Genomic DNA, 142593 nt, shown 5'->3' on the forward strand with positions numbered 1-142593 from the left:
TGCTACTCTTTTTTCCATCCTATATTGCACATATAAAAATTTAACAATAGTTGGGTGGTGCCTGTGGCTCAAAGGAATAGGGCGCCAGCCCCATATCCCGGAGGTGGTAGGTTCAAACCTGGCCCCTGCCAAAAACTGAAAAAAAAAAAAAAAAAAAAAAAATTAACAATAGTCAAATACCTAGATGCCTGTTTTTTTTTTTTTTTCTTTTTTTGAGACAGAGTCTCACTCTGTCACCCCTCCTAGAGTACAGTGGAATCATTATAGCTCATTGCAACCTCAAATTCCTGAGCTCAAACCATCCTCCTGCTTTACCCTCCCAAGTAGCTGGGACTACAGGCATGCACTGCCAGGCCTGGCTAATTTTTCTACTTTTTTTTTTTTAGAGACAGGGTCTCACTATGTCACCCTTGGTAGAGTGCTGTTGTGTCACAGCTCACGGCAACCTCAAACTCTTGGGCTTACGTGATTCTCTTGCCTCAGCCTCCCAAGTAGCTGGGACTACAGGCACCTGCCACAATGCCCGGCTATTTTTTGGTTGCAGTTGTCGTGGTTGTTTAGCAGGCCCAGGTTGGGCTCGAACCCGCCACCTTGAGTGTATGTGGCTGGCACCCTACTCACTGAGCTACAGGCGCCACTGGCACCCTACTCACTGAGCTACAGGCGCCATGCCAAGTCTGCCCATTTTTAACAAGTCTGTGTATATCCTGAGAAGGAAAGGTAGATGGCAGAGGGAACAAAGGTGGGGCTCACAAACCTTGAGGAGACAGAGAGACAGAGGGAAAGAGAGAAATATCAACCAGTCGCCATGGAAGGACTTTATTTGTCTCTTGATTCAAACAAACTTAAAAAATAAAAATAAACAAAATAACACCATCAACAAAAACACGTAAGTCAATTGGAGAAAGATGACAACAGACTGAATATTTGATATTGTAGTATTATTGAATTTTTGTGGGTGCAATGTATTGGGGTTATGTTATTTTAAAAATCTTTATCTTTGGCAGCACCTATAGCTCAGTTGGCAAGGGCGCCAGCCAAATATACCTAGGGTGGTGGGTTTGAACTCAGTTGGGTCTGCTAAGCAACAATAGCAACAATGACAACTCCAGCTAAAAAATAGCCGGGAGTTGTGGCAGGGACCTGTAGTCCCCACTACTCAGGAGGCTGAGGCAAGAGAATCGCCTAAGCCCAGGAGTTGGAGGTTGCTATGAGCTGTGACACCACAGCACTCTACCCACTCTACTCTGTCTCAAAAAAATAAAAAATAAAAATAAATAAATTAAAAAAACTCTTTATCTTTTAGAGATGTTACTAGAGTTGTTACAGATAAAGTGGTATGATGTTTGCAGTTAGTTTCCGATAGTCTAAGATATGGATGGGGAAGTAGGTGGGTGTATAGATGAAAAAGGTTTGGTTGTCAATTATTAATTATAAAAGGTGGATGATGAGGACAGGAGGGTTTATTATAGTATTCTTTCAAATTTTGTATATAGTTAATATTTTCCATAATACATTTTTTTCTTTTTTTTTTGAGACAGAATCTCACCCTGTTGCCCCAGGCTAGAGTGTTGTGGTGTGTTAGCTCACAGCACCGTGAGGTCGTCATAGCAACCTCAGCCCTATAGGTTCAGGCAATTCTGCCTCGGCCTCCCAAATAGCTGGAATTGTAGGCACCTGCCACAATGCCCAGCTAATTTTCCTAGTTTTAGTAGGGACGGTGTCTTGCTCTTGCTCAGGGTGGTCTCAAACTCCTGAGCCCAAGCAATCAACTGGCCTCGGCCTCCCTGAGTGCTAGGATTATAGGCATAAGCCACTTCTCTCACTCCATAATACATTTTTTTCAAAATGAGAGGAAATAAAGAAACTTGAGAAGCCAGGGATTTGAGATCAGCCTGGGGCACATAGAGAGAACCCAACTCTACAAAAACTAAAATTTATTTTACACTTTTTTTTTTTTTAAGAGACAGAGTTTCACTTTGTTGCCCTTGGTAGAGTGCTGTGGCGTCACAGGTCACAGCAACCTCCAACTCCTGGGCTTAAGCGATTCTCTTGCCTCAGCCTCCCGAATAGCTGGGACTACAGGCGCCCGCCACAATGACCGGCTATTTTGTTGTTGCAGTTTGGCCGGGGCTGGGTTCGAATATGCCACCCTCGGTATATGGGGCTGGTGCCCTACTCACTGAGCCACAGGTGCTGCCCATTTCTTTTAACTTTTTATACTACCCAGCATGTTTTAAACACTGACATACAACTCCCTAATAAGATAAAGCATAGACAATAAAAGGTTTACCTTATTAGAAACAAAATACACCATCACTTATAGTCTTCAAACATAATTGCACTTTATAATTTGAGAAAGTATTCATGAAACAATCTGCATTCTAGTTTTAATAGACAAGTAACACCTTTAAATAGACATGACCATCCTAATTTTTTTTTTTCGTAGAGACAGAATCTCACGTTAATGCCCTTGGTAGAGTGCCATGGCATCACAGCTCATAGCAACCCCCAGCTCTTGGGCTTACGCGATTCTCCTGCCTCAGCCTCCTGAGCAGCTGGGACTACAGGTGCCCATCACAATGCCCAGCTATTTTTTTGTTGCAGTTTGGCTGGGCTGGGTTTGAACCCGCTACCGTTGGTACATGGGGCTGGCACCCTACTCATTGAGCCACAGGTGCCACCCCTAAATTGTTTATTAGGTATGAATTTTACAAACATCACTTATATTAGTGATACTGGTGGAGCTGGAGAGTATTGCACCTTCTCCAAGCTGCACAGTGTGGTGGAATTTTTACCCCTTTCTAAGGTCACTGCTCTTGCCACCTGCAGATTTCAGCCCACACGTCTCCCTGCTCTTGTGGACTTGTTTGGTCATTCACTGGGTACCAGGATTTTGTCAGATAGCTTTATGGAATTCACCAACCCCGTAAGAATTCAGGATTCTTAGAGCCCCTCAGTGGCGTTGGGCTTGCTCCTCCGCAACAGATTGAAGGAAAGCTTTCAGCAAACTTTAGCTGGTTAATACTATAGGTTACACTCTTAAGAACCGGGCATTTGCACCCCCTGGAGGAACATGGTTTATAAGGTATACTGAAAAAGTATCTTTATTTTTACCTATGTACTTATACCTACCTGGATTGTTCATTATTATGTCAAGTATCATGTGTCAACAAAATGATATGCCATTGTTGAAAGGAAGAATATTCCCAGGGGATACAATGGTGGAGACAGGAGAAGTAATTCCACCAATGAAAGAATTCCCTGATCAACATCATTGAAGACTACTTAAAAATTTCAAAAGCTTATGAGCTCAAGTGTATTACCATATTACCAAATTTACTGGAAAAGTAACTCTAATAAAGTTTACTCTGAGAAAAAAAAAAAAAAAGAACCAGGCATTTGTGGCCACCACAACACACACAAATCCTCTATATAACGTAACTTTGCTAGGCCTTTAATCCTATCTGTGCACTTTATCTGGCCAGGTGGGACAGGGAGCCTGTGGAGCGCAGAGAGCGGGCCGGTACTGCCAGCAGCGGACCCTCAGAAGGAAAGCGCATTACATCAGACTGCTTCTTCCTCCACAGCTCCTGGATGTACTTGTATGCACCCATCTTGGCTCACCTGATGGCTGCCGCCAGACACAAAGGCCCCCCCAATTTTTTTTTAATTAGCTATAATGATGCCATTGCACTCTAGCCTGGATGACAGAGGAGGACCTTGTCTCCAATAAACAAAGAGAAAAAAATGGCTCACACTTATAATCCTAGCACTCTGGGAGACCAAGGCAGGTGGATTGCTTGAGTTCAGAAGTTGAGACCAACCCCAGCAAGAGCAAGATCCCGTCTCTACTAAAAATAGAAAAAATTAGCTGAGTGTGGTAGTGCACATGTGTAGTTCCAGCTACTCAGGAGGCTGAGGCAGGAGGATTGCAGGAATTTGAGGTTGCTGTGAGCTAGGCTGATGCCATGGCACTCTAGCCTGGGTAACGGAGCGAGACTCTGTCTCTAAAGAAAAAAAAAGAAAAAGATTGAATTAGTAATTAAAAATCTCCCCATAAAGAAGATATCAAGCTCAGATGGCTTTTAAAGCAAGTTCCACCAACTACCAAGGAACAGATCATTCCAATTATAAAAGAACAAACTCTTCCAGAGAATAGAAAAATGGAGAAAATTTCTTAATTCATATCCAAAGTAACCTTGATAGCAGGGAAGGTAAGGGATGCATGAGAAAGAAAATCACAGCCAGTCTCATCAGGAAGATAAAAGCAATTAGAAGTCAGTAACAGAAAGATAAATGCAAAAATCTCTACAAATTATTAACAAACTAAATTCAATAGTGTATTGAAATGGCAATTTGTCGTGACTAGGTTGAGTTTATCCCAAGAACACAAAGGTTTCATTAATGTTAGAAAATCTATAAATATAATACACCACATAAACAGACTAAAAAAGAAAAGCACAGTCATCTCAATGGATGCAAAAAATCATTTGATAAAAGTCAACAACCACCAGGCTGGGTGTAGTGGCTCACACCGGTAATCCCAGCACTCTGGGAGGCTGAGGCAGGTGGACTGCCTGAGCCCACAGGTTCAAAACCAACCTGAGCAAGAGCGAGACTCTGTCTCTAAAAAATAGGTGGGCGTTGTGGTGGATATCCATAGTCCCAGCTACTTGGGAGGCAGAGGCAAGAGGATCACTTATGCCCAAGAGTTTGAGGTTGCTGTGAGCTATGACACCATAGCCCTCTACTGAGGGTGACAAAGTAAGACTCTGTCTCAAATATAAATAAATAAATAATAAAATTAAAATTAAAAAAGTATAATATGATGTGTTTTGACATACGTGTGCAGCCATAAAACCATCACCAAGGTAATGGACATATTCATCACTTTCTGCTGTGATCTGAAAGTTGGTATACCCCCAAAATTCATATGTTGAAACTTAATCTTTTATGTGATAGTATAAAGCGGAGGTGGGCACTTTGGGATTAATGCCTTCCCGAAGAGATTGCAGGGAGCGTGTTTGCCTCTTTCCTCCATGTGAGGGTGCAGCAACAAACAAGGCACCATCTCTGGAGCAGAGACAGAGGAATGTTTCAGTAGACCCCAAATCTGTTAGCACCTTGATCTTGGACTTTCCGGCTTCCAGGACTGTGAGAAATAAATTTCTATTGCAGTTATGTGTCACTGGATATGCTCTGGGAAATGTGTCATTAGGTGATTTCATTCTTGTGTGGATGTGACACTTACACAAACCTTGATGGTAGAGCCCACTTCATACCTGTATGGCTGTGGAACGGCCTATTGCTCCCGGGCTACACACATGTGCTGCAGGTTACTGTACTGACTACCGCAGGCATTCACAGCACAACGGTAAGTATTTGTATACTTAAACTATTTAAACAGGCCAGGTGAGGTGGCTCATGCCTGTAATCCCAGCACTTTGGGAGGCCAAGGTGGGAGGATCCCTTGAGCTCACGAGTTCCAGACCAGCCTGAGCAAGAGTGAGACCCCATCTCTACTAAAACAGAAAAACTAGGCTTGGAGCCCATAGCTCAGGGATTAGAGCACCAGCCACATACACCAGGTCTGGCGGTTTCAAATCCGGCCCAAGCCTGCTAGACAACGACAACTACAATAACAACAACAACAAAAATAGCTAGGCATTGTCGTGGGTGCCTGTAGTTCCAGCGAATTGGGAGGCTGAGGCAAGAGAATCGCTTAAGCCCAATTGTCTGAGGTTACTGGGAGCTGTGACGCCATAGCACTCTACTGAGGGCGACATAGTGAGACTCTGTCTCAAAAAAAAAACAACAAAAAAAACTAAATAAAATTAAAAATAAATAAATAAATAAAATAGAAAAACTAGCTGGGCATGGTCGTGAGCACCTGTAGTCCCAGATACTTGTGAAGCTGAGGCAAGAGGATCACTTGAGCCCAGGAGTTTGAGGTTGCTGTGGGCTATGACGCCATGGTATTCTACCAGAGTACAGAGTGAGACTCTGTCTCAAAAAAACAAACAAACAAAAACAAATAAAAATAAACTATCTAAGCATAGAAAACTTACAGTAAAAATATGGTATTGTAATCTTATGGGACCACCATTATATATGTGGCCTATTGTTAACCAACACATCCTTATGTGGCCCATGAATATATAAATTACCCAGTCTAAGCTATTTATTATAGCAGCAGTAACAGATGAAGATGTCCCCCCAAAATTTCCTTGAGCCCCTTAATAATCTTTCCTACCACTCATCACACAGGGCACCACTGATGTGCTTCTGTCACTATAGATTAGTTTTCATTTTCTAGAATTTTCTGCAAATGATGTACTTTTAAAAAAACCTCTTTTCTTTTACTTTGTATCATGGTTTTTTTAAATTTCAAATTAATGGGAGGGTGTATCACTATTTTGAAATTTATCTACGTTGTTGGGTATATCAACATTCCTTACTAAAACTGTATTACATTGTATGCAAATACCATAGTTTATCCACTCATCTGTTGATAGAAATCTGGGTTGAGAGAGCACCTGGGGTCCCAGCTACTTGGGAGGCTGCGGCAGGAGGATCCCTGAACTCAGGAGTCTGAGGTTGCTGTGAATTAGGCTGATGCCATGGCACTCTAGCCTGGGGCAACAGAATGAGACTGCCTCACAAAATAAATAGATAAAAATTAAAAGAATAAAGAAAAAAAATCTGAGTTGTCCCAGTTTTTGACTGTCACAAATAAAGCTGCTATGAACATTTATTTGTATACAAGCCCTATGGGGATATGTTTTCATTTCTCTTGGGTATGCTAACTCTATGTTTAAATTTTTGAGGAACTGCCAAGCTATTTTCCAGAGAAGAAGCACCATTTTATATTTCCATCAGTAGTGTACGAGGCTTATAATTTCCCCATGTCCTTGCCAATAATTTTGTTTTCTGGGTTTGTTTGTTCTTTTAAATTATAGGCATCCTAGCAAAAGGGACATTAGCAGTCATTATTCTTGTCCCTTTTGGGCTACACTTATTGAGACTGCAGAGGAAGTGAATCCAGCTAACTTTACATTGGTTAAATTCTTTAAAAATTGTGTACATAGGCTCGGTGCCTATAGATCAATGGTTGAGGTGTTGGGCACATATACCAGGGCTGACTGGTTCAAACCTGGCCTGGGCCTGCTAAACAACAATGATAACTACAACAAAAAAAATAGCCGGGTGTTGTGGTGGGCGCCTGTAGTCCCAGCTACTTGGGGGGCTGAGGCAAGAGAATTGCTTAAGCCCAAGAGTTTAAGGTTGCTGTGAGTAGTGACATCACAGCACTCTACTGAGGGCAACATAGTGAAACTCTGTCTCAAAAAAAGAAAAGTGTACCTATTTACATGTTTCCAAAGATAAATCTATAAAGCAGGTTCTGTAGAGACAGGTTGAGATGGGTGCCAGCAGCCTCACGGGTGCCAGCTGCCTCATCACCCCCATAAGATAGATACTGCCTGCCACCGACGTGCACCAGGGGGCTGTGTAGGATAAAAGATAAAAGGACAGGGTGGCGCCTGTGGCTCAGTGAGTAGGGCGCCGGCCCCATATGCCGAGGGTGGCGGGTTCAAACCCAGCCCCGGCCAAACTGCAACCAAAAAATAGCCAGGCGTTGTGGCGGGCGCCTGTAGTCCCAGCTGCTCGGGAGGCTGAGGCAAGAGAATCGCGTAAGCCCAAGAGTTAGAGGTTGCTGTGAGCCGTGTGACGCCATGGCACTCTACCCGAGGGCGGTACAGTGAGACTCTGTCTCTATAAAAACAAAAAAAGATAAAAGGACAAAAAGCTGAGAATACCATCACTCTGAATGATGACAGGCACCATCACTCTTCGTTGGGTCCAGATAGGGCCGGACCAGGACAAGGGAAGAACGAATAGACCAAGTACTATCATGATGAGAGTTAACGAGCTAAGTGCTGTGACAAATTGTTTTACTTATCCATCAGTTTCTAGATCCACATTATGTTACCTTACTGTTATCTAACTGCCCTTTATGTTCCCTATTGGCTAAACCGCTACATTGCAAGGTTTGCTTCGGTAAAAGGGGTCATCGTGACCCCCGGGCTTGCTTTTTGCTTCTAATTGCCAACTTTCAGCCCACCTGTTTGTCCCTTTGCCAACTTTCAGACTAGAAAAACCCCAACTTCAGACCCTTCAATGCTCTCTCCACTTAGTCTGCTTTAGACTTTGCGGAGACAGCCCCGCAGTTAATAAAAGACTTTTTTTTTTTTTCTTTTGCAGTTTTTGGCCGGGGCTGGGTTTGAACCCGCCACCTTTGGCACATGGGACCAGCGCCCTACCCCTTTGAGCCACAGACACCGCCCTCCTTTTTTATTTTTATTTTTATTTATTTTATTTATTTTTTGGCCGGGTCTGAACCTGCCACCTCTAGCATATGGGGTCGGCGCCCTACTCCTTTGAGCCACAGGCAGCACCCAAGCCCTCCTTTTTAAAATTCTAATTTGAGTCCGTGATTCTAGGTAAATGTTTATATTAAGTTTTAGTTTATTCTTCCTTTATTTCTATTTGAAAATACAAGCATGTATCTTTATGTTTCCTCCTTTCTTGGACATTGTAGCGCACTATAAAACCTGGTCAGCCCTTTGCTAACTTCACTTGAGTGATAGATCTTTGTGGTCACAACAGAGCAGGACTCAGAGTCCTTATTTCTTTTTGGAGTGGTCCATCGGCTGAGGGTACCATAATCTATTTTACTATGTATTCAGTGTTTAAATTGTTTTTTGTCTTCTTTTAAAATTGGGGTAAAATATTCATAACATAAAATTTTACCATCTTAATAATTTTTTTTTTTCTTTTGAGACAGAGTCTCAAGCTGTTGCCCTGGGTAGACTGCTGTGGTGTCATAGCTCACAGAAACCTTGAACTCTTGGGCTCAAGCAATCCTCTTGCCTCAGTTTTTCTATTTTTAGTAGAGATGGGGTGTTGTTTTTGCTCAGGCTGGTCTCAAACTCATAAGCTCAAGCAATCTACTCACCTTGGCCTCCCAGAGTGCTAGGATTTACAGGTGTGAGCGACCACGCCCAGCTCATGTTAACAATTTTTGAGTGTATAGTACAGTAATACTTGTTCACACGTGTCAAGTACATTCATGTTGTTGGCCAATCATCAGCACCATCCATCTCCAGAACCTTCACTTTTTTTATTTTTTTGTTTTGAGACAGACTCTCACTTTGTTGCCCTTCATAGAGTGCCATGGTGACATAGCTCACAGCAACCTCAAACTCCTGGGCTCAAGTGATTCTCTTGCCTCAGCCTCTCTAGTAGCTGGGACTACAGGCACCTGCCACAATGCCTGGCTATTTTTAGAGACAGGGCCTCACTCTAGCTCAGGCCAGTCTTGAACCCATGAGCTCAGGCAATCCACCTGCCTCCCAGAGTGCCAGGATTACAGGCTTGAGCCTCTCCGTCCTGTCAGAACTCTTTCATTTTGTAAATCCTAAATTCTGTACTCCTTAAAAACTAACTCTGCATTCCCCTCTTCCCTCAGCCTCTGGTAACCACCCTTCTACATTTTATTTCTATGAATTAGACTATTTTAAGTACCTCATATAAGGGAAATCCTATAGTATTTGTCTTTTTTTGATTGGCTTATTTCACTTAGCATAATGTCCTCAAGGTTCATCCATGTATCAGAATGTCCTTGCCTTTTAAGGCTGAATCATATTCTATTATGTGGATGCACAACATTTTGTTTATTCATTCATCTGTCAGTGGACAGTTGGGTTGCTCCCACCTTCTGGCTACGGTGAATGTGGATGTGCAAATATCTCAAGACTCTGCTTCCAGGCTCAGTGCCTGTGCCACAGTGCCTAGGGCGCCGGCCACATACACCTGTGCTGGCGGGTTCGAGACCAGTCTGAGCAAGAGTGAGACCCCATCTCCCAGCCTGGGTGTGTCAAAACAACAATGACAACTACAACAAAAAAATAGCCAGGTGTGGTGGTGGGCACCTGTAGTCCCAGCTGCTTGGGAGGCTGAGGCAAGGGAATCGCTTGAGCCCAAGAGTTTGAGGTTGCTGTGAGCTGTGACGTCACATCACTCTACTGAGGGTGACACACTAAGACTCTGTCTCAAAAAAAAAAAAAAAAAAAAAGACCCTTTTGCTTCCAGTTCTTTCAATACCTACAAGTGGAATTTCTGGATTATACAATAATTCTACGTTAAATTTTTTGAGGAACTTCCATACTATTTTCCACAGTGAAATGATTTTACATTCCCACCAACTGCACAGCTCTGATTTCTCTATCCTCACAGTGCTTGTTGTTTGGTTTATTAAATAGCAGCCGTCCTATTGGCTGTGAGGTAGTATCTCATTGCGTGTGTGTTTTTTTAAGACAGAGTCTCACTATATTGCCCTCAATAGAGTCTTGTGGCAACACAGCTCACAGCAATCTTAAAATCGTGTGCTGAAGCGATTCTCTTGCGTCAGCCTCCCACATAGCTGGGACTACAGGCGCCTGCCATAACGCCCGGCTATTTTTTGGTTGTAGTTATCATTGTTCTTTGGCAGGCCCAGGATGGATTTGAACCTGCCAGACCTGGTGTATGTGGCCGGCTCCCCAGCTGCTGAGCTACAGGCATCGAGCCTCATTGTGGTTTTGTGTTTCCTATCTTTTGCTAATACTGTGTACAATTAATACTGCCATGGAAAGGTCTGTGCACAAAGTGGGATGCTCAATCTTGCTCCTGGTAACAGAAATGTAAAAATGCATTAGGACTGGCCAGGTTCGCGCCTATAATCCTAGCACTCTGGGGGCGGCGCCTGTGGCTCAGTGAGTAGGGCGCCAGCCCCATATACCGAGGGTGGCGGGTTCAAACCCGGCCCCGGCCAAACTGCAACAACAACAACAAAAACGCCAGGCGATGGGCAGCGCCTATAGCTCAAAGGAGTAGGGCACTGGCCCTATATGCTGAAGGTGGCAGGTTCAAACCCAGCCCTGGCCAAAACTGCAAAAAAAAAAAAAAAGGCCAGGCGTTGTGGCAGGCACCTATAGTCCCAGCTACTCAGGAGGCTGAGGCAAGAGAATTGCCTAAGCCCAAGAGCTGGAGGTTGTTGTGAGCTATGACAGCACAGCACTCTACTGAGGGCGACAAAGTGAGACTCTGTCTCTAAAGAAAAAAAAATCGTAGCAGTCTGGGAGGCTGAGGCAGATGGATTCCTTGAGCTCAGGAGTTTGAGAACAGCCTGAGCGAGAGTGAGACTCCAATCTCTACCAAAAGTAGAAAAATTAACTGGGCATTGTGCTGGGTGCTTCTAGTCCCAACTACCCAGGAGGCTGAGGCAGGAGGATCTCTTAAACCCAGGAGTCTGAGGTTGCTGTGAGGAAGGTGGATGCCACAGCACTCCAGCCTGGGCTACAGAGTGAGACTCTGTCTCGAAACCAAAACCAAAACAAAACAAAGCACTAAGACATCATTTCTCACCTGTCAGATTAGCCAAAACCCAAGAGTTTGCAATGCATTCTTCAGGCAAGGCTGTCGGGGAGGGAGGCAGGGACTCACAAAGATTGCTGGGGGAAATGCAGAATGATACACCACCTATATCAAATTTGACAACAGGCTGCAACATTTCATGTGCCTTTACTCTTGAACAAATAATTCCACTTCCAAAAAGTATCCCAAACACACACCAATTTCCTCCTATTACAAGGCCCCACGATCAGGAGCTTGGTAATCATTGTAGGTGGTTTCCTGGGGGTCCCTTCTCCCAGATGAGGTCTGAGGTCATTACACCGTCAGACCCCTGCTGGGCTCCCCTTCAGATTCACCTTCTGTTCAGCACTGCACTGTGACCAGTCTGGGCCGGCTTCAGCCAGGGTTGCTGCTCGGCTGGCAACTGGACAGATTGCCCCTCAGACTTGTGCTGGAGGAGTGGTCAGGAGATGCTCAGCCCTGGGAGGATGGTTCTGAGACATATTTCTTTCTTAGAGACAGTCTCACTTTGTCGCCCTCAGTAGAGTGCTGTGGCATCACAGCTCACATCAACCTCCAGCTCCTGGGCTTAGACGATTCTCTTGCCTTAGCCTCCCGAGAGCTGGAACCACAGGCGCCCACTCCTTTTTTTGTTGCAGCTCGGCCGGGGCCAGGTTTGAACCCGCCACCCTCGGTATATGGGGCCGGCGCCCTACTCACTGAGCCACAGGCGCCGCCCGAGACATATTTCTTAAAGTGCCCCCAAATGTACCTGGGACTGAGCAGCCATCAAGGCAACTTTGAGTTCTGTCGGCTCTTTCCTCTCCTGGTCACCTCCAGTGTCCTCCATTCTTAACCATGCCTTACGGGCTCTGCTTTCAGGAGAAGCCAGGCTAGGTCAGACGCAGAACGTGCCCTGGATCAGAATAACGCCAGCTTGTACAGGTGTCAAAAGGTACGTTCAGCCTTTGAGGAGCGGAGTTGAACCTCCTCCAGGTTTGGGTTGGGTGGGAGCTCGGCATGGGGCGCCCCCTGCTGGTCACCCAAGGCTGGTTTCCGCCTCCCGAAGCGGTGGCACCTTTACTCAGGCAGAGCTGGGGTTGGTTGCTTGCCACTGCTCCTGAGGCCGCTCTGAGGTCTTGGGTGCCCCCTCCCCGCCCTCCACCCCCGGCGCCTAACCAGCGAGGAGCTCCATGCCTCCCCATTTCCAGCTCGGGAATGGGGCTGTCACCTTCTGTGCTGGTCTCCAACTTCCCTAGTGTTCCTTTGCTAGATGCCCTTGGCTTTTAGAGGGGTTGGAGTGGTGGAAGGGGAACTGGATTTGGACGTGGCCTGGAGACCACTTCCCTGTCAGTTCGTAGGACCTGTGACTGTGCGTGTCTCTGAGCCTGTTTCTTGGAGATTTGGGATTGCTGTGGGCTCCACGAGACAGAGACGGCTAAGCACCCAGCAGTGAGATCTGGCTCTGAAATAGTCGTTGACCCCAACTTGCATGACTGAACTCCTCAACCCCTGCCCTCACTAGCTGCGGCTGTTTTTTTTTTTTTTGCTTTGAAATTTAGAAACAAATTTTATTTAAGATCTGAAATACAATTCCTAAGATATCAACTTCTCCAGAAAACCGTGGCTACACAATAATGCATTGCCTCTATCATGTTAGAACGTGCATTAGACTCAAATACAAAAACCATGAAACAAATCACCATGCTTCAACATTTTGAGCAAAGATAGAATGCCTAAGAACAACATACATGGACTTCCAGAGGATGAGCTGTTTCGCACCATAAAAAAAAAAAAAAGTGCACAAATGCACGGGTTTTCGGGTATATACATCAAGTAGAACCTTTGGCACTAGGAATCAAGGCGTTTTTTCACGTAGCACTAACACATATTAGAAAACTGTGTAGTGTCAAAGGGATAGAACCACCAGCATTCAAGCAATGCTGTCAACTGGGCAATAAAATATTCTACTGAATGTTTCGCCTTTGTCTAATTACTGTGTACACTGGTAGCAACTTTGAAACAAGAAAAGGAGCTTCACTTCTTTTATTTTCTGTTTAAAACAGAACAGAAAACAAACCGAAACAGAAGCCCTGTTATACATTAACAATTTTAAAGAACATCAATTATACAAGAAAAGGACTAAGAACAGAAAGTGTTTACAGATACCAGGCTCAGAACAGTGAGTGGTCAGTAGACCCTCACAGGGCTTTGTGGTGGTACGCAGCAGAAGCCACTTTGTAATCACTGGCAGTAAACAGAGATGCAGAATTCTTTACCAGATATTTTAGGAAATCATGCAAATAGCCCAACAACAATGCAAGGCTTTTCTCATCAAGAGGAGGTGTATAGGCCAACATTGCTCCGATTCTTACAAATAATCTCAGTAGGTGTGGCGCTCCATAAACCTGGGACATGGGTGCATCAGGGTGAGCCAAGAGAATTTCAGCATACGGGGCCTCTCAAACTTGCAGAGCAGCTGAGTGCCCAACATCACGCTGAAATATTCTTTCATTCCTCCCGTGACTTCGTTAGCTGCATATTCCTTATTATCAACATGGCCCTGCGACCGCTTACAATTAGCACACTCCTCAAGAACAGCATCCACGTTCCTCTTTGCAGGAAGTTGGAAAAGTTGCTTCTGCCGGGTAACCAAGTCCCAGTCCTCGCCAAGCCATGGTTTTAATTCTTTAGGAATCTTCACTTTAACTTCCATTCTATTCTTAAACGCTTCTTCACTTTCAACAGTTGGATCCGCCCGGGCCCTTTTCTTCCGTGGAAGCTGAGGTGCTTTACTGGTACTGCTACCTTGTTTCCCCGAAAATAAGACCTACTTACAGGAAAGATAAGACGTCCCCTAAAAATAAGACCTAGCGCATCTTTGGGAGCACACCTTAAAATAAGACACTGTCTTGTTTTCGGGGAAACAGGGTACCATCTCTAGAGTCTTCTGTTTGTTTTTTCTTGTCTTCCTCACAGATCCTGACGGGGGGGAGTCTCTGCAGAGTGACCCCCCCCCATCTTCCTGGGAGAGCTGGCTCAAGATTTGTCTGCTGCGGAGCAGCTGTCTTCTTTCCGGAGGAAGCCCCTCTCCTCTTATTTCTCTGCACGTTGCTTCTTGTTGGCTTTTTGAAGTTGTCTTCTTCTGCAGATTGGTGTCCACGAGTTTGAGAACCCTGCTTTCTGGAACTCATTCAACCCTGTTTTTCTTCCAACCACCAATCCTCCTTCTTTCCCTTCTACGAATTGCTAGTGATTTCCCAGATAGAATCTGACAGGTCTTCTGGGATGGTCTCGAAGGATGAAGTAGGAAATACAACCCAAGATTCTGTAATCAGGGACAGTTCTGCAATCAGGATCAGATCTCCTGATCCCTACTGTAGAGCAAACTTAGCTTTTCTCACGGTGACCTGAAACGAGAGAGCATCCAGTTCTTCCCGGCAGACGACGTGTGATCACTGCCATTCCTCCAACCTCCATCACCAGCTGCAGTTGTTGGAAGGTACCCCAACCCACTCCTTACATCACACTCCGTGACTTTGTCCAGCCCTTGGCCTGAGAAATGGGCTTCATTTTTTTCTTTTTTTTGAGACAGAGTCTCACTATGTTGCCCTTGATAGAGGGCTGTGGCGTCACAGCTCACAGCAACCTCCAACTCGTGGGCTGAAGCAATTCTCTTGCCTCCGCCTCCTGAGTAGCTGGGACTACAGGCACTGGCCACAACACCCAGCGTCGGGCTTTGTTGTTGTTGTTGTGATTGTCATTGTTGTTTGGCAGGTCCGAGCATGGTTCGAACCTGCCAGCTCCCATGTATGTTGCTGGCACCCCAGCTGCTGAGCTATAGGCGCCAAGCTGCTTCACTTTATTTTATTTATTTATTTTTTGCAGTTTTTGGCTGGGGCTGGGTTTGAACCCGCCACCTCCAACATATGGGGCCGGCGCCCTACTCCTTTGAGCCACAGGTGCTGCCCCTGTTTCACTTTATTTTTTATGTTTGCCAGTATCAAGGAGAAGTCTTACATTGCTCAAGCGCACTCAGTAAAAACAACACTGAAATAACTAGTTGTCAAATTCCAGGACAAAAAGACCAGGTCTTATGAGCTGACTGGAAAACCCTGGGGAGAATATGGAAGGTGAGAAAGGCAAGGGCTTTGCAGTAGTGTGGGTGGCTGGGAGCTCACCCAGGGACAAGGTGCAGCTCTCTGGGTTGGCTGCTATCATCTCCTGACTGACTGATTGGGTATTGACTAAGGTGAACAGTTCAAAGGCTAACTCAGTGGTTCTCAACCCATGGGTCTCAACCCACAGGAACCGTATTGAAGAGGCGCAGCATTAGGAAGGTTGAGAACGACGGGGCTAATGAAACTTAGTTGTGCTACCAAGCAGGTGTTCCTTTTCTTTTCTTTTTTTTTTTTTTGAGACAAAGTCTCACTCTGTCACCCTAGGTAGAGTGCCCGGGTGTTGTAGTTCACAGCAATCTCAAATTTCTGGGTTCAAATGATCTTCCTGGCTCAGTCTCCATGGTAGTTGGGACTACAGGTCACAACTGGCTAATTCTGCCACCTACCTGGCTAATGCTTCTTCATTTAGTGGAAACAAGGGTCTCACTTTGCTAAGGCTGGTCTCAAACACCTGAGCTTGGGCAAATCTCCTGCCTTGTCCTCCCAGAGTGCTGGGATTACAGGTATGAGACACCACACTTGGCCAGGTGTTCCATTTTTATGGCAAAGGGCATTTTCTCTTCATTGTGTATATATCAAGAGCAGAAACACAGACAATCCACCTGGGGTGGTCATTCCTATTGTTCACTGACATTTCTTCTCCTTCTAAGCCTATGGGAATGTTTCATTTCCTGAATTCTTAAGAAATAGTTTGGCCATGTGACTTACCTGGCTAATGAACTGTTGGCAGAGTAATGTGTGCCACTTCTGGGCAAAAGCCTCAAAGAGCCACGTAGGAGAAGTGAGAAATAAACTTTGTCATGTTAAAACACTGAAATTTTGTTTTGTTATTGCAGCAAGCTTAGCTCATCCTGACTAATGTGTCCTAAATCCTCTCTAGAACAATCAAACTAGCAAATAAGCAGGCAGGCAGATAGATTATTTCCCTTGAGACTGTGAGCCCTGAGAATCCAGAGTTCATTTCTTGGTTGACAGATGATGGGTGAAAGTATCCTCAACTCAAGGCTGGCACACCTCACATTCATATTGAGCTGAAGATTGTGTGAGCTCAGCCACTTGGATCTGGAGGGCTGTAGCCATAGCACTGCAGCTAGGACTCAAGTTATGGTCTGTCACTCTTTACTAGACAAGAAATTGGAACCCTCATGCATTGCTGGAGGAAATGTAAAGTAGTGAAGCAACTGTGGAAAAGAGTTCGGTTGTTCCTCAAAAAGTTAAACCCATGGATAAATAAACAGCCTGTGAGCACATAAAAAAAAAAAAAGTTAAACACAGCCGTTTGGACAGGTGCTCATCCTTAATAATCTCAGCACTTTGGTAGGCTGAGGTGAGAGGATCATTTGAGGTTGGGAGTTCAAGACCAGCCCAGACAATATTGCCAGACCTCTTTGCTACAAAAAATAAGAAATATAACTGGTCATGGTGACATACGCCTGTAGTCCCAGCCACTTGGGAGGCTACAGCAGAAGAAAAGCTTGAACTTAAGAGTTTGAAGGTACAGTGCACTATGGTTACCACACCCTAGCCTGGGTGACAAAGGGAAACTCTGTATTTTAAACAATTAAATACATACATACATATATACATAAATAAAAATTAAATAGAAGTGTGGTACTTCAGATGGGAGGATCATTTAAGCCTAGGAATTTAAGGCTTTAGTTTCTTTTTTTTTTTGTGTGTGTGGTTTTTGGCCGGGGCTGGGTTTGAACCCGCCACCTCCGGCATATGGGACCGGTGCCCTACTCCTTGAGCCACAGGCACCACCTGGCTTTAGTTTCTTAAAAAAAAAAAAAAGTTCAGGGTGGCACCTGTGGCTCAGTGAGTAGGGCACTGGCCCCATATACCGAGGGTGGTGGGGTCGAACCCCACCCCAGTCAAACTGCAACAAAAAAAATAGCTGGGTGTTGTGGCAGGCACCTGTAGTCCCAGCTACTCGGGAGGCTGAGGCAAGAGAATTGCCTAAGCCAAAGAGTTGGAGGTTGCTGTGAGCTGTGATGCCACCGCACTCTACCAAGGGCGACAACGTGAGACTCTGTCTCTTAAAAAAGAAAAGTTCAGGCCTGGGTGGTGGCTCACACCTGTAATCCTAGCACTCTGGGAGGCCGAGGCAGGTGGATTGCTTGAGCTCAGGAATTCAAGACCAATCTGAGCAACAGCGAGACTCCATCTCTACTAAAAAAAATACAAAAAAATTAGCTGGGCATTGCGGCAAGCTACTCAGGAGGCTGAGGAAAGAGGATCACTTGAGTCCAAGAGTTTGAGGTTGCTGTGAGCTATGACACCAAGGCACTTTACCCAGGGTGACAGAGTGAGACTCTGTCTCAAAAAAAAAAAAAAAGTTAAATATGGAATTAGCAGGTTGGGCTCCATGGCTCATGCCTGTAATCCTAGCACCCTGGGAGGCTGAGTTGGGAGGACTTCTTGATCTCACAAGTTCCAGACCAGCCTGAGCAAGAGAGAGACCTGGTCTCTAAAAGTAGCTGGGCATTGTCCTCAGTGCTGGTAGTCCCAGGTACTCAGGAGGCTGAGGCAAGAGGATCGCTGGACCTCAAGAGTTTGAGATTGCTGTGAGCTGATGCCATGGCACTCTACTGAAGGTGACAAACTGAGACTCTGTCTCAAAAAAAAGAAAAGAAAAGAAAAGAAACAGTGGAATTACCATATGATTTTGCAATTCTACTTCTAAGTGTGTACCCCAAAGTACACAAAGCCAGGATTCAAACATTTACTTGTTCACCCATGTTCAAACCAACATTGGACGCAATAGATGAAAGGTGGAACCAACTCAAATGTCCACCAACAGATGAATAAACAAAATGTCATTTATACACATAATGGAACATTATTCAGCATTTATTTATTTATTTGACAGAGTTTCACTTTGTCACCCCCTGTGAGTGCTGTGGCATCATACCTCATAGCAACATTAGACTCTTGGGCTCAAGCAATTCTCTTGCTTCAGCCTCCAGAGTGGCTGGGACTACAGACACCCGCCGTAATGTCCAGTTACGGACGTTTGTCCGAATGCTGGCCTCAAACTCCTGAGCTCAGGCTGTCTGCTCGTCTGTGGCCTCCCAGAGTGCTGGGATTATAGGTGTGACATTATTCAGCTTTTAAACAGAGAGACATTTTCACCTATGTACAATATGGACCAACCTTGGGGACATTATACTAAGTGAAATAAGCTAGCCACAGAAGGACATAGACTACATGAGACATGTCACATATGTCTCTAGAATAGGCAGATTCCTAGAGACAAAATAGAACAGAGGTTACCAGAAGCTAGAGTAGAATGGGAAGAATGAGAAGTTACTGTTTCATGCAAACTGGTTCAGCTTCACAAGATGAAAAAGTTCTGTAGATGGATAGTGCCCATGCTTACGATATTGTGAATTTACTTAATACCACCAAACGGTATGGGACCGCGTGGTGGCTCAGGCCTGTGATCCTAGCACTCTGGGAGTCTACGGCGGTGGGTTGCCTGAGCTCATAGGTTCTAGACCAGCCTGAGCCAGAGTGAGACCTCATCTCTAAAAATAGCCAGGCTTTGTGACAGGCACGTATAGCTACTTGGGAGGCGGAAATTGTATTGGGAGGCTGAGGCAAGAGAATCACTTAAGCCCAAGATTTTGAGGTTGCTGTGAGCTGTGATGCCATTGCACTCTACTGGGAGCAACAAAAGTGAGACTCTGTTTCAAACGAACAAACAAACAAAAAACTCCCCAATTGTACACTTAAAAATGGTTAAGTTTTACGTTAAACACATTTTACAATTTAAAAAATTTTAATTTCTGGCTAAGTGCCCAAAGCACAGTGATTACCGCGCCAGCCACATGCACCAAGGGTGGCGAGTTCAAACCTGACGCCAGCTAGACAACAATGACAACTGCAACAAAAAATAGCCGGCCGTGCTGCACCAGCTACTTGGGAGCTGAGGCAAGAGAATCGCTTAAGCCTAAGAGTTTGAGGTTGCTGTGAGCTGTGACGGCACGGCACTCTACCAAAGGCGACATAGTGAGACTCTGTCTCAAAAACAAAAATTAATTTCATAGCCGGGCATTGTGGTGGGCGCCTGTCGTCCCAGCTACTCGGGAGGCTGAGGCAAGAGAATCGCTTAAGCCCAGGAGTTGGAGGTTGCTGTGAGCTGTGTGAGGCCACGGCACTCTACCGAGGGTCATAAAGTGAGACTCTGTCTCTAAAAAAAAAAAATTAATTTCAGATTAATACAAGGGTGCAGATGATTAGGTTATAACGTTTGAGTTTGTTAGCTAAGGTCCCTATTGTAGTGGTGCCCCTCACACAGGAGGTGTGCCATAATACCCTTACACTGTGCCCATCAGATGAGAGCACACCAATCTCCCATCATCCTCCCCCCACCAACTTTAATTGAGTTTTTCTCTTGTCTCCAGTAGGCTAACGTTCGTCTGCTTCATACTTCATATTAGTATTGAGTACATTGGATACTTGCTTTTCCATTCTTGTGATACTTTATACAATTAAAATTTTTTAAAAGTTAAAGAATGACATTAGCCACTAACGCATTTTGAACATATGGCTGAAAAATTTAGCCCCAGTGAGCCACCTGGCTCAAGCCTCGGGAAGCTGTTCAGACGCAGTCCGGAGGTGCCACGCCGAGCGAACAGGAGAGGGCGCTCTAGGACCCGCTTCCCTGGGCGCGGTCAAGGCCGACCGCACTCGCCCGGCGCGGGGCGGGGCTGATGGGGCGCCTTTGTTGCTACCGCGCCAATTCAGAACTCTTAGCGGATTGAAAGGGCTTAAGCGGTTAGGGTCGCTCTGGCCCTCCAGGCTATCCTGTTTAACAAAACACCGGGCGGGAAGGGTGGCTGGGAGAAGCCGGGACCGTCCCTGCGGGACAGAGCCACGCAGCGCTGGGGCGGGCCGGCCCTCGCCCGCACCCCGGGCTCTGCGCGCTGGGCCGCTGCATCCAGCTGCCCAGGTCACCCCCAGCCTCCGAGGCGGCCGATGCTGCGGGCCAGGGAGCGTAGAACCCGAAGCTCCACACTGTGTCACTCGGAATTTTAAACTTTTGTATTTACAAGTAATGAGCGTTCAGCATCGAAGCAATTGAAAATACTGAGAAGCAAAAAATTTTCACTCGTGTTCCCACCACCTATAGTCTCTCTAAACATTTTGGAATAAATCTTTTCATATATATAATATTTTTTTTTCCTATGTATGTGTGCACTAAAAAACAGACATCAAGTCACACTGTGTTGCTTCACAAATTGCTTATCTTGGGCGGCACCTGTGGCTCAAAGGGGTAGGGCGCCGGCCTCATATGCCAGAGGTGGCAGGTTCAAACCCAGCCCCCCCCCAAACACTGAAAACAAACAAACAAAAAAACAAATTGCTTATCTTCATTCAACGAATATTGTAAACGGCTTTCCATTCAAAAATATATTTCATCGGCTCGGCGCCTGTGGCTCAAGCAGCTAAGGCGCCAGCCACATACACCTGGGCTGGCGGGTTCAAATCCAGCCCGGACCAAACAACGATGACGGCTGCAACCGAAAAATAGCCGGGCGATGCGGCGGGCGCCTGTAGTCCCAGCTATTTGGGAGGCAGAGGCAGGAGAATGGCTTGAGCCCAGGAGTTGGAGGTTGCTGTAAGCTGTGATGCCATAGAACTCTATCCAGGGCGACAGCTTGAGGCTCTGTCTCAAAAACAACAAACAAACATCGTCATTTCTATTAACTACGGAGTAGTTCAATATGTGGATCACTTTTTCTCAACTTTTCTTCATGATGGCCACCCTAAAGAGACTTTTCGGACGATTTTTCCGAATTCCCCACCACATGGAATTTTAATACACGTAGCACATATATCTTTTTATACTCTGTGGCCCTTTAGAGGACCACAAGGTACTACTGTGTTAGCTAAGATTTACTGGAGCACTCCTCACGGCCTCTGCCTCCTGCCACCACGTCTCTTAAATACTCAAAAAGATTTTTTGCCCTCGTTGAGAATGTGTGATACAGATGTACTACGATTTTGTCTATGCATAATTGGACATTTAAGTTGTTTTCTAAAACTTCTGTATTTCATGTTGCAATGGATATTCTGGTAATCAAATCCATGCAAAAGTGGAGGTGGACCATATCTATGGGTCTAAGAGGACGTATATTTTGAAGATTTTTAATGCATATTGCTAGTAACTCTATATTCCAACCACAATGTGTGTGCATGATATTTCCTCAAATCCTTTCTAGCTCTTTTAAAGGTCATTATTTTGCTACTCGGGAGGCTGAGGCAAGAGAATCGCTTAAGCCCAGGAGTTGGAGGTTGCTGTGAGCTGTGTGAGGCCACGGCATTCTACTGAGGGCCATAAAATGAGACTCTGTCTCTACAAAAAAAATAAATAAATAAATAAATAAAGGTCATTATTTTGAAAATTAGTGGCTGAAGGCATTGCATAATTTAATGTAATTTGCATTTCTTTGGTTGTCCTCAAGGGGATTCCTTTTATGGATGTTAATTATTTGTGAATTTCCTTTTTGAGAATGGCAAGTTTCTGTTCCTTGGAGGCTGTATAGTGAGGGGTGATCTGGGGATCCTAGTAGACTGGGGAATCTCCACCCCTGTTCACCAGTTGCGTACCTGGAGCAAATTAACTACCCTAACCTCTTTTTACACCAATTTTCTGTTTGTAAATGGGGGCAGCAATAGTAGATATCTGCCATTGTATTGTTTTGGGAGTTAGTTGAGATACTGTATTTCACACAACATACTGGAACACACACACAATACCTTCATGTTTCATCCATGTTGCAAAGTTTCTACTCAGTTTATTGTTTGCCTTTCAATTCTCTCACTAAATTCCAGGAAGAATTAAAAAATCCTTTTTTCGGGTGGCGCCTGTGGCTCAAGGGGTAAGGCACCGGTCCCATATGCTGGAGGTGGCAGGTTCAAACCCAGCCCCGGCCAAAAACCAAAAAAAAAAAAAAAAAATCCTTTTTTCTTTTTTTAAGACAGAGTCTCATTATGTCGCCCTCAGTAGAGTGCTGTGGCGTCACAGCTCACAGCAACCTCAAACTCTTGGGCTTAAGCCATTCTCTTGCCTCAGCCTCCCAAGTAGCTGGGACCACAGGCGTCTGCCACAAGACCCGGCTATTTTTTTTTTTGTTGTTGTTGCAGTTGTCACTGTTGTTTAGCTGGCCCAGGCTGGGTTTGAACCCACCAACTCGGGTGTATGTGTCTGGCGCTGTAACCACTGTGCTGCTGGCACTAAGCTGTAAGAAATAATTTTTAGGTAATCAAATTTATCATTCTTTCCCTTTCTGATCACGTCTTTAATTTGATACTAGAATTGCCTTCCTTCCAATTACTGGTGTCTAGTTTAAGGAAAAAAAATACATAAATAATTGCCTTCCTTACCTCAAAAGTTTGTACCTGGTGGTTTGGTGCCTGTAGCTCAGTGGTTAGGGCGCTGGCCACATGCACTGAGGCTGGTGGGTTTGAACTCAGCTGGGGCCTGCTAAACGACAACAACAACAAAAAATAGCCAAGTAGCCTGGTGTTGTGGCGGGTGCCTGTAGTCCCAGCTACTTAGGAGGCTGAGGCAAGAGAATCACTTAAGCCCAAGAGATAAAGATTGCTGTGAGCTATGATATGATGCCATGGCACTCTACCCAAGGAGACATAGTTAGACTCTGTCTCAAAAAAAAAAAAAAAAAATAGGGCGGTACCTGTGGCTTAGTGAGTAGGGCGCCAGCCCCATATACCAAGGGTGGCAGGTTCAAACCCGGCTCCGGCCAAACTGAAACAAAAAAATAGCCGGGTGTTGTGGCGGGTGTCTGTAGTCCCAGCTACTTGGAAGGCTGAGGCAAGAGAATTGCCTAAGCCCAGGAGTTGGAGGTTGCTGTGACCTGTGACGCTACGGCACTCTACCAAGGGCGTTAACATGAGATTCTGTCTCTACAAAAATAAAACAAATAAATATAAATAAAATATGTGTTTTGGAGATGGGGTCTTGCTCTTTTTTTTTTTTCTTCTTTGAGACAGAGCCTCAAGCTGTCACACTGGGTAGAGTACTGTGACACCACAGCTCACAGTAACCTCAAAAACTCCTGGGCTCAAGCGATTCTCCTGCCTCCGCCTCCCAAGTAGCTGGGACCACAGGTGCCCGCCACAACGCCCGGCTATTTTTTTGGTTGCAGCTGTCATTGTTGTTTGGTGGGCCTGGGCTGGATTTGAACCCGCCACCTCAGGGTATGTGGCTGGTGCCTTAGCCGCTTGAGCCACAGGCGCCAAGCCGGGTCTTGCTCTTGCTCAAGGCTAGTCTCAAACTCCTGAGTTTGGGCTATCCACCCACCTGGGCCTCCCAGAGTGTTATGATAAAAGTGTGAGCCACTGCACCTGGCCACTGAGCTAGTTTTTCTATTTTTAGTAGAGACGAGGTCTCATTCTTGCTCAGGCTGTTCTCGAACTCCTGAGTTCAGGCAGTTCACCTGTCCGGGCCTTCCAACATGCTAGGATTATAGGCATGAGCCAGTGTCTGGCCGCTTTTCATACTTTTAAATTAATTACTTAATTAATTTTTGAGACAGTCTTATTCCATTGCCCTGGGTAGAATGCTCTGGCGTCATTATAGTTTGCAGCAATGTCAAACTTTTGGGCTAAAGAGATCCTCTTGCCTTAGCCTTCCAAGTGTTGGGACTATAGGCACTGCCACAATCCCCAGATAGTTTTTCTATTTTTAGTAGAGATAGGAGTCTTGCTCTTACTCAGGCTGATTTCCAGCTCCTGAGCTCAAGCAATCCAACTGTCTTGGCCTCCCAAAGTGCTAGGATTACTGGCGTGAGCCACCACCTGGTCAAAATTTAAATTTTTCTAATCTATGTAGCGTTTACTTTGATTTGTGGTGTGAGATAGTGCTCTAATGCCATCTCTCCCCTAAATTGTTAGTAATCAGTTTTAATACCGTTTATTAAACATCTTTTCTATTTTGATTTATCACCTTAATGAGTGCTAAATTCTCAGATACTTTTTTTTTTCCCTAGAGACAGAGTCTCACTTTATCGCCCTTGGTAGAGTGCTGTGGTGTCACACAGCTTACAGCAACCTCCAACTCCTGGGCTTAGGCGATTCTCTTGCCTCAGCTTCCCGAGTAGCTGGGACTACAGGCGCCTGCCACAACGCCCAGCTATTTTTTTGTTGCAGTTCAGCTGGGGCCAGGTTTGAACCCCGCCACCCTCGGTATATGGAGCCGGCACCCTATCCACGGAGCCGCAGGTGCCGCCCTCACATACTTTTTTTTTTTGTGAGAGTCTCACTTGATCTCCCTGGTTGGAGTGCTGTGGCATCATGTCATAGCTTATAGCAACCTCCAAATCTTGCCTCAGCCTCCCAAGCAGCTGGTAGGTGCCTACCACAACTCCTGGCTATTTTTTTCTATTTTTAGGAGAAATGGGGTCTTGCTCTTGCTCAGGCTGGTCTCCTCAACTCAAGCAATCCACCTGCCTCAGCCTTTCAGAGTGCTAGGATTATAGGTGTTAGCCACCACACCCAGCTCAAATACAAATACACTTTACCCTGTTTCTAGATTTTGTTTCAGTGAGCAGTCTCTTTCTGTGCTATGGCTTACATATCACTTATTAATAATACATGTATTGCATCCTGCTTCCCCCCCACATACCATTATAGCATAATCATTACTTCACATTATTAGAAAATTCATAAAAATATAATTTTAACGTCTGTAATGCCATCATATGAAAAACTGGAACATACTGATTGACAGGGACTCAAAGATGAAAGATTATTCCAATGTGCAAAACCAAAGGAAAATGGAATCCTGGTTCTATGTGGTCTATGTGGTCTTTATTTCACCTGGGTGCAGGTGGGGTGAAGTCCCTGACTGGAAAGAATTCCACCCCCGGGCTATGGCGGATGGAGATTTAAAGGATCAGGGATCGGCGTTCATTATTTCCTGGGTGGGACATGAACTTGATCCTTCCTGAGTGGGTCAGATTCTATCACCAATCTTCATCAATTCTAACATGTTATCAAATTTTTTATTTTTATTTTTTTTGCAGTTTTTGGCCACGGCCGGGTTCGAACCTGCCACCTCCAGTATATGGGACCTGCGCCCTACTCCTTGAGCCATAGGCACTGCCCAGATGTTACCAATTTTTAAGTCCTATCATTATTTTGTGTGCCACTAAGAAAAAAGTCATGTTGGGCGGCGCCTGTGGCTCAGTGGGTAGGGCGCGGCCCGATATAATGAGTGTGGCAGGTTCAAACTGGGGCCCTGCCAAACTGCAACAAAAAAATAGCCGGGCGTTGTGATGGGCGTCTGTAGTCACAGCTACTCCGGAAGCAGAGGCAAGAGAATCGCCTAAGCCCAGGAGCTGAAGGTTGCTGTGAGCTGTGTGACGCCAGGGCACTCTACCCAGGGCGATAAAGTGAAACTCTGTCTCTACAAAAAAAAAAAGAAAGAAAGAAAGAAAGAAAAAAGTCATGCTAATTACATTATGACATACCATTGGTTTTAAGACATTTCTATTTTAGAGAGTTTAAGCAGTGCGAAAATACATGTTTTACAAGTGATAAAAGGATACTGCCTATATGCTTCATCTCTGGATGGGAAAGAGCTTAAGTTTAAAGACAAACATGTCTCAAAGAAATATGTCCATGGATTTAACATGAGCAATTAAAATTCTTGTATGTCTAAATCTTGAAAAACAATTAAAAAATAGCAACAATTAAAAGATAAGCAAACTGTGGGCAGCGCCTGTGGCTCATATACGGAGGGTGGCAGGTTCAAACCCAGCCTCGGCCAGACTGCAACAGAAAAACAGCCTGGTGTTGTGGCGGGCACCTGTTGTCCCAGCTACTCAGGAAGCTGAGGCCAGGGGATCGCCTAAGCCCAGGAGCTGGAGGTTGCTGTGAGCTGTGTGACAGCACGGCACTCTAACGTGGGCGATAAAGTGAAACTCTGTTTCTACCAAAAAAAAAAAAAAAAAGATAAGCAAACTGAGAAAAATGGGGAAACGATATCAAGGGTGAAGAGCCTTAATAAGGAGCTCTATATAGTGTAGCAAGTACACGGAAACTGAAGGATCACTCAGGAAGTTGGACTTTTTCTATAAGAAACTTTCAGAAATTTAAGTCGGACAATTTGTACATGGAATAAGAGGGAACTGGCTATAAAGGTATGAAATTTACTCTACTTCACTAGTAATTAAATAGATGCAAATGAGAAATAGTTATTTTCAGTAATAAAGGTTAAAGGAAAGGGGATTCTCAGCGCCAGCGAATGGGGGTTATGGAACTCTCACCACAGAGGATTGTCAATCTTTCATTATTAGCGGCTCTAAAAATACTTAGATCCTTTCACTTAACAATTTTGCTTCTAGAAATCTATCCTAAGGAAATGAAATAATTTTTCTAAGATGATCGTACAGTTCATTTACTCCTACTGTGGAACAAAATCCCAGAGAAGCGTTAGAAAATATTTAGAAAAATAAACATCTTAGGAACGTGGACATGCTGCTAAAAGATATAAAGATAATTTTTTTTTAAGAGAAAGTCTCGATCCATCACCCAATGCTCTCGGGTGATCTAATAAGACCAAAACTCTCAAATGCTGTAACTTTGTAAGAGAGGGAGAAGGAAGGTGCCTGTCTGTCTGACATCCTGGAAAGAGTATTCAAGAGCACAAAGAGTTCCCTTTCTTTTGAATTACCCAGATACAGACCTCCTGGCTACAAGATCCGAGTCCCATCTCTAGATGGCCTCAGTCAACGCGTCTTCCATTTCCTCTAGCTGTTTGCAGTTGAAGGCATGCACAATCCTTAACCCTGCCTGTTCTGTCTGCATTCCCCTCGCACTTAGGAGTAGAATTTTCCTTTACTAGAAATAGCTCCTATTGCTCCCCAGCCATAGAGCTGTTAAAACCCTTGCCAAGGCTACATGGCCTTTCAAAATCGGCCCTGGGGTCCTATCTTTCTTTTGAGCTCTTCTCCAGCTTTCTCAAACCTATCAAAGCTGGATTCAGCCCCTTGTACTTAGCCGGCATATTCCCGTGATAACACTAAAGAAAGGCCTTCCCTAACCGTGGCAGCCCTCTAACACTGTCCAACACTGCCTTATTTTTAAATTGTTTATTGCGTGTGTGCACCCGGGCTTGGCGGGCGGGCAGGAAGGACAGCCAGATGCGACATGGGCAGGCTTGGCAAGCTACAGGCACTGTCCCAGTTTTCAGCATGTTGTTAGAAATCATGAACATTACTCATCTCGCGCCACACGTGCACACGGGATGACCCTGGGGCCTCCTCCAACTGTGTCTGGACGCAGTGGTACCTATTCATCCTTGGGAGGATCGAGTGGGAACCGACTCCTGAGCAGTGGCCTGGCTCGCACTAGCGGCTCACCCCAGCTCACGAGGCGCGACCCTCTCGTGCAAGGGCCCCAGGGCGTTCAGGACCGGCCGACCCTGGGGCAGGGCAGGGGGAACGCAGGGCACCGGGGCTGAAACACCGGGACGGGGACCCCGCGCAGTCCGGGCCCTCAGGCCCGACAGCGGCAGGTAAGGGGAAGTGGAGGCACACACGCCTTGAACCGCCCCAGGTGTAGGAATTCCGCAGGCGGGCAGCACCCAGGAAAGAGTCGGTGGTCCCGGGCTGACCAGCTCTGGTTGGCTCTAGGGTTAGAGGGGAAGTAAGCGGTGGGGAACAAGGAGCGTTCGGCGGCCTCGCCCGTCCTTTCACGACTAGGGGATAGGTATAGGAAGACAGCTATCTCACCACAACCCACAGCACAGGATTTATACGGCCCCGGTAGGGTAGACTGCCGCCATTCCCCTCCCCCCCTCTGGCGGGTAAGGCTACAAAGCTATTTCAAGAAAGACGCATGCGCATGAAACTAAATTATAAACCGCTGAGGCGCGTTCACTATTCGCGGGAAGGCGCAGGCGCAAAATAAGCCCGGCGGGTTTAGGGTTGTGGGGGGTTACCTGAGCACAAAACGCATGCGCATGATAATCTGCCGGCGGGTGGCGGGCCGGTTCTAGAAATTACGCATGCGCCTGAGCTATTTGTGACGCAAGGGGGTGGTGCGGGCCCTGGCTGCGCGTGCGCAGAGTTTACTCAAAGGGCCTTATTTAGGTTGCGCAGGCGCCTGCTAGCCATTTCGTCTCAGCCACGCGAGTCCGGGTGAGTGGTCGCCCGTTCTTGTTTGCAGCCCAGCGACCCCTGTAGATGCCGATTTTGCCAGGATTGCTTGCCCCCAGACCTCTCCCAGAGCTTGTGGGGCCTTGACAAGCTGAAAAATGCCGCTAAGTGCTGCGGATGGTTCGCCGAATCCTCGCAGCGCCGCTGGGGCCTGCAGGCCGTACAGACTCTATTGTGTGAGATGTTGGAGGAGGCGGAGCGGAAGCGGCCGCCGCCATTTCCTTGTCTCCACGCTGGCCGCAGGCTGGGTCCCCTCAGTTTGGGGCACCGACACCTGGTGCCCAGTGCGGTTTCGGGGTGCGGTCGCTAGTTAAGGGGGGTGTTAGCTGTTGGAGTCTCCGGGGCTAAGACGTCTGCGTGGTTTCTGCTAGTATAGAGGCGCCGTGGGCCGTAGGGGTGCCTCAAGGGCGGAGGGGAATTTAATTATCATTCCTCAGGTCTGAGCTTCATCCCCGCCTTGCAGTCCTTTTCGACGCCAGCACCCTTCTTCAACAATGATGTTGGGCACCGAAGGCGGAGAGGGCTTCGTGGTGAAGGTCCGGGGCTTGCCCTGGTCTTGCTCGGCCGAAGAAGTGCAGCGGTTTTTTTCTGGTGAGTTAGGAGGCGGGAGATTGGAGACCCTGGCCGCGGGCCGGCGGGCCGGCGGCCGGGCCGACGCGGGCGGGGCGGGGCGGGGCGGGGCCGGGCGGGTCTGTCCGGGTCTGTCCGGGGCGCCCCCTAGTGGGGCGCGGGCGGCAGCAGTTCTCACTGTGTTGCTAGATCTCGGCCGGCGGCTGTTACGCAAAGGAAATTGCGACGGGCCTGCCCGCCCTCGTCTCCCGGTGGGAGAGTGCGGCTGATTTGGAGGGCTTTTTTTACTTGCCTAAGCACCACCCCGTTAGGTATGTCTTTTTCTCAGAGGATAAATGGGGATAGATGAAATTCCCCTTTCAATCTTAAGCAAATAACAAATATTTTGCAGTATTTTAAAGTAATTAGCATTTCCAGTTTGGTGTTACTTGAAAAGGGGCATTCTGCTTGGGAAAGTAAAATGTCACTTCTTAATTTCAGACAACTTAATCAAGATTTGGTAATTGAAGAGGTTCTTGCTCATCTAGTTCTTGATCTGGCTCACTTTACAGTTGAGGACACTGAAGCCCAGGGAAGTTTTCTCACCTATGTAGCTTTTTTTTTTTTTTTTTTTTTTTTCCTGGCAGTACGTAGGTGTCCTGAATAACTTGTATTAGAATGTCCTTGTTTCCATTATTGGCTTAAAATTAGACTGGCAAAACTGTATTTTTGAAGAAATTGAGAGCTTTTGTAAAGACGTTTGTAGTATTGACTTACTATCTGAATTTAGTGTTGGTAACGGAAAACGACCTGTAAAACAAGAACCAAGTACACTGGAAGCCACCTTGCAGGGGGCAACACTGGGTTTGGCTTCAGCTGTGCAACTTGGAGCATTTTAGCTTGATAACACTGATCCCCTTTCAGGTGAGTATTGGGCCTGCAGTTTGGATCTGAGTGACAAATCTTAATATGGCTGCTGGTAAGGTAAAACCTACAAATGCCCCAGACCAAAACCCTCAGATTGTTGAGAAAAATGCCATAAAATCACAAGGTCCAGACTTGGTAGAATTTTGAGACCTTAAAGGATGTCTAATGGAGACACGAGGAGCAAGGATTTAGAGGTAACTTAATTAAGAAACTGCTTTGAACATTGGATTTTTTTTGATGGATTGGGAATCACTTTGGGACTGAAATGGCTTGAGAGAATGATTGCTTAAATACTGGGAACACACACCCTTGGTAATATCGTGGTCATTTTAGGCTTCACAAGAGACGTACTTTGCCTTGAAGTACGTGAACAGGCATTTCCTCTGTATCACCCAGAGGTGGTTTGGGTTTTAAATTCTGTATTAATGATTATTTTCTTTCCAGACTGCAAAATTCAAAATGGGGCCCAAGGTATTCGTTTCATCTACACAAGAGAAGGCAGACCGAGTGGCGAGGCTTTTGTTGAACTTGAATCAGAAGATGAAGTCAAATTGGCCCTGAAAAAAGACAGAGAAACTATGGGACACAGATATGTTGAAGGTTTGATATACGTTGCCCTAGTAACAGTAAATAAAACATTAAACACATAGAGGTCTTACCCCTTCTGAATTTTAGGTATTTGACCGCATGGAAATGGTCATCTAAGGGAGTTTGTGGCAGCTCTTCCTAGCTTATCTAAAGACCCAGGAAGTCTGAACTTTGTTCTCTAACTTTCCAAAATTGACTAATTCTAAGCACCTCTTTCAGTATTCAAGTCAAACAACGTTGAAATGGATTGGGTGTTGAAGCATACTGGTCCAAATAGTCCTGACACGGCCAATGATGGCTTTGTGCGGCTTAGAGGACTCCCCTTTGGATGTAGCAAGGAAGAAATTGTTCAGTTCTTCTCAGGTATGTAGTCCTGTTTGTTGCTGAACAGTGAGTTTTGGCTAGCTTCTGGCAAGGTGATTTAATAGACCTTAAAGTTGAGTAGCTTAGGTACTTAAATGTAGGTTGTAAGTATATGCCGATGAGTTAAATGTTTCCTTCCTAGAGACCTTCAAATAATTTAAGCCCATCTTAAAGGTGGAAATTAATACTTCCAAATGTTAACTTTGCCTGTAGTTAGTAGGCTGGTTCAGAGTAAATCACTGAGGATTGTTCTCAATATGACCGCTATTCAGCAAAGTACTCCAACTTAAAGGTAAGATTCCCCCTAAACATAAGGTTAGTGAGTCAGGCTTTTAATTTTTGGCAAGTGTCTGTTTTTAGGAGGCACTTACTTGGGTAGTGGGACCAGAAACATCTCTGGTCTCTTTATGCAGAAAACTATTACAGAAGCAGGTTGGTTTAGCTAACCTATTATAAACTGTTAGTAAAAGTTAAGTGTAGTTTGCTTGTAGTCTCAGTATCTGAAATAGAAAGTGTTTTGAAATTGGGCCTAAAGTATTTGAATGTTTTTATGCAGAAGAGCTGATACAATATTGCATGTTTAGTAGAATGTTACATCTTATATATTAAATGCTATATATTAATATTCATGTGATAAAGTGGAATTAAGAGCAAGAAATCCTTTCATGGTTTAGTGTATTAAAATTTTAATACTAATTAGATATGTATCAACCTAATATTTGTCAGAATTTTAAAAATTGAGTGTTTTGTTTTTCTAAATTGGTGAGAATTGAATGCTATCTGTCAACGTTAAATATGAACATAATTTCATATCTTCTAGGAAAGTGCTTTAAGCCCTTTTTGTAAGCTTGGAAATGTATCCACGCAAAGGATTTTTCATAGACGGAATTTCCAGAAGTGAATCATACTACTGTTAGAGCATAAGAGTGCATGATTTGTGCTGTGTAGATCAGTTTTGTTGAAAGTTTAGATTGTATGTTTGTCAATTATATTATCCAAGTAATGTTTTAATTTTATTTAAATGTATAAATGTGTATTTTTAAAACTTGAAGTTCCAATAATTTAAAGCATTGAAATATAAAATGAGGTAAAAGGTGTCTTGAATTTAGTAAAAACTGTTGCTGTTTAATGCTTAAAACTTATTCTTGTATAATTCTCCACATTAAGTTGAATAAATAAGAATGTTCTTAAATTGTTGGATTCTTAATGCATCCTGTGTTCAAGTTTTTTAAATATACTGTATCATGGGATGTGTTAAGAATTGTTGTAACTTGTAATAACGGAACTTCGTATTTTATTGCAATGCATATTTAAAGAGTACTTGTTGAAAACATACCGTTCACCTAAAGTTAAAATTCTGGTTTATTTAAAGCTATAAGAAGAATCATTTCTGGGCTTGTTGATGTTAATATTGCCCCCCTACTGGGGTTATTTGTCCTTGGGTTGAAGGGTTGGAAATCGTGCCAAATGGGATAACATTGCCGGTGGACTTCCAGGGGAGGAGTACGGGGGAGGCCTTCGTGCAGTTTGCTTCACAGGAAATAGCTGAAAAGGCTCTAAAGAAACACAAGGAAAGAATAGGGCACAGGTGGGGATGGATGGTTGGTTGGATATGTCACTTTTCTTATGGTAAACAATTAAATCCATATTCTCTCTGCTTAAAAGGAGGAAATTAATCTGTTTCCTAGGCCCAGTTAATTGATGTTTTGCCACAAATTTCAGATTTTAATGATGTCACAGTCCCATATTGCACTCAGACTAAATTTAAGGTATTAAATTTATCTTCAGTTAATTTGGTCGTCTTTACAATTTTGTAAGATTCTTAATTCATTAACCCCATTCAGTGGAGTTGAGAGACTATGGCTTTAAAAAATTAATGCAAACCTGGCTTTAGCTGTAATAACACCCACCTAGTAAATTAATATTACCATAAGAAAATGTGATACTTCCTGATCTTGTTTTTAAAGTTGAAATGCAACAAACTTTTTCTTGCTGTATAAATATTCTGCATATGTATTAATAAGCATAGCTTTCAAGAAATTGTCACAAAAGGTTTTTTTATTCTCTTTGCTTGTGACTATTTTTCATTGAAGCATGCGCTTACCTATGCTGATTCCTACTAAAAGCATAGGCCTGGGGTATTTATTGGCAAAAGGAAATGTGTAGTGTGGGCTAGATTGTTGGTGAAGGCTGGCTTTATAGCCCACTTGCTATACATGCTGCCAATGGATTTACAGCTTGAAATGTTGAAAGTTGAGTGGAATTCATTCCCTCCAAAAATATTAACAGTACTCCTCTCTACCCCTAAGGTTGGGCTCTGCCTCAGAGGAGTAAGTTTTTCTGTTAAGTTACATTAAAATCTTACTGTTGAGTGATTTTTCTGGTCATTGCCTATGCAAATATATAAGAAATCTGGCTTTAAATAGTAGTCAGTTTCATGGCTATGACTAGATTGTTTTCTTGTATACTAAATACCTGTATAAAATGAACTAATGTTTCTCTCCCCTCCCCACCCTCTCCCTTATGAACAATGCTTTAGGTATATCGAAATCTTTAAGAGCAGTCGAGCTGAAGTTAGAACTCACTATGATCCACCACGAAAGCTTATGGCCATGCAGCGGCCAGGTCCCTATGACAGACCTGGGGCTGGCAGAGGGTATAACAGCATTGGCAGAGGAGCTGGCTTTGAGAGGATGAGGCGTGGTGCTTATGGTGGAGGTATGTGAGGGGATAATCAAGGGTTGGCAAGTCCATTCCTCCTTGGTCTAAGTGTATGCATTTGGTTGACTGTACTTTTTTTATTTTCCAGGCTATGGAGGCTATGATGATTATAATGGCTATAATGATGGCTATGGATTTGGGTCAGATAGGTTTGGAAGAGGTAAGGTAAGAATTGAATTTCTCAGCTGCAGGATACTTAACACTCTTGTCCATCTAGACCTTAATTACTGTTTTTCAGGAATGTCTGATCACAGATACGGGGATGGTGGTTCTACTTTTCAGAGCACAACAGGACATTGTGTACACATGCGTGGATTACCTTACAGAGCTACTGAGAATGACATTTATAACGTAAGTGTAAGGTGAATTCATAAGTATTTCAGTATGGTAGTAAAATCTTGAACCTTACTCTAAGTGAAAACCATGTTAAAAATTAGTTTTTTGTAATTGTAGAAAGTTGACTTAATTCTTTCAAATTCCCTTGTTTTAGTTTTTTTCACCTCTGAACCCTGTGAGAGTACACATTGAAATTGGTCCTGATGGCCGAGTAACTGGTGAAGCAGATGTTGAGTTTGCAACTCACGAAGATGCCGTGGCAGCTATGTCAAAAGACAAAGCAAATATGCGTAAGTGTGATTTAAGCATTTGAGGGCTTTGAACAGGTATGGCATTTACGGTAAGAGTAGAATGGTAAAGGATGTATGAGAAATTTCTCCTTTAATAATAGTTATTAGGTGTGTTGAAAAAGTTTGCGTTCTTAAAATTAGTTTGAATGAAAGGGATTTGTGATAATAACACTTGGGCAGTATATCCTTAATTGAAAATTTAGATGAATGTTTAAATCAGCGTAGAAGTTAAATTTTTTTTACTGAAGTATTTGAAATTCACTCATTTACTTAAGAACTTTTAAGTGTTTGCGTTTTCTTTAGCCAACAAACATTTTCAAACTTTTTTTTTCTCATTTCAGAACACAGATATGTAGAACTCTTCTTGAATTCTACAGCAGGAGCAAGCGGTGGTGCTTACGGTAGCCAAATGCTAGGAGGCATGGGTTTGTGTAAATATCACTTTAGTGTCTTTTTTTTAAGCTAACCTTGTATGCCTTTTCTCTCATTTCAGAACACAGATATGTAGAACTCTTCTTGAATTCTACAGCAGGAGCAAGCGGTGGTGCTTATGGTAGCCAAATGATGGGAGGCATGGGCTTGTGTAAATATCGTTAGTTTTTTTAAAAACCAAAATGTTTATATCTGTATAAGTCAATTATAAGTTAATCTATTTAGTGAGTTTAGCACATGATAAGTTAGGTGAAGAAGGCAGTTTTTTGATTTAAATGAATTTTGTGTCTGGCTTAACTATTTTAAATCATGTGAGTTACATAAAACTTAATTCAAGTTAGATGTTAAGTACTTTGGGTGGAGGGGACCACAGAACGAAACTCAATTTTCTGAGTATAAAGTTAAAATCTAAAATTAGCAAAAGACACAGGATTAAAATGTAAATTGTTGGGCATAATTAGGTGTTCACTATTGCCTGTGTATTGACATTACTTTGATACATTTAAGGGGAAAACCCCACTAAATTTAGTGCAAGCAATTTTATAAGATCTTCAAAATGCGTCTACTTTTATGGGATGGTGGATTTAGTCCTGCTGATGTGTATACTGTTAGCCATTCAGTTTATATATATTTACTAGCTTTAAATGATGGGCAGGAGGGGTATCTTGTTTTATAGACAATAGGCAGAAGGAGGCAGAGGGTTATAGTAATATCAGATCAAGACTGGAAAATCATAGATGTAGAATTACAAGCCGGGTACCACCAGGTACCACACTATATGTGGAACAAGGTTCTAATGTTGTCTTAACTTAACAGCAAACCAGTCCAGTTATGGTGGTCCAGCCAGTCAGCAGCTGAGTGGTGGTTATGGAGGCGGCTATGGTGGCCAGAGCAGTATGAGTGGATATGGTAAGTATGTTTTTTAATATACCTAAAATAAGTTTTAGGGAGGTTTCTTTAGTTGGGAATATGCAGGCTCTTTTTTTGATGAAATCGGGTTGTTGAGTATATGCTTTGATCCTAAAGTAACTGTTCTTAATAGCTTAATCTTCAGAAACAATCATTGGGAGGGGGAAGTGTTTTATGAATTAAAAATCTAGTCACTGCAGCTTTGGAATATTGTCGAGCCAGAAAACATCTGCCTCCATTTATTTATTAAAACATTATCTAATAGTTCAATTTTTTTTGTCTTTTGGTTCGTATTGTATCAATTTTAGATGGAGGGAGAATTTTAAATAGTGGAATGGTGGTTGGGTTCAGGACCGTATTTGCTAGTCAGTTAACCTAGGATTGGTTTTATTAACTTTTTTCAATTGGTCTAAAGAATGGTGATTTTGGTATTATAGTCTTACCCTACAAAATCCTTTTGCAGACCAAGTTTTACAGGAAAACTCCAGTGATTTTCAATCAAACATTGCATAGGTAAATATTTTCTCAAAAAATATAATTTAAATTCCCAATAGCAAATATTGATATGTTGTAATAACGCTTTCTATAGCAGTCAATGGCTCTGACTTAACTCCATGGAGGCTGCCATTTTGGGCACAGGGAGTTGCCTTTAGTCCAACTTTGTTCTCACTTCCTGCCCACCGTGAATAGGAAAAGCAAGATTTCCCTGTGCTCCCTATTCATATGCCATTTGAGGGACACATTGTGAATGTTTACAGTAAATTTTTTTTTAAATGTCTTGTTTAGCTTTAAAAACATGAAGTAATTTTGCAATTTTTGAAAAACACTAGTTTTCCTTTAAACTTAATTTTTCATGTTGATCCTGAAGAATCCTTCTAAATGGTAGCACAAGAATCTGACAAGTTGGTACTGCAGAGAAAAGGGGTTAATCGAGACTTGTTTGGAGTCGGGATTCCCCTTTCCCAAACATGCTTCTCACCACTTGGACAGCAGCCATTTGTACTCGTATACCTTTTAAAACTTTTTATTGGAATGCTATATTTTATTTGACTGATAAGCTGAACCTACTCCTAACTTGTCAAATTGATCTCTTTGCAGGTAGCCAAGGAGCAGTGAACAGCAGCTACTACAGTAGTGGAAGCCGTGCATCTGTGGGCGTGAACGGAATGGGAGGGATGTCTAGCATGTCCAGTATGAGTGGTGGATGGGGGATGTAATTCATCCTGATCACTGACTCTTGGTCAACTTTTTTTTTTTTTTTTTAAGAAAAAACTTCAGTTTAACAGTTTCTTGCAATACGAGCTTGTGATTTATGCTTACTCTATCAGTGGAAATCAGGATTGTTTTAAAGACTTAAAGGTTCCGTATTTTTGAACACAACACATTTAGGATGTAACAGCAAAGTTGAGTAAACTATAACTGTTAAACAAGTTCCAGCTTTTCTCAAGTTAGTTATATTGTAGGATGTACTTAAGCAGTAAGCGTATTTAGGTTAAAGCAGTTGAATTATGTTAAATGTTGCTCTTATACCACATGACATTGAACACTGTTCAGATGCATGTTGAAAGACATGCTTTTTTTGTAAAACTCAATATAGGAGCTGTGTCTACAATTGAAAGTGAAACATTTTGGCATGTTAATTCTAGTTTCATTTAATAACCCTGTAAGGCACGTAAGTTTAAGCTTTTTTTTTTTTTTTTTAAAGTTAATGGGGAAAAATTTTGAAACGCAATACCAATACTTTAGGATTTTGGTCTTGGTGTTTGTATGAAATTCTGAGGCCTTGATTTAAAACTTTCATTGTATTGTGATTTCCTTTTAGGTATATTGCGCTAAGTCAAACTTGTCCAATAAATCCCTTTTAAAAACTGCACTTTGTCTTGTCTGTGCTTCAGTGTCATGTGGACTCTTTCTTGGTGCTCTCTTCCTGCCTGAGGCATAGGTCCACATCTCTGGCCGTGGCAGAAAAAGGCTCAGCAGTTGAGGCTGTTGTATAGATGTCTTCAGACTTCTCTTCCCTCAAGTGCAACTGAAGGTAAACTTGCTTTTGAGGCCCCTATGGGAGGTCTGTGTGTTTTGGCTGCACAGGACCTGGTCTGAACTGCCTGTAGCTTGCTGAGCACTGCACAGAGCTCTGGGCAAGGCACAAGTGCATGTCTTGCATGTCCAGGAGGCTTTCAGGCATGATGGTGAAGTGCCAGAGGCAAGGGCTTTGGGATTTTCTTTTTTTTTCTTTGTTTTTAAGCCAATCTAACTTTGTGTTTGAAGTTTTGAGTTTTGTATATGTAGGGTGTATTTAAGCTTTATATTTTTGCCTCATTCTTAAAAATCAGTTCCACTTTAGGAGTAAAATTCATTCCATGTAAACCACCTGAGGCAGATAACATGTAGTTGAGAGAACATTAGCATAAATCAATTCTGGAAACATACTCCTGTTTTTGGTAGGTTGGAACTCTGGTGTGCCAAGAAATGTTTTCTGTATCCAAGTTTTAAAGGAATGGCCCCAGAATACCCTCTGGTAGATGCTAAAGGGCACTGTAGCTTGCTAGTAATTTTCCTTCTAGACTCAAAGTCCATGGTATTGAAAGAACATAGAATTTGAGCAGGGATATAACAAGTGTAAGTTTTTAACTCCTGTGATGTGGCGAAGGCTTTCCCAAGTTTGTTTTTGGCTGAGTATTGTGGACTACAGATCGCAACTGGCCATTTCTGGCTGCCTGTGGTGGATTGCATGTAGTGGATATGCATGGAGGGCTCTGTAACTCCAGCCTTGCTGCATGCAATCCCCAGGGGACCGGGGGCAGTTCACCACATTAGAGGAGGGAAAGGTCTGAAATGTATTATGTCTAACAAGTCTGGAGATAACCTTTGGATCCTTTAGTTAACTGATTTACATTGCAATACATGAAATACTCCTCTTGAAAAACTTGTGACAGTTACAGGAGGAAAGGATTAGAATTAGCAACTTGGCATAAGGTTAGGTTTGAAAATTAAGTCTAGACCCATTGCGTTCTTTGGAACCTTGTGCTCCCTGGACCCTCACTGCTTAGGAGCAAGGAGTCAAGCTCCAGATCCTGTTAAATCAATCTGCAGTTTAACCAAGACCCCGACTCCTCAGTCCAGCCCTGTTGGCTTGCAGCATTAGAAGGTTGAGAATCACTGCCTTAGCTCACCTATCCCTTATTTCTCAGGCTGGGAAAAGGTGTGAGCCAGACCTGAGGGTTACAAAAATGTTTAGGTGTATATTTGGAGCCAGATAGAAAAATCATGGACCACTAAGGGCAGCTTTTGGTAGCTTGAGTATCTGGATCTGCTGAGTAATGCTTATTGAGCTTTTGTTCCTTGGCCATGGAGGTGTGTGAGATTGGGCGAAAATGGGCATGAAACTGGGTGGTGCCTGTGGCTCAGTAAGTAGGGCACTGGCCCCATATACTGAGGGTGGTATTCAAACCCAGCCCCAGCCAAACTGCAACAAAAATAGCTGGGTGTTGTAGAGGGTGCCTGTAGCCCCAGCTACTTGGGAGGCCGAGGCAAGAGAATCACCTAAGCCCAAGAGCTGGTGGTTGCTATGAGCTGTGATGTGACACCATGACACTCTACGGAGGGCAACAAAGTCAAACTCTGTCTCTTAAAAAAAAAATGGGTATGAAACTAACTGAACACTTACGTGCTTAAGTGTCAGGCACAGTGATGGGAACTTTTTTTTTTTTGAGAGACGGAGTTTCAGTTATTAACCCTTGGTAGAGTGCTGTGTTATCACAGCTCACAGCAACCTCCAAATCCTTGGGCTTAGGTGATTCTCTTGCCTCAGCCTCCCAAGTAGCTGGGATTATAGGCACCTGCCACAACGCCCAGCTATTTTTTGTTGCAGTTTGGCCGGGGCTGGGTTTGAACCCACCACCCTCGGTATATGGGGCCGGCGCCCTACTCACTGAGCCACAGACGCTGCCCACTTCTATCTTCTTTTAAAGAGTCTCAACATGTCTCCCTCAGGGTGCTGTGGCATCACAGCTCACAACAACCTCCAACTCTTGGACGTAAGTGATTCTCTTGCCTCAGCCTCCCAAGTAGTTGGGACTATAGGTGCCTGCCACAACGCTTGGCTAATTTTTGTTGGTTGTTTAGCTGGCCCGGGCCAGGTTTGAACTTGCCGGCCTCTCTGTCTGGTGCCATAACAACTTGTTAGGGACACCGAGCCAAGGCTTTTAAGTTTGGTTCTGTTTGAGATTAATAGCTGTTCAGGTTAAGTGAGGGAAGGAACACCCTCGTTTGCTGCCCTGCACTTCTGTACCAGGAAAGTGCTTAGAACAGGACTCTGGAGGTGGGCAGACCTAATTTTGAAGTGAAGCCTGGCTGTACTTTTTAAGCTGTAGGACTCTGGGTAAATGTGGGAACTAACTTTGCTGAGCTGTTTCTCCTCTGAATGGATGGGAAGTATGGAGAGTAGTGGAATCTGGAGTTTCAGTCAAGGGTACTAGAGCAGTGTGAAGACCAGTGCTGACCCAGGTTGTGGGTGAGCCTTAACTCCTGTAGGGAGAGCCAGGATTCAATCAGGCAGGGGTCCTGAGCAGGGTGTCCATCTGGATGGTAGAAAATAATATGGCCTGGAATCAAAGTTCTAGGCTATTGACTCCTACCATGGTGGGAGTCCAAAGGAGTAATAAGCCTTTGTTGGAACCAACATCAGCACTGCTTTTGAAGTGAGAAAATGGCTGCCTGGCAAGTGCTTTTCCACAGGTGTTTCCATCTGTTAAGGTCACTTCGCCTGTCTACTGGTGGTAGCCTATCCTAGGCTCACCTGGGAGGGGCATAGCCTGAGCCCAGCAGGGTTTTTGAGTAATGACAATAGCGTTCACTTCATACTCTTCCTGATGGGCCTTCAGTCCTGGGACTTCACGAAGGGTGCCCTGAGGTCCCTAAGAGCTGGCTGGGGTGAGAGCTTGACAAGGTTCCTGCTGAGTTGACAAGCTCATTTTTTGCACCCACCAAAGTGAAAAATAAATGATTTTTATTGCAGGGCCAACAAAAGGTATTAACAGGGGCATGATAAATCTCTGGACTGAAGCAGAGAAGGCACACTGACAGACTCAGCATGGTATGAAGCACTGTGCACAAAGTTTTTGAGGGGGATGGGAGTGACAAATACAGCTGCTGCAAAATAGGCGAATTCTTTGAAAAGTAAAAAATCAGTAGCAAAATCATAGTTACATAGTCAGATGGAAGTTTCAATCCAGAAGAGTTAATTCCATACAAGTAATGGAAAGGTGGACAGCCGGTTCCTACATGTTGTTTTCCAGGCCAGCAGCCCTGGTCAGGATTAGGTTCCTTTTTTGATTCTCCTGGGAATCAAACTTTGCAAGCTTCCTGTGGTCCCTGCAGACCCAGAGTTTGGCACTGTTCCCTGCTGCCCTGAGAGGGGAAGTCAACGGCTGATGCCCCTGCAGGCAGCCTTTGTGCTCAGGAGGCCATGGAGGAGCAGCGCTGCAGCAGCAGTGTGTGACAGCTGTCACACACACGCACGGGCTTGGGGTAGGAGGGCAGGGCCAGCTCATTGCTGGAGCAGGTGTTGCAGAAGATGTCACCACAGTTGCGGCAGTGGTGCTAGAGGACAGAAAGAAGGCAGTCATGGGACCCCAGGAAAATGAATCTGCACACCCTCACCATTCCCCTAATGTTTACAAGCCCTGTTAATGCTTTAACATCCTCCCTGAAACAACATATTAGAGTCTCACTCTATCACCCTGGCTATTGGTATCATCACAGCTTATTGCAATCTCTAACTCCTGGGCTCAAGCCATCTTCCTGCCTCAGGCTCCTGTGTAGCTGGGACTGCAGTTGGTGCTGCCATGCCTGGCTAATTTTTGTACACGTGGGGGGTCTTGCTTTTGTTCGTGTTTGTGAGTTTGTCTCAGACTTGGGAGCTCAAGTTACCTTCCCACATTGCCCTCCCAGAGTGCTAGGATTATAGGAGCGAGCAACCACTATGCCCAGCTGGAAATGTGTGCTTTATGTGTATAGGACCTCTGGCAAGTGGGGGAGGAGTGCACACTTGGCTGAGTAAGGATTTTTTTTTTTTTTTTTTTTGCAGTTTTTGGCCGGGGCCAGGTTTGAACCCGCCATCTCTGTGAACCCTACTCACAGGCACCACCCTGAGTAAGGATTTTTAAGAATCTTTTTAGTAACTTCCAAGTCTTTGGCTTAAGTGATCCTCTTGCCTCAGTTTTTCTTTTTTTTGACAGTTTCACTTTATCACCCTTGGTAGAGTGCTGTGGCATCACAGCTCACAGCAACCTCCAACACCTGGGTTAGGCCATTCTCTTGCCTCAGCCTCCCAAGTAGCTGGGACTACAGGTGCCACATGCCTGGCTATTTTTTTTGTTGGAGTTTGGCTGAGGCCAGGTTTGAACCTGCCATCCTTGGTATATGGGGCTGGCACCCTACTCACTGAGCCATAGGCGCCACCCCAGTTTTTCTATTTTTAGTAGACATTGGGGTTCTCTTGCTCATGCTGGTTTCAACTCGTGAGCTCAAGCCATCCACCCACCTTGGCCTCCCAAGAGTGTTAGGATTAGAGGTGTGAGCCACCATGCCCAGCCAACGTCTGGCTAATTTTTAGATTTTAGACATGGAGCTCGCCCAGGCTGGTCTTGAACTCCTGGCCTCTAGTGACATTACTGCCTTGGCCTCCCAAAGTGCTGGGATTACAGGCATGAACCACCATACCTGGCAACAAAAGATGTTTCATTATACTTCCTAACTCAATGAGTGGAAAGGTTGAATTACAGAACCCGGGTCATCCCATGGGGATAAGAGTCTAGCTTTATAAACAGGGCAGCTGTGGACCTTGCACACACTGGGTTCCCTGGGTGCCTGAGCAGGCACCAAGATGATGTAGTCTCTGCCTCTGGCCTGCCCTCATGACGCCAGGGGCCATTTGTGTGGTTACAGCCAAGCCTGGCAGACAGATGTGCTCTCAGAGGCAGCCTCAGGAGCATCATTTTCTAGCTCTGAACCTTCTTATTACAAGACGCTGACTAGAACTTGTGAGAATTTTGGCTTCCTCTTTCCCATAGAGATAGGTGCTAATGGGAGCAGATGAGACCATGGATCCACTAAGGTTGGGGTGGGCACCTGAGAGGGGTGTCACTGACAGCGTGACAGGAATCCCCCTGCCCTTTAGTCCTTCCTTTAGCCCCTGGTTCTTTTTTGTTTTTTTGCAGTTTTTGGCCCAGGCTGGGTTTGAACCCACCACCTCCGGTATATGGGGCCGGTGCCCTACTCCTTTGAGCCACAGGCGCCTCCCTTAGCCCCCAGTTTTGCCTGTAATCTATACCTAGCTTCCCCCTTGCCCAGCTGGATTTGGTATGACTAGTAAGGCCATGTCAACCCTGGACACAAAGCAGTCCCCAGAACCTAAAAAGGGAGGCTGCATAGCTAGAGGCATATTTACTAGGGGCGGATGTCTTGCCCAGATTCACCAGGGAGTTTTTGGTGACCTGTTAATTTGTAGGTTCCCAGTAGATTCTGTTTGGGCCCATTTTTGGTCCCATCACATACAGAGAACTCTGAAAGCAGCTCTGAAAGAGGATGGGGCTGCCTGCCTGCCTGCCTGCATAAAAGTGAGCCATGACCACATGCAGGGAACAGCCTGACAAGGGAGGGACCCCTATGTACCTTCCTTCGGGAAATGGAGAACTCCTTTTCACACTGCTTACAGTGCGTTGCTTCATCATCTTTCAGCCAAGTATGGCCCTGAAAAGGAAGGAATGAATGCTCTAGAGATACACTTTATGTCTCAGGCCCTGATGAGAAATTAGCTGTGTTCTGTATCTATTGTCCCTCATAGCTCCTTTTTTGGGACTTCTTTTCACTAGCTGTGGCCTCACAGGACAGTAATGAAGGGGCCCTTACCCCAGGGCTGCCGAGAGCTGGAATCTACCCTATGGCTTCCTGATACTTGGCCCAGTACCCACTGGCTCTCTCGAGGCAGGTTGTCCAACATTCTGTGAAACTGAGACTCAAATTTTCTTTGGTTGAAGTAACTGGTGTCAGGTTCTGGTGCCTGGAACCCTGACTGTGGACACTATTCCAAAGAGGCTAGCTGAACTGACAGCAAGGATGGGCCAAATCTGAGCAAAACTACAACAGCTGGAGACATAGATCCTGGCAGAGAGGAAGTATGCAGCAGGGACTGGATCCCTAGGCCCTTCTCCATGCAGACCTAACCCCTGATCCTCACATAACCCTGGGAAGCAGGTGACCTGCGCTCCATGGAAGAGCCTCTGAAGCCTTAAAAGGTGACTTGGAAGGTCTCTCTCAGGAAAAACAAGAACATGTGATTGACTTAGCCTTACAGACTGAGGTGTTCCAGCCAGGTTAAAGGCATGATGTAGTTTCCTGGCTCCTTAGCATCTGCTGGACGTGATTCTCTTTATGACACACAGACCCTCGTGACTGAGCTTGAGTGGCTCCTCTTGGGCTACCTGCACATGCTCAGGGTGTCCATCCTTACATCAAAAAGCTCCAGTGGCTCTAAAGTTCTGTTTTATGATTCCTAATGGTTTCCCCTTGATGTTGTCAGCTATAATTTTTGTATATTTCTGTTCAGTGCCAGAGGTATAATGATAGGCAGCTCATAGTAGTTACATCCAAGGAGTTTTCAGTCTACAAGGGAGGCAACTTGATGCTGCCTAGGAATCCAGGCTGCTGTCAATTGCTATGACAATTTGCTTTGTCTACTCACAGTGTTCTGGGGAAGTTAGACACCCAGAGACATTGCTCTAGAGTCCCCAGAAGGTGCTGTGTGAAAGAATGCTCTTGCCCTGCTGCCACAGTAACGCCAAGGATCCTGCCAGTAGATAGCCCTGAGGGCAGGTACCCAACATGTCCATCTGCTCACCTGTGCCTTCTGCTTCAGCAGGCTGGCCCAGGGGCCACATGAATGCTTGTGCTCTTAAAGTGGAATGTGTCATTCTGCCCTCCCTTAAATGGTCCCGAAACTCAGTCCAGGTTAGGACTTGGCTTGAGTGGTCCCCAGAAATGGTACAGGGCAAAGGAGTGGGGCTGGCTGACCTCGGGCCTCTCACTTGGATGTAAGGGCCTGACTTTCATGAATTTTTTTTTTTTTTTTTTTTGAGACAGAGTCTCACTATGTCAGCCTCGGTAGAGTGCTGTGCCATCACAGCTCACAGTAACCTCAAACTCTTGGGCTTAAGTGATTCTCTTGCTTCAGCCTCCCAAGTAGCTGGGATTACAGGCGCCGTCCATATTGCCTGGCTGTTTTTTTGTTGCAGCCGTCATTGTGGTTTGGCAGACCCAGGCTGGATTTGAACCCACCAGCTCTGGTGTATGTGGCTGGCGCCCTAGCCCCTGAGCTATAGGCACCGAGCCATGACTTTCACTGTTATAAAAAGATTCCCAGATCTCTCCTCTCTCTGTCACCTTCTGCTTCCTTCTTAGGGCTACTTACCATCTAGGCCCATTTTCAAACAACAGCTCATGGCAGAGCTCCTGGAATCAGAAAACCTAGCTTCTAGTTTTAGCCCTGCCACTTGTCAGTACGCCTGTTCCAGCCTAGGGACATGTTTCTGAGCAGCATTTTGCTTATTTGTAAACATGTCATCATCGCCATTGCCTCAACCACATATTCCCATCTAGCTGTGGGAGAAAATTGAGAGCGCAGTGTCAGCAACGAGGCCCGATTCTCACGCTCACAACGACCCTCCAGTACCTTCAGTGCCTTGTTCACTTCCTTTATGTCTTCCATCTTCAGCTTGGACCTGGAAAAAAAAAGACCATTTTATAGCAGTGAGAGACTCTAAAACTCTTAACAGGGAGTTCCTGTGACCACTTGGCTTTGTGAGGATAGGAAAACCATAACATGAGTTACTCTAAAATGTTTCTGCCTTTTTACATCCCAGAGTCACTCAACATATCAGCTCACATGTCTGCTGAGGTCTGAAGCTGAGCTTGGGGACTACATCTGATGAAGAAAAGACTGTTCAGCCTACAAGAGTTTAAAAAGATTTTCAGCTTTTGTTGCAACAATGGAGGCCTATTTGCTGTCTATGGTGAATGTACCTTGCTCTGTAGACCTCACTCTGTAAACCTATCTTCCTCTTCCTTAATAAACTTTCACACTTCTCTTAAAAAAATTAAAATAAAAGGTTTTCAAGTGCTTGCATTCATTTAAAAATCAAGAATGAGCTTGAAGGCCGGATTCCTGGCTTCTGTGAGCTACCACTCCTGCATGTGACAGGTGCTTGCAGTGGGGCAGGGGCTCCCCACAGCAGGAACCCAGATCTGCAGTCTGGTCTGTGCTCCTGCTGCCCACTCAGCCTAGAGGGGTAGGCTCAGAGTGCCTGGTCATTTGTCTTTGCTATTTGTCCCAGTTTGATGAAAATATTTCAAATTGTGTATAAAACCAGCACATTGTACTCCATGATTAATGTACACAGCTATGATTTAATTAAAAAAAAAAAAAAAAAGATGGCAACCTGAACTAGAACTTCTCTGGGAAATATAAGTTGAGAAGAATTCAGATGTTCTCAAGATAAACTAGAAAACTTGGCTCGGCGCTGTAGCACAGTGGTTACAGCACCAACCACGTACACCAAGGCTGGCGGGTTTGAACGTGGCCTGGGCCAGCTAAACAACTGCAACGAAAAAATAGCCGGGTGTTGTGGCGGGCGCCTGTAGTCCCAGCTACTCGGGAGGCTGAGGCAGGAGAATCGCTTAAGCCCAGGAGTTGGAGGTTGCTGTGAGCTGTGACGGTATAGCACTCTACCGAGGGCGACATAATGCAACTCTATCTCAAAAAATAAGACAAACTGGAAAACCGTTCTGTAGCTAATGGGAGGGTCTGAGAACAGGCATGTCCTCTGTCATCACAGTGTGGGCTTGGAAGAGGAAGAAGGGAAGAAAGCACAAAGGCAGCTCCTCAGCTAGTCCTGTCTGGGAGCGCAGGCCTGACACTGCAACACTCCCACTCGACAGTGAGGGACAGTGGCCAGCAACTCAACCTGGGATTCTGAAGCCAGACCAGGCAGTAGCACGGAAGGCTGCAAAGTGCCATGGTACCTCTTAAAGATCAGAGACTATCCACATGTCTGAGGTCTGCTTTCCAGGAGGAGGGTGACCTCTGATTCTGCCTTGCTGTCTGTCTAGGGTGAGGACAGGCAAGAGAAAAATGGTGAATACTATTGCTGTAAATCCAAGAAGCCAGTGTCATGCTGGCCTGTGCCTCTACATCTAGTCCTGGGGAGTGCTCCTGGGAGGCCCCCGATCTGGCCTGTGCCAGTGGCAGACAGCTGGTGTTGGCCTGCTCAAGTCGCTCCCCTCAGAAGGGTGCAGGGCTGGAGGAGAGCAGGAGGCCCGAGAAGGATCTGGGAGGTGAGAGGATGGTGAGTGGGCAGGACCTCAAGTGTGAATGAGACGTCACACTCCCACTAAAGGTCTGAGAGGCTCCTTACTTTTCTTAATGCTACTAGCCCTTCCAGCATTCCAGACTGAGAGAAAAAATCATCAGGTTGCCCACATCTACACCCTACTTTAGTGTGTTTCTACCTCATTCCCCCTTCTGGTTACACAGTGCTGGGTCTGAGCCCCATCCCTGTATCAGGCACTGGTCTAGGACTCGGGCTCAGCCAGCTGTCCTCAAGGTCCTGTAGGAGTGAGAAAGACGGCCCTCCCGGGCACTACTTTGTTCCTGTGGGGGCCAGATCCACCTTGCCAGGTGGGAACTGACAGGACAGCAGAGGTGGCGGCAGAGGCTGATGCCTAATGGTTTCTTTTGCTTAAGCCAGTCTGAAATGGATTTCTGTCACTTGCAACCGAGAGTCCTTACTCATAAGAGAAAAGGCTACTCACCTGCTATGTTTGAAATGGAATAATCACACAAGTAGACAAGTTCTACAGTCTGCAGTGTGACCTACTTGTAGGGCCAGGTGTGCAGAGCAACCTGTCCAGACTGGGACCCTGGGGAGGGGAGCTGTCACATCAAAGAAGAATAGAACTACCAGGCTCTGCACTCCAGCCATCCTCTGGGGGACACAGGTGTCCTGTCACAGAAATGAGGTAGCTGTGCTGCAGCAGGGCTGGGAGAGCACTTCCTCTATGGCAGGCCTTAATTCCCAAACCATCCCTGTTCCCTCTGGCCTGCTGCAGGCTGATCAAGCAACCCCTCATCACCCATCCCCAGGAGCTGGATAGTGAGTGGATGCGAGTACTCTGCTCTCTAGGAATGAATATGCTCAGTGAACTAACTGGTAGCTGACCAACATTCCCATTTGGCTGGCAGAAATCAGCGGTGGGGTACAGTGGGTTCTGCTGAGGCCGACTTTCTTCTTTTGAAACACTTCGGTAGAATACCGTGGCATCACAGCTCACAGCAACCTCAAACTCTTGGGCTTAAGAGATTCTCTTGCCTCAGCCTCCCGAGTAGCTGGGACTATAGGCGTCTGCCACAATGCCCAGCTATTTTTTGAGACAGGGTCTTGCTCTAGCTCAGGCTGGTCTCGAACTCGAGCTTAGGCAATCCGCCCAACTTGGCCTCCCAGATTGCTGGGATTACAGGCATGAGCCACCTCACCCCGCTTGAAGCTGAGATTCTGAGAGGCTGCCCTTCAGTAGTAGGCAGGCCTCCAAAATGGCCTGCCCTCCTGCTACCAGCAGGAGACAGATTTGGGGCCCCAGCGATGAGGTATGCACACTAGGGTGAGCTCTATGGGGAGCAAGCTGAGCTGAGCTGTGCACAGGCTGAGAAGGTGGCAAATGAGGGGAGACCGGTCCTTACTGGCTGAGGTGCAGTCCCATTTCCTGGAGGGCTTGTTCCTGCTCGTCACAAACCTTCTGTAACTCTGCCTTCTCCTCCTGGAGCTCCTGCAGCTCCTAAAATGAACAAAGCTGACACCTGACACAGAAGCATTAAGTTTCCCCCTCCCCTATTTTTTAAGGTTTAGTAACTAGAGCAACCAGCAGATCTGAAAGTTTTTCAAGAGTAGAAGGCAGTTCTGTTGCATTTACAGCATTCTATGCAGGGTTCTTTCAGGCATTTCTTGTCATTTGCTTATTTTTCAAGAGTTGGCAGCTGGAAGGCAAGCACTGCAAGAGTGGCTCTGCATCTGGGGACAGGGGACAGCTACATTCATCAGCCACATTAAAGATAGTTACCCTCACAGGGCAAATAAGGCTTTGACTATTTGAGCTATTAAAAGGTAGATTTTTTTTTTTTTTTTTTTTTGAGACAGAGCCTCAAGCTGTCACCCTGGGTAGAGTGCTGTGGCATCACGGCTCACAGCAACCTCCAACTCCTGGGCTCGAGCGATTCTCCTGCCTCTGCCTCCCAAGTAGCTGGGACTACAGGCACCTGCCATAACGCTATTTTTTTGGGTTGCAGCCGTCATTATTGTTTGGCGGCCCCGGGCTGGATTTGGACCCGCCAGCCCTGGTGCATGAGGCTGGCGCCTTAGCTGCTTGAACCACAGGCCCTGAGCCTGAAAGGTGGCTTTTTTGTGCAACACTGAAATTTTTTGGGAAAGGGCTGGTCAATGATGAGGAAGGCCAAGACCTGGGACCTCATACATGGTCCGAAAGTGGCAAGACCCTGTGCAGCCTGCTAGACCGTGAGGGGCTGAGCATGTGGGAAGCTCATGAGCAGACAGCAACACTGACCGCGGTGTCAGTACTCCTTCAAACAGGCCAGCAAGGTTGGGACAGAGACCCAGGAAATGTCTGGGGGGTTTCTGGGCTGAAAGGGAGCCAACAGGGGTGTTTAGGCCGGAGTGGTGGGCAGCTCCCCACCCCATCCACTGCACCTTCTGACCAGGGTCTGTTCATACCTAGGCACATAAGACACACCACATGCCTCCCAGTGACGTCAGACGTGTGTCTTGCTTCTTTTGTTGTGCCGTGTGAGTGAGTGTGTAGTTCAAATCTTAGACTGACGTATCTGGTCAGGAGGTGTCCTCCTCTGCTCTCTGTTTCTGCCCTTCCCCTCTCTAAGCTCAGCCTGGCTCTTGAGGGGCCTCTTCCTTCCCTAACAACTGCAGGTACTGTCCATAGAAATCAAGAGCCTCTCTTCAGAGGATCTCTTGAGCCCAACAGTTTGAGGATGCAGTGAGCTAAGACTGATCCTACCACTGCACTCTAGCCTAGGCGGCAGAGTGAGTTTGTCTCTTAAGAAAAAAATGCCTGAGAGAACCCTCCTCTAGCCTTAGGCTGATCAGCAGTGCTGGGAAGCTGGGGAAAGGGTGCATAACACCTCCCCCACCCACCCAGGAAAAGCCACAGAAGTCAAAGGCACCCCCATACCACGCCAGGCTATAGGCAGCTCTTGTTAGGATTCTCAGAACCCTCTGCCTTCTGGGAAGACAGCTCATGATTTGGCATTAGAGGACAAGTTTTAGGATACCTCTGAGTTTCCTGGGAGGCCTACCTCTGTGATGTCACTCTTGCACCCCACCTCTCTCACCCTCTGAGCCCACAGCATCCAGGCTGTGCCTTCAAATGAGATGGGGCCTTCAGAGGATGGAGGCGATGGCAAGGATAAGCAGAGGGCTTAGGTTCCATCTGCTTTCCAATGATGACTTGGCCTTGTGCAGAGCATGCCCTATACTCCTAGGATGAGGGGGACCAGCATTTTTGGTCAAAAATATTTATTGGTTACTCCTGGTTTCTTCTCTTGCAAGCCTACCCCCCTGTTCCACGCAGTAGCCAGTGATCATGTGACAAAAAAGATCCTGACTTGGCGCCTGTGGTTCAAGCGGCTAAGGCGCCAGCCAGCCACATACACCTGAGCTGGCGGGTTCGAATCCAGCCTGGGCCCAGCAAACAACAATGATGGCTGCAACCATAAAATAGCCGTGCGTTATGGTGTGCGCCTGTCATTCCGGCTACTTGGGAGGCTGAGGCAAGAGAATCAGTTGAGCCCAGGAGTTGGAGGTTGCTGTGAGCTGTGATGCCACAGCACTCTACCCAGGGCGACAGCTTGAGGCTCTGTCTAAAAAAAAAAAAAAAAGATCCTGTCGCTCTGACAGCTTCCTATGGTGCTGAGAATAAAATCCACATTTCTTCCCTAGGTTACAGGGTCCACAGAGGGATTCCTACCCTCACACCTGCATCCTCTCTCATTACACTGCTTGGCATCTGCCTTGGAGGTGCTGTGCTGGGGCTGCTGCATGGCTGTCTCTGGCCCCTCCCGCACTGTGAGGACATTTTCCTGCTTTAGTCTCTACATAGCAATGACCACTGCAAGTTTATCTCGGTTGGCTTAGTGGTTGAAGGTCTGTCTTTGCCTTCTCCTCCTAGAACAGAAACTCTGGGTGGTGCCTGTGGCTCAAAGGAGTAGGGTGCTGGCCCCATATGCTGGAGGTGGCAGGGTCAAACCCAGCCCCGGCCAAAAAACAGCAAAAAAAAAAAAAAAAAAGAACAGAAACTCCCTGGAGGTGGGAACAGCATCCCAGGTCCTGGGGCAGGCTTGGTGCTCACACTGAGGACTCAGGGAGTGGTGCCCACTTGTGGGGGCGTCAGCAGGGATTCTGGTCTACCTTACCTTCTTTAATCCTTCTACTTGTTGTAGCTGTGTTCGGAGTACAGCGGAAGCTTCCTTCTCCTGCTGCAATCCTCGCTGAAGAGCTTGCCTTTGCTCTTTTTCTGATTTCAACTCTTTCTCTAGACTTGAGCTGTTTTCCCAAAATAAACTTGAGTTAGTCTCAAAGAAACTTTGATGAAAGATCTACAATTCATTACCCAACTCACTGAGCAGGGGATGGGGAACTATCTAAATTGCCCCTTGAGCACCCCAACCCTCTAATAAGGCTTTCCTCTCCCCCAGGTCGCTGTACCCCCATAAGAAAGAGCAGAAACAGTGGGAGGAAAGTGTGCCTGACACACAGGAGCCAGTGATGGAAACACAGAAAGCAGCCACAGGACCACACACGTAGAATCCTGAAATGGAGATTGAAGGATAAAGGAAATTGAAAGTTTATTCTGCTTTTTACAGCCCTCAGACAGTGGAGGATACTGGAGGGAAGAAGGTTAGGAGTGAGCCCAGTGTAACCAGCTGAGCAGCCCCGGGCACGCTGCTCTTAGAACCTGCTTTGTCACATTCTGTCATCTGGGCTAGAGCGCAGTAGCCTTGTCAGAGCTCACAGCAACCTCAAACTTCTGGGCTCACGGGACCCTCCCACCTCAACCTCCTGAGACCTGGGACTACAGGTCCAGGCCTCTGTGCCCAGCTGAGGGGTGGCTTTGTTCAACACTGAAAAGCTATGTTTTTTGGAAAGAGCTGGTGAAGGCTGAGAAAAGTCATGACCTAGGACCTCACTCATGGCCGGAGAGGAAAGACCCTCCTATGCAGGCTCACTAGACAAGAGCGGAGCATGGGGGAGGGGAGTGCACTAGGGGATGGCACAGTGGCCTCGTGGGGGTAAACTCTCGGATACTATCTGCCCCAGATTCCTTCAGGAGATGAAAGGAAAACTGCCTCCCAGCCCTCCCGAGCCATGTCCCCTGGCCAGGCTCTGGCCTACCATTGCTTGTGCAGCTGGGTGAGCTGCAGCTGCAGGGCGCTGACTTTCCCACCCAGTTCCTGCTGCAGCCTGTGGCTCCGCTCCTCAGCTCCATGCCGTGCGCGCTCCGCCTGCTGTAACCTGGACAGCAACACCAACAAGCCAGCGAGTGAGCTGGGTCATTTCTCAAAATTTAAGTTACGATTTTTGCATACCTTGGTTGGCTTAAATTTTTTATTTAAAAACTAACACACAGGGAAATCAACTCTTTTGCATGTATGGTCCCATGGGCTTGAGCACATGGAGAGATTTGGAAACACCACAACCAGGACACAGCACAGGCCCATCACCCTCACATGCTGTAGCGCTGCCCCTCTATAGTCACTTTCCCTGCTCCCCATCCCTAAACCGCTCATCTGTTCTGTGACACTGTGGCTTTGGCTTTTTAAGGATGTCATATAAACAGAATTACATTTAACATTTTTTTTTAGACAGAGTGTTACTTTGTCACCCTTGGTACAGTGCTGCAGCATCACAGCTCACAACCTCCTCAAACTCTTGGGCTTAGGTGATTCTCTTGTCTCAAGCCTCCCGAGTAGCTGGGACTACAGGTGTCCGCCACAACACCCAGCTATTTTTTTAGAGACAGGATCTCACTCTTGCTTGGGCTGGTCTCGAACCTGTGAGCTCAGGCAATCTACCCGTCTTGGCCTCCCAGAGTGTTGGGATTACAGGTGTGAGCCACTGCAGACTGGTTTAGTTTTATCAGAATAATATGTCCAAGAGCAATTTAAGTTTTTGTGTACATCAATGATTAATTCCTTTTTTCTTTTTCTTAAGACAGGCTTTAGTGCCATTGTGTCATAGCTTGCAGCAACCTCAAACTCTTTCATTTAAAAAAAATGAAAAAAAAAAAAACAAGCTAAATATCTTCTTAGCATATGACCCAAGCAATCCTCTTGCCTTAGTCTCCCGAGTAACTGGGACTACAGATGTCTGCCACAATACCTGGCTAGTTTTTTTTTAATTTTTAGAGATGGGGCTGGTCTCAAACTCCTGAGCTCAGGCAGTCCACCTGTCTCGGCCTCCCAGAGTGCTGGGATTACAGGTGTGAGCCACTGGGGCCCAACCAGTTGACTCCTGACGGTGAGTTGTACAGATGTGCCAGTTTGCCCATTCACCCAGTGTATTGGTGTTGCTTCTAGTTTTGGCAGTCATGAACAGAGCTGCTAGAAACATTTCTGTACTGGTTTGGTGTGGATTGGACAGAAGTTTAATTTTTCTTTGGGTCATATGCTAAGAGGATATTTAGCTTTTTTTTTCATTTTTTATAATTTCAGATTAATGTGAAGGTATAAACCATGAGGTTATATACTTTACACATGGCAGGTAAGCATCAGAGTAGTTAGTTGTGTTCTACGCCCGGGGAGTGTGCCATATATCCACACAATGTACCCACTGGGAGTGAACCCCCTTCTTTCCTCCTTTCTTCTTGAATTTGAGATTTTCTCTGTGTGGGTCTGTGATTGTTAACCTCCTAATTTCAAACTGATGGTTTGATGGTTGTTTTTCCAATCTTGTGATACTTAGGAGAATAATTTCTTTTTCTTTTTGAGACAGAGTCTCACTTTGTCACCCTCACTAGAGTACTGTGGCATCATAGCTCACATCAACCTCAAATTCTTGGGCTCAAGCGATTCTCTTGACTCAGGCTCCCGCGTAGCTGGGACTACAGGTGCCTGCCACAACGCCTGTCTATTTTTAGGCGGGGGCTCGCTCTTGCTCAGGCTGGTCTTCCACCCATGAGTTCAAGCAATCCACCCGCCATGGCTTCCCAGAATACTGGGATTATAGGTGTGAGCCATTGCACCTGGCCTAAGAGAATATTTTCTAAATCCATCCAGGTTGTTACAAAGAATGCAAAATTTCCACCACTTTTTAGGGGTAAACAGCATTTCATAGTAAACATATCATACAGCTTATTAATTCATTCATATGTTGATGGGCACTTAGGTTATTTCTATATATTTGCAATTGTGGAGTGAGTGGCTATGAACATTCTAGTAAAAATGTGCCTGTGGTAAAATGTCTTTTGCATAAATGCTCTGCCCAGTAGTGGGATTGCAGGGCCAAATGGTGGGTCTACTTTTCTGTATGGAATCTCCATACTTCCTTCCACAGAGGCTGTACTAGTTTGCAGACCCACCAACAGTTCTTGAGTGTTTTCTTCTCTTTGCACCCACACCAGGAACTGTTGCTTTGGGACCTTATGATGTGGGCCATTCTCACTGGGGTTGGATAATATATCAAAGTAGTTTTATTTTTTTTTTTTTTGGTTTTGGAAGCATTTTATTATTGCTTCAAGTTTAAGAACTTTTCACCAATGATAGAAAATTAACACTGCTCAGCTTCTGAATTTTTGTTTTTGCAGACATGTCCTCGTATTTCTCTCCAATTTGGACAATCATTCCACCTGTGATTGCTGGATCAGTCTTAACCTCCAATTTCAATATTTGGTCTTGACCCAGGAAGCTTTTCAGGACTGTTTTTAATTCAGTGACAGTAGCTTCTTCCAGAAGAGATGCAGTGGTCACTGTGCATGGCACCCCTCCACGGTGAACACTCATCATGGTGGAAAAGGCAGACACAACTCCTTGGGTATTGCTAAGCGGCCATTTTCAGCAAGCAGATTCATCAGGTTGGATGTGAGGCGAGAAAACTGCTCTTTTGCCGTGATGTCATTTAGGCTTTTCATTTTAATGGAACGTTTCACATAGGGATTCAAAATAGAAGCAGTCATTTTAGGTTCCTTCAGGAGTTGTGATACTCTCAACAACTCCTTTTCTGCTTGTTCCAGCTTATTCTGTTTTGATGCAGCAGAATAAAGAGCAGTGGCATAGCGACCTTCAACACCACATCTCTGAACAGGTGGCCGCACAAGCTTGGTGAATGGCCTAGCCACAGAGGCATCACACCTGCTGGGAGATCCTGGACACTGCTGAGGCTGCCATCTTCTCCCCAGAGATGGTGTATGTGGCTGGTGCCCTATCCACTGAGCTATGGGAGCTGCCACCCCATCACCATTTATTAAACAGAGATTCTTTCCCCCAGTGAATATTTTTGTTTGTTTTGCAAAAGATTAGATGGTGATGAGACTGGTTTCATCTCTGAATTCTCTATTTTGTTCCAGAGATCTATGTCCCTATTTTTATGCCAATGCCATGCTGTTTTGATCACTATAGACTTGTTGAACAATGTGATAAATCTTAGAAGGATAAATATAAATAAAAACATAAATGCCTTAGAGAGTTGGCTGGGCACGGTGGCTCACGCTGTAATCCCAACACTCTGGGAGGCTGAGGCAGATGGATTGCTTGAGCTCACAGGTTTGAGACCAGCCTGACCAAGCGCGAGATCCCATCTCCAAAAACAGCTAGGCGTTGTGGCAGGCACCTGTAGTCCCAGCTATTTGGGAGACTGAGGCAAGAGAATCGCTTGAGTCCAAGAGGTTGGTCTGTGAGCTATGATGCCACGGCACTCTACCAAAGTGGGACAAAAAAAAAAAAACCCAAAACAAAAAAGAAACTGTTTTCCAAAAAACGGAAAAATTAATCAGATGTTGCAACAGATGCCTGTAGTCTCAGCTACTTGGGAGGCTGAGGCAAGAGAAATACTTGAACCCAAGAGTTTGAGGTTTCTGTGATTTATGACAATGCCAAGGCACTCTACCCAGGGTGACAGAGTGAGACTGCCTTAAAAAAAAAATCCTATAATTAGATTGTTTCCTTTTTTTTTTTTGAGACAGAGTCTTGCTTTGTGTTGTCAGCTAGGTTAGGGTACTATCGCCTCAGTCTAGCTCACAGCAACCTCAAACTTCTGGGCTTAAGTGACCTTCTTGCCTCAGGCTCCCAAATAGCTAGGACTACAATTACCTGCCACCATGCCTGGCTAATTTTTCTTTTTTTTTGAGACAGAGTCTCACTATGTCACCCTGGGTAGAGTGCTCACAGCAACCTCAAACTCTTGGGCTTAAGCGATTCTCTTGCCTCAGCCTCCCAAGTAGCTGGGACTACAGGCGCCCACCACAACACCTAGCTATTTTTTGGTTGTAGTTGTCCTTGTTGTTTAGCAGCCCCAGGCCAGGTTTGAACCCACCAGCCCCGGTGTATGTGGCGAGTGCCCTAACCACTGGGCTATTGGCACTGAGCCTCAGGCTGCTCCTGAACTGCTGAGCTCGGGCAATCATCATGCCTCAGTCTCCCAGAGTGCTAGGATTACATGTGTGTACAAGGTCTACTATTGAGTTTTGAGAGTTCTTTATATATTATAGATATAAGTTCTGTCAGAAATATGATTTGTAAACTTTCTACAAATTTATAACTTGCCTTTTTATGTTCTTAACTGTCTTTCACAGAACAAAAGTTTTAAATTTTGATAAAGCCCAATTTATCAAGTTTTTCTCTTATGGATCATGCTTTTATATTATATCTAAGATTTCTTTCCCTGACCCAAAAGTCATGAAGATTTTCTAAGTTTTCTTTCTTTCTTTCTTTTTTTTTAGAGACAGAGTCAGTTTGTTACCGTAGGTAGTGTGCTGTGGCGTCACAGCTCACAGCAACCTCCAACTCCCGGGCTTAGGCGATTCCCTTGCCTCGGCCTCCCGAGTAGCTGGGACTACAGGCACCCACCACAATGCCTGGCTATTTTTCTGTTGCAGTTGTTATTGTTGCTTAGCTGGCCCAGGTCGGATCTGAACCTACCAGCCTCAGTGTACATGGCCGGCGTCCTCCCCGCTGAGCTATGGGCGCCACCTGTTTTTATTTTTTTAGAACCAGGGTCTTGCTCTATTGCCCAGGTTGGGATGCAGTGGCATCATCATAGCTCACTGTAACCTCAAACTCCTGAGCTCAAGTGATCCTCCTAACTCAGCCTCCTGAGTAGCTAGGACTACAGGAGTCTATCACCACGCCCAGCTAATTAAAAACATTTTTTGTAGAGATGGGATCTTGCTATGTTGCCTAGGCTGGTCTTGAACTCTTGGCCTCACACAATCTTCTCACCTTGGCTTCCCAAAGTACTTGAATTACATGCATAAGCCACTGTGTCTGGCCTATGATCCATTTTGAGTTAATTTTTGTATAAGGTATGAGATACAGATTGAGGGGTTTTTTTTGAATATGGATGTCCAATTATTTCAGTATCATTTCTTTCTTTTTTTTTTTTGTCACTGTACCGCCCTCGGGTAGAGTGCCATGACGTCACAGGGCTCACAGCAACCTCTAACTCTTGGGCTTACGCAATTCTCTTGTCTCAGCCTCCCAAGCAGCTGGGACTACAGGCGCCTGCCACAACACCCGGCTATTTTTTTGTTGCAGTTTGGCCGGGGCCGGGTTTGAACCCGCCGCCCTCGGCATATGGGGCTGGCACCCTACTCACTGAGCCACAGGCGCCGCCCTTCAGTATCATTTCTTGAAAAGAATTTTCTCTATTGAACTACCTTAACACCTTTGTAAAAAGTCATTGGTAATATTTGTGTGGGTTTATTTTTGGGCTCTATTCTGATCCACTGCTGACCTGATATTTCAATGTGACAGTGACAATGAACTCAATGTAGAGTCCAGTTCCCTGAGAGGGTAACCCGATGTAGTGCTTAGGCAAGGCTGTTGATTCTAGTTCTTGTTGGGTAAGACTCTGGACCTGTTGTGGTGGGCGCCTGTGGTTCCAGCTACTCAAGAGGCTGAGGCAAGAGAATTGGCTAAGCCCAAGAGTTGGAGGTTGCTGTGAGCTATGACGCCACTGCACTCTACTGTGGGCGATAAAGTGAGACTCTGTCTCTAAAAAAAAGACTCTGGACCTGAAGGACAGTCACCCGGACTCTTCTGTACTTCTGCGAGGGACTCTGAGTGAGTCACCAGGCCCAAAGAATGCTCAGCACTTTCTAGGGAATAACTGGCAGGAAAATGCTTACCTTTCTTCCATTTGTCTCATGCTGGACATAACTTGATTGGCTTTTCCTTCAAAAGATGTGATGGCTTCATCCTTCTGCTGTAAGCTGCTCTCTGCACTCTACAAAAGCAAGAGAAAGGGTTCATACTCTTCCTATCCCTTAACCCCCATGCCTGCTGGATTACAAATGGGGTTTAACTGTTACCCTCCTACTTTTCTAACATTTTCAAGAGTATTTTGTTAACTGCTGCTCTTGCTTAGAGCACTGGAAGACAAGCTGGGTCAAGGTTCCCAGCTTTGTCCATGGGGAAAGAAAGGCAAAGAGGGAGGTCCTGGCGTGTTTGCTCCTTTCTGACAAGGAATTCCAGACTCAGCATTCCTGAGCTGTTCCCACATGCCAGGCACGTCCACCAGTTCCCCTGAACCTGAAGGGTTGTCTCTCAAGGGAGATGTCAGCCCCACTTTTCCCAGTGAGCGAGGCTCAGAAAGCTGAAGGTTATGGAGCAAATGAGGGCTGAGGCTGGGTTCACTCGCAGGTACACACGTCTGTGTGACTTTATAAACCCAGGCCTTTTTTGGGGGGGAAGGGGAACAGAGTCTCACTTTGTTGCCCTCAGCAGAGTGCCATGGCATCACAGCTCACAGCAACCTCCAACTCCTGGGCTTAGGCGATTCTCTTGCCTCAGCCTCCCAAGTAGCTGGGACTACAGGCACTCGCTATAATGCCTGGCTATTTTTTATTGCAGTTTGGCTGGAACTGGGTTTGAACCCACCACCCTTGGTATTTGGTGCTGGCACCCTACCCACTGAGCCACAGGTGCCGCCCTAAGCCCAGGCATTTTTTTTTTTTTGTAGAGACAGAGTCTCACTTTACTGCCCTTGGTAGAGTGCCGTGGCCTCACACAGCTCACAGCAACCTCCAACTCCTGGGCTTAAGCGATTCTCTTGCCTCAGCCTCCCGAGTAGCTGGGACTACAGGCACCCGCCACAACGCCCGGCTATTTTTTGGTTGCAGTTTGGCCGGGGCCGGGCTTGAACCCACCACCCTCAGTATATGGGGCCGGCGCCTTACCGACTGAGCCACAGGCTCCGCCCTAAGCCCAGGCTTTTAACCTTGGCAGACTCAGTGGCCAAGAGGGGGCACTGCATGTTCCTGTGTATTTACAAGAGATTCCCTTACAATACAAGAATAAAGAAAGGGTGAAGAAAGCCTTATAGATTCCTAAGAAATAACATTGCATTCTCTGATCTTAATGTAATAAAATTAGACACTAACAACAAAAGAATAGCTAAAAACACCTCATATCTGAAAATTAAATGGCATATTACTAAGAACTACTGTGCTAAAAAACAAACTAGAAGAGAAATGAAATACTTAAGAGTTAAGAGACAATATAAATACCATGTGACATTTCATTGAAGGAGGATGCCATTGAGAGTCAGACACCCAGCAATTCCATGCACCACCAAGAGAGGAAAACATCACTGACAGCAGCATGCCACGTACTGACTGTAAGATACCTCTCAATTTCAGAGATGCCAAAATGATAAACCCTGAGCAAATGTGAAAATTGAAGGGAACATCCTAAACCTTGTAAAGATTAAACAGGGAACATCTATCAAGCATTATACTTCCATGGAGAAACTTTTTAGATGCACTCCTTTTAAGACAGGAATTATACATTTGCTCACTATTTCTACTGTTTAATGTAATCTTTTTTTTTTTTTTTTTTTTTTTGAGACAGTGTTATTATGTCGCCCTCGGTAGAGTGCTGTAACATCACAGCTCACAGCAGCTTCAAACTCTTGGGCTCAAGCAATTCTCTTGCCTCAGCCTCCCGAATAGCTGGGACTCTAGGCGCCCGCCACAACGCCCGGCTATTTTTAGAGATAGGGTCTCGCTCTTGTCAGGCTGGTCTCCAACCTGTGAGCTCAGGCAATCCACCCGCCTCGGCCTCCCAGAGTGCTAGGATTATAGGTGTGAGCCACCGTAACGGCCTCCTAGTTGGATTTTTTTTTTTTTGGCCGGGGCTGGGTTTGAACCTGCCACCTCCGGCATATGGGACCAGCACCCTACTCCTTGAGCCACAGGCACCACCCTCCTGGTTGGATTTTTTAAAAGAAAATTTATGAACTTATTCTAAAATTTTTATCAAAAATAAAGGTGTAGCCAGGAGTGGCGGCTCACACCTGTAATTACAGATACTCAAGAGGCAGAGGCGAAGAATGGCTTGAGCCAGAAATTTGAGACCAGCTTGGGCAACACACTGAGACCTCCTCTGTAAAAAAATAAAATAAAATAATCAGCTAGGCATGTTGCTGTATCTATAGTCCCAGCTAACTGGAAGGTGGAGGCAGGAGTATTGCTTGTGCTCAGTTCAAGGCTACAGTGAGGTATGACTGAACTCCAGCCTGGGTGAAAGAGTGAGACCTTCTCTCAACAAAAAAAGGAAAAGGTAAGTCAAGAAAAGGGGAGAAAAAAAAAAGAGCAAAGAGGGCAAGAGGGACCTCTGCTACGTGCTGAGTTGTGTCCAAATTCATATGCTGGAGTCCCGACTCCACCACCTCACAGGGCTGTTATGATGTCATTACTTAAGATGAGGTCATTCTGGAATAGGGTAGGTCCTTACTACAATATGAGGGGAAATTTCAAACAGACACGCACACAGGCAGAATGCTGTGAAGATGATGGCAGAAATGGTGATGCTTCTTTGAGTCAAGGAATGCCAAAGATTGTTAGGAACCACTAAAAGCTAGGAGAGAGGGATGGGAGGGATTCTTCCTCACAGCTGTCAGAAGAAACCATGTCTGCTGATACCTTAATCTCAGACTTCTGGCCTCCAGAACTGAGACAGTACAGTTCTGTTAAGCTACCTAGTCTGTGGTACTTTGTTACAATACCCCTAGCAAACTAATACAACCTCCTACTCATTAAAACACACTGCAAGCTGGGGCACAGTGGAACATGCCTGTAATCCCAGAACTTGGGAGGCCAAGGTGGGTGGATTGCCTGAGCTCATCAGTTCAAGACCAACCTGAGCAAGAGCGAGACCCTGTCTCTAAAAAAATAGCCACACACTGTGGCGGGTGCTTATAGTCCCACAATGCTCAGATTTCTAACTTACTCTATTTTAGGGTCTGCTAAATTATATAATAATAAAGCAGTTTAGTTAGCCAAGCTAACACACATTATGGCTATGTAACACTGACTAAAACCAAAAGAAAATTAAGAGAAATTTAAATAGACAATTTCTTGGAAGGGTGAAACTATCTTTCTCCTTTCCTCTTTTGTTTTACTTCAACTTTCATTGTTGCTGTTATAATACTGATTATATAATAGTTAAAAGAGACAGGAAAAAAAATAGCTTATAGTACTATTATAATATTGATTATACAATTATTTGAAAAGGGATAGGAAAAATGACACAGTTGATTAGTACTCTCTACCCTCCATTTTCTATGACAGATTTTTTATTGGAAATGAAACCATGTCCATGGAAAATGAAGTGTGACTGTGTTGGCAAGAAAATAGGAACCTAAAAGTAAAAAAAAAAAAGAAAAGCTTTCAGAAGGACACAAAGGGGTGCCCTTCTAGGTAGCTTCTGAGCAAAAGAGCTCTTTAATTTTTAGATGTTCATGATTGATTCTTTCGGGGCTAGTTCCCCGGATCCATTCTGAAATGACACGGGAGAGGCAGGCAGGCAGCCAGCTGTGTTGCCCAGAAGACTTGACAAGACTTTTTTTTAAAGAAATAGACTTTCACTCTACTGCCCAGGTTAGAGTGCAGTGGCCCAATCACAGCTCACTGTAGCCTCAACCTCCTGGGCTGAAGCAATCTTCCCCCCGTATTCCCCTAAGAGCTAGGACTAGAGGCATAAACTGCCATACCAGGCTGATTTTTATTAAATTTTTGCAAAAATGGGGATGGGGGTTGTCTTTCTAAATTGGTCAGGCTGGTCTCGAACTCTGGGCCTCAAGTAATAATTCTCCCACTTCAGCTTCCTGAAGTACTGGGGTTACAGGTGTGAGTCACTGCACCCAGCAAGATTAAGTCAATGACAAATCAAGATTTACTTAATGGCCAAGTTTGAAAAAACAATACTAAATGACATCCTTAATTCACTTGTCATGAAACAGAAGGAAATACACAGCAGGAAGACAGTGAAGGTGTGATGGACGAAGTTTGGGTCTGAATTAAAAACATGTGGCTTGGGGAAGCTCCTATAGCTCAGTGAGTAGGGCGCTGGCCACATAACACTGAGGCTGGCGGGTTTGAACCTGGCCCAGGCCAGCTAAAACAAAAATGACAACTGCAACCACAAAAAAAAATAGCCGGGCATTGTGGCGGGTGCCGGTTGTCCCAGCTACTTGGGAGGCTGAGGCAAGAGAATTGCTTGAGCCCAAGAGTTTCAGGTTGCTGTGAGCTGTGATGCCATAGCACTCTAACGAGGGTGACAGCTTGAGACTCTGTCTCAAAAAAAAAAAAAAAAAAAAAAAAATGTGGCTTGGATTTCAGCTCTACTTATTAGCTTATTAGCATGTGATTTTGCCACTTGGTTCTGTCTTGTCACTTACATTTCCCCCCATTTCTCAGGGACTGATTGCTATGAAGATCAAATAAAACAAATGCAATAACGTAGTCGGGCCTCAGACCAAGTCTGGCATACAGGAGGGGCTCACTCTGCAGGAAGAACAATGTAAGACTGGCAAGCAGAAGGAAACTAGGCTGTGATGAGGGCACAGCCAACTCCCACCTGGACTTTGTGAAACATCTGTAAATTAATCGCTTTGACTTCTTCTAGCTGCTGGCGGAGGGCGACTAGTGTGTCTTGCTTCTCGTGGGTGTCTTTTTCCAGTAACTTCATTGCAATTTCCATTTCTGTTTTCATTCCAATTTGCAACTCAAGTTCCTTTTCTAGTTCCTTAAAAGAATATGTAAAAGGAAAATGTTATTAAAGTAGATCACAGGAAGAAATATATATATAACTGATGCCTAAATACAAACAGTGCTTAAAATACAAAATCCTGAAAAGTTCAAATGGATTTGGGAAATTGAGAAGATCCTGTCTGGAGCAGAACTAGAGCACTTTTTTTTCACTGTACAGTTAAAGCTGGCTCCACAGCAAGTCAACAGAAAGTTGGTCAGTGGCAAGATGAGCCTAGATTTCTAGCAACCGTGATCTCCAGACCCACACATCAGAATGCACAGTCTGAAAGAATGTCTGTCTTGTATTTCAAGTTGTGGAAGGGATCTGAATGTTAGAATTTCTGGAATGGTTTGGTAGTTCACGGCAAGAAAGGTGAAATCATTTTAATTTTTTTTTTTTTTTTTTTGAGACAGAGTCTCACTTTGTCACTCGGGGTAGAGTGCTATGGCATCACAGCTCACAGCAACCTCCAACTCTTGGGCTCAAGTGAACCTCTTGCCTCAGTTTTTCTACTTTTAGTAGTGATGGGGGTCTCGCTTTTGCTCAGGCTGGCTTGAACTCGCGAGCTCAAGCAATCTACCCACCTCGGCCTCCCAGAGTGCTGGGATTACAAGTGTGAGGCACTGCGTCCAGCCAATGGTGAAACCATTTTCAAATTGTTCTGTCCTACATAACTTAGGACACGCACACACACATATTTCCCTGCATCCACGCAAGAAACAAAGAAATAAAGAAGGTGTAAGAAAGGTGTTTAGTAGAGAACTTTGGTCACTGGTACACAGACTGAGTGGAAAAAAATAGACTGGAGGGGGCAGTGCCTGTGGCTCAAGGAGTAGGGTGCCAGCCCTGGCCAAACTGCAAAAAAATAGCCATGCATTGTGACAGGCGCCTGTAGTCCCAGCTACTTGGGAGGCTGAGGCAAGAGAATTGCCTAAGCCCAAGAGCTGGAGGTTACTGTGAGCTGTGTTGCCATGGCACTCTACCGAGGGCAAAAAGTGAGACTCAGTCTCTTAAAAAAAAAAAAAAAAAATAGGCTGGAGGGTATAACTGGTCTCAAAGCGATCCCTGAAAAAGATTTATAAAATGGGGGAAAAATATAAGTGGTAAGCAGAACTGACTTTGAACAAAGTCTTCAATAAAAAAAAAAAAAAAGACAACTTTGGACTTTCCATGAGCAAGTATGTGAGAAGTGCTAACAGAATTAACTCAGAGGGGGCGGCACCTGTGGCTCAGTGAGTAGGGTGCCGGCCCCATATGCCGAGGGTGGCGGGTTCAAACCCAGCCCCGGCCAAACGGCAACAAAAAATAGCCGGGCGTTGTGGCGGGCGCCTGTAGTCCCAGCTGCTCGGGAGGCTGAGGCAAGAGAATCGCGTAAGCCCAAGAGTTAGAGGTTGCTGTGAGCTGAGTGACGCCACGGCACTCTACCAAGGGCGGTACAGTGAGACTCTGTCTCTACAAAAAAAAAAAAAAAAAAAAAAAAAAAAAGAATTAACTCAGAGGGCCGCTGGGGAACCTCCTTCCAAAGACACTCAGTCTCACGTACTCACCAGGCGCACTTTCTTCTCCTCTTTTAGCTGCTTCCACACATCACTGTACATTTCATCCAGGCCTTGCCGGGTTTGCTTGTAAGTCTCCAACTCAACTTTGGTATCTTGTTTTGTTATCTATATCAAACAAGAACACCAAAAGGAATGGTTGGCTCATGGAAAGCAAGCTCATTACAAAGTATTTTAAAATGCACCATAATTTTTAAAAATGTAGGATATTTTACTTCTTTTTTTTTCTGCCATAGAATAAAGTGTTCCCCAATCTGTACTTTTTAAGCATGATAGAAAAAATTTTAATGTTTTAATGTTGAAGATAAAACATCAAGTTTAATGTTTGAACTTGAAGATAAAAGATGAAAGCAAGGTAATAGTTTTTCTTCTTTTTTGAGATAGAATCTTACCCTGTTGCCCTAGCTCGAATGCAGTGGTGTCATCACAGCACAGCAACCTCAAACGCCTAGGCTCAGGCGATCCTTGTACCTCAACCTCCCAAGTAGCTGGGACTACAGGCACCCACCACAATACCCAGCTAATTTTTTCTATTTTTAGTAGAGACTGGGAGGCCTTGCTCTTGCTCAGGCTGGTCTCTGACTCCTCCTGCCTTGGCCTCCCAGAGCAATAGGATTATAGGTGTGAGCAACCATGCCCAGCTATGCTAATAGATTTTTGAAAAAGTTAGGCTCATAAAGCAATTTATATTTAATTTTTCTAAAACAGACAATAGTTCTTTGCAGGAAAGGCCCTCATTCAATCCATTCAGCATTTATGGGCATGTTTTTACAGCACTGAGTAGATTTAGAGGTGAATCAGGTATGGTCTCTACCTTCAGGTCTCTACCACCGGGTGAGACACAGCTGTAAACCACCAATTCTACAAAACCATAAATGGATCCTACAAGGGAGGGACGCAGAGAGGCCTATGGAAATACGGGGGATGGCCTAAGACCAACACAGGCCCCAGGGATGGCATTACAGAGGACTTAGCACCTGAGCAGAAGGATGAACAGGAACTGTGTCATGCAAAGGCCCCGAGGCCAGGGAGTCACCTGGGCATGAAAGCGGCAAGAGGTACTGACATCAAACAGGCACATTTGCATATTCTGAGGACGGAGCACTCAGCTACAGCTTGAGACTGCCGACGGGTTTGTCAGAGTGTAAAACACGTGGCCCGACTGTAACGCCAATTTCTTACCTCTACACTCTTTTCACTTCTTTCTCGAATTAATTCATTTTGTTCTCTTAATTGTTGCTGTTCTTCTTGAAGAGAACAAATCCGGTCTGTTGCAGCTGAAAGCTGATTAAGAAAGATTTTATATTTCTTAACATCATAAATACTTTCTTTTTTTGGTTGCAGTTTTTGGCCAGGGCTGGGTTTGAACCCAGCACCTCCGGCATATGGGGCCGGTGCCTACTCGTTGAGCCACAGGCACCGCCCCATCATAATTACTTTTACTGTTCTCATTAAAAGCTAGCACTTATGTGGCATCTTCATAATTTACAATGTATTTTCACAGGCTTATTATTTCCTTGTTTTTAATAGATAGAACATGGTTCCAAATTCCAAAGACATAAAAATATATGCAGTGAATCTCTGTCCTACCTCACCCCCGAGTCATCTCTGCCCCCCCTTTACAAGAACGATAGTATACGACTTCGTATGGACAAAAAGAAACAGCCTGAATGTCTACTATTAGAGAGAAATGATTAAATAAATTATAGTAGAAGCATAAAAAAGAAATATGTAGTTATTGTTTGCAAGGTTTTTCATAATTTGAGAACATATTTAAGATATAATACCAATAGCAAAAAAAAAAAATGGTTATATAGTATGCTCTCACCTCTAACTGAATCAAAAAAAAAAAAAAAAAAAGAAAAGAACACAAGTTAAAAATCCTTTTTAAAAAAATGGTTATGGATGATGCCTGTGGTTCAAGGAGTAGGGCGCCGGCCCCATATACTGGAGATAGCGGGTTCAAACCCAGCTCTCCTGGCCAAAAACTGCAAAAAAAAAAAAAAAAAAAAGTCATGTAGCATGCTCTCACTTCTAACCAAATTAAAAAAAAAAAAAAAGAACATAAGTTAAAAATCCTTAAGAAAAGATGGGACTGGATCTGCACCTGTGGCTCAAGTGGCTAAGGCACCAGCCACATACACCTGAGCTGACGGTTCGAATCTAGCCCGGGCCTGCCAAACAACAATGACGATTGCAACCAAAAAACAGCCATGGGTTATGGTGTGTGTCTGTAGTCCCAGCTACTTGAGAGGTGGAGGGAGGAGAATCACTTGAGCCCAGGAGTTGGAGGTTGCTGTGAGCTTTGATGCCACAGCACTCTACCCAAGGCGATAGCTTGAGGCTCTGTCTCAAAAAAAAAAAGATGGGGACAATAGATAAAAATATCTGTGACTTAGCAAAGGGATTATAGGCCTTTAATATTTTTTATAACTAAAGAAATTTTTATATTTTTTAGAGACAGGGTCTTAGTTTGTCACCAGGCTAGAGTGCAGTAGTGTGACTGTAGCTCACTATATCCTTGAACTCCTGGCTCAGTGATCTTTCTATTTCAGCCTCCTAAGTAGCTAGAACTGTAGGTGTGGACCACCATATTAACCTAAATTTTTAATTTTTCATGGAGACAGGGTCTTGCTATGTTGTCTAGGCTGGCCTCTAACTCTGGACCTCAAGAGATCATCTTGCCTCAGCCTCCCCAATAGCTGGAACTACAGGTGTACCACCACACCCAGGTCACAGACATTTTGTTTGTTTTTTTTTTTTGAGTCAGAGTCTCAAGCTGTCACCCTGGGGAGAGTGCAGTGGCGTCATAGCTAACAGCAACCTCAAACTCTTGGGCTTAAGCGATTCTCTTGCCTCAGGCTCCCAAGTAGCTGGACTGCAGGTGCCTGCCACAACGCCTGGCTATTTTTTTGTTGCAGTTGTTTAGCTGGCCCGGGCGGGGTTTGAACCCGCCACTCTCGGTCTATGTGGCTGGCACTGTAACCACTGTGCTATGGGCGCTGAGCCTTGTTTTTGTTTTTGAGACTGAGTCTTACTCTGTCACCCCAGATAGAGTGCTATGGCCTCATAGCTCACAGCAATTTGGAACTCTTGGCCTCCAGTGATCCTCTTGCCTCAGCTTCCGTAGTAGCTGGGGATGCCACAATACTCTTCTATTTCTTTTTATTTTTAATAGAGGCAGAGTCTTGCTCTTGCTCAGGCTGGTCTGGAACTCCTGAGCTCAAGTGATCCTTACGCCTCAGCCTCCTAGAGTTCTAAGATTATAAGGTGTGAGCCAGCATGTCTGGTTGGCATTTTTAAAAAATAATTCTTTAATCTTTTCTAGTTTTTCTAGCTGATGAGCAAAATTATATTTTATCACTAGAGAGAGAAATAAATATTTTGGGGGGAGGAATCAAAAACAAATCATTAAAGGTGTGTCCTAGAGGAATTCTTCCTCCTCTTCTGAATGAGTTATCGTGGGAAAGTTTAGGGAAAAGCAGTCAAAGTACAATGCTTTCATAGCCCTGAGGAGAGGCAAGGCTGCTGAGTAAAATACACCAACCGATCCCCTCCTCAGCCCAGCCTCTAAACCCAGACAGCAGAGAGGGGTGTGAGGGTGCAGGAGAAGAAAGCGGCAAGACCTTTGTCTTTGGTCCTTGGCTGTGCTCTCAGCATCATTCACATGGAAGACCCTGAAGCACTGAACTAACTCCTCGTCTCTTCTTTGTCAACAGCATCAAAAGCCCCTCAGAATTACTCTCTACTCAGACTTAGGCCTGGGGCTTCTAAATAAAACTGCTGTGCCCCAATAGGAAACTTTACAGCTCTGAAGAGGGTGTTGCTAAAAGGGAGGAAACAGGCACAATCTGTAAGCTAATTCCCAAATTACTTCTTTTTTTTTTTTTTTGAGACAGATTCTCACTATGTCGCCCTGGGTAGAGTCCGTGGCGTCAGAGCTCACAGCAACCTCAAACTCTTGGGCTTAAGGGATTCTCCTGCCTCAGCCTCCCATGTAGCTGGGACTACAGGCACCCACCACAAAGCCTGGCTATTTTTTTGTTGTACTTGTCATTATTGTTTAGCTGGCCCGGGTCGGGTTCGAACCCGCCAGCCCTGGTGTTTGTGGCCGGCGCCCTAACCACTGAGCTACGGGCACTGAGCCTACCTCTGAAGATTCAGCAAGAGAGGAAAACCTTTCTCTAAAGAATACTTTCTTTTATAATCAATTGTCTTTAAAAAAAATATAACCCAGTTTTTTGGTTTCAAAAGCTAAATTAGACCTGCACTCAAAGCATGCCACCTTATTGAGAGAACAAAGAGTGAGTCTGCTTCTTCTAAAATCAAACAATTCCCAAGTGCCCTCATATGCCCAGTTTTGTATTAAGCATATTTATGATATTAATCTTACTTATTTACAACAATATTGTAAAGTACATATTACTGCCTAACTTGGAGACCAGAAAGGGAGGTTCAAAGACCGACCTACCTACCTCAACTGAGGCTCAAGGGTCTAACCTATCGAGGGGAACGCACACTCTCCAATTCTAAGTTCAGGGACGTTTCTCCCATGATGCTCCCACCTTGAATACTGTCTTTGAATTTCCCTCTAGTCACACAATCTGAGCTCCTCTCCTGACAGCGTTTCAGGGCTGGCCCCTCAGAAGAGAGTAGTCAGTTTAAAAGGAGCCTTCAATGAGGGTCTTTGTCACAGAGTGGCTCTGACAATCTCCTTTCTGCTGGAACCCACCTCCACACTGGGGTTTATTCTCGAGCCCCCTCTCAAAGCCCTCTTTCTTCCCAACAAGCCTAGGTGGGAGGCCTGAGCAGCCAGGGACCGCTACCTGTGGAAAGCCTCAGAGAGGCTGTGCAACCCCCCTCCTGCTAACAGAAGACAAAGATGTGTCCACCAAGGAGACTGCCGGGCAGCTGGCAGCAAGCTCTCTTCCTCGGCCTCAGCCCTCCTTCTTCCTGTCCTTTCATTCTCTCTCTTCCTAGTGAGAAAGCAGAGAAAGACCACACGGTGGGGAGACTGGTTCCATGCTCCTGAGAGGCCGAACAGAAGGGGTGGGCTAGGGTGCTTGCACTTTGTAACAGAGTCTGTGCTGTCTGGGGCAGCAGAGAGGCATAGGACATCACATGAAAGGCAGAAAAAGAGGAAGAAACTGCACTTTCACAACATAAGTTGAGCTTTTCTGATGAGGAATTATTTTTCTATAGGATTCCTTTGAGGTACTAAAACCTAAGTCACTCAGAACTGGCTTATGACCAGCTGCAGCGTCTCCCTGGGAGCCCCAGACAAGGCAGGACACAGACTTTCTCCTGTCCCACATGCAGGGCCAGAGGGGAGCAATTCCCCTTCCTACCAGCAAGAAGCTCTGGTTAGACCAACTATACCATTTCTCTTAACCTTGGGTCATTTTGTTTAAGAGTTTCAATAAGTTACAGACCTCTTCTTGAAGCTTTGAATTAGTCTTTTCCAAGCCATCTATCTTGGTCTGAAGATCCCCAACTGTGCAGCTGTAGAAAATAAAAATATTGAGCAACCATGAACTTACATAAGTTGACTATTCTCCCAACCTCTGAACAATAAGGGGGGAGGAGGAGATGGGAATTCTAAGGAGGAGATGGGAATTCTAAATTCTAATTCTAATTCTAATTCATGTGTGTGTCTATATATGCACACGCACACATACACACACTATTCAGTTATGTTTTCTCTTTCAAATATGCTATTCGTTTTTAGTAAACTGGTAAGGGAACATTTCTTTCACCCAACACAATATATGATGGGAACCTAAATGTGTTGGCTGGGTGGTGCCTGTGGCTCAAAAGAGTAGGGTGCCGGCCCCATATATTGGAGGTGGCGGGTTCAAACCTGGCCCTGGCCAAAAAACTGTAAAAAAAAAAAAATAAAATAAAATAAACAAAATGTGTTGGCAGTCATACACATAGAGTAATATTCATGGCTGGGCACAGTGCCTCATGCCTAAAAGCCCAGCATTCTCGGAGGCCAAAGTGGGAGGATTATTTGAGGTCAGGAGTTAGAGACCAGTGTGGGCAACATAGCAAGACCTGGTCTCTGCAAAAAATACAATACAATAAATTAGCCAGTTGTAGTCGCAAATGCCTGTGGCCCTAGTTATTCAGAGGCTGAGGCAGAAGGATAGTGTGAGCCCAGGAGTTTGAGACTGCAGTGAGCTGTGACCATGCCACTACATTCTAGCCTGGGTGATAGAGTAAGACCTCATTAAAAAAAAAAAAGGCTCGGCACCTGTGGCTCAAGTGGTTAAGGCGCCAACCACATAACCTGAGCTGGCGGGTTCAAGTCCAGCCAGGGCCCGCCAAACAACAATGACGGCTGCAACCAAAAAATAGCCGGGCGTTGTGGCGGGTGCCTGTAGTCCCAGCCACTTGGCAGGCGGAGGCAGGAGAATGGCTTGAGCCCAGGAGTTGGAGGTTGCTGTGAGCTGTGATGCCACGGCACCCTAACCCAGGGTGACATCTTGAGGCTGTCTCAGGAAAGGAAAAAAAAAAAAAAAAAAAAAAAAAAAAGCTGGGTGTGGTGGCTCACACCTGTAATCCTAGCACTCTGGGAGGCTGAGGTGGGTGGATTGCCTGAACTCTGGAGTTTAAGACCAGCCTGAGCCAGAGCGAGACCTCATCTCCTAAAAAAAAAAAAAAATAGCCAGGCCTTGTGGCAGGCGCCTGTAGTCCCAGCTACTTGGGAGGCTGAAGCAGGAGGATCTCTTAAGCCCAAGAGTTTGAGGTTGCCATGAGCTCTGACGCCATGGCACTCTACCCAAGGTAACATAGTGAGACTGTCTCAGAAAAAAAAAAAGAAAGAAAAAAGAAACTACATCATGGCTGGGTGTGGTAGCTCACACCTATAATCCTAGCACTCTGGGAGGCCGAGACTGGTAGAATGCCTGAGCTCAGAGGTTTGAGACCAGCCTGAGCAAGAGTGATACCCGGTCTCAAAAAATAACTGGGCATTGTGTTGGGTGCCTGTAGTCCCAGCTACTTGGGAGACTGAGGCAAGAGGATCTCTTAAGTCCAAGAGTTTGAGGCTGCTGTGAGCTATGATGCCATAGCACTCTACCCAGGGAAACAAAGTGAGACTCTGTCTCAAAAAATAAAAAAAAGAAAAGAAAAAGAAAAAAAGAAAGAAAAAGAAAATAAAATACATGGTATCAGTAGATCAATGGATAAAAGTCATGATTCTTTTAATGAATGTTAAAGGCATTTGATAAAATTCAACATTTATTCCTCATAGAAATTCTCAATAAACAGGAATTAATCAAAGATCTATCTTAAAAAACAGCCAACATCAGTTAAGGAAAGCCTCAGACCAGTGTTTCCTTAAGAACATTTGGGGGCGGCACCTGTGGCTCAGTCGGTAAGGCGCTGGCCCCATATACTGAGGGTGGCGGGTTCAAACCCGGCCCCGGCCAAACTGCAACCAAAAAATAGCCGGGCGTTGTGGCGGGTGCCTGTAGTCCCAGCTACTCGGGAGGCTGAGGCAAGAGAATCGCTTAAGCCCAGGAGTTGGAGGTTGCTGTGAGCTGTGTGAGGCCACGGCACTCTACCGAGGGCCATAAAGTGAGACTCTGTCTCTACAAAAAAAAAAAAAAAAAAAAAAAAAAAGAACATTTGGAAGAACATACCAGCTTCTTGGCCTGGCTTTTGGAGCCAGAGAGGCTGCCCCTGTGGAGCACAGCTACTATGCAACGTACTCTCTTGAGGGATCCCAGGGAGAGAATAATGTGTCTTCCAAACACCTTGAGAGTCCTGCCCCCCAGAATCCCCACCAAAACCTCTAAGCCAGCAGTTCTCAACCTGCGCGTTGCGACCCACAGGAACTGTATTAAAGGGCTGTGGCATTAGGAAGGTTGAGAACCACTGCTCTAAGAACCAGTGGTTCATAAAGCACGTCAGCAGCTTTCCAGCTAAAATTAAAAAGCCAAGGTAAATGCCTGCACTCATGATCACTTTGCTCTGGAAGGCCTAGCTCAGTGGCTTTCAACCCTTTTTCCCTGCAGTGCACCGCAGTGCCCCTCCCAGCAGCCATATGCTTGTGGTGGGGATTTCCAACCTCAGGACTGTGGGCTGAGGAGCGCAGAGTCTCTAACATGCTTCCCTCTCCATAGTGTAGACCGCACAAAACAAAGAACCAGAGATGTCCTAAGAGCTGGTTGTCAACATACTTCTTTAGTCTATACATATGAATGTTGCCTGACTGAGGATCTTTTGTCTTAGTTTGGAAAAGTTCGTTATAAATACATGGCAATGCAGAAAGAGTTCCACAAAACAATGATAGGATACTGAGCATGGAGCTGCACCACTGATAAAAAGAGCGAGCCTACCTCAAGTGCCGGTTAAGTTCCTCCACATAATTTTTTTGATCAAGGACATCAGTAATTCTTTCGTGCCTTTAAAAAAAGAACATAAAAGGGGAGAAATTTTTAAATTAATTTTGTTAATTAATTTAAAAATTAATTTTAGCTCGTAACTGTCTCTGATCTTCCGACGGTACCAATGTCTTTACGAAACCGAGACACAGAGCTCAGTAACGTCTATAAGGTCCCAGAGCAGACAGAGAGCATGGCGGCCTGGGGAGCAGGTCCGAGGAGAGGAGGCTTCCTGCAGACGCCCTCCCTCTGCTACAAAATGGGCCTCTGCGAGGAGAAAAAGCCACTGCCGTTCACAGTGAAAACATCAGCCCACCACTTCTCACACTGAAGAAGACACCACGACACTTTCCATCTAAAGGCCAGGGTTAAAAGAAGTCTTAATATTTTAAAGTTAGGCTCTCGTCCTAATCTTTTCTTTTTAATGGAAAAGTTAAAAATGTAGTTTACTGAAAGATATGAATCTTCTCAAGAGCACTAGCATACAATCCAACTTAAAAGTTTAAGTAAGGGCTGGGGGCAGTGGCTCATGCCTGTAATCCTGGCACCCTGGGAGGCTGAGGTAGGTAAATTGCTTGAGCTCAGGAGTTCGAGACCAGCCTGAGCAAGGGCAAAACCCCATCTCTAAAAATAGCTGGGTGTGGGCGGCACCTGTGGCTCAAAGGGGTAGGGCATCGGCCCCCTATGCCGAAGGTGGCGGGTTCAAACCCAGCCCCAGCCAAAAACTGCAAAAAAAAAAAAAAAAAAAAAAAAGCTGGGTGTTGTGGCGGGTGCCTGTAGTCCCAGCTACTTGGGTGACTGAGGCAAGAGGATCACTTGAGCCCAAGAGTTTGAGGTTGCTGTGAACTACGATGCCAGGGCACTAAACTGAGGGTGAAAGTGAGACTGTTGAAAAAAAAAAAAAGTTTAAATGAATGTAAATAACTTTAAAATTAGCAACACAAATATGAAGTTGAAGTCACTGCCTTGGATAATTTATACACTGCATCCGTTATTTTACATAGGACATTTATTCTTAAGATAGAATAACTGGATGACACGTAATGACTTGGTTCTTACATCCAAGGGTCAAGCTGAGAATAGACTTGAGCGTATTTTTAGAGTATGTTACGTAAAATATACATGTACATTTGAGAAACATAAAAGAATGAATTTAAGACACATGAATATGATTTTTCAAGATGTCAATAGGGCTAGGCATTCTAGTATGATGGGAAATGACTCCCACAACAGACTAACAAAGTCAGACCTACTTTCTGATATGGCACATAACAAGTATGAAATATCAAAGAATAACCTTTTGGGGGTGTGTTACCTTATAAGAAAGTAGCCTGAGGGCAGTGCCTGTGGCTCAATGGGTAGGGCGCTGGCCTCATATACCGAGGGTGGCAGGTTCGAACCCAGCCCCAGCCAAATTGCAATAAAAAATAGCCGGGTGTTGTGGCGGGCGCCTGTAATGCCAGCTACTTGGGAGGCTGAGGCAAGAGAATCACCTAAGCCCAGGAGTTTGAGGTTGCTGTGAGCTGTGATGCCATAGCACTCTACCAAGGGCAATAAAGTGAGACTCTGTCTCTAAAAAAAAAAGAAAAAAAAAAAAAAGAAAGAAAGTAGCCTGAGTAGTTTAGAACAATTAAAAATCAACACACACCGGCTACTCAGAAGGCTACCACTTAGGATATTCCTGTACCCTCAACAAAATGCTATGCAATTAGCCCTCTGGAGATGGGGACCCCTGCTGTTTTGGCATATTTTTGGTTTGTTGGTCATGTGAAGCTCTTGCCTGTCATTTATCTGAATAATGAGTTGTCCCTGGAGAAGATGAAGACAGCCTGTCTTCCTTGGTACCCTCCAGGCTGGAGACCCAGCCTGGATATGGTGGCAGCTGGGGTTGTGTGGGTTGGGGGTCTGTCCTGTGGACCACCTTGCCGCTCCTCTGAAAGCCAGCTTGGTCACTTCCAAGGCCACTCGGCAACCCGGAGTCCATTAATTCCCATCCTGTAAATGAGCTCATTTATGGTCCTGGTGCCATCAGCTGCACAAATGTCACCTTCCTAATCACCAGAGCCCCAGCACCTGTGGTAGGGGCCTTTATCTTTAATCTCATTTAATTTTTATTAAACATGCTCAATACCTTTGTTAAGCAAATGCTTCCTCTATCCTGAAGATTACTACCTTTTTAAAATGCTTTTATATTTTCAGGAGTTTTTATTTTGTCTCTGAGGTTCTGTACTCTCCATTCTAGGGCATTTTGTAATTTGGTTCCTTACTTACATTACATGTGCAAAAACATTTGTCAGTTACTAGCAAGAATTTAACAAAAAACATCTTAATTGTAGAACAATAGGGCGGCGCCTGTGGCTCAGTGAGTAGGGCACCGGCCCCATATACTGAGGGTGGCGGGTTTAAACCCGGCCCCAGACAAACTGCAACAACAAAAAAAATAGCTGGGTGTTGTGGCAGGCACCTGTAGTCCCAGCTATTTGGGAGGCTGACGCAAGAGAATCACCTAAGCCCAAGAGCTGGAGGTTGCTGTGAGCTGTGACACCACCGCTCTACCGAGGGTGACAAAGTGAAACTCGGTCTCAAACAAACAAACAAACAAAAAATTATAAAATAGGCAACAAAGCCAGAAAGACACAATAAAGCAGGGGTCCTCAAACTGCGGCCTGCGGGCCACCTGAGGCGGTGTGATTGTATTTGTTCCCGTTTTTTTTTTTTTTTTTTTACTTCAAAATAAGATATGTGCGGTGTGCATAGGAATTTGTTCATAGTTGTTTTTTTTTTTAGACAGAGCCTCAAGCTGTCACTCTGGGTAGAGTGCCGTTGCATCACAGCTCAACCTCCAACTCCTGGGCTCAAGCGATTCTCCTGCCTCCGCCTCTCAAGTAGTTGTTTGGCAGGCCCAGGCTGGATTCGAACCCACCAGCTCAGGTGTATGTGGCTGGCGCCTTAGCCACTTGAGCCACAGGCGCCGAGCCCATAGTTGTTTTTTTTAAACTATACTCCGGCCCTCCAACAGTCTGAGGGACAGTGAACTGGCCCCCCGTGTATAAAGTTTGAGGACGCCTGCAATAGAGCATCCTGCCTGGGGGACCGAGATTTGGGGTGAAATTAATTGTCCCATGAGCACCTTGGGAGATGTGCTATTCAGAGTGGGAGGGAGCAAGAAGACAACTGGACCCAGCGCCAAGCCCTTGGGGCTGTGTATGCTCCTTCACCTCAGGCCTGTTTGGTTCTCTGAATCCTGGGGCCAACAATATTAATTTACAAGACAATTCTTTTTTGGCAGTTTTTAGCCAGGCTGGGTTTGAACCCACCACCTCCGGTATATGGGGCCTGCGCCCTACTCCTTGAGCCACAGGTGCCACCCTACAAGACAATTCTTAAGCAGGTGATGATGACTGTAACTGTGTTAGAACCTTTTTGTATGCCTGTTATCTGTGCCATAGCTCTGGCAAGAAAGATTGGCTGCCTAATTTCTGAACACAAGAAGATTTTCTTCTATCATGGTGGCAGGTATCCGTGTGATTTTTATAAATAGCGATAGAAAATAATGTAGAGAGGCCAGGTGCTGTGGCTCACAACTATAGTCCTACCACTTTGGGAGGCTGAGGTGGGTAGATTGCTTTAGTTCAGGAGTTCGAGACCTGTCTGAGCAAGAGCAAGACCCCCATCTCTAAAAAAAAAAAAAAATTAGCTGGATGTTGTGGCAGGTGCCTGTAGTCCCAGTTACCTGGGAGGCTGAGGCAAGAGGATCTCTAGAGCCCGAGAGTTTGAGGTTGCTGTGAGCTATGATGCTACAGCACTCTATTCAGAGTGACAGAGTGAGACTCTGTCTCAAACAAACAAAAAACATAACTTAGAGCTTGCATAGAACAAAAGAAGTAAATCCAAACTCACAGGCCCGCCAAACAACGATGGCTGCAACCAAAAAATAGCCGGGCATTGTGGCGGGCGCCTGTGGTCCCAGCTACTTGGGAGGTGGAGGCAGGAGAATCGCTTGAGCCCAGGAGTTGGAGGTTGCTACGAGCTGTGATGCCACAGCACTCTACCCAGGGCGACAGCTTGAGGCTCTGTCTCAAAAAAAGAAAAAAAAAAAAATAGCAGGGCGTTGTAAGCGCCTGTAGTCCCAGCTACTTGGGAGGCTGAGGCAAGAGAATCACTTAAGCCCAAGAGTTTGAGGTTGCTGTGAGCTGTGACACCACAGCACTCTACCAAGGGCGACATAGTGAGACTCTCTCTCAAAAACAAAACAAAACAAAACAGAGGGTAGCTTCATACAAAGTTCTCCATCCTGAGCCAAGTAATATTTTTATTACAAATACAATACTGAGCTAAAAAACTAAGATTTGGGGAGGGTCATCTTTGCATACAAAATATCAAAAGGACACTTACTCTTGATGACTTTTCTCAACTAACATTCAACTGCCAGGGATAGTTCTGGGAGTGTGACTTTGGTGCCGGGCCTGGAGCCTGCTCTGCTGCAGGGCTCGCCCTAGAGGTGGATGCAGTGGCATCTCCTGCTTCCTCTGGTTCACCCTGGATCTCTTGACAGATACTAGACTGCAGGGCCACAGGAGTGAGCCACTGCTTTGGGAGGCAACTCTGGGGAAAGGGTACATAGGGGCTGAAGTAGGCAGGTGATTGATCAAGTAAGGACTCTCTTTCTCACATAGAGCTTTGATAAAACTAAAGAAAACGTATGCAGTTTTAATGTATCCAATGATAGCACTGCATTTGTATTCTTTCCCCAGTTCTACAACTTTTCCTCTATCAACTTCTAGGAAGTCAGGCTCCCTAAAACAACAGCTTTCTTAAATTTAAATGTTATTCCTAGTGAAAGGATGGTTGGTCTTAATAGTAAAATAACAAAAAGATTATTAGCTCATAATTTTTCAGTTAGGACTAAAAATCAAGCACTCTCTCTGCTCTTTTTCTTTTCTTGCTAGCAGGAACCCTGCGGAATTGTTGCCACAAACCACTGAAAAGAGCAGACAAAAAGGAAATGGAAATCTTCCTTTTTACATTCACCAGCTCCTTGTCTTTCAGAATTTGTTTCGTAGCCCCAACAGTTCCTGAGCAGATCCCTGGAGGAAGAACAGGGTGTAAGGCTAGGCTTCAGGATCAGAAACTCCGGTGAAAAGTCTGTGTCTAACGTTAGACACACGCTTATCATCCAGCCGGGACAGACGCGCCCAGACACAAGGGGGAGACAACAGGTGCTCGGTGCCCTGTGCACTGGGCTACAATTACTTTCTCTCTCTTTGCCGCCCTTAAATTCGGCCTGGCTGCTGCCATTTCTCCTTTCTTTCTTCGGGATGCTACATCATCTCCCTGCTCTCTCTTGTCTCTCTCTGTCCCTACGCTTTCACTCTCTCACTCCCTCTCTCCTAAGATACATTTTATACTAATCTCTGTGTGAGAAATTTTTCTCAACCTGCGTGGGGAATACCCACTCAGCTGCTAAGCTTTCCACCCTAATATTCTGGGGGCCCCCACAAGGATAAATCACTTCTCTGCCTCTGAACGGGGAAACTGAGTCACATCTCTATCTCCTTATGAGGAGTTCCCCTCTCTATTTCTGTCTCAAAACTGCTCCCTCGTCTGCTGAGCAGCTCCTAGGACTTCACTCCCAGTGTCCATCAGGAATGTGATAAGTCTCCTCCCTAACTCCTAGTTCAGAAGGATCCGTGCGGAAATTTCAAATATTCCACAAAGGGGGTAAGGATAGCCACCATAAATAACCAAATTCTCTGCTATATACTTCAATTCCTGAACGAAAAACTCCAGTTCCGATGGATGAGGTGTATTTGCTCATGTTGTACATACTGAACAGCACTAACTGGTCAGCCCCCATCCCCTCCACACAGCCCTCTCCTTCTCAAGCCTCTGTGCCTCCATGGGGCCAGAGGCGGCCCTCCCCCAGGTGGATGCTTTAGGAAGTCTGAGCCAGGCACTAAGCGTGCAGCCTGGCCTAGAGCAGCTGGCGTGCAAGCACTGGGCAGTGTTGGGGTGCTGCCGACAGGAGCCTCTGTCCCGGGCTGGATCAGTGGCAAGTTCCCCATATGAATCACATAAGCAGGTGCTTATCACCAGTGGGTCACCCTGCGCAGGTGCATGCCACAGGTGCTGGGTTTGTCTGTCTGTGGGGCCACTGTTTTCCTTTTCTCCCAGGTAACCCATACTGACAGCCTGTTGAGAATCCTCCAGTGGGCATATAATCGCAATTTCTATTAATATTCATGCAGCATATACAGTTAAAATGGGGTACATATACTTTCAGCATCATATTTCCTCATTCAATAACAACTTGTGGAAATCTCAGTCTGTTATACGTGAGAAGCTCAAATTTCTTCTCTTTTTATGTCTGCATAGTACGTCAGAGTGAGGAATGCTATGGATGGTCCACAATTCATTCAATTCTTCCCTCACTGGTGGATAATCAGCTCATTTCCAGGTTTTGAGGGACACTAAGAATATACTGTAAGCTACAAATGCGTGAGCCTTTGGAACTCAACGGTTCCCACTGGTCTCTCTTCCTCAGTAAAGCGCACCGTCAGGCACGGAGACCAGAGGGGTTCTCATCAGGAAGGTGTTTGAAAGGCAGGTAATGTGTGCACAGGGGGAAATATACAAACACGACCCAGGATTTAGAGGGAGAACGCCCTCTGTGCCTGCCTCCATGGGCACCCCGTGAGCTGGCTGGCGAGCCCCTCTAGACATGTACCATGCATACCTATCATAGCATAACATATATTCTTTGCTATTATACTTATATAATATAAACAAACATTTATTTAAATATAAATACTTTATTTATTATAATATAAATGGTAGCATGTGAAACACCTTGATTTTTCCCCTAGATAACTTATTTTAAAAGAATGCTCTGGGCAGTGCCTGTGGCTCAGTGAGTAGGGCGCCGGCCCCATATACCGAGGGTGGTGGGATCGAACCCGGCCCCAGTCAACGTGCAACAACAACAACAAAAAGAATGCTCTGTGGGCCAGGTACAGTGGCTCACACCTATAATCCCAGCATTTCGGAAGCTGTAAGCAAGAGGATTGCTTGAGCCCAGGAGTTTGAGACCAGCCTGGGCAACATAGGAAGACTCAGTCTCTATAAAAATTATCTAGGAGTGATGGTACACACGTGTGCCTGTAGGCTCAGCTACTTGGGAGGCTGAGCTAGGAGGATCACTTGCGTCTAGGAGTTTGAGGTGGCAGTGAGCTATGACTGTGCCACTGCACACCTGTCTAGGTGACAGAGTAAGGCACTATCTCTGGGGGGAGAAAAAAGGAAAGAAAAGAAAAAAGAGAAGGAATGTCCTTGTGAACAAGAGTGGGGATGGGGGTGAAGGAGAGGCATGAAATGGCATCCAAAATACAAAATACACTGCGATCAAAGATGCCCTATAAATAAACACACAGCTGCACGGCATTAAACAAAAGCTTGGAAGGAGATGCAAGGACAGCTTCCTCTATGGAGCAGTGGGGCTGACGTGAGGCGAGGGGGGAGTGTGTGTGGGGAATTCCATGTGTATTCCTTATTCCTATGGTAGCATAATTCCTTCAACAACGAGAACAGTAATGTACTGCCTCTGTAATTAAAAATAACTTAACAGGCTTACACGCGTTAATGCGTTAACAGGCTAAACACCTGTGCCTCAGTGAGTAGGGCACCGGCCTCATATACCAAGGGTGGCAGGTTCGAACCCGCCCCGGCCAAACTGCAACAAAAAAAAAAATAGCTGGGCGTTGTGGCAGACGCTTGTAGTCCCAGCTACTTGGGAGGCTGAGGCAAGAGAATCACCTAAGCCCAAGAGCTGGAGGTTGCTGTGACCTGTGACGCCACAGCACTCTACCAAGGGTGACAAAGTGAGACTCTGTCTCTAAAAAAAAAAAAAAAACCAAACAGGCTGGGTATGGTGATTCACATTTCTAATCCTAGCACTCTGGGAGGCTCAAAAGGGAGAATCCCTTGAGCTCAGGAGTTTAAGACCAGCCTGAGGAAGAATGAGACCCTGCCTCTAAAACAAATAAATAAAAATAAATAACTAAACAAAAACTAAAATCTCAAAGCAAGAGAAGTGTTCTTTACCAGGATTTCTTTAAAAATGTACAGAACAACATACAATACAGTACTTACTCTTTGCCACCATCAAGATCCTGTACATCCTTAAGGTAGAGGGAAAAATCAATTACTCCAACCTGATCAAAATAAAATACACAAGTTTTAATTTGGAAATGACATTTCCTATTTTTCACAAACTTTTGAAATTCAGTGTATTTACATTATTATCTCTTTCCTATGAACATTTAATTAGGCTAACCAGCTCTATAAATTGGCAATCAACCAAACAAACCAAAAGAAAAACATCCCTACCTGGGTGGCACCTGTGGCTCAGTGAGTAGGGCGCCAGCCCCATATACTGAGGGTGGCAGGTTTGAACCTGGCCCCGGCCAAACTGCAACAAAAAAAATAGCCGGGCGTTGTGGCAGGCACCTGCAGTCCCAGCTACTCGGGAGGCTGAGGCAAGAGAATCGCCTAAGCCCAAGAGCTGGAGGTTGCTTTGAGCTGTGATGCCACAGTATTCTACAAGGGCAACAAAGTAAGACTTTGTCTCTTTAGGAGAAAAACTAGATGTAGGATTTGAGAGTATTCTGAAATTTCATCACCTACTTAAGATTAGTTTTATGTGTTTAGTCAATAATCACATTGTAAAGATCAACAAAGTTCTTTGGCAACAAAGTAATTAAAGAGAGAGAGAGAGATGGGCAGTGCCTGTGGCTCAATGAGTAGGGCGTTGGCCCCATATACCGATGGTGGTGAGTTCAAACCCAGCCCCGGCCAAACTGCAACAAAAAAATAGCCGGGCATTGTGACGGGCGCCTGTAGTCCCAGCTGCTCGGGAGGCTGAGGCAAGAGAATCACGTAAGCCCAAGAGCTGGAGGTTGCTGTGAGCCGTGTGACGCCACGGCACTCTACCGAGGGCAGTAAAGTGAGACTCTGTCTCTACAAAAAAAAAAAAAAAAAAAGAGAGAGAGAGACACCTGGATTTCTAGTCTAAAGTGGTTACCCTAACTGACACTTTCTCCCCTGAAATTTTGGTGAAATAGTCTATAATACTCTAGTTGGTATTTCAGGAAAATTCTCTACCCCTGCTAGGAACTAAGGATGACCAAGACCCCTTGCATGTCTAAACATCAAAGTCTTTGTAGAAATAAAGCACTTGAGAGTGCGTGAAGCCATTCCTATTTGAAATATAAGAGAACTGGGTGCCACCTAAATGTCCATCAACAGAGAAAACATTACATCAATCGTGTTATACCCATGTCATAGAACCTACAGAACCATAACACAGAATGCAACAGATAGATGTATAATAACATAAAAAAGCTCCAGGATACAACTTTAAGTCCAAGAATAATATGTATAGCAATAACCCCATTATAGTAATCACACTTATGTTAAAAACAAAGCTAATGACACTTATCCAAAGCCATGTGTGGTGGTTTTAAGACTTCTCCAACTTCTCTGATATGCCTCCCACTAGGGGGAATATATATTCCCAAGCCTTGAACCTGGGAGGTCTTAGTGAAGGGATGAGGAATGTGCAGCCTTAAGGCCATATGTAGCCTTGTAGGTCCTTAAGTGCCTTTTGACCTTTTGATAGAATCCAAATTTTATGGAACAAATCTTTTTATTTTTATTAATACATTTTTGTTCACCTTTTAAATTTTATATTTTAAATGAACATATTTAAAATACTGAAGAATAAAATAAGTTTCAACAAGGCAGGGCATGGTGGCTCATGCCTATAATCCTAGCACTCTGGAAGGCTACGGCAGGTGGATTGCCTGAGCTCAGGAGTTCAAGACCAGCCTGAGCAAGAGTGAGACCCCATCTTTAAAAATAAATAGGCATGGCTTGGTGCCCATAGCACAGTGGTTATGGTGCCAGCCACATGCACTGAGGCTGGTGGGTTCAAACCCGGCCTGGAACAGCTAAACAAGGACGACTACAACAAAAAATAGCAGGTGCCTGTAATCCCAGCTACTAGGGAGGCTGAGGCAGGAGAATCACTTAAGCCCAAGAGTTTGAGGTTGCTGTGAGCTGTGATGCCACGGCACTCTACCCAGAGCGACAGCTTGAGACTCTGTCTCAAAAAAAAAAAAAAAACGGAAAGAAAAGAGAAAAGCTTCTAGAAAGGTTTACCCCCAAATCATTACCATTACCTGTGGGAAACAGAACTGAGAGGGATGGGAGAAAGGGAGGCTGGATTTCTCTTTGTACATTATATACTTCTGTAATGCATAGTTTTCTCCAGCAAGCATGCATTTCTTTTGTAATAAAAAATTAAATTATAAAAACATTTTTTGGCTTGGCACCTGTAGCTCAGAGGTTAGAGTGCCAGCCACATACACCAGGTTTTAACCCAGCCAGGGCCTGCTAAACAACTGCAACAACAACAACAAATAGCCAGGCATTAAGGCGGGCACCTGTAGTCCCAGCTACTTGGGAGGCTGAGGCAAGAGAATGGCTTAAGCCCAAGAGTTAGAGGTTGCTGTGAGCTGTGACACCACAGCACTCTACTGATGGCAACATAGTGAGACTCTGTCTCAAAAAAAAAGCTGAAGAGAATACTTTCATATAACTCTAGCTTAACAGATCTGAAGAAAATGATTTCTAGAAAAAAAATATATAAATGCCTAAAAAATTTTCCTAAAACTTAGGAAACCAATAAACTGATCAAAAATGAGGCAAAAATAAAAGTAGTCAAAGAACTAAGACCCCAAAAAGGCACAGGAATGAAGCAGTCATATCAATAAGTTCTAGCAAATCGTCAAAGAAAAAATAATTCCTTCTCTCGTAACCTTTGTTGGAAAACATGAAAAACAGTATTTTCCAGTTTATTTTATGAGGTTAATATAGTCTTTTTCTTTCTTTTTTTTTTTTTTTTGAGACAGAGTCTTACTACGTTGCCCTTGGTGGAGTGCTGTGGTGTCACGGCTCACAGCTCACAGCAATCTCAAACTCTTGGACTTAAGTGATTCTCTTGCCTCAGCCTCCCAAGTAGCTGGGACTACAGGTGCCTGGCAATTTTTTTGTTATAGTTGCCATTGTTGTTTACTAGGCCCCAGCCCAGGTGTATATGGCCAGTGCGCTTAACCACTGAGCTATGGGTGCTGAGCCAGGTTAACATAACTTGACAATGAAAAGTGGCAAAGATACTACAGAAAAGAAAATTCAGAATAGTTCCACCCATAAGCAGGCACACAAAATTTCCAAATAAACCATGAACATATGAAATCCAGGGTTATACAATGACCAAGTAGGGTTTACTTTAGGAATGCGTGGATAATGCTGCAATGGGAAACCCAGGAATTAATTGACACAACATGCCCATAGATGCCAGAAAAGGTACAGGACAGCACTAAATGTGTATTTCTAATAGAACCACCAAGTAAACTGGGGCAGGACAGTATTTCTAAACATGAGACATCAAGAGCAAACATTCATATCTCATGGTGACATCCTAAACACACTGCTGGTCAAGATAGGATTATACTAGACTGCTCACTAACATATCTAGTACTTAACAAAAATCGTAATAGAGCTTTTATTTTGGAATTCACCAAAATGATGTTGAAGTTCATCTAGTAAAATGAACAGCCTAGAACTATTTAAAACAGAATATAACACAGTAGGTAGGAGGTTAACCACCGGTGTGCAGAACATACTACGTGGATCTAATAAATAAAAGAATGTGCTACTGAAATAGGGATGAAGAGATTCAGAAAACAAAGAGAAGAATCTAAAAATAAACTAAGCATACTAGGGATATTTCACATATAAGGCAGCATTTCAAATTATTAAAAAATATTTATAATATTAAATTATATGAGAAAATTGGTTTATTTATAAATATAATCTAGATTCCCACTTTATATCATGTCAAAACAAATGCCAGATTATTTAAATTTGAAAAATACATATCTGATTTAAAAAATTAGGTTAGTTTTTAGGTGGGAAGGCACCTTCAAAGCTATAAAGTAAACATCAAAAGGCCGGCCATGATGGCTCATGCCTGTAATCCTAGCTCTCTTGGAGGCTGATGTGGGTGGATTGCTTGAGCTCACGAGTTTGAGACCAGCCTGAGCAAAAAGCAACACCCGATCTCTATTAAAAATAGAGAAACTGAGGCAAGATGATTGCTTGAGCCCAAGAGTTGGAGACTGCTATGAGCAATGATGCCACGACACTCTACCCAGGGGAACAGCTTGAGACTCTGTCTCAAAAATAAAATAAATCACACCACCCCTACAAAATCAGAAACAGATATTGATAAAGGGTCAATATCCTTACTCTATGACAAAGAAGTGGAAAAAGAAAACTCAGAAAAAATGAGCAAAGGATATGAAAAGGTCACAAATGCTGACCCTCCAGTGGCAAATAAAACATAAAAAAACACTTAAAAACTTGAAGTGATGAGTTGTCTTATCAGATTGAAAGAGACAAAGAATGTGTGTCACATTCAGTGTCAGCAAGAAGAAATGCGTTCTCGTGGGCAGGGCCTCAGGCTGTCAGTGGCCCTGCACAATGGAAGACCTTGGGGTCAATTTTACAGGATCTATCAAAATGTAGAATGTATGTACTTTGACACAGTAATCCAAAAATTATCTTAAAGAAATAAATGGACAAGAATGCAAAGAACTTTAAGGATGTTAATAATATTGTTGTTATAAAATAGAAACAACCATATTAATCTATAATAAAGTATTGGTTAAATTTTAGTACGTTAAAAAATGGAATACTGGGAGTGGCGCCTGTGGCTCAAGGAGTAGGGCGCCGGTCTCATATGCCGGAGGTGGCGGGTTCAAACCCAGCCCTGGCCAAAAAAACCACAAAAAAAAAAAAAAAAATGGAATACTGGCCCATGGCACTCTACTGAGTGTGACAAAGTGAGACTCTCTCCAAAAAAAACAAAAAAACAAAAAAGGAATACTGGCTAGGCATGGTGGCTTACGGCTGTAATCCCAGCAGTTTGAGAAGCCAAGCTGAGAGGATCCCTTGAGGTCTGGAGTTTGAGACCCGCCTGGGCAACATAGTGAGACCTTATGTCCACAAAAAATAAAAAATTATGGCTCAGGGCCTGTAGCATGTGGTTACAGTACCAGCCACATGCACTGAGGCTGGTGGGTTCGAGCCTGGCCTGGGCCTGCTAAACAAGGACAACTGGAACAACTGTAATCCTAGCTACTTGGGAGGCTGAGGCAAGAGAATCACTTAACCCCAAGAGTTTGAAGTAGCTGTGAGCTGTGATGCCACGGCACTCTACCAAGGGTGACGTAATAAGACTCTGCCTCAAAAAAAAAAAAAGAATTAAAAAAAAAATTAGCTGAGCACCTGTGGTAAGCACTTGTAGTTCTGTTACTATGGAGGCTGAGGCAGGAGGATCACTTGAGCCCAGGAGTTCAAGGCTGCAGTGAGCTATGATTATACCACTGCACTCCAGCCTGGGAAACCCTATCTCAAAAAAGAAAAAAACAAAAAAACAGGGGCTGGGTATGGTGGCTCACACCTGCAATCCTAACACTTAAGGAGGCTGAGGCAGAAGGATAGCTTGAAGCCAGGAGTACTGGACCAGCCCAAGCGGCACTGTGCATCCCTGTCTCTGCTAAAAACAGAAAAAGTTAGCGGGGTGTGGTGGCATGCGTGTGCCTACAGTTCCCGTTACTCGGCAGGCTGAGGTAGAAGGACAGCTTTAGTCCCGGAATTTGAGGTTGAAGGGAGCTATGATGATGCCACTGTACTCTAGTGGGGTAACAGAGAGAGACTGTTTCAATAAAGAAAAAAAGAGAATACCAATTACAGTAGTTTATATCTACCTCTATTGTCATTAAGAGCTCTGTGGGACATACTGTGAAATTTTAAAAGATTACAAAATGGTGTACTTAGACTAATAATCGTAGTTTGGTTTGTTTATTTTTGTTGCTGTTGTTGAACCAGAGTCTCACTTTGTTGCTCTGGGTAGAGTGCTGTGGCATCATAGCTCACCGCAACCTCAGTCTCTTGGGCTCAAGTGATCCTCTTGCCTTGGCCTTCCAAGTAGCTGGGACTTCAGGCGCCCACCACAATGCCCAGCTAGCTTTTTTTTTTAAAGAGATGGGAGTCTCGCTGTTGCTTAGGTTGGCCTTGAACTCCTGAGCTCAGGCAATCTACCTGCCTCGGCCTCCCAGAATGCTAGGAGAATAATCATATTTTGGCTTAGTAAAAGAAGAAAATGCCAAACACCTCACTCTAAAATATGCAAATACATACATGCAGCCTTTGTTCAAGTGCTGAAAAATGTAACAGCAAATAACTGTCTTGATGTAATAAGAATATGTGTGATGTTTAGTTTCAAAAATACTTCCCTGTATTTTTTTTGAAAAAAGTTTCAATATGCAAAAACAATTTTTTTTATAAAAGGGAGGAGAAGTAACAAAAAATGTTGACCTGGATATGGAGGTATGAGGGAAAATTTAGCTTTTTTAGGTCCAGACAGGTAGCAGGAAGGAGGCTGGGTTGAGGCCCAGCCGTAGCTTCCAGAGGGTACAGATGCAAGACAGGTCAGAGTCTCTGCTCCCTGCAGACACCTGCAGTCCCTGCCACCAGCAGCTCAGGCCTCAGCCCTGATCACCAGCTCCCATACATGGGGAAAGCCCATTGCAAGGGACCTGTGCCTCTCCACAGGGTGTTCTATCCCTTACTGCTTACTCTCCTTTGTGAGCATTTTATTAACATGACTTCCCCAATCTCTCCTATCTTATCACTTACCATCCAACTTCTTGGAACTTCTAGATTAGTCTTCTCAATGTTTTTGCTGTGCCTATTCTTGGCCACTTCTAGCTCTCACCTGAATGGCTGCTAGATTGATCTTTCTCAAACCCAGGCCTCATCATTTCAGTATACAGCTTAGAACCTCCAACAGCTCCCAAAGTTCAAGCAATACATATACAAGCTAACCCCTTTAGCCTGGCATCGATGACCTAACAACTGGGCCCAGCCTCCACCTTCACTGCCCCCACTGAGCACATCCTAAGTTCTAGCCAAGGAGACAGCCTGTTTCCCAACAAGTGAAGCTTGTGAGTGCTCCTGCCACACCACTTCTTCACCTTTCCCTGAGACCTCCCCCGTCTGCTCCCCTCCGCCCCAGCATACCACCTTGCTCAGTTCTCCACTCTTGGCCAGCTGCCCCCTTTTTTTATCTGCACCTGCTCTGTAACACTCCTGGCCTACTGAAGGTATTCTATCTAGAGCCAAAATTCCATTTTACCTGAGAATCCAAGTCCTCTCCTTTTAAGCAGAGATTGGCATCAAGAACATTGAGTCCCACCAGCAGGCCAACAATCACCGTCCCTTCCTCCTCCATCATTAATGCCTCTGGCTCATAGAACTCACTGCAAGAGACGGACAGGACAGACACAGGCTTAGAAATACTTTTACTCCTCCTTTGCCCCACCCTCGCTACCTTTTCAACTTCACCCTAGAGCCAGAGAGATTTGGTATGAATTTCCTTCCTTCCTTTTTATTGCTCTCCACTGCTTCAAGTGCTGCTATTTCTTCGGTCCCCTTTCCTCTTCCTGTGGCTTGGAATGGGCTCTCCCCTCCTCCTGAGGTTAACTCCCTTGTCTAGGCCCTGGACCCCAGCCATTCTCATCACTTCTTGGCAACTGCATTTCTGACCATCACTCTGCCCCACCTGTGTCTCGGTGGCTTCTCTTCTGTATTGACATGAACCACTTCTACAATGACAGTCATGTAAACAGGAATGGGATTCCAGGGCCAGCCGCAGTCGTTCACGCCTGTAATCCCAGCACTCTGGGAGGACAAGGCAGGTGGATTGCCTAAGCTCAGGAGTTTGAGACTAGCCTGAGCTGGAGCAAGACCCAGTCTTTAAAAATAGCCAGATGCTGTGGCAGGCGCCTGTAGTTCCAGCCACTCAGGAGGCTGAGGCAAGAGAACTGCTTGAGCCCAAGGATTTGAGGTTGCTGTGAGCTGTGATGCCAGATCACTCTACTGAGGGCTACATAGTGAGACTCTGTCTCAAAAAAAAAAAAAAAAAAAAGTTTTTCCTTGTAAATTATCAGAGGCTAGAGCAGGCGTCCTCAAACTTTTTAAACAGGGGGCCAATTCACTGTCCCGCAGACTATTGAGGACCAGACTATAGTTTAAAAGAAAAACTATGAACAAACTCCTATGCATACTGCACATATCTTATTTTGAAGTAAAAAAACAAAACAGGAACAAATACAATCACACCGCCTCCTGTGGCCCGCGGGCCGCAGTTTAAGGACCCCTGATCTAGAGAAAATTTCTTTCATAATAATTATGTTTTTTCATATAGTTATAAGCATCAAAAATGAACCAGTCATAAATGTCTGTGAGCTTTATACACTCTCCTTTTATATGAAATCATCTACAGAACTACGTTCTAATTATTTACAAGGCAACAGATAAGAACAGAGAGGTGACATAATACCTTAGGAGATGTTTACTGTCTATAAGCACTTTCAGATAATCCGCCAGTTTCTTTTGCATGAGTGCAAGATAAAGCCAAGCTCTGCCTCTTCCCACAGCTGTCCTGGAATTCAAACATAGTCAAACTGTTGTGGCATAACATAACAACACAGATAAAACCCTCAAGTTAGCCACTGAGATACACATGTTCATACAAACTGCCTGCTTGTGAATGCAGAGAATACTCTAGTAGCTGCTTTGGGATGGAGGGAGGAATGCAAAGTCTGGGCAGGCAGAGAAATGACTCACTTCACACCTTTGGGCGCTATTTGAATTTTGTACTGGGGCATGTATTTTTTTTTTTTTTCAACACAAAAGGAGAAAAATTTAAGCCACAAGAATCTGATTTCTGGAGCAAATACAATTAGATAATGTTTTGCATATATTCATAAAATTACACAGGGAGCCAGGAAATAATGGATTAGATTTTGTATAGTGGAGAAACATTTTTTTAAAAGACTAATGTAGGCTTGGTGCGGTAGTACGGTAGTTACGGTGCCAGCTACATGCACCGAGGCTGGTGAGCTTGTACCCAGCCCAGGTCAGCTAAACAATGACAACTACTACAACAACAATAAAAAAAATAGCCGGGCGTTGTGGCAGGTGCCTGTAGTCCCACCTATCTGGGAAGCTGAGGCAAGAGAATCATGTAAGCCCAAGAGTTTGAGGTTGCTGTGAGCTATGATGCCATGACGCTCTACTGAGGGTGACATAGTGAGACTCTGTCTCAAAAAAAAAAAAGACTAATGCAGACTCGATAAAGTGTTGAAATCTCACGAGATTTCTAAGGAATTAGCTTAAAGGTACAATTTTATGTTTTATTCTTTTTTTTTTTTTTTTTTTTTTTGTAGAGACAGAGTTTCACTTTATCGCCCTCGGTAGAGTGCCGTGGCGTCACACAGCTCACAGCAACCTCCAACTCCTGGGCCTAGGCGATTCTCTTGCCTCAGCCTCCCGAGTAGCTGGGACTACAGGCGCCCGCCACAACACCCGGCTATTTTTTTTTTTTGTTGCAGTTAGGCCGGGGCCGGGTTTGAACCCACCACCCTCGGCATATGGGGCTGGCGCCCTGCTCACTGAGCCACAGGCGCCGCCCCTTATGTTTTATTCTTAATTGTGGCAAATTACACACAACATGTAATTGATCATCTTAACCATTTTTAAGCGTAGAGTTTTCAGTAGTGTTAGGTAAATTCACAGTTGTATGACCAATCTCAAAGGTACAACTGTGAAAAGGCCTATGTTAACCATTAAAAGAAAGAAAAAATCTGGGTGCAGTGGTGCTCGCCTGTAGTCCCAGCTATCAGGAGGCTAAGGTGGGAGGGACACTAGAGCCCAAATGTGCAAGGCTGTAGTGTGACTGCACCTGTGAACAGCCACTGCACTCCAGCCTGGGCAACATAGCAAGACCTCATCTCTAAAAAAAGAAAAAGGAAAAAGAAAAGAAAAGTCTCCCAGTTGTAGACTTAAAACTGTTAGAGAAAGAAAAAAAATCTGTTCTAAGAAAGTAACTGCATTTGTAACATCCAAGAAAGTGGTAAAGGAAAGGCTGTAATCAATAACCTGTATGAATGGAAGCTCTCTGGGCCAAAGACCATGCATGCTAAAGGGTCAGAATGCACCCTCAGTGATTCAGAAGCCAGGCTCAGAAAGGTTAATCTAATTTCATCAACAAATGATGGAAAACGCACACAGACACACAATAAATGTTAAAGCAGAATAAAAAGGAGAGGAAATAAAACAGAAAGACAAAAGATATTTACTGTTGGGACATGAAAAGTAGAGGCTGACATGTGCAATTCCTGGGGTTTGGGAGTGGCTAGTGTACCAGGCAATTTAATGACAACAGGTTATTAAAATTCTACATCTAGGAATATATCCTAAGGAAATAACTTAGAATGGAGACAAAAGGTACATTTGGGAATGGTCACCACAGCACTGTTTGTGATAATGAGAATCTATAGGGGAGATCGCTTTGAACACATTAGCTATATGACAAAATATTATTTGGCCATTTAAAAAATGATGCTTATCAGGAGGCTAAGATAGGAGGATCACTTGAGCCCAGCAGTTTGAGATCAGCCTGGGCAACATAGTGAGACCTTGTCTGGAAAAAAAAAAATAGATGCTGTGGATATAGAAAAGTTTAAACTCTAGTATCAAATGTCAAAAACAGCATATACAGTTTAACACTGAAGTTTTTTGGAATAGGCAACAATATCTTCATTTAGTTTAAAAACCAGAAAATAGGCTCGGCACCTGTAGCTCAAGCAGCTAAGGCACCAGCCACATATACCAGAGCTGGCAGGTTCGAATCCAGCCTGGGCCTCCCAAACAATAATGACAACCAAAAAAATTCAGCCGGGTGTTGTGGCGGGTGCCTGTAGTCTCAGCTACTCAGGAGGCTGAGGCAAAGCCCAGGAGTTTGAGGTTGCTATGAGCTGTGATGCTATGGCACTCTACCCAGGGAGACAGCTTGAGGCTCTGTCTCAAAGAAAACAAACAAACAGGGCGGCACCTGTGGCTCAAAGGAGTAGGGCACCGGCCCCATACGCCGGAGGTGGCGGGTTCAAACCCAGCCCCGGCCAAAAACTGCAAAAAAAAAAGAAAAAAGAAAACAAACAAACCACCCAGAAAGTATTAAAAGGCACACAGTTGCAGTGCTCCTTCAACCTTCCCATTCCCCCTTCCCTATACGGTAACAGTGTTCTTGGTGTAGATTCACTTTCAAACAAGTAAAAATATAATCTGTCTTAAAAAAAAGAGATGCAATGTTTTTACTTTTTCATTAAATGTTAACAAAGTTAACATTTGGGGGGAGGATAGTGGATCATTTAAGGTTGTTTGAAACTTGTAGGATGAATTTTGCATCCTGGGAGAAATCTCTCTGGAGTTTAATCTCCTCTCATCTAATTAAGCTGAAAATACCCTTTACAGTGTGGCGTTATCACCCTATCGTCTAAATCGTCTGTTTTCTTTTGTTGTTGTTATTATTGAGACAGTCTCCCTCTGTTGTAGAGTGTAGTTCACACTACAGTTTGTTCCAAATTAGAAAACGTTTGATCAGCAAAGAATTGAGAAATGGGCAAATGAGAGGGAGTTTTTAAAGAAAACATCAAATAGATGCAACCACTTGTCACTCACTTTAATTCTGGCAGATTTCTGACACTAGTAGCTATATCTGATGCTTCTGGGCAAAGTTTCTCCACCAGCTCCAAAGGACCAAAGAAAGATTTATTTTGGCCAATAAAACTCTTCTTAACTAAAAGGGAAAACAAAAGTGTTATCCACAAGAACAGGCTGCAAAATTTCTTCAGGGACCCACAGTCTCTCTCCCAAAAGTCAAACGATGATGAAAATATTTCAAATTGTATATAAAACCAGCACATTGTACCCCACGATTGCATTAATGTACATAGCTATGATTTAAAAAAAAAAAAAAAAGCCAAACAAAAGCTGCAGAGCTCCAGTGCTTAATCCTTCTGATTTAGTCTTAGGGACCGGAAAAGCCCAAGTAACAAGTTAGCTCTCCCTTCCTCTGGCAACAGTTTCTCTGGTATGCCTAATACATGTTTTCTCTAAGTAGTTACTGTCCATGGAATGAAATAGTTGCCGCATAATGTCACCTGTGAAATCCTTCCCCATTTTCTCTCCTGGTTAATTTTTCTCAAATCATCACCATCATTTGTTGTTTGATACTTTTATAATAAAATAACCTCATTGGTCCCTGTTCCTACGTGTTATCACCTCCCCACCCTTGCAATATATTCTTCATATAGCTAGAAGTTCTTTTAAAAATGCAAGCTAGGAAAAAAAAAAAAGCAAGCTAGGCTCCGCACCCGTAGCACCATGGTTACAGTGCCAGCCACATGCTCGGAGGCTGGCGGGTTTGAATTCGGTCCCAGGGACAGCACTTGTGGCTCAAAGAGTAGGGCACTGGCCCCATATACCGGGGGTGGCGGGTTCAAGCCTGGCCTGGCCAAAACTGCAAAAAAAAAAACCAAAAAACAAAACTAAACAAAAATATAACTGGGTACTGTGGCAGACGCTGTAGTCCCAGCTACTTGGGAGGCTGAGGCAAGAGAATTGCTTAAGCCCAAGAGTTTGACACCTGTGACAAAGAGTTTGACCTGTGACACCACAGCACTCTATTGAGGGCAACATAGTAAGACTCTGTTTCAAAAAAAAGAAAAGAAAACCCGCAAGCTAGATCTCATTTCTCTTTTATTTAAAATACACTTACAATAAAATCCAACTCCTCACCACAACCTTTAAGGGCCTATGTCATCCAGCTGCTTGTTCTCTCTGACGGAATCTCCTCCCATTCTCTCTCAGCACACCTTGGTTACCTAGAGTCTTCCTCAAGCCAAGGCTGGTCTCACTCAGGACCTCTTCCCTTTACATCTGTTTGTTTTTAAGCTAAATGTTCTTGCCCCAAATGTCTGCATAGCTGGCAGCTGCTTCTCCTTTGGGTCTTGGCTCATATTTTACCTTCTCAGAAAGATCTTCCCCTCCTATCCAGACTGAAAAGTTCCTTCCTTGATTCTCTATTACTTAACTCATCTTGTTCCCCTTAATTGGTAGCATTTTACTTTTTTTTTTTTTTTTGCAGTTTTTGGCCAGGGCTGGTTTTGAACCCACCACCTCTGGCATATGGGGCCGGCGCTGTACTCCTTTGAGCCAAAGGCACCACCCTAATTGGTAGCATTCTAAAACTATGTTTGTTTCTGCCTTTATTGTCTGTTTTGTCCTCTAAAACGTCACTGCCCAATGCAGTCACTAGCCACATGTACTACTAAGCACTTGAAATATGGCTACTGCAACTAGGAACTGAACTGAGATGCGCTGCTAAGTGTAAAACACACGGGGCTTTTAGGCCTTACTATAGAAAAGGACAGAAATATCTCATTACTAAGGCGTTTAAATTCTGATTATGTGTCATATATTTTGGATACACTTTTTTTATTAACATGGTTACCAAAAATTAAAAACTGCCTGTGTAGTTTGCATGACATTTCCACCAGGCAGGGCTGTTCTAGAATGTCACTTCTCGAGGGCAGGAACCTTGTCTGTTCTGTACACTACCATTACCCCAGCACCCACAACAATGTTTGGCACGGATGACTGAATGCTGACCCAACACCTATACCAAATTTACAGGCTCCCGAATGCCCCTCTGGCTCACCTTTCAGCCCGTGTTTGAGGCAATGCTCCATCACTACAAAGAACTGCTGCAAGGGGGCATGGTCCGCATCCAGGCTGCGGCCCAGGCTCAGAGCAGACTGAAGCAAGACCTTGATGCTGAGTTTCATCATGTGCATAAGGTTGGTACGCTCCTCCATCATCTGGCACTTGGAAGCTGTAGGGCAAAAGTAAAGACAGCTTCGTTAGTGAACTGAGTGTGGTCCCGGGTGGGGAGGTCGGATGTTGGCAATGGAGGAAAGACGGGCTTAGACAGGAGTCCAGGCAGCGGACGTGCTGGCCGGCGAATAAATGGGATTCGCGGTCAACTGGTCCTTGGTGCCCGGAGGCCACAGCACCACCTGGACCGCCCGGGCCTTGGATCAGAAGAGAATCACTAGGCTTCCTACTCCAGAGGCCTCTCCCAGGTGGCTCCGCGCGTTGCTACGGCGACGGCTCTACCAAGACTCACCACGATTGGTCTCTCCCGCAACCCCATTCCACTTCCGACCAATGGGAGGGCGCAAACTTCAGAAAGCCCTGCCCCCGCAAGGTAGAAGGCGTGCAGGAAGAGCGTCCAGCCCCCTGGAGATTCCTATTGGACAAGTCCTGCTCAAGGCCACACCCACGGAATTTATTAAAGCCATTTTGCGTTCTCTCTCCAAGACTGAAGTGTTCTCTCGCCCCGCCCTGTCTCTCCAGTTTTTTGTCTGACTCTGCAGCCGAGGGCCAGAAGGAAAGTCTGTTCCCCTGCGTTCCAGAATCAAATTCTTGATAAAAATCATAAAACCTGATCAAAAAGAGGGAGAAACCCTGAAGGGAAAGATAACCACAGAAACAATTTGTAGAGATTTATACTTAAAGAAGGCACCATGGGCTTGGCGCCTGTAGCTCAGCGGTTAGGGTGCCAGCTACATACACCGGAGCTGGCGGGTTCAAATCCAGCCGGGGCCTGCCACTACAACAGGAAAAAAAAAAAAAAGCAAGCCAGGTGTTGTAACGGAGGCTGAGGCAAGAGAATCGTTTAAGCCCAAGAGTTCGAGGTTGCTGTGAGCTGTGATACCACAGCACTCTACCCAGGGCGACATAGTGAGACTCTGTCTCAAAAAAAAAAAGGCACCATGCCCAGTTCCATAACCTAGTGGTCCTCAAATCACAATAAATATACACTTAAGTCTTAACCCAGGGCTAGACATGGTGAGAGATGTTAAGGAGCTCAATTTCCAGATCCTCAAATTTCACAGGCACTGTTTTTACTTAACACCTCCACCCCATCTTCTCGATGCAGTGACCAGGGGTACAGAAAATCCAACGCTCCAACTGGAGGTGAAGCCTCCTTTGAAGATTAATCAAGTAACTAAAAAAAAAAACAGTCTCCAGTTTTTCCTTGCTTTATTGTACTTAGTTAAGTCTGGTCTTGGGGGAGAGGAGTGCTCTCTAGCTCTCCACTGGGTAGAAAGTTAAACATGACACCCCCGCAAGTCCATGTAACTGCTCTGAGCCAGTTCCAGTGCATCCCTAGGATGTGCCATTAACTTGATGGACAGTTTCCATAAATTAAATCAGCCAAAACTGCAGCTTCAAGGTTTTGATGGAAATAGATTTGAAGTGCCTGACAAACAAAGTCCTTTTGTCAAAAAATATAGTATTGGCAAAAGTATAATGAAATAAGCACTATTTAGATGTCCCCGACCGTTCTGAGTATCCCGGTAAGCAAGGTGCTAAGTGAAAGAATAATAAGTGTAGTTATCATTTGATAAGTCTCAGTAAAACCTTTTTTTGGTAACTTCCCAAAAGTTGAGAAATTTGTTTAACATGATTAGGTTGCAAACTAGGTGATTTTCAATTATTTCTTTGAAGAAAAACGAAAGAACAGAAAGTAATTTTTGATACCAGATCAATGTGATTTGGAGCATATAACTTGGAAGGATTTCAAAGAGCAACATTGCTATAACAAAACAGTACATTTCTCTTATTTATGTGAACCAGGTTTCTCAGGGACATCTGTAAGAAAAAATGGGACTAATTTGGTGCTGAGGGCGGCGCCTGTGGCTCAGTGGGTAGGGCACCGGCCACGTATACCGAGAGTGGCAGGTTCGAACCTGGCCCCAGCCAAACTGCAAAACAAAAAAATAGCCGGGCATTGTGGCAGACGCTTGTAATCCCAGGTACTCAGGAGGCTGAGGCAAGAGAATTGCCTAAGCCCAGGAATTGGAGGTTGCCATGAGCTGTGACGCCACAGCACTCTACCAAGGGCGATAAAGTGAGACTGTGTCTCAAAAAAAAAAAAAATACATAGGGCAGCGCCTATGACTCAAAGGAGTAGGGCACTGGCCCTGTATGCTGGAGGTGGCGGGTTCAACCCAGCCCCGGCCAAAAAACTGCAAAAAATAAAAATAAAAAAATAAATAAAATAAATTGGTGCTGAAATATATCACATTTTAGCCATCAATCACATCTGTTCATCTGTAGATACATGCTAATGATAAAAACCAATACCATTCATCTCATTAAGATATGAATAATAATTCCTTCTTTTGAGTTCATAATACATTTTTTTTTTTTTTTTGGTTTTTGGCCGGGGCTGGGTTTGAACCCACCACTTCCAGCATATGGGACCGGCACCCTACTCCTTGAACCACAGGCGCCGCCCCATAATACACTTTTATTTTGTAACTTATTAATAACTATTGTCTTTCAAAAGTTAATTACATAATTCATGACTGCTTTCCATAGATGGGTCTTTTCATGTGCAAAAGAGGGAAAGAATTTCAACCTTGATTTAAAAAAAATATATGCACACAAGAGGAGAAAGGGTGTGATCTTAACTACAACTATTATTCTACTGTGATATTATTGCTGTAAACTTCCAAGTTGGTTGTTCTTCTGAAAGTTCTTTTGGTGGTTATCACAGCGGACAAGTTTTATCACATTCAAAACAATGAATGTTTCTATTTTATTCACAGATTGTCCAAGGTTCCTGTAGAACAGCGGTTCTCAATCTGTGGGTCACGACCCCTTTGAGGGTCGAATGACCCTTTCACAGGGGTCACCTAAAACCATCACATACACTCCATACAAATACAGGTGTATGAAAACAATTTTATGGTTGGGGGTCACCACAACGTGAGGAAATGTATTAAAAGGTCGTGGCATTAGGAAGCTTGAGAACCACTGCTGTAGAACCATGCCACCTTCTGTCATGGCACTCTTTAGAGTCTGAGGCTGCCTCCCAAGGGGTTGGTTGGTAGACTGTGAAGTTGATTCCTGTTTCTTTCTTTTCTTTCTTTTTTTTTTTTTTTTTGCAGTTTTGGCTGGGGCAGGGCTCGAATCAGCCAACCCCCGTATATGGGGCTGGCGCCCTGCTCCTTGAGCCATAGGCACCGCCCTGTTGATTCCTGCTTCTAAGCATCTCTGTGTCATCACTCATCCTATACTCTTTACAAGCCACCACATTTCTGGTACTATAAAGGTGCTTTTTAATAGCCCATTTACGGGTGGATGCTGAAACTGCAACCTGGCCATTTCGATGCTCAACAAATTCTTCTCTTTTTTTTTTTTGAGACAGTCTCAAGCTGTCACTCTGCATAGAGTGCTTCGGCATCACAGCTCACAGCAACCTCCAACTCGGGCTTAAGTGATCCTCTTGCCTCAGTTTTTATATTTTTAGTAGAGACAGGGTCTCTCTTTTGCTCAAACTGGTCTCAAACTCATGAGCTCAAGCAATCCACCCACCTTGGCCTCCCAGAGTGCTAGGTTTACAGGTGTGAGCCACCGCGCCCGGGCTCAACAAATATTTCTATGTGATGCTGAGGCCTTACAACTCGTAACCTGTGCTAGAGCTCACCAGGAGGACTGCACTGTCCTCCAACCCTGCTCTTTCCTGGCTATCCCTAAGAGCTCCAGATTCCAGGGGTTCTGGCTGGTGACTCTGGGGCAACAGCTTCATTTTCCGAAGGGTCTGTTGGCTGGGAACTGGTTGAGAGGGCTGCCAACCTACACTTGGAGTTCCTGCAAACTGACAACCTCTGGAAAGGCAACAGAAGCGCCATCGCTAAGATGAGCTTGGGCAAACTCTATACTCTTTTTGCTCATTGGCACCTCAGTGGGTACATGGCCACAGCCATGTTAACTTAGGGAAACCAATAATTCTTTATAAAAACATAACATGCTTATGTTCCTGTTATCAATGTGTCATCAATAATAAATTGAATGGTGGGCGGCACCTGTGGCTCAGTGAGTAGGGCGCAGGCCCCATATACCGAGGGTGGTGGGTTCAAACCCAGCCCCGGCTGAACTGCAACCAAAAAATAGCTGGGTGTTGTGGCGGGCGCCTGTAGTCCCAGCTGCTCGGGAGGCTGAGGCAAGAGAATCACATAAGCCCAAGAGCTGGAGGTTGCTGTGAGCCGTGTGACGCCACGGCACTCTACCGAGGGCAGTAAAGTGAGACTCTGTCTCTACAAAAAAAAAAAAATAAATTGAATGGTAATTCATTCAAGAAGGAAGACTTTTTTGGCTCCACCCCTGTAGCACAGCAGTTATGGTGCCAGCCATATATACTGAGGGTGGCAGGTTCAAACCCGGCTGGGGCCAGTTAAGACAACGATGACAAGTGCAACAAAAACTAGCCAGGCACTGTGGCAGGCGCCTGTAGTCCCAGCTACTTGGGACGCTGAGGCAAGAGAATTGCTTGAGCTCACAGCAACTTCAAACTCTTGGGCTCAAGCAATTCTCTTGCCTCAGCCCTCTCAACCAGTTCCCGTTTGTCTACCGAGGGCGACATAGTTGAGACTGTCTCAAAAAAAGGGAAAACTTTTTATACTCTTAGAGCTTTAACCACCAGAAAAATCTATTAAATTTTAATTATTTATATATTTTTGCTGAGACTTATGATGACCTGTAACATTTTGAAAAACATATAAATCTATTACATTAAGATAAAAATCTATACTAGAAGTGGAAAGGAAATTCAGGTTCAAGGAATAAAAGGGAAAATGTAAAATTTTCAGTTATTAAATAACTATTTATTTTTAAGATCTATGTGGAGGTGATTCTCAGTTCATTTCTTTTTTTTTTTTTTTGTAGAGACAGAGTCTCAATTTATGGCCCTCAGTAGAGTGCCGTGGCCTCACACAGCTCACAGCAACCTCCAGCTCCTGGGCTTAAGCGATTCTCTTGCCTCAGCCTCCCGAGCAGCTGGGACTACAGGCGCCCGCCACAACGCCTGGCTATTTTTTTGTTGCAGTTCGGCCGGGGCTGGGTTTGAACCCGCCACCCTTGGCATATGGGGCCGGCGCCTTACCGACTGAGCCACAGGCGCCGCCCGATTCTCAGTTCATTAAGGTGTTTCCATAACAGTTGATAGACTTCTAAGAACCATGTAACAATTTTATTTTAAAAAGTCAATATTGACACTAAACCAGAAAATGAATTCTGAGTAACTTTAAAATTATGATTTAGAATTTTATATGTTGACTTTTAAAGTTGGAGATTCTTTTAGGGGATCATGTGGGCAAAAAATGTCAAGATGAGTGTCCCAGGCAGTCAGCGCTGGGTGGCAGTGGCTCTTACCACTGTTTCTGGGTCAGTGGCAACATTCTGCAGCCATCTCCTTGAGTTCCCTATTGTTGGTTGCCTGTGCTCATTTGTACTCAGGCACGGAACATTAGAGTTAGAGCGATCTTTTAGCAGTCCCATCTCAATTTTACTAGCTTTGTGACCTTGGTCTTTGAGAACATCTCTAAGATTCATTAATAATGGTTCAACACAACACACAGGATATCACAAAGTTCTACGTTTACTGAATTTCAAATAAACAGTCTGATCAGGGATCTCAACCTTGACTATCTTCCAGAATGGGTCCTACAACATAAATGAATGAAGCTGTTGAGACAATGAGCTAGAGAGAACATGCCCAGGCTCAGATGTTGCTGTTGGGTTCTGAATTATAGAAGAGTAACTGATTCTTTTTCTTTTGGAGACTCTAAAGTCTCACTCTGTCACCGCAGCTAGAGTGCAGTGGCATCACTGCAGCTCACTGCAATCTCAAACTCTTGGGCTTATACAATCTTCCTGCCTCAGCCTCTGAGTAGCTGGGACTATAGGTGCACACCACCATGTCTGGCTAATTTTTTCTTTTTGTAGAGATGGGTGTCTTCCTTGCATTTGCTCAGGCAAGTCTCAAACTCCTGAGCTCAAGCTATCCTCCTGTTCAGCCTCCCAGAGTGCTACGATCACAAGTGTGTGCCACCTCACATGGCCTGTTTATAAATTTGATTTTTAATTTTGAGTAGCTCAATGTGGTGCTTACCTATATCAAGGAAGAAAAACATTTTAAACATTTCTTAATTTTCAAGAGTTTTCACTTTAAGGAGTTTGCCAATGCAAAGGGGAAGAAGTTACTGTGTTTGCTGCAGTTTGGAAAAAGTTGCACTATTAGTTATACTTGGAAAATAAAATTTGCCATGGAAGAAAATAGAGTCACATTTCTACATAATTTTAAAATGAAAGGATGCCTTTGTTAGTGAGCACCCATGTGTAAGATATTGTGCACCGTTAATTCTTTTCTTTCTTTTATTTTTATTTATAATTATTATCATTATTATTTTTCGTAGAGACAGAGTCTCACTTTATGGCCCTGAGTAGAGTGCCGTGGCATCACACAGCTCACAGCAACCTCCAACTCCTGGGCTTAAGCGATTCTCTTGCCTCAGCCTCCCGAGTAGCTGGGACTACAGGCGCCTGCCACAAAGCCTGGCTATTTTTTTGTTGCAGTTGTTGTTTAGCAGGCCCAGGCTGGGTTTGAACCCACCAGCCGCACTGAGCTATGGGTGCTGAACCTGAATTTTAATTTTACATTTAAACATCACATATGATAGGGGCTACTAATATTGGATAGCATAGCTCTTAAGTATCTGGCTTTAGAGGTCTTTTTTTTTTTTTTGAGACAGTCTATGTTGTTTGGTAGACCCAGGCTGGATTCGAACCCACCAGCTCCGGTGTTATGTGGCTGGCACCCTAGCCACTGAGCTACAGTCACCAAGCCTCTTTCTTTCTTTTCTTTTTTAAGAGACAGAGTCTCACTTTGTTGCCCTCTGTAGAATGCAGTGGCATCACAGCCCAAAGCAACCTCAAACTCTTGGGCTTAGGCAATTCTCTTGCTTCAGCCTCGCAAGTAGCTGGGACCACAGGCACCTGCCACAACACCCAGCTATTTTTTGTTGAAGTTTGGCCAGAGCCGGGTTCGAATCTGCCACCCTCTGTATATGGGGCCGGCACCCTATTCACTGAGCCACATGCGCCTCCCCCTCCTTTTTTGGGGGACAGAGTCTCAAACGTGTGGGCAGCGGTGCTACAGCTCACAGCAACCTTAAACTCCTGGGCTCAAGCAGCTGGGACTAAAGGTGCCCGCCACAACGCCAGGCTATTTTTTGGTTGGAGTTACCACTGTTGTTTGGCAGACCCAGGCTGGATTCGAACCCGTTAGGTCCAGTGTTATGTGGCTGGCACCCTAGCCACTGAGCTACATTCACTGGGCCCCTTTCCTTCCTTTCTCTCTCTTTCTTTTTTTTTTTTGTTTTATTTTTTTCTTTCTTTTTTTTAAGAGACGGAGTCTCACTTTGTTGCCCTCACTGTAGAGTGCAGTCACATCACAGCTCACAGCAACCTCAAACTCTTGGGCTTAGGTGATTCTCTTGCCTGAGCCTCCAGAGTAGGTGGGACCACAGGTGCCCGGCTATTTTTGTTTTTGTTGTTTGGCAGGCACGGGCTGGATTTGAACCCGCCAGCTCTGGTGTATGTGGCTGGCGCCCTAGCCGCTGAGCTACAGGCGCTGAGCCTTCATAGGTCCTTCTAAGGCAAAGTCATAATCGTTTAATGTTTTCATTCTTGCAGCTATACTGAAACTCTATTCTAGATTACAGGAACTGAAAAAGACTTTAAGAGATCATTGGGTGATCAAAAAAATCCCCACTTTACAAGATGAAAGATGTAAGTGGGAGGGTGGTGGCTTGTCCACTACACACGATAAATCTGAGCTTTGGGGCAAGGGGGACCAAATTCTCCGAACTTCCGACTTTGTGCTCCAGCCGCACCCGGAGTTCGTGCTGTACTGTCCACACTCAGAGGGGCGCGGCCACCTGGCATCGTGGGATTTAAAAGCAAGAAAACAGGGCGGCGCCCGTAGCTCAGTGGGTAGGGCGCTGGTCACCTACACCGAGGCTTGCAGGTTCGAGCCGGCCTGGGTCTGATAAACAACACTGATAACTGCAATAAAAAAAATAGCCGGGTGTTGTGGTGGGCGCCTGTAGTCCCAGCTACTTGGGAGACTGAGGCAAGAGAATCAATTAAGCCCAAGAGTTTGAAGTTGCTGTGAGCTGTGATGCCACAGCACTCTACCAAGGGCGACATAGTGAGACTGTCTAAAAAAAATAAAAATAAAGTAAAACCAAAAGCAAGTAAACAGTACTGGATTCATTTTACGCATTTTAAAAATTGGTACAGGTTACTTAAAGCTAAATTAGTACTTTTCCGCCATCTAAAAGTCAATGGTTGGTCTAATGCTGCTGTCCTGGGAGCTCCCGGAGAAATGCAGGCTTGCGGTTGTGGTCGCCCTCTTAAGCCTCTCCAAGCTCCTGAATTTATCTTGTTTCGGCGGCTCGGAGTCAAGAAACAAGACGAGTAGCAAGGCGTGTGACAGGTTGTCTAACTACTCGTCTAACTAGCTGAGTAGGTCACACCCCCTCGCCAGCCCAGCTCCCACCGCCACCTGGGCCGGGGACACGCGGGGTGGCCGCCCTTCCGAGCCTACCTGCGCGCGCCGCAACGTCCGCGCCGCCGTCCCCGCCGCTCAGCCCGGCGGCCGCGCGCAGCGCGCTCCCGCAACTCGCCGACAGGTTCTCGGAGGCCTTTCGCGCAAGGGTCCGGATGGGCGTCGACCAGCCTTCGGCTGCAGTCCGCGGCCTACCTGCACTCCGCAGCTCGCCTGGGGTCGGCAGCTGGCTCCGGTCCACGATCTCAAACTCTTCTCCAGCCTCAGGCCCCGAGTCCGGCTCTCGCGCAGGCTCCCGCCCCGCCGGGCAACCGTCTCCGAGGTCGGCCATCTTGGCCGGTCACGTGGCCGGCGGGCGGGGGCCGCGCGGGCGGGCGGGCGCTGGGCGCTCTGGCAGCTTTTCTGTTCCCCCTTCTTCAGCGAGCATCTTGCTTTCTTTGGCTTAAAAACGTTTTTTGAAAAATTGCAAATCATAACATGGCGTATCAATCCCCTGCAGCCGGGAGGGCGTGTTTGCATGGAAATTCTCTAGAACGTTCTTCAGGACCCTTGTGCACCCTCCTGGATTCTTCCTTGTCTGTAACACTACTTTCTCTTTTTAGTTTTCATTTCATATTTTATATTTACTCCCTCGTCATTTGTCTGCAGCACCCTTTATGACAAGCCGTAAGAGGGCGACTAAGGAACTTTGGGACAGGTGAGACAGGAAAGTAGGATTTTTTTTTTGCGGTTTTTGGCCAGGGTGGGTTTGAACCTACCACCTCCGGCATATGGGGCCGCCGCCCTACCCCTTTAAGCCACGGGCGCCGCGATAGCTTGTCAGGAAAGAGTACAAAGCCTGGGAATCAGAAGATCTGGATTCTAGTATTAATTAGTTAAGTGAGATTGATGCAGGACAAGTCAGCTCCATGACCTGCTGCCTTAGCCCTGGAGGTGTTGATGCTCCTGGGGACAGAGGAACCAGCTTGCTGCAAGGGCCAGACACCTTCTGGGGAGATGCTGGCGCTGTGCTGTCACCTCCACCTGGACTTTTTTTTTTTTTTTTTGTAGAGACAGAGTCTCACTCTACCGCCCTTGGGTAGAGTGCCGTGGTGTCACACGGCTCACAGCAACTTCTAACTCTTGGGCTTACGCTATTCTCTTGCCTCAGCCTCGGGAGCAGCTGGGATCCACCTGGACTTTTGACTGGTCAGTTTCATGGATGGGGGCCTTGCTGTCTCCTCCAGGTGCACTTCTGACTGGTGGATTTCCTGTCAGTTTCCAAGGCCTGAGAGTTCATTGGACAGCTGGCTGTAACTGACAGGACTCACACCCTAGCAGAACAACCCCCCTGCCACTATATAAACCCCTGAGCAGCGAGCCCAAAGACAGACCTCCAAGAGGGAGCAGGAGAGCTTGTTCCCCTCCTGGGTTCTCTCTGCCAGGAGGTTTGGTTTTTGTAGTTGTTAAGTTTTGTTTCTGTAAATAAATCCTGACTTAGCACTGATCCTGTGGTCCATGGATTCATTCTTCCCATCGCTGAGACCAAGAACCTGAAATTCTGGTGTCAAGATAACAATAGAACAGACTTCATTATTAAATAAGATTTTGCAGTAAGGACCTTGTTAGCAGATTGCAAAAACAGGGCGAAGTAGTTGCAGGTGTTCTTTCTGTCTTATCTGAGTCCTTGGAATCTGTTGGCCAGAGTGGAGACAGAGCTCCAGAGAGGAGCTCACACCCCTATTGTCCCTTCAGGGCTCTTCAAGGTTGAGAAAATGAATTAGGCCACCAGAGTTTTGATTAAACAAAACAAAAAGAGTAGTTGTAGTTTTTTTCTCTTCAGAAGATCAATTATGTGCTGTGAGTTTGTTTCTCCTACCTCCTGTTTGATAACTTTTCCTCAAAGTCACCTTTCCAGAGGCCAGCAAGGAGTTTCCTTAATGAATAGTCTGTGAGGGCAGCTCTTTGCTGGTGCCTGAGGCCTTTACCTTACCTTTTAAATAAGGATTTCTGGGGATGGGCCTGAGATTTTTATTTTCTTTGACACCTTGGACAGAGTTCCTCACTTGGAAATGAAGGGAATTTGACAAAATACAAAGTCAGATTTCACTAGCATTTGACACTTTACAAAGTGGGGCACACAGACTGCCATCAAACCAGCAGGACTATTTTGTTTCACTCGCAGAGGGTTAAAAAAAATTATTTTTGGTCAAGCTTATAATTCTAGCACTTTCAGAGGCCAAGGCAGGAGGATCACTTGAGGCCAGGAGTTAAATGTGGCTTTTTTTTTTTTAAAAAGATAGGATCTTGGGCATTCCCCGTGGCTCAGTGAGTAGCCCTATATATTGAAGGCCCCATATACCAAGGGTGGCGGGTTCGAACCCGCCCCCGCCAAACTGCCACACAAAAATAGCCAGGCGTTGTGGCAGGCACCTGTACTCCCAGCTACTCTGGAGGCTGAGGCAAGAGAATCACCTAGGCCCAAGATCTAGAGGTTGCTGTGAGCTGTGACGGCATCGCACTTTACTGATGTCGACAAAGTGAGACTCCATCTCTAAGAAAAAAAAGAGAGACAGGATCTTGCTGGAATCAGTGGTGTGTTGTTAACTCACTGCTGCCTTGAATTCCTGGGTAAGCAGAGCAAACAGACCTGATAAAATTAACTCGTTGGTTTCAAAATCAAAAGATTTTTTACAAGAATCTGGATTTTAGCCCTTTGTTGAATCACTGAAAGATTTGGCAGCTCAGTATTTTCCCTGATAGCAACAGTTGTTGGTGTGGTCAATGGGTGCCCTGTTAGAAGCTTTGCTCCTCCCTGGATCTCAGTCTTTGTCCAGCCCTCTTTACTAGTTTCAAAATCTACCTGGTCCCTGAAGGCCAGTTGTTCTCAGTGGGGTGGTGCTACTTCCTAAGGGAGTGTTTTGGTGAGGACGGTATTTGGGTTGCCATAATGGTTGAGGGCAATGCTGTCTGTCTGCTGGGCTGGGGCAGAAAAGGATGAAGATAGTCTACAGTAACAAAGAATTGCCCTGCATCCTTCATGATTTTCCAGGGGTCCTGGATATTTATGCAGGCAAGAAGGTTGTTTATGATGATCGGAGCCTGGGGCTTAATTCCATTTTGCATAAAAATATAAACATTTTTGGATTTTTTTTTTTTTTTTTTTTGTGGAGACAGAATCTCACTTTATGGCCCTGGGTAGAGTGCCGTGGCCTTACACAGCTCACAGCAACCTCCAACTCCTGGGCTTAAGTGATTCTCTTGCTTCAGTCTCCCGAGCAGCTGGGACTACAGGCACCCGCCATAACGCCCGGCTATTTTTTTGGTTGCAATTCAGCCGGGGCGGGTTTGAACCCGCCACCCCCGGCATATGGGGCCAGCACCTTATCGACTGAGCCACAGGCGCCGCCCTGGAAATATTTTTAATACTGTATCAGGCAAGGTTATGATACAGTAGTAAATAACCCCCAAATCTTGGCAGCTTAACATACAAGTTTGTTTCTCATCATGCAACATGTTGGTGTAGACAGAATACTCTGCTCGCCTCATCATAGTTTCTTGAGACCTAGGCTGTTGGAGGCTCCATCACTTGGAGCAGTTTTTCTTTTTCTTTTTTCTTTTTTATTAAATCATAGCTGTGTACATTGATATATTCATGGGGCATCATTCACTAGCTTCACAGACCGTTTACACTTGGAGCAGTTTTTCATCAAGATTAAATGCTCCAGCCCTGTAGTGGCAAACTTCACTTACACATATTTCCATAGTGAAAGCAAGTCACAGCCACATCTAACTTATAGGAAGTTAGGAAGATCAGTCCTACTAACATTTGAGTAAAGGCTCACTAGGAATACCAGTGAGCAAATAATTACAACAAATGTACCCTGCCTGAATTTTCCTGGAATTCAGAAAATTACATTGCCCACAACAATGCTGCTTTTGATATTTGAGTTGCCAGAGCTGGTGGGTTCAAATCCAGCCCCAGCCTGCCAAACAACAATGACAACTACAACCAAAAAGTAGCCTGGCATTGTGGTGGGCACCTGTAGTCCCAGCTACTTGGGAGGCTGAGGCAAGAGAATTGCTTAAGCCAGGAGTTGAAGGTTGCTGTGAGCTGTGATGTCACAGCACTCTATCTAGGGTGACAGCTTGGGGCTCTGTCTCAAAAAACAAAACAAAACAAAACATTTGTGCTATGACAGGCATAGGGATTTTTCTACACAGGTGCAAATATACGGGTGCATTCTTTCTTTTCTTTTTTTTTTTTTTGAGACAGAGTCTCACTATTTTGGCCTTGGTAGAGTGCCATGGCATCACAGCTCACAGCAACCTCAAACTCTTGGGCTTAGGTGATTCTCTTGCCTCAGTCTCCCAAGTAGCTGGGACTACAGGCGCCTGCCACAACACCCGGCTATTTTTTTTGTTGTAGTTGTCGTTGTTTTTTTAAGCAGGCCCAGGCTGGTTCAAACCCCCCAGCCCTGGTGTATGTGGTTGGCTCTCTAACCACCGAGCTACGGGCGCCAAGCCTGGGTGCATTATTTCTTTTAGTGGTAGTTGTGTCTCATTTGCACGTTAGAACACAGGAGTACCCTGTTTTGTTGCACTTCCATTTATTGTGTCTTTTACAAATTGAAGGTTTGTGGCAAACCTCTATCCAGTAAGTTTACTGACACCTGCCAGATGTGGTGGCTCATGTCTGTAATCCCACACTCTGGGATGCCGAGGTGGGCATATAGCCTGAGCTCACAAGTTCAAGACCAGCTCTGAGCTAGATCGAGACCCCATCTCTAAAATTAGCTGGGCATTGTGGCAGGCGCTTGTAGTCCCAGCTGAGGCAAGAGAATCACTTGAGCCCAAGAGTTATAGGTGGCTGTGAGCTATGATGCCCTAGCACTCTACTGGGAGCAACAAAGTGAGACTCTGTCAAAAAAAAAAAAAGTTTACTGACACCAACTTTTCTCTATCAGCATAGGCTTACCTTGTGTCGCTGCATCACATTTTGGTAATTCTCATAATATTTCAAACTTTTTTTTTGTTGTTGCTGTCTGGACATTTATTGACAGGGGACAGTGCTGGTGAGGGTCCTCAGTGTCCACTTGGCCAGCCAGGCACACATGGCCCGGTGCTCAGCCTGTAGCAGGAGGGTCTCTGTGCCTGGGTCCAAGCTGTTGGCCAAATTCCACAGGTCCTGCAGGGCCGCTTTGTGCAGGGACTGCACTGTCACTCCCAGTGGCGGGCTCCACGAGGCCCTGGGGCCCAGCAGCACCAGGCTCAGCAGCAGCAGCAGGAACAGTGGTGGTGGCACATTGGGAACCTGAGTGCTGGTGGAGGGCCATGGCTGAGGAAGTTCGGGCTGCCCTCAGTTCAGGGACCCCACCACCATGGAGGAGCCTGGGTGACTGGGGAAGATGTTCTGTTTGCAGCGCCCCAACTTTAATATTATTATTATATCTGTTATGGTGATTAGTGATCAGTGATCTTTTTCTTTTTTTTTGAGACAGAGTCTCACTCTGCTGCCCAGGCTAGAATGTAGTGGGGTCAGCCCAGCTCACAGCCACCTCAAACTCCTGAATTCAAGTGTTCCTATACCTCAGTCTCAGCCTCCCAGGTAGCTGGTACTACAGGTACCACAACATCCAGCTAACTTTTCTGTTTTTTAGTAGAGAAGGTGTCTTGCTGTCTTGCTCTTGGTCAGGCTGGTCTCAAACTCCTGAGCTGAAGTGATCTCTTGCCTTGGCCTCCCAGAGTACAGATGTGAGCTGCTGTGCCTGCCTGTGATCAGCGATTTTTTTTTTTTTTTTGAGACAGAATCTCACTTTGGTAGAGTGCCCTAGTGTCATAGCTCACAGCAACCTCAAGTTCTTGGGCTCTAGCGATTCTCTTGCCTCAGTCTCCCCAGTAGTTGGGACTACATGCACCCGCCACAAAGCCCAGCTATTTTTAGATGTGGGGTCTCGCTCTTGCTGAGGTTGGTCTCAAATCTGTGAGCTCAGGCAATCCAACCTCCTCAGCCTCCCAGAGTGCTAGGATTACAGGCATGAGCCACCTCACCCGGCCTGATCAGTGATCTTTGACGTTACTAGTATAATTGTTTTGGGGAGCCGTGAGCTGCACCCACATAAAATGGTGAACTTAATAAATTATTAATAAAATATTAATTAATAAAATATTCTGACTGCTCCCTTGACCTGCTATTCCTCATCTGTCTTCCTCTCTCGGGGCCTTTCTCTTCTCTGGGAAACAATAAAAGTGAAATTAGGACAATTAATAACCCTAAATGTTCAAGTGAAAGGAATAGTTGCACATCTCTCTCCTTAAATCAAAAGCCAGCAATGAATAAGTTTAGAGAAGGCGGCATGTGGAAAGTCAAAGAAGGCCGTGCCTCTTGTGCTAAGCTGGTAGCCAAGTTGTGAATGCACAGGAAAAGTTTTTGAAGGGGGCGGTGCCTGTTGCTCAAAAGAGGAGGGTGCCGGCCCCATATACAGGAGGTGGTGGGTTCAAACCCAGCCCCAGCCAAAACTGCAAAGAAAAAAAAAAAGTTTTGAAGGAAATAAAAGTGCTAGTCCAGTGAATACAAGAATGATATTGTTCCCAGTGAAGCAGCTTTATTGCTGAGATGGAGGACGTTTTAGTGGTCTGGATAGAAGATCACACCAGGCACAGCGTTCCCTAAGCCAAAGCTAATCTAAAGCAAGGTCCTGAACATTGAGATAAGACCCTCACTGGCAGGGAGATTAGGACTCACTGAAAGGTCAGATGCTCATTAGCATTTTTAAAGCAATAGTGTGCTTTTAATTTAAAATATGCCCATTATTTTTTTAGACATAATGCTATTGCACACTTAATAAACTTAAGTTTATTATTTAACTTGATGCCCTGGGAAACCCAAAACTGTGTGACTTGCTTTATTATGGTGATGTAGAGCCAAACCTGTGATGTCTCTGATGGATGCCAGTATGAATTATATATTTCTTTTTTTAATGTCACAGCTAGGACGTATTATATACACACTTATTTATTTTATTCTTTTTTTAGAGACAGCGTCTCAATATGTGCCCTGACTGGAGTATAGTGGCTATTCATAGGTGTGATTGCGGCTCACCACAGTCTTAAACTCCGGGGCTCAAGTGATCTCCCCACCTCGGCCTCCAGAGTAGCCGGGATTGTAGGTGTGAAGCACTGTGGCTAGCTATGAACATTATAGTATATTCATTGTTTGGAAATTTTGAAGACTGGTAGGCTTATTATGCATTTTTTTTCAGGATAGTAAACACGGCATTGTAAAATTCATGCTATCAAAAAGGAGGGATGGTCCTAATAAGGTAGGTAATTGAGTGCGCACATAATCACCTGAATTCTCTTAGCAAGAAGCACAGCAATTCTAAGTTCTTTTCTTTTTTTTTTTTCCTAAGTTCTTTTCATTTTTATTTTATAGGAGACCCCTTTGGAGAATACTTGAGGAGAGGGCTTTCGGTGAGGAGGATGTGTCTGATTATTTTAGGTGCAAATAGTAGGATTTAAAAGGCACTCAAATATGTTATTGTCTATAATTTTCCATACACTTGAAATGTTCTATAATAATTAAAACAGCCCTCCCTGGAAATACGTGGTCCTTCTGTCCTCACTGTTTTTTTTTTTATGAATGCCCCTGTGTGTTTCTTCCCCCAGTCTTTTAGGCCTTGGGTTTCACTTGTCTGCTGCCTCATCAGGGTGTGATTCTGCCCTCTGCCCATTGCCCTTCACTCTTACTTTTCGTTTTTATAATTTTTTCTTTTTTCATTGTAGCAGTGTTTAAGGAAAGTTGCATATAAGATTATTTTATTCCTGCATCTTGTCAATTGTTTCTTCCTTGTTCTTGCCCTTTTCCTTTCCTACTTGGCGGGATTTGGCTTTTTGTTCAAGGATCTTTTTGCGGTCTTTGTCCAGTTTAAGCCTAGTCATGACCACCTTGCTGGGGTGAATGCCCACGTGGACAGTTGTGCCATTAGCCTTTTCCCGCTGCACCCACTCAATGTAGATGACACATTTCTTCCTGTAAACCTGGACTGCTTTGCCACTCTGCTGACCTTTATAATGCCCCGGGACAACCTGAACTTCATCATCCTTTCGGATGGGCATGGATCGAACATTGTACTTCTGTCTCAGCTCTTTGGAAAGAGGGGAAGACATAATCTTCCTGCGAACGTGGGAAGGTGCATTGAAATGCCTTTTGCGGTTCTTGCTTCGGTCCGAAGTCACAAAGGGATTGAACTTCATTTTGGCCGCTGCCTCTCCGGCCATGGCTGCAAAAGGGAACAGCGACTCTTACTTTTCTTTGTAATCTTTTTTAGGATTGCACCAATTTTCTTAGACCCTACCTTCTTTTTGTATCCTCAGCGCTCCCCCGCACTACTTGTCACCTAGCCTTTGCCGTCACCTTCCAGGATGCCCTCTTGCACTTTGGAACTTTACTCTGGACGCTGCAGCGCCCTCCTGCTAGCCTCCTTTGCTTTCCCCATCACGGGCGGCTTTGTCTTGTCTAGGGGCTACAGTTGATAATTGCTCATTTTTTACTTGGCATGGGCTAAATATTTAGTTATGGGGCACCTGGGGGGGTGGTTTGGGCGACTTGTCCCAGCCCAAAGGGGTATGCAAAGAGATGGATCTCAAAAAAGCAAAACCAACCAAACAAAAAGTTCCCCCCCAAACCAAGAGATGGATCTCACAGTTTCATTGGCCACATCAGCTGGGCAAGGCCTGGGCTTTCCTGAGTTTACCTTACACGTGTCACTTCCACACTTTGGTTGGTATTTACAATCTAGGAGATTCTCACTATCTGAGCATAGTTGACATCCTGATACCAGGAATAGGCAATTAAAGTGAGATTACTTTTCTGAACTATTCGATACAAAGCACACATTAAGAGGTCTTCTTGCTGAAACTGTTTACCTAAAAACAAGTATTTCAAGGTTCTGTCCAACAGAACCTTCTGAGATGATGGAAATGCTCTTGATCTCTGCCACATGTGCCCACTGAGCACTTGAAATGTTCACATGACTGAGGACTTGAGTCTCTCCTTCAGTTAAATTAATGTGGATTTGTATGCGGCTAGCACCTACTGTATTGGACTGCATAGCCTGAGATCTAAGCCCTAACTTAACAGAAGATGGAGAGAGGAGAAACAGCACCTGTAGTAAGCCCCAGAGGTCTGAGATGGTTCTGATTAGCTCCAAAGTGCCTGCAGGGAAAGAGCTTTTTATTTAAGTGGGAAAATTTGAATGGACTGAATATTAAATGGTATTATGGAATCATTGTAATTTTTTTTTGGCCTGGGCTGGGTTTGAACCCACCCCATCTCTGGCAAACAGAGCCGGTGACCTACTTCTTTGAGCCACAGGCGCCGCCCATGAATGATTGTAATTTTTGAAATGTAATAATGGATTGTGGTTGTTTAGGAAAATGTACTTACTTTTTTTTTTTTTTGTAGAGACAGAGTCTCACTTTATGGCCCTTGATAGAGTGCCGTGGCATCACACAGCTCACAGTAACCTCCAACTCCTGGGCTTAGGTGATTCTCCTGCCTCAGCCTCCCGAGTAGCTGGGACTACAGGCGCCTGCCACAACGCCCAGCTATTTTTTTGTTGCAGTTTGACGGGGACTGGGTTTGAACCCACCACCCTTGGTATATGGGGCCAGCGCCCTGCTCACTGAGCCACAGGCGCCGCCCCAACACTTACTTTTTTTTTTTGAGACAGAGCCTCAAGCTGTCACCCTGGGTAGAGTGCTGTGACATCACAGGTCACAGCAACCTCCAACTCCTAGGCTCAAGCAATTCTCTTGCCTCAGCCTCCCAAGTAGCTGGGACTACAGGCACCGGCCACAATGCCTGGCTATTTTTTTTTTTTTTGTTTCCAGCCGGGCCCGGGCTGGATTCGACTTTTTTGTTGTTTGGTGGGCCCGGGCTGGATTCGAACCCGCCAGCTCAGGTGTATGTGGCTGGCGCCTTAGCAGCTTGAGCCACAGGCGCCGAGCCTTTACTTTTTTCTTTTTAAATGCCCTTACTTTTTTAGACCTGCATTAGAGTATTACGTGGAAACATGTCATGATGTCTGGAATTACACTGAAAATAACTCCAAAAAATAAAATAGGTGATACAGATACCACAAGTGGTTGACAATTTTTTTCTTTTTTAGAGACAAGGGTCTCACTTTGTCACCCTCGGTAGAGTGCAGTCGTGTCACAGCTCACAGCAACCTCCAGCTCTTGGGCTTACGTGATTCTCTTGCCTCAGCCTCCCGAGCAGCTGGGACTATAGGCGCCTGTCACAACGCCCGGCTATCTTTTTGTTGCAGTTTGGCCAGGGCTGGGTTTGAACCCGCCACCCTCGGTATATGGGGCTGGTGCCCTACCCATTGAGCCACAGGTACTGCCCTGACAATTTTTAAATTTAGGTATTGAGTATAAGAGAGTTTTGTACATTCTCTCTACTTCTTTGAATGTCTCTGAATGTCTGATTTTTTTTTTTTTTTTTTTTTGGTAGAGACAGAGTCTCACTTTATGGCCCTCGGTAGAGTGCCGTGGCGTCACACGGCTCACAGCAACCTCTAACTCCTGGGCTTAAGCGATTCTCTTGCCTCAGCCTCCCGAGTAGCTGGGACTACAGGCGCCCGCCACAACGCCCGGCTATTTTTTGGTTGCAGTTTGGCCGGGGCTGGGTTTGAACCTGCCACCATCAGCATATGGGGCCGGCGCCCTACTCACTGAGCCACAGGCACTGCCCGAACGTATGATTTTCGTAGTAAAAAGATGTATGGCTTTTTCTGTAGGAGACACCGGGTGGAGAGGAGCGTGGCCTTCTTTCCCCATCATGGCTTGTGCTCGTCCACTGATAACAGTGTACTCTGAAAAGGGGGAGTCATCTGGCAAAAATGTCACTTCGTCTGCTGTCTTCAAGGTGCCCATTTGACTAGTACTGTGAATTTTGTTCACACCAACTTGCGTAAAAACAACAGACAGCCATGTGCTGTCAGTGAATTAGCGGGTCACCAGACCAGTGCTGAGTCCTGGGGGACTGGCAGAGCTGTGGCTAGGATTCCCAGAGTTCGAGGTGGTGGGACTTACCATTCTGGCCAGGGTGCTTTTGGAAATATGTGTTGTGGAGGCCGCATGTTTGCCAATGAAAACCTGGTGTAAAAACCGTAAAGTGAACGCAACCCCAAAGCGATATGCCATCTGCTCTGCCCTGGCCGCCTCAGCTTTGGTCATGTCTAAAGGTCATCGAATTGAGGAAGTTCCTGAACTTCTGTTGGTGGTTAAGATAAAGTTGAAGGCTATAAGAAGACCAAGGAGGCTTTTTTGCTTCTTAGGAAACTTAAGGCCTGGAATGATATCAAAAAGGTCCCTGCCTCTCAGTGACTGAGGGCTGGCAAGGGCAAAATGAGAAACTGTCATCGTATCCAGTGCAGGGGACCCTGTATCATCTATAAGGAGGACAATGGTATCATCAAGGCTTTCAGGAACATCCCTGGAATTACTCTGCTTAATGTAAGCAAGCTGAACATTTTGGAACTTGCTCCCGGTGGACATGTGGGACGTTTCTGCATTTGGACTGGAAGTGCTTTCCGGAAGTTAGATGAATTGTATGGCACTTGACATAAAGCTGCTTCCCTTAAGAGTAACTACAGCCTTCCCATGCACAAGATGATGAACACAGACCTTAGCCGAATCTCGAAAAGCCCAGAGATCCAAAGAGCTCTCCGTGCACCAGGCAAAAAGATTCATCGCAGAGTCCTGAAGAAGAATCCACTGAAAAACCTGAGAATCATGTTAAAGCTAAACCCATATGCAAAGACCAGGCGTCAGAATACCATTCTTCGCCAGGCAGGAATCACAAACTTCGGGTGGATAAGGCAGCCACAGAACTACAGGCCACGTCAGCTGAGAAGGGGGTTGCAGGCAGGAAGCCTGTTGGTGTTAAAAAGCAGAAAAAGCCTCTGGTAGGAAAAAAGGCTGCCTCTACCAAGAAACCAGCAGCCGAAAAGAAGCCGGCAGAAAAGAAACCTACCACAGAGGAAAAGAAGCCTCCTGCATAAACTCTTTAATGTTTATTCCATACACATCAAATCATTTTGGACAGTTTATTTTGAATAAAGACCTGGTCAAAGAGTCAGTGAGAAATTAAAAAAAAAAAAATATATATATATATATGAAGAAGTGAATTCATATGAAACAGGAACCAGCGTTTCATAAGCAGTGAAAAGCCTCTACAAAAGGCTTGATTGAGACTTTATTTTGGGTAATAAAAACAAACATTATGAAAACAAGTTTATTTTGTCTTTTAACAAAATTTAGAATGTGCTTGTAACCATGTGCTAGTTTTAAGAATGACTCAGGAATGAATGAGTGTTGATTTTGTTGGGATTATTTTTCTGGAAAATTACGTACGTGACTGGAAATAGAGCATCATTCATTTTACATCTGACTCATGGGTAAGCCAGAAAGAGGATCTAAAAATATTTTGAGTGGCTCTTTTCTTCTCAAAAGTCTATTTAATCCATTAATAGCCAAATTACTTTCTTTTTTTGGTGTCTCTATTTTCATTTTTATGTGAATCTTTTTGGATGTAGCTAGCTAGCCAAAAGAAGTGAATGAAATAATGGTCCCATTCACCAAGTTATTCATCCTTCTGGATATTTTTGTGTGATGTCTCACAGAAATAACCTTTATTTTTTTTTTTTTTGAGACAGAGTCTTACTTTGTTGCCCTCTGTAGAGTGCCATGGTGTCACAGCTTACAGCAACCTTGAATTCTTGGGCTCAAGTAATTCTCCTTGCCTTAGCCTCCCGAGTAGCTGGGACTACAGGCACCTGCCACAACGCCCGGCTATTTTTAGAGACAGGGTCTCGCTCTTGCTCAAGCTGGTCTTGAACCTTTTTTTTTTGCAGTTTCTGGCCGGGCCGGGTTTGAACCCACCACCTCCGGCATATGGGGCTGGTGCCTTACTCCTTTGAGCCACAGGCGCCGCCCTGGTCTTGAACCTTTGAGCTTAGGCAATCCACCCACCTCGGCCTCCCAAAGTGCTGGGATTACGGGTGTGAGCCACTGCGCCCGGCCAAAGATCAGCCATTTTAATAATACTGCTACTCTATATTCTGAGCTGAAGTGCACTCTTCACTTTTTTTTTTTTTTTGAGACAGAGTCTCACTATGTCACCCTCAGTAGAGTGCTGTGGTGTCACAGCTCACAGCAACCTCCGACTCTTGGGCTTAAGTGATTCTCTTGCCTCAGCCTCCCGAGTAGCCGGGACTACAGGCGCCCGCCATAACGCCCGGCTATTTTTTGGTTGTTATTGCAGTTGTCGTTGTGTATCTGGCCTGGGCCAGGTTTGAACCAGCCACCCTTGATGCGTGTGGCTGGCACCATAACCATTGTGCTACGGGTGCCAAGCCTGCACTCTTTACTTTTAACATGTTTTAAATTTATTGCTGTTTTCAAACCACTCTGTTTGAAACTCCTATTTAGTCATCGGCATTGATTTTCTTTTCTTCCATTGTGGGTTGGTTTTTGTGTGTGTGTGTGTGTGGGTTGGTTTGTAACTACAACCTCATGGCCACTGGTTTTGGTTGGGAATTGAGTGGGCGTGAGCATTACTTTCATTTTTTTCTGTGCAGTTCTACATTGTGTGCGAGACTTGCAACTTCACCATCTGAATACTTGACATTGGCCGGCAGTTGGGAATAATGCCTTTGGGTTCGTCAGGGAGTAAACTTTGAATGGTTCATTCACTAGTGAACATTTTAGCATTATGAAGACTTTTGCTTCTTTAAATGGCCTTGCAACTACAGGGACTTGGGGAAAATATCCTCCAATAATGAAAACCCTCTCTATTTGGAGTTTAGAACGTCTGTGCTTTTGTGGGTAATTATCACTAAAAGGGATGTAGGTGCTGTTGCTAAGATGGCATTAAGGCATGGCAGGTATTTTAGGAAAACAATCTTGTATTCGTTCAAAAATAGCTCACTTGGTATGGAACCGGAAAAAACCCCGTATAGGTAAGGCAGTTCTTAGTAACAAAAATAAAGCTGGGGGCATCAGCATACCAGATTTTAGTCTGTACTACAAAGCCATAGTGCTCAAGACAGCATGGTACTGGCACAAAAACAGAGACATAGACACTTGGAATCGAATTGAACACCAAGAAATGAAACTAACATCTTACAACCACCTAATCTTCGATAAACCAAACAAGAACTTACCTTGGGGGAAAGACTCCCTATTCAATAAATGGTGTTGGGAGAATTGGATGTCTGCGTGTAAAAGACTGAAACTGGACCCACACCTTTCCCCACTCACAAAAATTGATTCAAGATGGATAAAGGACTTAAATTTAAGGCACGAAACAATAAAAATCCTCAAAGAAAGCATAGGAAAAACACTGGAAGATATTGGCCTGGGGGAAGACTTCATGAAGAAGACTGCCATGGCAATTGCAACAACAACAAAAATAAACAAATGGGACTTCATTAAACTGAAAAGCTTCTGTACAGCTAAGGTGACGATAACCAAAGCAAAGAGACAACCCACACAATGGGAAAGGATATTTGCATATTTTCAATCAGACAAAAGCTTGATAACCAGGATCTACAGAGAACTCAAATTAATCCACATGAAAAAAGCCAACAATCCCTTATATCAATGGGCAAGAGACATGAATAGAACTTTCTCTAAAGACGACAGACGAATGGCTAACAAACACATGAAAAAATGTTCATCATCTCTATATATTAGAGAAATGCAAATCAAAACATCCCTGAGATATCATCTAACCCCAGAGAGAATGGCCCACATCACAAAATCTCAAAACTGCAGATGCTGGCGTGGATGTGGAGAGAAGGGAACACTTTTACACTGCTGGTGGGACTGCAAACTAGTACAACCTTTCTGGAAGGAAGTATGGAGAAACCTCAAAGCACTCAACCTAGACCTCCCATTCGATCCTGCAATCCCATTACTGGGCATCTACCCAGAAGGAAAAAAATCCTTTTATCATAAGGACACTTGTACTAGACTGTTTATTGCAGCTCAATTTACAATCGCCAAAATGTGGAAACAGCCTAAATGCCCACCAACCCAGGAATGGATTAACAAGCTGTGGTATATGTATACCATGGAATACTATTCAGCCATTAAAAAAAATGGAGACTTTACATCCTTCGTATTAACCTGGATGGAAGTGGAAGACATTATTCTTAGTAAAGCATCACAAGAATGGAGAAGCATGAATCCTATGTACTCAATCTTGATATGAGGACAATTAATGACAATTAAGGTTATGGGGGGGGGAAGCAGAAAGAGAGAGGGAGGGAGTGGGGTGGGGCCTTAGTGTGTGTCACACTTTATGGGGGCAAGACATGATTGCAAGAGGGACTTTACCTAACAATTGCAATCAGTGTAACTGGCTTATTGTACCCTCAATGAATCCCCAACAATAAAAAAAAAAGAAAAAAAAAAAATAGCTCACTTGCAAAAAAGTTAACCTGAGAATTTATATATTGTGTTTCCAATAGAAAGAGCTGTTATTACGTCAGCTAAGTGACCTCCCCTTTCCCTGATTGAGACCTTGCAGTGACCAAGGGGCAGTGGAGAGAAACAGCTGAACTCAGACTTTAGGAAATACCAGCGGACAGCACAACTAGGAAGGTGGGCATAGAACCTTGGCCAGAGGTTTTCTGATTTGGTAACATTTTCCCCTGATAGGCGTTATATACATTTGTTTAGTTCTTCCCTCTGCTCCACAACCTTTTGAAATTACGAAAAATTTCAAAAATGTGTAACTAACATTTTACCATTATCTATCCATTTACCATTCCTGAATAATCTATCTTGTTTTTTGATTTTTTTTTTCTTTTGGTCACCTTAGGTACAGTGCTGTGGCATCATAGCTTACAGCAACCTCAAACTCTTGGGCTTAAGAGATCCTCTTGCCTCAGTCGCCTAAGTACCACAGGTGCCCACCATGATGCCCAGCTAGTTTTTTCTACTTATTAGTAGAGATGGGTAGTTTTTTCTACTTATTCTCATTCCAGAAGATAGCTCCATAGAATGCCATGCAACATAGTCATTTTTTAAATTAGGAATTGGATACAAATACAAGATTAGGTATGTATCAATATTAAATATACCTAAGGTCAGAACTTTACCACGGTTATGTAAGAGAATATCTCAATTCTCAAAAAATATATCGTGCTGTTGGTAAGAATGTAAATTAGTACAGCCATTATGGAAAACAGTATGGAGGTTCCTCAAGAAATTAAAAATAGAACTAACATATGATTCAGCAATCTCACTTCTGGGTACGTAGCCAAAGGTTTTGAACTCCTAAGCTCAGGTGATCCACCTGCCTCAGCCTCCTGAAATGCTAGGATTACAGGGGTGAGCCCCTGCACCCAGCCATTTCTTGATGTATTTCAACAGAAATTCCAAACCCTAATACTTTAAGAAGTTTTTAATTAGAAATTATTTCAATCTTACTGAAAGTTTGCAAGAATAAAAATAGTACAAAGTACCACCATATTCCCTTTTACCCAATTAACATTTCTTTCTTTCTTTTTTTTTTTTTTTATTTGTAGAGACAGAGTCTCACTTTATGGCCCGGGGTAGAGTGCCGTGGCATCACACGGCTCACAGCAACCTCCAACTCCTGGGCTTAAGCGATTCTCTTGCCTCAGCCTCCCGAGTAGCTGGGACTACAGGCACCCACCACAACGTCTGGCTATTTTTTTGTTACAGTTTGGCCGGGGTTGGGTTTGAACCCGCCACCCTCGGTATATGGGGCCGGCGCCCTACTCACTGAGCCAACAGGCACTGCCACCCAATTAACATTTCCATTTGTGTTATCATCTGCATGTGCTCTTTCTCTGGATCCATGTTTATATGTGTACATTTTTCCTTGGTCTTTTTGAGAGTACGTTACCTACGCAATTATCCTTTACTCGTAAATCCTTCAGCATATATATATTTTTAAAAATTATTGCCAGGTGTAGTGGCTCACGCCTGTAATCCTACCACTCTGGGAGGCCAAAGGGGATGGATGGCTTGAGTTCAGGAGTTTGAGACCAGCCTGAGGAAAAGCAAGACCCCCTCTCTACAATAAAAATAGAAAAACCAGCCAGGCATTGTTGTGGCGCCTGTAGTCCCAGCTACTCAGGAGGCTGAGGCAAGAGGATCTCTTGAGCCTAGGAGTCTGAAGTTGCTGTGAGCTATGATGCTATAGCACCCTACCCATGCAACAGAGTGAGACTTTGTCTCAAAAAAGAAACAAAAATTATATTCAGATTTTATTGTAGTAAAATGATGCATGAAATATGTGGCTAATCAGCTAGGACTTGAAATTTTTTGTTTTATGGAGATTATTCTCTTTTTTGTTATTTTTAGCTTTCTTAAGGTTTAATAGACAAAAATTGTATACATTTATGGTGTATAATGTGAAGTTCTGATATCTGTATAGATTGTGAAATGATTAAATCAAGCTAATTAACATATCGCTAAATAACCTCACATACTTTTTTGTGGTGAGAACATTTATAATCTATTCTCTTATCAATTTTTAAGTATACAATATATTAATAAGTATAGTTTACCATGCTGTATATTAGATCTCCAGAACTTATTCCTCCTGTCTCACTGAAACTCTGTATCTTTGACCAACATCTTCCCACTACCCACACCCTACCTCCTGGTAACCCCCTGTGAGTTTCACTTTTATAGATTCCATATGTATGAGAGATCATGTAGTATTTGTCTTTCTGTGCCTGGTTTATTTCACTTTGCATAAAGTCTCCAGGTTCATCCATATTGTCACAATGAAGGGTGGCGCCTATGGCTCAAGGAGTAGGGCGCCAGCCCTGTGTACCAGAGGTGGCAGGTTCAAACCCAGCCCTGGCCAAAAACTGAAAAAAAAAAAAAAAAAAAAAAAGAGAAAGACCTCATATTGTCACAATGACAGGATTTCCTTCCTTTTAAAGACTGAATAGTATTCTGTTATGTATGTACACACCACATTTTCTTTACGCATTCATCTGTTTCTTTTTTTTTTTGTAGAGACAGAGTCTCACTTTATGGCCCTCGGTGGAGTGCCATGGCATCACGCAGCTCACAGCAACCTCCAACTCCTGGGCTTAAGCGATTCTCTTGCCTCAGCCTCCCGAGTAGCTGGGACTACAGGCGCCTGCCACAACACCCGGCTATTTTTTGGTTGCAGTTCAGCCGGGGCTGGGTTTGAACCGGCCACCCTCGGTATATGGGGCCAGTGCCTTAACAACTGAGCCACAGGCGCCGCCCCATCTGTTTCTTTTTTTGAGACAGAGTCTCACTATGTCACCCTTGGTAGAGTGCTGTGGCATCACAGCTCACAGCAACCTCAAACTCTTGGGCTTAAGCGATTCTCTTGCTTCAGCCTCCCAAGTAGCTGGGACTAGAGGCACCCACCACAACACCTGGCTATTTTTTTGTTGCAGTTGTCATTGTTGTTTAGCTGGCCTGGGCTGGGTTCAAACCCACCCAGCCTCAGTGCATGTGGCTGATGCTGTAACCACTGTGCTAGGGCGCCAGGCCTGCATTCGTCTGTTAATGGACACTTACGTTGATTCCATACCTTGGCTATCATAAATAATGCTGCAGTTAACATAGGACTGCAGATATCATTTCAAAACATTGGTTTATTTTCCTTCGGCTACGTACCCAGAAGTGAGATTGGTGAATCATATGGTAGTTTTATTTTTAATTTCTTTAGGAACCTCCATACTGTTTTCCCTAATGGCTGTACTAATTTACATTCTTACCAATAGCACGATATATTTTTTGAGAATTGAGATATTTTCTTACATAACCACAGTAAAGTTCTGACCTTAGGTATATTTAATATTGATACATACCTAATCTTGTATTTGTATCCAATTCCTAATTTAAAAAATAACTAAGTTGTATTGCATTCTATGGAGCTATCTTCAATCATTTTACAAATTCTCTAGAATCCCATGCTAGATGCGTGGGCAATTTCCTAATTTAACACTTTATCTTTTTTTTTTTTTGTAGAGGGTCACACAGCTCACAGCAACCTCCTATTCCTGGGCTTAGGCAGTTCTCTTGCCTCAGCCTCCCGAGTAGCTGGGACTACAGGCGCCCACCACAATGCCCGGCTATTTCTTTGTTGCAGATTGGCTGGGGCCTGGTTTGAACCCGCCACCCTCGGTATATGGGGCTGATGCCCTACTCACTGAGCCACAGGCACTGCCCACAACACTGTATCTTTGTGCACTTATGTCCTTAGAATAACTTTCTAGGAGTGGAATTGCTAGATTGGACTATATATATATTAGGAAAATCTTGATTTGCAGTATATTGCCGAGCTTCTTATTTTTGTTTATTTGGTTTTTTTTTAGGAGTATACACTTCTACCAACAAATTATGAAAATGTTCACTTTCCTTCATTTTCCCAACACTAGATATTATTAGCCTTTTAAAATCTGGGCCAGTCTGATAAGGAAGAAACATCTCTCATTTTAATTTGCATTTCTTTCAATACACTGTTAATTATGTACCTAATATCTAATCCCCCTTTTTGCTAACAGAGCCCTAATTTGGTTAGTAGGCTGAGCCTTAGGTGAGATACCCGTGCTTACAACCTCCCTGGCCTCAGCAAGGCCATGGGACACAGTTCTGACCAAGGAGCTGTGATCTGGTTGTATGTTTGGCCCCTCCAAATTGCATGTTGAAATTTGATACCCAATATTGGATGTGGGGCCTGGTGGAGGTGTTTGGGTCCTGGGGGTGAGTCCTTCATGATTGGCCTGGTGTCCTCCCAGCGAAGAGTGAGCTTTCTCTGTTTGCAGGAGAGCTGATTGTTTATAAGAGCAAGGCACCCCCTTTTCTCTTTCTTGCTCCTTTTCTTGTCAGGTGACATAACTGCTCCCCCTTTACCTTCTGCATTAATTGGAAGCTCCCTCAAGCCCTCACCAGAAGCAGATGCTGGATCATGCTTCTTGGACAGCCCACAGAATAGTGAGCCCAACAAACCTCTTTTCTTTATAAATTACCCAGCCTCAGGTATTTGCTTTATAGCAACACAAAACAGACCAACACAAGCTGTAACCAGAGTGCATTGGGGCTTCTGTGAAGTACTTTGTTTTCCCAAGAGATAGGAAAATATAGTTGTGGATCCATGTACTTTCCCCTTCCTACTTTGTATTTAAATGTGATGAGGGAATGGCCCAGGTAAATAACCCAGTTGAAGCCATAGCAAATCTCTTACTTGCAGCTGAAAGTATTCATGAATGATGTAATCCAGTGAGGCTGAAGCTCATTTTGTGTGCTAGTTTATGTGTGACATGTATCCTGCTGTATGACAGTCCTTGTCTGTCTGTCTGTCTGGCTGGCTCCCCTCTATTGGGTGAGACAAGGGACTGCTTGACAGTGATCCTGACTTGTGTTGTGGAGTGGGCACAGAGAGAGAGCTCATTGTCCTAGTTCGTTTTCTGTTAGTCATAATAGAATATTTGGAACTGGATAACGTATAAAGAAAACACATTTATTTCTTACAGTTCTATAAGTTGAGAAATCCATGTTGAGGAGTGGCGTCTGCTGAGGGCCTTCTTCCTGGTGAGGACTCTCTGCAGAGTCCAGGATGATGCAGGGCATCCCTGTGAGGGGGCTGAGCGTGTCCACATACTAGCTCAGATTTCTCCTCCTGTGCTTATAAAGCCACCAGTTCCCCTCTCATGATAACCCATTATCCATTAATCCATCAGCCATGAATGGATAATCCACTAATGGAGGTCTCTGCGCTCATTGAGTTCTTTTGGTCTTTTTACTCCCTTATCAGAACCAGAGATTTTTGCTCTCTAACTGTGCCTCCTAATCTTTTTCACATCATGACTGCATGATAATAACTGACGTTTAACAGAGTATTGTAAATAGATGGAGACTACTTGCTACAGAGGTGATACCTGGGTGGTTTGGCTCCCCCAGATTCTACCTGTTCATCCCTGGGCCAAAGGCGTCAATATTTCAGCACAGCTCGATAGTCACATTAGGCAGGAAGCTCTGCTTTGAGTAGAGTTGAAAGCATGTCTACTTCCTGCTGAAGAAGATCATGACTGCATTTATTTATTTATTTATTTAGAGACAGTCTCACTCTGTCGTCCTAGGTGGAGTTGTGTTGTCACAGCTCACAGCAACCTCAAACACTTGGGCTTGAGCAATCCTCTTGCCTCAGCCTCCCTAGTAGCTGGGATGACAGGGGTTCATGAATACTTTGTTGTTGTCGTAGTTTGGCCAGGGCCAGGTTTAAACCCGCCACTCTTGGTATAGGGGCCTGGCGCCCTACTCACTGAGTCACAGGTGCTGCCCCCTAAAATTTGGTTGCAATGAATACTTTTAAACGTGAGCCAATATAAAGGCCTGGCTGAGCAATAACTATTAATATAAGTGTTTGGCTGCCATCTACTGGTCTAAGATGGATGTGGGTTTCTAATCATCTAGGATTTGGCAGTTTCCATCCTGTGTTGTCCACCTTGGTCACAGGAACCTCAAACATCTGGGCTCAAGCTATCTTCCTGCCTCAGTCTCCCAAGTAGCTAGGACTATAAGGACACAGCTAATTTTTCTTTTCTTTTCTATTTTAATTTTTATTATCTATTTACTTTTTTTAACCTGGAGCATAGATCCAAGTAGCCCTGAATATATGCTACCCATCTCTCAACTTCTATTTTTCCACCTGTTGATCCACCCAGCCATCCATCCACCTCCCCTCCTCCACTCTCTATCTGTCCCTCCATCGCCCATCCCCCTTCCCTCCCCTCCCCCCTCTGTCTTTCTACCTGTCTATTCAAATGCCCACATCTCTCCCTCCCCATGGCCCCATCCTTTATCTGTCCACCTGTCCTTACACCTACCCCCCCATCCACCCACCCCATCCCCAGAATGAGGGGCACATTCTTAGCAAATGGCTTCTTTTGATTCATATTATATGATTTTTTTTTTTTTTTTTGAGACAGTCTCACTTTATAGCCCTCGGTAGAGTGCTGTGGTGTCGCACAGCTCACAGCAACCTCCAACTCCTGGACTTAGGTGATTTTCTTGACTCAGCCTCCCGAGTAGCTGGGACAAGGCCTGGCTATTTTTTTGTTGCAGTTTGGCTGGGGCCAGGTTCGAACCTGCCACCCTTGGTGTATGGGGCCGGTGCCCTACTCACTGAGCCACAGGCGCTGCCCTGTTCAGGAATTTTTCTATCTTAGAGATCAACAACATTCTTGTCTTCAGAAGGTTAAATCCTTGACAGGAGCACCCATACCTTCTTGCCTTGGTTCTTCTTCTACAGCCTCTTCACCCCACTATGCCTGAACTTCTTTCTTTGAGCCACCACAGGTTGAGCCAAAAGGCACCAAGTTTCTGTCTCTGGTTGAGACTGGCAGTGAGTAGTCTGGGACACCATTAGTTCTCAAGCTCTTCTCCCTTAGTGAGTTAAAACAGATCAAACCTGATTTAGGCCCTTACACTGATAACACGGACTGGTACATCGAAGCCTTTCAACATCTTTGTTTAGCGTATGATATTACTTGGAAGGGCCTCCAAATTATATTGGGACAGATTTTGACCGATTTAGAAGAAAAGTGAGTCCTAAAAGAAGCTAAAAAATGTATAGGTGGCCTCCATCTGTCCAGTGAAAGATACCCTGTGGATACGTTAGTGCCCAGATCCCAACTGGGATTATAATAATGAATCTCAATGGTGAGAATGGGATCATTGTGCATAATTCATAAAAACTCCTCTCCTCGTGCAGCCAGACAGAAAGGCATTAGTTATGGGGCAGTGACCAGTGTCACTCAAGCCCAGGAGAAAATCCTGTCACTTTTCTTCAGCATCTTAAAGATGCCCTGGTCAAACTCACTGCACTAGATCTTGAGAGCTGTGAGGGGGAGAAGGGGAGGTCATTTTGAGAGACAAGTTCTTTTTTTTCTTTAAGACAGAGTCTTACTCTGTTGCCAGAGGGTCAAGTGCCATGGCATCATAGCCCACACCAACCTCAAACTGTTGGGCTCAAATGATCCTCCTGGCTCAGCTTCCAGAGTTGCTGGAACATAGATGTCTGCCACAATACCTGGGTAATTTTTCTATTTTTAGTGGAAACTGGTGTCTCACTCTTGCTTAAGCTGGTCTTGAACTCCTGAGCTCAAGAAATCCTCCCACCTTGGCCTCCCAAAGTGTTAGGATTATAGGACGGCCTAAAAAAAACAAGTTCTTAATTCAATCAGCTTCAGACATTAGGAGAAAATGCCAATAGCTTTTGTCTCAAGACCATGAAAAATATTTACAAGAGCTTTTGGACATTTCAAATATAGTATATTACAATAGAGATCAAGAGCACAGGCTAGGGCTCAGGAGAGGGAGAGGAGGAAAGAGAAGAGACACACCCAGTTATTAGCTGCCCTTGCAGGCTGGGCCGATGCACCGGGGAAGGCCAAGCCCACTCAGACTGGGGATGTTGTCTCGACCCTAGTTAAGCCCCAGGCTCCACCTGAGTATGTCTCCCCACCTTCTGTATTCCCACTCTGGGAGGTGTTGGGACCTGCAAGACAGCCTGAGAGAGTCCATGTCCCTCCCATTCTCCACGAGAGGTCCAAAAACTTACAAAGAGAAACTGGGGTGTTTCTCAGCAGACCCTGGGAAGTTCATAGAGGAATTTGAACACCCGGCATTAGTCTTTGATTTGACTTACGAGGATGTATCAGTCCTGCTCTCTCACTGGTTGTTCAATAGATGAGAAGAATCAAATTTGGGCATCTGGTAAGTATACGGAGATGAGCTGCATGCACCAAATCTAGCTTTGGCCCCATGTAAGCAGACTGCTCCACCCATCTGTGGAGCTGTGAGGGAGAGGTCATTTTGAGATACAAGTTCTTTTTTTCTTTTTCTTCGAGACAGAATCTCACTCTGTCACCGGAGGGTCAAGTGCCACAGCATCATAGCTCACACCAACCTCAAACTCTTAGGCTCGTATGATCCTCATGGCTCAGCTTCCTCATGGCACTGTTCCCCTAGTACATTGTTTTTCAATCATTTTTTTTTTTTATTGTTGGAGATTCATTGAGGTTACAAGAAACCAGGTTACATTAATTGCATTTGTTAGGTAAATTTCTCTTATAATTGTGTCTCAACCCCCAAAGGTGTATCACACACCGAGACGTCAATCATTTTTTATCAGTCGAACCAATGGTTAAACTTCCATGGGGCACACTTAATTTATGTTGATAAAAAAAAAAAAAAGAGTAAAACAAAGAATATACTTACTGTGCTTTGTACTTCTTTCAAAAATAATTTAATTAATGATCTTTAAAAACTTTTAGGACACACCAGTTGGAAATCACTGCCCTGGTGGATACAGGATAAAATTATCAACAAGGCCAATCAGAAGAAACACTTCACAACCACAAAAAGTGTCTCTATTAAGTGGGATAGAATCGATCCAGGTAAAGTCAGTCAACTTTGCTAAATTGACAAAAGCAGTCCAGGGAAAGGGTAAAAACTCAATAGTGTTTAGAAAAAGGCTTACTGAGGCTGTTGGAAAGTATACCAACCAGTTGGGCCTGGTGCCTCATGCCTGTAATCCTAGCACTTGGGAGGCTGAGGCGGGTGGATTGCCTGAGCTCCTAGGTTTGAGACCAACCTGAACAAGTGTGAGACCCCATCTCTAAAATACAGCCAGGCATTGTGGCAGGTGCCTACAGTCCCAGCTACTTGGGAGGCTGAGGCAAGAGAATTACTTGAGCCCAAGGGTCTGAGGTTGCTGTGAGCTATGATGCCACAGCACTCTACCCAGGGTGACAGAGTGAGACTCTTGTCTAATACAAAAAACAAAAAAAGGAAGGTAAATATACAAACTGGACCCTAACTCAGCAGAGGCAAAGTTAGTGACCATCGCCCATTTCATTAACGAATTTTTTTCTGACATCTGTAGGAAACTTCAAAAGTTGTCTGTAGGACCCCACACAGACACTACTCAGCTAGTGTTAGCAGCCTCCACACTCTACAATAATGGGGACTTAGAGGAAACAGAGAGAACCCCAAAAACTAAATTGTTGGGAGTGGCTACCGCTATGCAGGCTCAGCTGGCTACTCCAAAGAGCCTCAAAGGTGACAAAACCTGTCACTGGTGTAGTTCTCAATGAGTATATTAGCCTAGATTTTATCTTCACGAAATAAGGAGGTGTATGTACAGTTATTAATAAAACTGGCTACACTTATGTCAATAACTCAGGATTAGTAGAGGCCATTATAAAACAACGATATGAACAGGCTAAGTGGCTGCACAGCTTTAACAAAGACTGAGGCTTAACGACTTTTGTTCATTATTACTAAGTACGACCTGGTTGTTGCCACTCCTAGGACCCGTAGTTTCCACGCCATTACTCCTCTTATTTGGTCCTTGTTTATTCAATCTCTTGGTCAGGTTTGTATATTCCAGACTCACATGAAGCTGATGTTGGCCAGAGGCTCCTAGCTGGTGCCAACTAACCACATCTGAGAACATCATGCTGTGAGCTCAAGGGACCAGAACACCCTGGCATTCCATCTGTAACCTCTGCCTCGTCCTAAAGAGCACGAGGACCTGAGAACCGATGCACCACTGTCCATGATCAACTAGAAGCAGCAACAGTAGATGGAACTTCCTCCATGACCCCAAAGATTTTCAGGTCCCATATCTCTCAGGGGGGAAAATGAGGTAGGGATAAGGAGGAAGGGGAACAGATGCTTTGTCTAGGGTGATGCTAGGAGATGCTTTGTCTACTAGCAGGAACAGATTGACAGTGGGGGAGGGGTCAGCCCAAGAAAGAACAGATGACATGTTAAGGGGATCCCTGAGTACTGACCAGAAGTTTGGTCTACAATAGAAGGTCTCCAAGGATTGACCAATCAAAAAGAGCAGATCTTGCAGCTAATTAAGCTGACCACGCTCCTTTCCTCATGGGGGCCTGGTGTGCAATGGGTAGCGTATGCAGCCTGTTGCTTGTATAGGTTGTGTTAAGGGACCTTGGAGACATTCCTTTCTGATACAAGTTCATGTGTTAGACCTTGTGCTTCCCCCAATCTAGGCTCCAGACAGGTATGCTGGTGGCTTTGGAAAGCCCCAGGGCACTGTGGCCAGGGTTCACATTGGCCAAGTCATCATGTCCATCCACACCAAACTACAGAACAAGGAGCATGTGATTGAGGCCCTTCGCAGGGCCAAGTTCAAGTTCCCTGGCTGTCAGAAGGGAACTTCACATCTTCAAGAAATAGGGTTTTACCAAGTTTAACTCAGATGAATTTGAAGACATGGTGGCTGAGAAGTGGCTTATCCCAGATGGCTGTGGGGTCAAATATGTCTCCAATCATGGCCCCCTGGACAAGTGGCAGGCCCTGCACTCATGAGGACTTACATTGTGCTGCCTATCAATTGCACCTACCAACAATAAATCCTACTTCCTGTCCCTTCACCCCCCTCCCAAAAAAGAAAGAGGTAGAAAAACGACAAAGTAGTGATATTGGCCAGTACTCAGTAGAGGGTCTTTGGAGACCGGGCACAGTTGAGGTAACAGTGTCCCTGAAAGACCTACCCTCATTAACATAGTAAAAATCACCAGCACCATGACAGTTTATAAATACACCGGCAACCCTGAGAAATTGCCTTACAAGGATAGAAAAGGGGATAGAATCCCAATTACAGGAATTCTGCACCCCTTTTCTTTTTCTTCTTTCCTTTTTTTGGTAGAGACAGAGTTTCACTTTACTGCCTTCGGTAGAGTGCCATGATGTCACAGGACTCACAGCAACCTCTAGCTCTTGGGCTTCAGCTATTCTCCTGCCTCAGCCTCCCGAGCAGCTGGGACTACAGGCGCCCGCCACAACTCCCAGCTATTTTTTGGTTGCAGTTTGGCAGGGGCTGGGTTTGAACCCACCACCCTCAGTACACGGGGCGGCACCCTACTCACTGAGCCACAGGCGCCATCCTCTCCACCCCTTTTCAAAGATAACCATGAATATTCCACCTCTCGCTTAACATAAAATTAGCGAATCAGCAGAAAAGGAAAGTCTTGTTAACTCAGGGTCTCTTGGGCGGTGCCTGTGGCTCAGTGAGTAGGGCGCCGGCCCCATATGCCGAGGGTGGCGGGTTCAAACCCAGCCCCGGCCAAACTGCAACCAAAAAATAGCCGGGCGTTGTGGCGGGCGCCTGTAGTCCCAGCTGCTCGGGAGGCTGAGGCAAGAGAATTACGTAAGCCCAAGAGTTAGAGGTTGCTGTGAGCCGTGTGACACCACGACACTCTACCCGAGGGCAGTACAGTGAGACTCTGTCTCTAAAAACAAAACAAAACAAAAAAAAACCTCAGGGTCTCTTCGCCGCTGGTGGAGGCTGACCCACTCCTGCTCTGGAGCACTTTGCCTCCTTGTACCTGCTTCCTCTGCTCACTGACTCTGTCAGCTCGGTACCAGTAACCATTCTTCAGTACTAGGAACCAAGCACAGGGGCCCAACTTCTGGTCCTCACACCTAACATGGTCATCATGAGAGCTGGTGTCTTTTGATTGTGTTTTCTTTCATTCTTTCTTTCTTTTTTTTTTGAGACAGAATTTCACTTTATCCCTCTCGGTAGAGTGCCATGGTGTCATAGCTCCGAGCAACCTTAAATTCTTGGGCTTAAGAGATTCCCTTGTCTCAGCCTCCCAAGTAGCTGGGACTACAGGTGCCCACCACCATGCCTGGCCATTTTATTTCTTCGTTTATTTTTTTGATATAGCTGTCATCCTGGGTAGAGTGCCGTGATGTCATAGCTCACAGCAATCTCCAACTCTTGGGCTCAAGCAATCCTCTTGCCTCAGTTTTTTCCTTTTTTTTTTTTTTTTTTGAGACAGAGCCTCAAGCTGTCACCCTGGGTAGAGTGCCGTGGCATCACAGCTCACAGCAACCTCCAACTCCTGGGCTCAAGCAATTCTCCTGCCTTCGCTTCCCAAGTAGCTGGGACTACAGGCACCCACCACAATGCCCGGCTATTTTTTTGGTTGCAGCCGTCATTGTTGTTTGGTGGGCCTGGGCTGGATTTGAACCCGCCAGCTCAGGTGTATGTGGCTGGCACCTTAGCCACTTGAGCCACAGGTACTGAGCCAGTTTTTTTCTATTTTGAGTAGAGACAGGGTCTTGCTTTTGCTCAGGTTGGTCTTGAACTTGTGAACTCAAGCAATCCACCTGTCTCGGCCTCCCCGAGTGCTAGGATTACAGGTGTGAGCTTCCGCGCCCAGCCTGTCCTGCTATTTTTATTATAATTTTTTTTTGAGACAGAGTCTCACTATGTTGCCCTCGGTACAGTGCCATGGCATCACAGCTTATAGCAACCTCAAGGTCTTGGGCTTAAGCTATTCTCTTGCCTCAGTCTCCCAAGTAGCTGGGACTACAGGTGCCCGCCATAATACCTGGCTATTTTTTGGTTGCAGTTGTCATTATTGTTGGGCAGGCCTGGGCTGGATTTGAACCGGCCAGCTCCAGTGTATATGGCTGTCTCCTTAGCCACTGAGTGCAGGCGCCGAGCCTGCCCTACTATTTTTAGAGACGAGGTCTCCCTCTGGCTCTGGCTGGGAATGGTCTCGAACCTGTGAGCTCAGGCAATCTACCCTCCTTGGCTGGCCTCCCAGGGTGCTAGGATTACAGGTGTGCGCCACCGTGCCTGGCTGATTGTCTTTTCTTTTGAAAATTAGTCACAGTTTCCTGATTCTTTGCATATTAAATAATTTTGTATTATATCCTAGATAGTTTGAATTTTCTATTAGGAGACTGTGGGTGTTGTTTAAACTTGTGGGGTTTTATTTCTTCCTTCCTTTGTAAGCAATTCACTTGGTTCGGTTTAGGCTGCAAGTTCCAACTTGCCCTCCATGGGCTCTGATTCCAACATCAGTTTAATTTTCAAAGCAGTTCTGAGTCCTGGTCAGTGGCCTAACACGCAATTCAGTTCTCAAAGCCTTTGTTTCCTGTTTAGGGTTGGATCTACTTGGGGGTGAGCCCAGGGCACAACTTTACGGGATCCCTTTCTGAGCCCCTTCCTCTTCACAGTGTTCTCTGCACTCTGTCACTCTCAGACACCCCCTGCCGTGTCCTCTGGCTGGAAAGCCGGGATGTCAGTCTGGTCTGTCTGCTGTGCACTTGCTGCGAACAGGTCTGCCTTCCTGCTGAAGCCAAGGGAGGAGTGAGAGGAATAAAAGAGTACAGGGTTGCAGTTTTAGGACCGAGGCTTGCCTGGGGCTAGGGCCTGAGAAGATAGTAAAACCAACCCAGCCCAGGGGGTAGCTCCCATTCTGCTGTCCCTTAGGGATTCTTTCCCTCAAATAAGAAAGGAAGGGCTTTTCTTGGAGCTCTTTTTATTCTCACTCTGTATTCACTTCCAGAATTTGTGCTGCCTGATCCAGACCAGGAGAAATGGGGGTGGGGTGGGGTGGGGGGAGATCCCCAGACAACTCACCCCAGGATGGTTTCTACTGTGGTCTGTCGGCTGCCATTTATCTTTCAGAGCCTTCAGAAAGCTGCTCTGGGAATTGTGTCCAGAGTTTTTATTTCTTTTTATTTTTCAATTTATTTGCTTCTGAGCAAGTATAATATCCAAAGTTTTTTTTTTTTTGGTTTTTGGCCGGGGCTGGGCTGGGTTTGAACCCGCCACCTCCGGCATATGGGACCAGCGCCCTACTCCTTGAGCCACAGGCGCCGCCCCAAAGTTTTTTTTTTTAAGAAACAGAGGAGTCTCACTTTGTCGCCCTTGGTAGAGTGCTGTGTCATCACAGCTCACAGCAACTTCCAGTTCTTGGGCTTAGGCCATTTTCTTGCCTCAGCCTCCCGAGTAGCTGGAACTACAGGCACCCGTAGCACCCAGCTATTATTATTTATTTTTTTGAGGTATATATATATATGTATATTTTTGCAGTTTTTGGCCAGGGCCGGGTTTGAACCCACCACTTCTGGTATATGGGGCTGGCGCCCTATTTCTTTGAGCCACAGGCGCCGCCCTTATATTATTTATTTATTTATTTTTTTGCAGTTTGGCCAGGGCCAGGTTTGAACCTACCACCCTTGGTATATATGGGGCCGGTACCCTACCCACTGAGCCACAGGCACTGCCCTGTCTCAACGAATTTAAAAAGAGCAAACCAATCCCAAACTCAGCAGAAGAAAAGAAATGACCGTGGTCAGACCAAAACTAACAGAAATTGATAACATAAGAACTGTACAGAAGATCAATTAAATAAAAAGTTGACTCCCTGAAAAGACAAAACTGACAGACCCCCTGCTAGATCAACCCCAAACAGGAAAGGACCCCAGTGAGTTCAATCAGAAATGAAAAAGGAGGTATTACAGCTGATACCGTAGAAACCCAAAATGTCATCCCTGAATACTATAACCCCTCCACCCCATGCACATAAACTAGGGAATTCTGAGGAAACGGATGAGTTCCTGGAAACAACCAACCTCACCAGGCTTAACCAGAAAGAAATAGAACTCATCAACAGACCACCAAACAACAAAATAGAAGCTGAATAGAAGCTGCAGGAAAAAATCTTCTAGTAAAGAAAGTCCTGGACCAGATGGCTTCACAGCCAAACTCTGCCAGACCTAAACAGAGGAAATGGCACCCACAATGCAGAAATTACTTCACAACATCAAGAAGGAAGGAATCCTCCCCAATTCACTCCAGGAAGCAAGTATCATCCTGATACCAAAGCCAGGAAAGGACACAGCAAAAAAGAAAACTGCAGACCAATGTTCCCCACGAATACAGATGCAAAAACTCTTGACCAAATTCTAGCAAACTGGCTGGGCACGGTAGCTCACGCCTGTAATCCTAGCACTCTGGGAGGTTGAGGCGGGTGGATTGCTTGAGCTTACGAGTTGGAGCAAAAGCAAGACCCTATCTCTACTAAAAATAGAAAAAGTGAGGCAAGAGGATCGCTTGAGCCCAAGAGTTGGAGGTTGCTGTGAGATGTGACGCCATGGCACTCTACCCAGGGCGACAGCTTGAGACTCTGTCTAAAAAAAAAATTCTAGCAAACTGCATTCAGCAATGCACAAAACAAAAACAAAAACACAAAACCAAATACAGGGCAGCACCTGTGGCTCAAAGGAGTAAGACGCCAGCCCCATATGCTGGAGGTGGCGGGATCAAACCCAGCACTGGCCAAAAACTGAAAAAAAAAACCAAACACGATCCACCTTGACCAAGTGTGCTCCACCCCAACCAAGGTCCAACACATGAAAATCTACAACTGTGACCTAGCACATAAAGAGAAGCAAAAACAAAGACTGCCTGATCACCAATAGATGTAGAGAAAGCACCTGACAAAATTCAGCACCGTTTTATGATAAGAACTCAATAAAATAGGCATAGAAGGAACATACCCCAAACTATAAAAGCCGTATATGACAAACCAGCCAACATCAAACAGGATGGGGAAAAATGAAAAGTGTTCTTGCCTAGACCCGGAGCCAGACAATATTGTACACTATCATCACTTCCACTCAACATGGTGCTGGAAGTCCCAGCCAAAGCAATTAGACAAGAGAAGGAAACCAAGGGCATCTAAACGGGGACAGAGGAGGTTGGCTAACTTTTCTAGTTTCAGTAGAGACAGGGTCTTGCTCTTGCTCAGGCTGATCTTGAACTCCTAAGTTCAAGTTATCCTCTCGCCTTGGCCTCCCAGGGAAGGGGCTAGGATTACAAGTGTGAACCACAATACCTGGCCAGATTTTTTGGTATTGAAAAATTCTTACATTCCTCAGGTAAGTTTTACTTGATTTTTATATACAGTTGTCCCTCCATATCCTTGGATTCTCTAACCAACCACAACTCAAAAATATTTGAAGAAAAAAAAAAACAAGAAAAGAAAAAATGCAAAAATAATACAAATACAAGTAATACAAATATAACAACTATCTACATAGCATTTATATTGTATTAGGCATTATAAGTAATATAGAGATGATTTAAAGTATTTTGAGGATGTGTATAGATTATGCATAAATACACATGCTCCTTGAGTTATGGTGGGGTCATATCCATATAAACCCATTGTAAATCAGGAATATCATATATTGAATTTATGATGAGTTATCTAGAGATAATCCTATTGTAAATTGAGGAGCTTACTGAATGAGCATTGTTTTCAAACCACCCTAAATTGAATCCCCATAAATCAGGAACTGTCTGTACTATGCTATTTTATATAAGGCACTTGAGCATCTATGAATTTTTACATCCATTGGTGGGGTCTGGGACCAATCCTATGTGGATATTGAGGGTTAACTGTATACACACATTTATAGGGCATGATAGTTTATTTTCAAAAATCATACTATGCTGATGATGATCAGCATACAGATTATGATGGTTTTTCTCTTATTTTTGTATACTGAAATGTTTCAATCATACCAAGAATATTACAGAAATAAAGATCTTAGATAAAATTATATATATATGTATTATGTATGTATATCTGTTAGATTCTGTTACCTATATTTTGTTTTACATCTATGATCACAAGTAAAGTGGTTTTATAACCTTATTTTTTGTTTATTAGGACAAATATAATCTTATTTATTTATCTTTTTGAGACAGAGTCTCACTATGTTGCCCTCTGTAGAGTGCTGTGGCATCACAGCTCACAGCCACCTTAAACTCTTAGGCTTAAGCGATTCTCTTGCCTCAGCCTCCCAAGTAGCTGGGACTACAGGCACCCCCCATAACACCCGGCTATTTTTTGTTGAGGTTGTCATCGTTGTTGTTTAGTTGGCCTGGGCCTGGTTTGAACCCTCCAGCCTTGTTGTATGTGGCTGGTGCCATAACCACTGTGCTATGGGTGTGAAGCCATAATCTTATTCTTTATGTTACTTTTATTTCAGAATACTACGGAGGTATAAATATTTTGGTTACATGACTTGCTTTTGTACATTTAGGGTCTCAGTTAAAAGTGTGCCCCTCACCTGGATAATATGTGTTGTACCCGTTAGGTGTGAATTTACTCCTCCCCTCCTGACTCCTCCCAACCCATTTGCTTTCCGTTGACTTTTATTACCAAATGTACACATGGGTGTTGAGCAATTAATTCCAGTTTAATAGAGAATACATGTGGTGTTTGTTTTTCCATTCTTGTGAAATTTCACTTACAAGAATGGGCTCCAGGCAGTGCCTGTGGCTCAGTGAGTAGGGCGCCGGCCCCATATGCCGAGGGTGGCGGGTTCAAACCCAGCCCCGGCCAAACTGCAACAAAAAAATAGCCGGGCGTTGTGGCGGGCGCCTGTAGTCCCAGCTGCTGGGGAGGCTGAGGCAAGAGAATCGCGTAAGCCCAAGAGTTAGAGGTTGCTGTGAGCTGTGTGATGCCACGGCACTCTACCCGAGGGCAGTACAGTGAGACTCTGTTTCTACAAAGAAAAAAAAAAAAGAATGGGCTCCAGTTCCATCCAGGTTGTTACAAAAGGTTTTACCAGTCATTTTATTTATGGCTGAGTAGTAATCCATAGTATACATAATACCACATTTTGTTAATCCACTCATGTATTGATGGGCTCTTGGGCTGGTTCCACATCTTTGCAATTGTAAATTGTGTTGCAATAAACATTTGAATGCACATGCCTTTTTGACAAAATGAATGTCCTTTGGGTAAATACCCAATAGTGGGATTGCTGGTTATTTGAGGTCTCTTTATATGACTTTCCATAGAGGTTGCACTAGTTTGCAGTCCCACCAACAGCATGTAAGTGTTCCTTTGTCTCCACATCCATGTTAGCATTTGTTGTTTTTATGTTATTCTTATCTGATTTGAGAATTAGAAATTCTAGTCTCATATGGTGGCACCCATAGCTCAGTGGGTAGGATGTTGGCCACATACACTGAGGCTGGTGAGGCTGGCAGTTTGAACCCGGCCCGGCTACAACAAAAAAATAGGCGGTCATTGTGGTGGGCGCCTGTGGTCCCAGCTACTTGGGAGGCTGAGGCAAGAGAATTGCTTAAGCCCAAGAGTTTGAGGTTGCTGTGAGCTGTGACATCACAGCACTCTATGGAGGGTGACAGAGTGAGACTATCTCAAAAAAATAAAAAAAGAAAGAAATTCTAGTCTCATAAAATGAACTGGGTTATTTTTATACTTTTTCTGTTTGCTACTACAGTGTACTAATAGAAATATGATGAAAGCAACATGTGATTTAAACATTTTCTACTAGCCGCTTTTAAGTAAAAAGAAATAAGTGGCTCGGTGCCTGTGGCTCAAGCGGCAAAGGCTTCAGCCACATACACCTGAGTTGGCGGGTTCGAATCCAGCCCGGGCCCACCAAACAATAATGATGGTTGCAACCAAAAAATATCCAGGCGTTGTGGCGGGCGCCTATAGTCCCAGCTACTTGGGAGGAGGAGGCAGGAGACTCGCTTGAGCCCAGGAGTTGGAGGTTGCTGTCAGCTGTGATGCTACAGCACTCTACCCAGGTCAACAGCTTGAGGCTCTGTTTCAAAAAAAAGAAACAAGTAAAATTAATTTTAATAATATAGTATATTTATGCAATCCAGGATGTCCCAAATAGTATCATTTTCACATGTTATCAAAATAAAAATTATGAATAAAATGTTTTACCTCCTTTTTATGTTCTAAGTTTTTGAAATCTGGTGCATATTTTATACTGATAATAGTTTTTATTTCAGAATGAAACTTTTACAAAAAATACCTGATTTGTATTGGGATTTCATAAAATTTACAATTAAAAAAGTAGATTTACAGGGCGGCGCCTGTGGCTCAAAGGAGTAGGGCGCTGGCCTCATATGCTGGCAGGTTCAAGCCCAGTCCCGGCCAGAAATTGCAAAAAATAAAAAGTAGATTTACATACCCAAATTGTTTTGAATGCATGTAAAAGTTTCTAATAGGTACCTCCATAGACTACATAGTTTTTTATTTTTTTGAGACAGAGCCTCAAGCTGACTAGAGTGCCGTGGCATCACAGCTTACAGCATCCTCCAACTCCTGGGCTCAAGCAATTCTCCTGCCGCCTCCCAAGTAGCTGGGACTACAGGCATCCACCACAATGCCCGGCTATGTTTTGGTTGCAGCTGTCATTGTTTGGTGGGCCCTGGCTGGATTCGAACCCTCCAACTCAGGTGTATGTGGCTGGCGCCTTAGCTGCTTGAGCCACAGGCACTGAGCCCGTAGACTACATACTTAAGCTTCCCTTTATATGACGTTGTTGAAAAGATAAAACTACAGGGACAGAGAACACATCAGTGGTTGCTAGGGAGTGGAAGGAGGGTTTGAAAAAAGGAGAGGTATGAGAGAAATTTGGGGGATTAGAGGTTTTGTGTCCTGATTATGGTATTGGTTATATGTGTTCGACTCTTTTTATCTCTTATCAAAACTCACAGAATTGTATACCAAAAGTAGTGAATTTAACTTCATGTTAAAAAGGAAAGGTTTCCACAACTGAATTAAGTTTAAGAAATGATGAACTTAGCAATATTGAAAAAACATTTTCTTTTTTTTCTTTTTTGAGATAGTCTCAAATTATTATTATATAAAATATATAAGATAATTATTTTTTGAGGTATAATAATTTTAATTATTATATGTTTTTTTATATGTAATTATTTTGATTATATTCTTCCTTCTCATGTCTTTGGATTTGGTCTGTTCTTTCTTTTCTTTTCTTTTCTTTTTTTTTTTTTGAGACAGAGTCTCACTATGTCACCCTCGGTAGAGTGCCATGGTGACACAGCTCACAACAACGTCAAACTCTTGGGCTTAAGCGATTCTTTTGCCTCAGCCACCCAAGTAGCTGAGACTATAGGCACCTGCCAAAATGCTTGGCTATTTTTGCTGTAGTTGTCATTGGTGGCCCAGGCTGGATTCAAACCCACCAGCTCTGGTGTATGTGGCTGACACCTTAGCCACTGAACTATAGGCACTGAGCCTGGTCTGTTCTTTTTCTAGCTGTCTGAGTTGAATGTTTATCTCATTTATCTTCAATATTTATTTCCCAGTAAATGTATGTATAGAGGTAAGTATACATTTTCCTTGTGGTGCTACTGGTGGAGTCTCACAAATTTTGACATCTTTTTGGTTCAGTTTTAAGTATTTCTTAAGAGTTGTTTAGACGTATGTATATTATTTACTTTCTTTTTTTTTTTTTTTGAGACAGAGTCTCACTGTACTGCCCTCGGGTAGAGTGCCGTGGTGTCACATGGCTCACAGCAACCTCTAACTCTTGGGCTTACGCGATTCTCTTGCCTCAGCCTCCCAAGCAGCTGGGACTACAGGTGCCCGCCACAACGCCCGGCTATTTTTTTGTTGCAGTTTGGCGGGGGCTGGGTTTGAACCTGCCACCCACCCTCGGCATATGGGGCCGGCGCCCTACTCACTGAGCCACGGGCACTGCCCTACTTTCTAATCTTTGTTTCTTTCTATTTTTCTTTTCTTTTCTCTCTCTCTCTCTCTTAGTTCCCCCTCTCCTACTATGGTTGGGGAACATAGTCAGTATGATACTAAATTTTGGAAATTATTAAAGCTTCCTTTAAGGTGCAACGTATGTTTAATTTTTGTAAATGCTCTGAGTGTCCTTAAAAATTTAATTCTCTATTGATGGTGGAGATATACACATATGAGTTTTAACAATTAAGTTTTTGAACTTGCCACTGTGCACTTACATTAGCAGCACTGTACAAACAACTAGGTAAGGTTTTTCATAACCTTGGTATATCAGCGTCTTGCAGCTGTGTTTGTGTTGACATGTGGTGGTGTCTTGCTGAGTGGCATTCATTATTGTGGTTGTGTGTTTCTGTGTGTTTTACGACAACAGCTCTGATGGTCATTCCAGAAAAAGAGTTCCAAAATTGCTTTGAAGGGTGAACTAGATGCTAGCATTGGTGCATACCTTCCCACGGGGAGTACTTTAAAGGTGACCATAGTGATACTCAGCAATGAGGTATGTAGTACTTTTTCTAGGATGAGTTTGTAAACTTAATTGTCAGACTTTGTATGATGACAGCTCTAATGGCCATTCCAGAAAAAGAGTTCCAAAACTGCTTTGAAGGGTGGACTAGGTGCTGGCATAGCTTCCTGAGGGGAGTACCTAACAGATGACTGCAGTGATATTCAGCAATGAGGTATGTAGCAGTTTTTCTAGGATGAGTTAAAAAATTTAATTGTTAGACCTCATATACATAAATATGATATTGTCCAGGTTTTTCATATCTCCCCTTTTTTTTTTTTTTTTTTTTTTTTTTTGGCCGGGGCTGGGTTTGAACCCACCACCTCCGGCATATGGGACCAGCGCCCTACTCCTTGAGCCACAGGCGCCACCCTCTCCCCTTATTTTTTATCTGCTTAGTTTATTGGTTTCTGAGAGACATGTGTTAAAATTATTATTTTAGCTACTGCTTCCTGTAGTTCAGTCAGTTTCCAGGAAGATATACTAACATTATTGACAATTCCTCTGGACATTCTTCCAGTTGTGGCTGTCCCTAACTTGAGACTCTATGTCTATATGGATATATATATATTTTTCTGTACTCAAATTTAGGAACTGAAGTTTGGACTGAGCCTCAAGAACTGGGAGCAATAAAGTTCCGTTGCTTATAAGACACCTAATCTAGCAGCCTGTGCAGACTAAGACAGAAATCATTCGTACAGCTTTGATACATAAGAATGACCTGATCTGGGTGGTGCCTGTGGCTCAGTGAGTAGAGCGCCAGACCCATATATCAAGGATGGCAGGTTTGAACCCAGCCCCAGCCAAACTGCAATAAAAAAATAGCTGGGCGTTGTGGTGGGCGCCTGTAGTCCCAGCTTTTCAGGAGGCTGAGGCAAGAGAGTCACCTAAAACCAAAAGCTGGAGGTTGCTGTGAGCTATGATGCCACAGTACTCTACTGCAAGAAGGTCCAGGAGAGTGAAACCTGAGATGGAGGAGAGTAAGGAGAGTGTGGTTGGAAGTGGCCTGGAGCAGGTGAGATGTGAAGGCTGTTTGGAGGGGCTGAGTGTCAGGGGAAGGCAGGGACTGTGGTGGTGCAGGTCATGTTAGGGTGGGAGCTGGTGAGGGTGCAGTCCTGGGCTTTGAGGACAGAGGGGCAAGGGATGGAGTAGACTTCTGGAGATGGGAGTGAGTCAGCCTAGGAATGCTCAGTGTGGCTTGGGCAGGACCAAGAGCCTCTTGAGGTTCACAGTCATGAACTGAAGTGAGACCTGTCACATGGACGTGGCTCGTAATTCTTTCAGCCACATTCGTCTGGGGAGCTGGATGTCACTGGGTTGAGGATTTTCTGAGTTCAAGGAAGTGAGAGGGGCAGGGAGTCAGGGTGTGTGCAGGAGGTGATGGCAGTTATGATGAAGTTAGCTCTTCTTCTTTTTTTTTTTTTTGAGACAGTCTCTCACTATGTCGCCCTTGGTAGAGTGCTATGGCGTCACAACTCACAGCAACCTCAAACTTTTGGGCGTAAGTGATTCTCTTGCCTCAGCCGCCCAAGCAGCTGGGACTACAGGCACCCACCACAACGCCTGGCTATTTTTTGGTTGTAGTTGTCATTGTTGTTTGGCAGGCCCAGGCTGAATTCAAACCCACCAGCTCCAGGGTATGTGGCTGGCACCCTAGCTGCTGAGCTACAGGCGCCGAGCCAATGTTAGCTCTTCTAGTCCATCTTTTGGATCATGAGTTGTGTGGCCAGCAGCATCTGCTTTATTTTTCATTACCTCCACTGAATCGCATAGTCTGAATATATTATGTACAACACATGTGTGCAAAATAAAAAT

The 142593-nt window shown here is 44.8% G+C and overlaps 3 protein-coding genes and 5 pseudogenes across 11 annotated transcripts; 3 read left to right on the forward strand and 5 right to left on the reverse strand.

The window, feature by feature from the left end:
- Positions 1-13658: 13658 nt before the first annotated feature.
- On the reverse strand, positions 13659-14651 carry LOC128569160 (mortality factor 4-like protein 2; annotated as a pseudogene).
- A 13518-nt stretch (positions 14652-28169) lies between these two features.
- HNRNPH1 (heterogeneous nuclear ribonucleoprotein H1) lies at positions 28170-37819 on the forward strand. 8 transcript variants are annotated; one of them, XM_053567278.1, is made up of 14 exons: positions 28170-28188; positions 29269-29422; positions 30752-30907; positions 31115-31258; positions 32708-32846; positions 33798-33976; positions 34068-34139; positions 34197-34330; positions 34470-34605; positions 34947-35006; positions 35099-35158; positions 35854-35946; positions 36410-36459; positions 37045-37143. In XM_053567278.1, the coding sequence occupies exons 2-13, from the start codon at positions 29326-29328 to the stop codon at positions 36457-36459; spliced, it is 1320 nt and encodes a 439-aa protein (XP_053423253.1). In that variant the 5' UTR covers positions 28170-28188; positions 29269-29325; the 3' UTR covers positions 37045-37143. The 8 variants fall into 8 exon arrangements, with proteins under 8 accessions (XP_053423253.1, XP_053423249.1, XP_053423254.1 ...); XM_053567274.1 differs by lacking the exon at positions 36410-36459 and having other exon boundaries at positions 37045-37819; XM_053567279.1 differs by lacking the exon at positions 35099-35158 and having other exon boundaries at positions 34947-35036.
- A 3118-nt stretch (positions 37820-40937) lies between these two features.
- RUFY1 (RUN and FYVE domain containing 1) lies at positions 40938-104375 on the reverse strand. Its single transcript, XM_053567272.1, has 18 exons — positions 103834-104375; positions 95029-95202; positions 92988-93105; positions 89806-89907; positions 88600-88723; positions 81426-81487; positions 73233-73298; positions 70317-70386; positions 66067-66168; positions 64876-64992; positions 63155-63322; positions 58423-58520; positions 52476-52595; positions 51497-51626; positions 48740-48834; positions 45677-45725; positions 43621-43698; positions 40938-41547 (listed from the first exon to the last, which is right to left on the reverse strand). The coding sequence occupies exons 1-18, from the start codon at positions 104123-104125 to the stop codon at positions 41404-41406; spliced, it is 2109 nt and encodes a 702-aa protein (XP_053423247.1). The 5' UTR covers positions 104126-104375; the 3' UTR covers positions 40938-41403.
- Positions 54821-55465, reverse strand: LOC128569220 (ATP synthase subunit O, mitochondrial-like; annotated as a pseudogene).
- LOC128569221 (39S ribosomal protein L18, mitochondrial-like) lies at positions 97985-99076 on the reverse strand (annotated as a pseudogene).
- Positions 104376-111591: 7216 nt separating the features above from the next.
- LOC128569161 (60S ribosomal protein L26-like) lies at positions 111592-112068 on the reverse strand. The gene has a single exon (XM_053567281.1). It carries the CDS (start codon positions 112051-112053, stop codon positions 111592-111594), a length of 462 nt encoding a protein of 153 aa, XP_053423256.1. The 5' UTR covers positions 112054-112068.
- Positions 112069-114617: 2549 nt separating this feature from the next.
- LOC128569162 (60S ribosomal protein L4-like) lies at positions 114618-115929 on the forward strand (annotated as a pseudogene). Its single transcript, XR_008375279.1, has one exon. The product of XR_008375279.1 is annotated as a 60S ribosomal protein L4-like (transcript).
- A 13807-nt stretch (positions 115930-129736) lies between these two features.
- On the forward strand, positions 129737-129850 carry LOC128569408 (uncharacterized; annotated as a pseudogene).
- The last annotated feature ends 12743 nt before the right edge of the window (positions 129851-142593 follow it).

This window comes from Nycticebus coucang, chromosome 17 (assembly GCF_027406575.1).
Source record: "Nycticebus coucang isolate mNycCou1 chromosome 17, mNycCou1.pri, whole genome shotgun sequence".
Lineage (NCBI taxonomy): Eukaryota > Metazoa > Chordata > Mammalia > Primates > Lorisidae > Nycticebus > Nycticebus coucang.

Coding starts and splice junctions, on each gene's coding strand:
- HNRNPH1 (XM_053567273.1), top strand. CDS start 29,326: ATGATGTTGGGCACCGAAGGCGGAGAGGGCTTCGTGGTGAAGGTCCGG. Junction 32,847..33,797: donor AAGGAAAGAATAGGGCACAG/GTGGGGATGGAT, acceptor ACAATGCTTTAG/GTATATCGAAATCTTTAAGA. Junction 35,189..35,853: donor GATGGGAGGCATGGGCTTGT/GTAAATATCGTT, acceptor TTAACTTAACAG/CAAACCAGTCCAGTTATGGT.
- RUFY1 (XM_053567272.1), bottom strand. CDS start 104,125: ATGGCCGACCTCGGAGACGGTTGCCCGGCGGGGCGGGAGCCTGCGCGA. Junction 88,724..89,805: donor GACAGTAAACATCTCCTAAG/GTATTATGTCAC, acceptor CGTCTCTTGCAG/TGAGTTCTATGAGCCAGAGG. Junction 41,548..43,620: donor TCTCCATTTCCCGAAGGAAG/GTACATAGGGGT, acceptor TCTGTCCTCTAG/CACCACTGCCGCAACTGTGG.
- LOC128569161 (XM_053567281.1), bottom strand. CDS start 112,053: ATGGCCGGAGAGGCAGCGGCCAAAATGAAGTTCAATCCCTTTGTGACT.